Genomic DNA, 144,179 nt, shown 5'->3' with positions numbered 1-144,179 from the left:
TTGTCAGAATGTCACTATCTAAACATCTCAAAACATTACCAATACAAAAATGACATTACTCATCATTAGGAAAGCAAACCGCGTAAGACAAACGAACTCCATCGTCTTCCCAGTCTGCACAGAGCAGGTTCACTGCTTCACACGGATTCAAACTGGCAACTTGCTCAGTTGCCAGAAGCACTCTCTTTCAAGTGTGTAAGAGAGGAGGAAATCTTTAGCTGAAAGCTAATGGCTTGGGCAGACACTTAGGCCTAGAACCATGGTGAGGGAAAATTCAGGAATCCACAGTTAGAGGGAGAGATCAACCAGAGGTGGGGAGTTAGAGAGACGAAACTATGCCCTCTGTCCAGGCTGTCTGTCCAGTTCTAGCCTACCGTCTGTCCAGTACTGGTCTCCTGAGATATGCAGTTTGCTCACTATAAGCTGTTCAGAAGTCCATGGTGGGAAGTCTTTTATTCCATCAATAACCATTTTTATATAAGTATTTCATCTTTAAAACCATATCTGTGGAGAAAAATCTCTTATGCATGGTACTGCTATGCTTAAAGGACATAGCCAATCTTAACCTTAGTACATTTTCACTTTCCAATCCAAAATCACTGCCAGTTTCTCTGCATTCTCACCTCCCATGGGATGTGAATGCTGATTCCTCAAGTTTGCCTGCTGCAGTATGTTGTCAAATTCTTTGTTTCTTTCTGGTGGTTCAAAATACCTGCATTTGACTCTGACAGAGAACGTCTTTTCACGTTAAAAGTTCTTGCTCTCTGTTCAGATACCTCCTAGTACACAAGGAGACTATACTATTGCCCTTTGTGTTTTGAAGTAGGTCTCTGGGAGTTTGAAGCCAGCCTGGTCTACACAAAGTTCCTCTCAAATGTCTCATGGCCAAACAGGGTCACCAGCATCTAGATTTTGAATCAGACCTGCTGATTGAAGTACTGAAACCAGCAATTTAGGGTTTTTTGTCTGTTTGTCTGTCTGTCTGCCTGCCTGCCTGTCTGGCTATCTGTTTATTTTTCTTTTGCAGTTCTGAGGATCAAGCCCAGAGTTCTTGCCTGTCAGCTAATGGCTGTATCACTGAACTACACTTCAGCTCCAGTCTTAGGGCTGTGAGCCCCATAAACCCCTCAAGGGATTCTGATGAGTCTAAGCCACGAAAACCGCCCAATTAAGAAATCAGGTTAACTGAAATAGGTTGTGAATTCTATTCGTTGATGCTGTTTCTATTTGGGCAAAAATGCAGAATATGCGTTGTCTTGGTTTGAGGTTGCATTGCTGCGAAGAGACACCATGACTATGGCAACTCTTGTAAGCAAATATTTAAGCTGGGCTTGTTTATAGTTCAGAGCTCCAGCCCATTATCATCCTGGTGGGGAGAATGGCGGCATGCAGGTGGACACGGTACTGACTGCATCTTGATCACAGTAAGCAAAGTTTGAGCAAACGAGACCTCAAAGTCTGCCCCTACAGTGACACAGTTCCTCCAACAAGGTCATACTCACTCCAACAAAGCCACATCTCTTAATAGTGCCACTCCCTATGAGATTATGGGGGCCAGTTCCATTCAAACCATCACATGTATGAGTCCAACTTAGCAAATCTTCTCTTTTTAGTGTCTCAGGTTAGAAAAATCCTCCCTGCTCTCAGGTTATTACACTCTCTCCCATATTTACATTTGCTTCTGTTTAGATATCTGTTCCAATGACACAATTTATCCCCCCCTCTCAAAATTGCTGAAATTACTACACGCGCAAACAGGATTCAGACAAGCATTCAAAGGACATAAGAACAGGGAGGTAACTCCCTATCCCCTCCCTATTCTTTCCATGTGAACCCACCTGAGAAAATCAAAACACCAAACAAAATGCTTGCTTGGCCATCACGATAATGTAGGTGATTTAGGAGCTTTACAAATCTAGGTCACCCAGCCATTTCCACCAGCCGGTAATTCCACGCTCCTCTTTGCACCTACCTCACTACCATGGTCATGCAGGGCTCGTGAGGGGCATACATGTTCTCTTTCCATTCACTGTTCTCAATTAAAATTTAAGTGCATGTATGTGTGTAGGGGGGTGTATATGCATGCTCATATGTGCACGGTTGCACTTGGGTGTGCACAGAAGCGAGATAAGCATTACCCTCAGAAATGCTATCCAGTCCTTTGACACAAGGTCTCCCACTGGCCTGGTACCCACGTATTTGACTAGAAGGGCTGTCCAGTGAGTCCCAGGCATCCTCTTGTCTCTATCTTATCAGCACTGAGATCACAAACTCACGCCACCAGACTGCGTATTTACTCACCTGCATTTGAGCCCCTGAAGGTGATGCAAGCACCTCCCCGATGAAGCCATCTCCCTAGCTCATCCTTTTAAATTTTTAATTAAATTTGTTTTAATTTTACATATAATTAACAGATACAAACACACACAAATAATTGATGTAGCATGTTGAGTGTTAATACCTGAAAATGTCATGTATCAGGCTAAGCATCTCCCTCTCCTCAGACATTGTCTTTAGGGTGAGAACTCACTTTGCACTTCAGTTCTCCTTGCTTGTTGAGATGTACAGTTTGTTATTGCTATCTGAGATTGTTGTTGGGCCATGGCACTCCTTGCTCCTATCAGTGAGCAAGAACCCACTCCTCCCTATCTTCTCTCCTCTGCTTTCTAGTATCTGGTAACTGATGGAGGAAGGTCATTGGCCAATAAAGAAACTGCTTGGCCCTGTGGGTGGAGTAAACAGAACAGAACGCTGGGAGGAAGAGGAAGTGAGGTCAGAGTCTCGACAGCTCTCCTCTGGAGCAGACACCTGAGAGAGATGCCATGCTCCTGGCTCCTGGGCAGACGCACGCTAAGAAGCTCCGACCCAGGATGGACTAGGCTAGAATCTCCCCGGTAAGCGCACCTTGGGGTGCTACACACAGATGATTAGAAATGGGCTAAATTAATATGTGAGAATTAGCCTAGAAAAGAATGGGCCAAGCAGTGATTAAAAGAATACAGTGTTTGTGTAATTATTTCGGGGCATAAGCTAGCCGGGCAGGCGGCTGGGGTGTTGGGGATGCAGCCCCGCCGCCCTTATTACTTCAGGTAACCACCAGTGAAGTTCAAAGAGGTCCTAAGAGAGAGGGCAAATGTCAAGACAAAGAAGTGAGATGCTTGGACAACTATTAAGCATGGGGAGGGCAGTGATAGATATCTCTCTTCAAGTCTCGGGGAACCGTTTCATTGATGAGAAGAGGAAGGCAACCTACTGACCTCAGATGTGTATACTTAGTGTAGTTGGGGCTAGGTGGTCACACTGGAAAAGGGAGTCCATGCTTATGAAGGTTCTGCCTTGAGCTGGGATGTCCTCAAGGATTAGATTTGAATGCCACAGAGAGCTGGATGACTTTGCCTTGGATGCAGAGGCATGGGTTCTGACCGTCTTCTCTCAGATCAGTCCCCAAACCCAAAAGTTCCAAAGCTGCTACAATAAGAAGCCAACTGAAGTTCAAGCCCAGCATCAAACACACACACAAACACTTGGAAATCTAAGGGCCACAGGTAGGAAGCTTCCTCCTCCCTAAAGAATTCTTAAATCTTTGGTGTATGACTGACCCTACTCCTCTGGAAACATTGAAGAAGGAAGTGTTGTATGTCTGTTTATGAGAGAGTGTGTACAGGTGGGTAATTGGGCAGGTGGCTATATGTGTGTGTGGTTGTATGAAGATATGCAGGTATGTAGATATGTGGGTAGGGTGTTGGGGTGTGGATGTATGGGTGTGCAGGAGTGTGGGTATGGATATGCAGGTAGATGGGTGTGTGGACATATGGAAATATGAATGTGTGGGTGTGTGGTGTGTGGATTATGGTATGTGGTTGTGTAGGTATGTGGTTGTGTTAATATGTGGATGTGTGGGTGTTTGGACATGTGGAAATATGGGTATGTGGGGGGGGTTGTAGATATGTGGGTATATGAGTGTGTGGGAATGTGGCTATATGGGCATATGAGTGTATGGGTATATAGGTGTGTGGTATATGGATATGTGGGTGTGGGGATGTGTGAGTTTGTGGTTTTGTGGGTGTGTGGATATATGGATATGTGGGTATTGGGTTTGTGTAAGTGTTTGGATGTGTGTGTTTATGGATGTGTGTTTGTGAGTACATGGGTGTGCAGGGTATATGACTGTTCACGTGTGGGTGAGTGGATGTGTGGATAATCATTGTATAAAGCCCTAATGAAAGGTTCCTGAGTTTTTCCATTTTCAAAGAAAAATAATTCTTTTCCAGACATTAACTAGCTTTGGAATTTTTTTGCCTGAAGTTTTTTGACACAAATGCTGCTCTCTTTCAAAGTCTTCCATTAGGAATTCTGAGCAGGAGATCCCAGGGGCACCAGTAGGTGCCTCTCCAGTCCTGACTGGCCTGCCGAATCACATTGAAACCTTCGCGTTCAGGTCATTCGAGACGCTGCTTCAAGCAGCAGGCAGGTTCCGAGAGTCAAGTGTAGAGAGCTACATTTCACACGAACCTTATCTAATGACATCAAAATAAGCATATTTAAACACTGATAATACTCATATTGGTGGTAAATAGCACCCAAAGATCAGAGACACTGTATCGAGTCACATAGCAAACCACTGCCTGTTCAACGTGCATGAATTTAGCAAAGAGTTTGCTGGTTCTTCCTCAGTAGAGGCACTAAATAGGAAGCTTGGCTGAAGCAAACCCAGGACAGTTTAAGTACCTCCTAGGACAGAGCTGGTGCCTATCCCTAGCTTCTGCAATAAAGACCTCTAGTCTCCAGGAAGATTGGATGCAGACAGCTAATTCTCATAGGATCATGGCAATTATTTGAGCTGGTCCTCTTTATTTACTGGCAGAGAAGTACACAGAGGGCTGAGCAGACAGCTCAGTCAGTACAGTGCTGTTCTGCGAACAGAACCTGAGTTTGATGCCCAGTGTTCATAAAAAGCTAGAACATGGCACACATTTGTAATCCCAATGATGAAGAAGTGGAAACGCATGGAGCCTTGGGGCTAGGCGGCAAGCTAGTCTAATCAAATAATGCGTTCCAGATTCAACGAGAGATGCTGTCCCAAAATAATAAGAACTCCTGGAACGGTCCTCTAGCCTCCACATATACGTGTTAGGAGGTCAGAGGACAATATGCAAGAGTTGGTTCTCTCCTCCCACCATGTGAATCCCAGGGTTGACCTCTGGTCAATAGGCTTGGTGGCAGGCACCCTTACCCACTAAGCCATTCCATTGGCCTCTGCTAGCTTTTACTAGCTACTGGTCACACTGAGTAGCTGATCTGTATTGCGATGCCCTTGAGGATCTAAGATTTAGCATGGGGAAAGAAAAGAAGGAAAAAGTATTGGTGCTTCATGCTGACTAAACCTTTAATTGGTTAGTTTTGACATGTAAGATACTAAATCTGAAAATATCAAAATTGATTTCACCTGCTCCTTTTTTCTCTTCTGGTGTGACTAACAATGCAATTCGAACCCCGCATGTTAGCACTCCCCGTTCCACGTCCTTTGGACAGCACTGATTTTCAGGGAAGCATTTGCTGCCCCAGGGAGAGGATTGTAAGGTATGTTTTCAGAACTTGCCAGAAGCAACAGAAAAGAAGAGAGAGAAGACATCCGTTCCCGTCTCTTCAAGAACTTTTCACCAAGTCACAGAAGAGACACTTGCCTGCCACGTAATTAAAAACTAAAGCACTATTTGAAAGCAATGAGATAACATTACGTTGATGCCTAACTATGTGTGCAGGCATTCGTAAATTTAACTTTTAAAAGAGCCCCAGGGTCTGAAGAGATGGCTCAGTAAGTATAGCTCAAGTGTAGGAAGAAAGAAAACCTGAATTCAGATCCATGGCACCCACATAAAAAAGCCAGGGACAGCAGTTAGTGTTTGTAATCCAGGAGACAGAGTCAGGAGGGTCCCCGAGGCTCACTGCCAGCAACTTAATCAATCAGTGATCTCCAAGTTCAGTCAGAGACTCTGCCTCAAAAAACAAGTCAGAGTGCCACCAAAGAAGCCCCTCGACAATGATCTCCGGTCATCACTCTAATGAATGTACACGCACGCGTTCGCACATGTACCCCCCCACAGGTGCTCGCCCCTTGCACACAAACACACAGACAGGGGACCAGGAAGGAGAGAAGGAAAGAGGGAGGGAGGGAGGGAGGAAGGGAGGGAGGGAGGGAGAAAGGGAGGGAGGGAGGGAAGGAAGGCGAGAGAGAACATCAGCAATTTTGACAACATGGAAATTATCATCTTCATTTTTGAAATGTTCCCTGGAGAAATCATTACCCAAATCAATTAATGCCATAGAAATCAGTTTAGTCCTGAAAAGACATCTGTCCCTGGCCAATGTGCCCCTGCCAGAAGCACAGACGATCAATAGAGATACCGACGCTCCTGTGAGAGGGAGGACAGGACACTGGTTGGCTGTGCTGAAAAGTCAACGCCCAGTACTTTCGACAGGCAAGTGGCAGAGCCTTCCCTCCAGGGGTGACCAGATGCTCTCTTTGACAAATGGAAATTCTCTGCTGCAAAAGCATACTGCATTTATCTTGGACATGTGATGTTTTTTGTCTAAACCCATCAACTGCTTCAACATGCCAGCCATCCCTTAACTGTTGAGGATGAGCAATAAAGGTTTGACTACGAGAGGCAAAATTTCTTTCTTTGTGAAACAAGCCCCGTTATTTCAGAGAGTTGGGTTGTTCCATCTGATGTCCTGCCATTTGTGATGAGAATAAGTCGTTTCTAGTGAAATACAGAATTACGTGTGCTGGCGAGGCTGGAACACATATGTGAAGCTGGTAGCAAGGTCCCCATCTGCCATTCTCAGGCCGAAATAGTTCTGTTGGCAAGGCTGGTTGCTAGCCAGCTGCTGGAGTCCCCAGCATGCCTTTCAACTTGTGTGTCCCAGACCTCAGGAGCATCCCTACTAAAGCAGTCACAACATAAGCTTCTAGAGGTTTCTGAATAAGCCCTGCAGATTGGTTTCCAGCACAAGAAAACTGAGCAGTGAGCAGAGATTCTGAGCCTGGCTACTCAGCAGCTAGCCCTCGCTCTCCCCATCCCTGGCCTGTGCTCTCCTGGGGACAGCCACGAAATACCGCAGCCTCAGTCAAATGGGCCTCCACTCTGAGGCATCTTCTGTTTCTCAGATAAATTGGGGCTGGGGGACGTGGGGTTGTTGTGTCTTCTTGTGTCCCAGCCCAGGGGCCTCTCGAATATAAAGGACTAGCACAGATAAAAACTGAACAGTCTGCAATCGCAGGCAACAGCAATAAAAAAGTATGATTCCCATACAAATTAGTTAAATTTATTCTAATTTTATCCTCCTCTTTTCTCTCCCGCCCACTCCACCTCCTCGAATCCAAATGCCAGTGGGAAAGAGCACATTTGGGATGATTTGAGATGTAAAATACTTCAGCTCTTTTATTGTTACTTACAAAATATCCCTTTAAAATAAGATTTTATGGGATTTTTTTTTTAAGCAAATCATAAAACTTCTGCTAGGATAAACTAGCATGCCTGGGGGCCAATTTAAAGGTAACAAGGACCAGAACATGAAATAAATCCCTAAGCAAGGCGGGCTGTGCACGAATTCCTCCACTCAAGTTACACTGTGTTCCGCCTTTGGAAGCATGGAACAACTGAGGCGCGGGGTGTTCAGTGCCAAAGACTCCCCCAACCCCAAAGAATCTGAACTGGGACGTGAAACTGCACAACAGGGTGAAGTCCAACCCCTAGGCAGCCATCTGTCATTGTCCTCTGATGGAGACCCACATTCTTACACCTAGCCTTGCCTGGGCTCCCAGTTTCCCACCAGGAGCAGAAAGGGAGTCCCGTGGATATCCCAAGCCTGGTCTTTAAAATGGGAAAGGAGACGCTGAGGCGGGTCTCTTTCCGGAGCATTAAGTCTAGAGGCCGGGTTCCAAGCATGAGGAATCCCCCAGTGGTCTCTTCTGGACTCAGAAAGCTTCTTTCTCTTGCTGTCTCTCTTTCCGTGACTTTTCCTAAATCCACGGGATCCACTTCCGCATTCATGACAATGCCTGCAGTCGAAGGATTTTCCCAACCGCAACTCCTATTAGGACGGGATCCCTAATCTGTGTAAAACCCAGAGGTTTTGCTCTTTCAAAGCAATGTTATGTTTATTCTAATGTTCTCCCAACAGAGCTACGGCTTCGTGCTCACCCCTCCCCTCCCCTCCTGGAGGATGCAGGATGAGGCTGGATGGTCCCCCTCTCCCAGTTCTGGGATGCATACTGTTCTTCAGCCCCGAAGAGTAATCTGGCTCCCGGGACTTGCAAAAAGCGCCCGGCACCCGCGAGCTGCATCCAGCTCCAGCTGAGAGCCGAGGTCGCTTACCTGGGGAGAGCCCGCTCAGCGCGGCTAGTCTCCAGGCGCAGCTCCGGGACCCGCTGAGCGCGGCGCGATGCGGTGGCTGCTGAGGCGGAGCGCGCGCTGCTCCCGGGTGATGACGCTGTCAGCTGCCCTGCGCCCCGCACCGCCCCTGTTCACCGCCCAGAGTACAGCACGCCCCTTGCAAAACCCAGAGCCCTGCACCTCCAGTGCAACGCCCAGTGCAATGCCCAGTGCAACGTCCTGTGCCCTACTCTGCCCCTCACTGCCTTGTGCACCCGCCCCGGCTCTGCACAGCCTTGCAACCACCAGCACAGTGTCACTGCCGTGCACCGTCAGTACACACGCCTGGCTCTGCGCAGTCCTCCCACGCGGTGCTCTCTTGCTCTGGCCTCCCGCCTCCGGCTCCGCCCTCCTCAAGCTCTGGCTTTGGAGTAGCACGGTCGCTGCGGTGGCCACTGGGGCTCCAATGGCGCCTGCTTTTCGCCAAGAGCCTTCAGCTGCCCTCTACCGACAGTTTGTGGAATAGACGGCAAGAAACTGGAATTTTCTGAAAATTCAATGACTCAAAACCATTTCGTTGACAGGACATTGAATTCTTCTGCTTTAAAATGTGCGCCCACCATAGGACAGTTACTCTCTACCACACTATAAATCTTAGTTTGTCGCTAGATAGCATCTTACTTTCTGGTCCTGTAGCTGTGACAAAAGCAGCCTCAGGAGAAATGGGTTTGTTCTGGCTCAGAGATCACGTCAGGGAAGGCAGGACAGCAAACACCTTAAGCATCTGATTCCCATCACATCCGTAACCAGGACTTAGGGGTGTGGAGGATGCTGCTGCCCAGATCGATGTGTATAGCCCAGGGTCCCCTGCTCAGGGAATGGTATGGCCCACAGTTAGGCCCTTGAACATCAGTTAAGTAATCAAGTTAATCTCCCCACCCTCATGCCTGAAGTTTCTCTCCCAGGTGAGTCTGGATCCTGTCAACTTGATGACACTAATCACTTGGCAATCTGTCACGGAGAGGTCCCAAGAAATGCCCTGCCAACCATGCCGCGTGAATTAATGCACTCTGTGACAGGAAGTCTTTTTCACCCTTACTTTGTCCTTAGTGGGCGGTAAGAGGACTACAAAACTAAAATGGTTCTCCTCTAAGTTTGGCTTAGCTTTTAGAGTCTGTAAACTATGACTTTTCTGTTTAGTAAGTCTCTGGGGTCCTGTAATTTCAGACGACATTGTCCCTTGAAGTTGATTTTCAAAGTAAATCTCTGCCCTGCTAGTCACAGGAAACAGGTGTTTATAAAAATCTTACCTAAAGTGTGTTTTCACCATTTGTAGTTAAGAAAACATCTTTTTTGTTTCTGAGATTAGCCTGATTCTGGCCTTGAAGCTGTGGCCACTAAAATATGAAGACAGCAGACCATGTTTTAACAGAGCCATTGGAGAGTAGCCTCCACAAATACAGCCCTCCTTCAGTTATGTCTATGAGCAGGGTGTCCACTACAGTGCTTGGTGAACAGTCACCTGAGCGTGATCCCATCCCAGAGTTGTGGAGTCAGAAACAGGATCCCTGTGCAGCCATCCTAGACAGATAGGTGGGTTCTAGTCGATGAGAGACCTTCTCTACAACAACAACAAAAACGTTTGACACCAGAGGTACAAAACTCGTGGTTGATCTCTGACCTTTACATGCATTTACACACATGTACACCCTCTTGTGCACAGGAAAAAAGGGAGAGAGGGAGGGAGGGAGGGAGGGAGGGAGGGAGGGAGGGAGAAAGAAAGGAAGACACATGTACACTCTCTTGTGCACAGGATGGAAGGGAGGGAGGGAGGGAGGGAGGGAGGGAGGGAGGGAGGGAGGGAGGAAGAAAAGGAGGGAGGGAGGGAGGGAGGGAGGGAGGGAGGGAGGGAGGACAGACAGACACTGGGGAAAGTGACCCAGAGGAGGGAACCCATATGTAGACAGACTGATGCTGAATCTAAAATCTGAAAGAACACCCAGGCTAACAAGTCATGTTGCTGCTTGCCATGACAACCAAAATGTAGGTTATCAGGTTAGATGATGAAATGAGGCCTGAGATGTAAACAAGAGAGTTAAAATACCAAAGAGGGAAACACTGTAGGACAAAGCCTATTCCACTCCCGAAGTGGAGCAGGGATCTCTTTGTAGGACTTGACCATTGGAAATCACCATTCCCTCTGAGAACCTGACATAGGAGACCCAGATGCTCTAGCTAGAGGATAGGCTAAGCTTCCTATCAGCTGAGAATCCGAAATCCCAGCACAGCACAATTGAGAGCCTTTGCTGTGAAGGTTGCCAACATAGCAACTGTACAGAGAAGAGTGTTCAAACAGCAGCAAACCACACACCATGCCCAAACCTACATGCCCATGAATGCAGCCTTCAGCTGTTCTCAAATACTTCCGGAGACCTTAAATGGGTAAACCTTTGTTGACAGTAGAAGACCCCGACTTCCCTGCAGTGCTGTGACCTAGGCCTTTACCCTACCTACAGGGATCCCATCCAATACCTAGGACCCCTCCCGTGATCTTATTTGAACTCCTTAGTAAACCTTGAGGTTAACTTTAGAAGCCACCAAAAGCAACTGCAAAGTCACTCCGTAATGACTCTCTCCTGGGCAGCCCACCATTGTGCTCCGGAGTGGGCCTCACTCCTTCCCTATGTGTCTCCATGCCCACTAACTCCTGTTCTTAAATTTTCTGAAAATGCTTAACAAATAAACTAATCCCCAGCTCTGCTTCCTAATGGCTTGTCCGGAAATTCTTTCCTGCAGGGAAGTCAAGAATTGGGATTGATGTCATAAAGGGCCAGGGAACTGAGGATGGGAGTGAGCTGCAGGCAGTGTGGAGCAGAGCAGTGTCTCCCCCTACTGCTCCTGACTCTGTTACATCCCCTGATGTCCCTCTATGGGTCTGCCCAGCAGCATAAGTTAAAAAAAAAAAGAGGCATATGTTACCAAAGCAAATCTAAACCATCACACCATATCACCCCAAAGTTCTTTCAAATAACATGACCCCACCTCAAAACTTCAGCCTCAGAATCTTCTTTTAATTGAGACACCTCACTCCCAAAACTGCTCATGCTTGTGAGAGGAGAAGCTTCCAACCAAGGCTTCTGAATACTAGGAAGCATCAGAATTATTGGAGAGAGGAGGGAGTCTGTTAAATGCCTTGAACACAGAGTCTTTGGTTTGATTAAATCTGAAACAGGATTCCTGGTAAGGGGGCTGGGGCTTACAGCAGAGCTCTAGGTAAGGGATACCCAACCATGTGCAGAGCCAGATAACAGATGATGGTGGGCTGTTCAATGCTGAGGAGTGTAGGTGGAGGCTGTTCATTTGTTTCTGGATACCCAGACCCTAAATAATCACACAGAAACTGTATTAATTACAACACTGCTTGGCCAATAGCTTAAGCATATTTCTAGCTAGCTCTTACATCATAAATTAACCCATTCCTATTATTTTATACTTTATCACAAGGCTTGTGGTTTACCAGCAAGATTTCAGGCCATCTGTCTCCTTCAGCAGCTACCTGGCATCTCTCTTATTCCATCTACTTTCTCCCAGGATTCAGTGTAGATTTTTCCACCCTGCCCTATTCTGCCTTGCTGTAGGCCTAAGCATCTTCTTTATTCATTAACCAATAAAAGCAACACATATACGGAAGGACTTCCCACATTATCTCCCCCTTTCTGTCTAAATATAAAAGAAGGTTTTAACTTTAACATAGTAAAATTAAATGTACAAAATAGTTATCAAGCAAGAATTGTAGTTAACAATATTTATATCTATGTCATCTTTTACCATAACTAAGAAAAACTATTATTATAACTATTTTTCAACTCCCTCAAAGACCCCAGCAGGATATAATATTACCTAAGTTAACAGGAAGTGCATTGTAAGCAACCTTCAAAACTCTAGAAGGAGCTAAGTTCAGAGAGGGAACTGATGGAGGTGGGTCACTGTCTATCTGTTGCTTTCATTGGTTAATTAATAAAGAAATTGCTTGGCCTTTGATAGGACAGCGGCTTAGATAGGCGGAGTAGACAGAACTAAATGCTGGGAGAAAGAAGACAGTGAGACAGACACTATAATTCTCCTCTCCAAGTTAAGATCTTTCCTGGTAAGCCACCTCGTGGTGCTACATAGATTACTAAATATGGGTTAAAGCAAGATGTGAGAATTATCCAGTAAGAGGCTAGAGCTAATGGGCCAGGCAGTGTTTAAAAGAATACAGTTTCCGTGTAATTATTCTGGGGCTAAGCTAGCCAGTGGCTGGGAGCTGGGCGGCAGGAAGCGGCCCCCAGCTCTCTCAACACCTCACTCCATGGCAAGTGTAAACTGGCATAGCTTGTCAATCCAGTGTCTATAATTTTGAGAAAACCCTGTCCTTTTTTACTGACTTACCGCAGGGCTCTAGGGTATATTTTAAAAGAGGCTTCATACCTCCTCCTCATTTTGCTCTTAGAACTTGGGACTGTGCAAGCTTACCCTTGGCCAATGCTCATGTTAACAGAAGGCATAGTTTCTCCCCACAACCAAACATGCATGGTTTGAAGGAAGGAGGACTCCAAGCAGGTGTAGACCCTTTCAGACATCTAGGCTGATGAAGGCCTCATCTGAGCCATCTCTGCCCCACTATCGCCCTCTGCTGGGTCATCTTCGGGTTCTGCACAAACTAGACCTCTCAAGGCTATGTAGAAACCTGCTTCTCTACTGATCTATATGAAGGCTATCAACTCACCCGAGGCAGGACCTGAGTCCACAGTGTACTGCTAAGCAGCCAGCAAGAAGTGATTCCAATGAGGGGGGGAGGGGAGTGGTGGTGCATTAAAATGTTGAAAACAAGAGAGCCATGGCTGTTTAACGAGGACACTTGAGGTAAATGAGAGAATGCACCTCTGACGCTGTTCTCCTCTGATGGCATTCTTTGGAGTTTGCCCATGATTTTTTCAGGACTAGCAGCCTCAGGAACTGTGGGAAACTGTTAGAAATGTACATGCAAGGCTCCTGCTGAGGCTGAATGTTCACCACACCACACGTGCAAAGAAAGTCCCATCCCAGCAATACAGAAACTGAACATGGAGGTTCACCTATGTCATCCCAGCACTTGAGAGGTAGAGGCAGGAGAATCAGGAGTTCAAGGTCAGTTTTGGTTACATACTGAGTTTGAAGCCAGCTCCATGCTACAGGAGATCCTGGAGATCAGTGTGTGTGTTGGGGGGGGGGGGGGGTAAGCAGGAAGGAAGAAAGGGAATGAGGGAGGGAAGGAGGGAGGGAGGGAACAGGGAGGGAAAAAGGAAGGAAGACAGGTGAGAACCCTCCAGCTTCACCTTAGATACACTGAAACCGAGGCTCTGCAGCTCGGTGCAGCATTGTTATTTAGCAAACAATCCAAGAGCTCCTGACACACAGCAGAATTTTAAACACATTGCACAAAAATTTGTCTTTTCAGAACGTTATCCCCCTGCAGATGCATGCTAACATATCTCCCCCAAAATTGTTGCAAGGTACCATCTTGAGGGAATGTACTCAGGGCAGCGACTTACTCACACCCCAGCGATGTGTCTGGCAGGAAGAACTCAGCAGATTCTCGCAGCATCACAGTGGTTGGCAGCTGTCCCTGCAGCCTTTCCTGCTAAGGTTTCATCGCATATGGATCGAGGAGTCTGCTCAGAAAATGTCGCAGCTCTTCGAACTCCTTCTAGATGCGCCCAGGTGCCTCTTTTCCTGGAGTGACTGTGTCAATATTCATAGCCAGGGAGGAGCCAGACCTCACAAGCTAACTAATGCCTGGGCTCTGCATAGCAGAGAGCACAGGACACTGGGGGACAGAGATGAATGCTTCCTCCAGATGGAGAGAAGAAATCAGGGTACTCTTTGAGTTTCATCTGCAAGCTCCCCAGCTCCACAACATGAACTCTGGAATGGGGCTGGCCATCCGGATCTGGCCCATGGTGTGGAAAAGGAGTCACTTCTGCAAAAGTGTTTTCCTCCTTTGCTTTTGTGATATAATCTCGGGCAAAGTGCCTTTCCTTGGGAGGGGACAATACCCAGAAAAGCGGCATTCTTCTACATAAAGACCCTAGTGCTGAGGGCCGCGAGTTCAGTCTTGAATGGCAGATGTTGCACCCACAACCTCTGTCAAGCGTGACTTGTAGTGGACAATGGCTACAGACGAATGGTTTCCGAGGTGGGTCTCTCACTGAGAATCAAGGGGTAGTCCTGGTTCTGTGTTTTTGACTATCCCTTTGGGTTCAGTCCAACCACACTGGATGCTTTTAAGTCTAATGAGGACTCTGGAATCTTTTCCTGATCCTCCTTGGATATTATGTATGTTCCATTAAGGAGGAGGCACCAGGCTGGCATTCTGTTCTTAATCGTTGCAGCTTATTCGAGCTCCACAGATGCTAAAGCTGACATCTGCTCCCTATAATCTGGGGGAGTTTCTTGTCCCCACCTCCTGTAAGGCTCATCTAGTAGTTACCCAGGTCCACCTGAATTACACACAGAAACATCGTCAAGATCTTATCCATCTGCAATGGTTCATCGTGACTGTCAAGTGGATGAGGTTTAGAATCACCATGGAAACAAACCTCCGCTGTGCATTATCTCTAGGGACTCTCTAGGTTAGGTTAATGACGGTGGGAAGACCACCCTGAGTATGGGCAGCACTGGGCCTTAGGCTGAATAAAAAGGAGAAGGTGAGCTGTGCACCAGCATTCGCCTCTCTCAGCTTCCTCCCTCTGGACAGACACAATGTGACCAGCTGCCTCACAGGCCTGCCATATGATTCCTGGACACGGTGGACTGCACTGGGGAAGTGTGAGCCAAGAGCAACCCTCCCTCCGTTGCTTCTGTCAGTATTTTGTCACAGCAAGAAGACAAGTAACACACCCAGGCTCACACACACATGCATGCACACGTGCATATTGCACATTCACATCCACATGCATACAGGTATATGCACATAAACTCTCAAGTGTGCACACACAGGCACACACAGATAGATACACGAGACAATGATCCACACATGCGTGAGTGTGCACACATACACAGGCACACACGCTCACGTATACACACTTACATGCATGTATACACTGACTTGAATGTGTGTACACACACACATGCACACACACATGCATATAAAGTAAGCCTCTCCTGACTGCCTTGTGTAAGGCTGAGCTGCTCCCTGCTTTGAGTACAACCATGTTAGTTTGATTTTTCACCTCTGTGACGTAGTGAAAAAAAAAACAACTTAAAAAGATAAAAGATGTATTCCACTCACAATTTTAGTCCATCATGGCCGTCGAGGCACTGAAGAGCACCTCCCTTCTTGTTAGACAGGAAGCCAAATAAGGGAATGCTTGCACTCTCGGGGCTCACTTCTTTCTCCAGCTTTATCTCGTCTGAGCCAAAGAGATGTTTCTACCCACACTTTGGGGTGGGGACATTTCCCATGGAGTCACATCACAAACAGCAAGGCATCTGCCAGTACTGAGAGCCCTGAGTCCCTGCTTCAAGGACTCACAGATGCACCCAGGGTTACTGATTTCCTAGGTGCCTCTCAGTCCATTCAAGCTGATGACCAAGATTGCCCATCATTGTACCTCAGGAAAGACAGTGAAGTAGTGACTCAGATGGGCTGGATCTGGGCATGGCATTGTGGATTCGGTTGGGAGAGGTCACTTAGACATTGGGCAGACATTTGTTTTGGATCCATAGCATTCCTTCAGACACCTGCCCTTACCTCACAGAGTGAAAGTGGTAACACCGGTGTGATTTCCACACAGAGACAAACTCAAATACAGCAGCTATGACCTCTTCTTCAAGAGGGAACTCCAAGACCCAGGCTAAACATGGGAAAACTGCAATAAGGACAGTAGGGTGCGAGCTGTGCTGTGCAGGAAACATGGTTAACAGGAAGACATGCACATACTACAAAATGGTTCGGACTCTATCAGGTATTAGGATTAAACTGCAGGTCAGATCAGGAGAGAAAACGGCAGAATTCTTAGGCTCTTTCCTCATCTCCATCACCAGGAAGTCCTGTCAGACACCCTGACTTATGACCCAAGAAACTGAGGAGGCTGGAGAGCTGGCTCGACACGTGCCAGCACTTGCTCTGGCAGAGGATTGGAGCTCAGTTCTCAGCACGTGTTTCAGGCAGTTCCTAGCTACCATTATTCCAGCTCCGAGGTTCTGAGGCCCTCGGCTGGTCTCTGCAGGCAGCGCATGCATGTGCGCATACCCCCTACACACACACACACACACACACACACACACACACACTCACTCACATTTTTAAAAATTAATTTTTAAAAGAAATGAAGGCTTAGGTCATCTTTCTAAAGCCAGACAAAGATTCAAACCTTTCTAAAACGAAATTAGACACAAGCAAGCAGCCAGAAGTACACAAGGTACACAGACCGTAGGGCATCAAGGCAAGCTTACAAACCCAATCTGAACTGGTGGGATTGCAACATCATTTTGGTATCAATAAATAGCAATAGTGTCAATGAAGCAGGAAGGTCAGTAACTCTTTCCCTTTGGGACGTTTTTTTGAATCAGCTGTGTTGCTGAGTGGAGGCCTGGGGTAAAGAATACCAAGGAGAGTAAGGAAGTTCAATGCATACCCAGGCAGCAGAGAACAGACACACCATGCAAAGCAAGGCAGTGATTCAAGGCAGGCTCGGAATGGGGCAAAGAGGAGGATGCATCCATCCGTCAGAGTACCGACCTTGTGGTACAGAGATTCGAGCCCCCAGTCTGGGAATCACTTGTGGGTAAGCTGAAGGAGCCTAGCAGAATTGAGGAAACCCAGAAGGTAGGCTCAAAGGAACTCTGGAGTGTTCTGAGTGTTCTGAGGCATTGGAGCTATGGTTCTTTCTCTCTGCTAGGACCCACGCCTCCCTGAAGAACCTCCTGTCCATGGTTCTGCCTGAGGCTTCTCCTGGCTGACTCTGCCATCATCCGTCAGTCAGAAAGGTATCTGGAAAAAACACCGATTCCAGACATCTGAGTCTACCCAAGCCTGGGCATGCAGGGGACCACTGTGCCCTAGTGCTCCCAGTTCACTCCCTAAATCTGCATCAGAGGCATGAAGGCTGTCCATATAAGCCAAGCCATCAGGCCAGCTTCAGCCATTTGTAGAGCTGATGGTTTGTACAGCTTTGTAAGAGAACTCACGGCAAGATATATCGAGGTCAAAGAAAAAAGCAGGTCCCTTTGGTGGTATATGATGTAAGCAAAAACTGAGGGAGAGGAAACGAAAGGATAATGAGGTCACAGCTACTACCAGTTATGCCTTTGCAGGGTGTGGTGGTATATGCTTGAAACCCAGCAGTTGGGAGGTAGAGGCAGGAGAATAAGGAGTTCAAGGGCATCCTTGATTGTCTAGTGCATTTAGGACGGCCTGGTTGTATAAAACCCTGTCTCCAACAAATAAACAAAAACATAGACACCCAAACCACCCTGCAAGCTAGAGTAGAGGGCAGTGAGCCTCCGTGCTGTCTGAACCACCCTGCAAGCCAGCTTCTATGAGCCACTGCAGTAACAGTTGCACAAACGCAGCACTCAGCAGAAATCCTGAAGCCCAGAAACACCTGCAGCTTTTCCAACAGAGCAGAACCTGGACACAGAGGAGGCCTGAGAAGCAGCCAGTCTCGGACCTGATTCGCCTAACTCTCCATCATCCACACTGGCCTCCGGCACCCTCAGCTCAGTGCTGAGGCCTTGGTTATAGGACGATATGCTGAATGTTCTGTGTGGGGTGCATGCTTGGTGAAAGCTTGGTTGTAGTTAGCTCTTTAGGACAGCAGACTGGTCACAATCTAGAATTCCACCTGTGGAGCCATTAGGTGGGGCCCCACACTGTGCAAGCCCCGGGGCTCTGAGAACCAAGTAATCCAGCTCATCTCTGCTTTCCGAGGACCACAGAAGAGAAACCTTTTCCCCAAGGCCACTGACTCACCAAAAGGAGATGCAAGTGTGCAAGGACCCATGGCAGAAATTATGTGCATAGAAACACAATTATGGGAGAACACACATGCATACAACATACACATATGTACATCTATCCATATAGAGAGACACAGATACACATACATTCACAAGCACACACAAGCACACATAGAGGCACACACTCATCCTCATATACACATACATAGACACATATACACATATGCACATACACAAAGACATACACACATACACACCCAGACATGTGTATGCAAACACAGGCACACATGCAAATGAATACACATAACCATACACACACACATGCACACACAAACATATTCACCTGTACAGGCACATACATACATACCCATATATGCACACATCCAAACATACACTTGCAAACACATCCACATATATGTACACATATACATACACATAGAGATACATGCATACACATTCATCCATGCACACATCCACATATATGCACAAATGCATACACACTCAATGCTGCAAGGCTGTGGAATTGCTGCTGTGCCATGGACACACTGGATAGTTTTCGCTTTGTGCTTTATTAATGGCCCCGGAAACACCCACTTTCTTCATGATCTCTTGGCAGAAAATACACTCAACAACCCTGGTCCTCTAGGATCCAGCAACCCTGCTGTGGCTCTTCCCACAGTGCAACAACTCCTATGTCCTAACAAGATGTCTGGGTGAGAGACAGCGATGATGGCGATCCGTGTCACTTCTCTAAGATCCAAGATCTGAGTCAGGGAATGCCAGCTGCAAAGTGGGCAACCCAGCACACTGCTCTGGCCATGGGCGGTACCGGCACCAATATCTTAGGTGCCAGCTGCTGGCTCCCTTTGGCTGGCCTGTGCTGTCCCTGGCCACAGTCTGTCCAGCCTGTCCCCTTCCAGGCAGGCCTCATCCTCTGGTTTCCTTTTCCAGCACTGACAGGGGCTTTGTGTACCCTGCGCTCCTTCACTCACTTGATCAGAGCCCAGACTGAATCCTTTTCATTTTAAACTTTGCCTTGAGTAACAGGAAAAATGTAAAAGCTGATTAGCATTCAAAGTCGGCATTAGTGGAAATAACTAGACGCATAGAACGAGACAGCCATCTGCATGGCTTCAGTGACAGGCTGCAGCTGAGCTGAAAGGCTGTTTCAGTGGCTGCAGAGCTGAAGGGGTGGTCTGTGCTGCGTTTCTGCCCCTATTTGTATTTTTCCCGGTGTACTTACAGACAGGCGTTCATGTCAGCCATTCCTTTGCAGCTGATTTTACATGCTGAAGCTTGAAGCTTGGTCTATGCAAAGGCGTCTCTGCTTGGTAGGAGGCTTTGTGTCTGCAAAAAAAGTCCATCTTGTAATGATGCCTCTGGCCAGAGTTCAGATAAGAGAAGCAGGGAAGTTGGCCTCCTCCTCCCAGGCACCCTGCTGACATAGGCATGCCTGGGGGCTGCCTTCCCTTTCCCAGCACCCTTCTGGCATAAGGGTGCCTGCCTCTTGCTTCCTACACTAATTTGGAGCATCCCTCCAGCTAATGAGGACCCAATGGAGAGAGCTCCTGGTGATTGTGACTGCTTCAGAGAGACCTTCTCGGCAGGAGCAGAGAGGAGTGAGGAGAAACGCTGAGGCTTGCTCATGCCTACTTTGCTCGGATGTTGTTCTGACGTTTTAGTATGTTGAAGGAATTTCATGACACCTCATGTAAGAGGCTACTAATGATGTCTCCTTTTACTAATGTGAACACCAGGAACAGAGAGGTGAAGCACCTTGCCCCAAAGTCACCCAGCTTATAAATGTGGAGCTTAACCACTGTACGAAAACAACCTTCAAGGTGCATTTGATCTTACCTTGGCACAATTGGCATTCAAAAGATGTTTCCCTAGTCTCCTTTGCTACCCAGAGCAGTTCTTGAGGATGTTTGTAGCTGCAAGGGTCTAGAGACAGAATTATGGACCTTATAGGAAGTTTCATGAGATTGGCAAGAGGCTCTAAAAGGTCTTGAAGAGTCTAGAGAAGTGTTGAGCCAACCTCTCCCTAAAGCCCCGTCCCTCGAGTAAGCTTTAAAAGATGTCTAGGAAGTATATGGAGCAATTGCCTGAATGAAGTCACAGCTATTTATGTCCATTTATTGATCCCGTTCTTTTCGTTTAAAATGACACATCTTCTAGACCAACCACAAACCAGGTTGCCATGCTGCCCATGCTGAAAAGTCTCGGCCACAGCTCCCTGTCTCTGCAGCCTGAACTGCACAGTGAACTGAGCCATGAGGAAATAGAAATATTCCTGCTTCAGAAAATAGAATTGACGCTGGGTATGAAAAGGCCCATGTTAGCAGGTCCAGTGCAAACAGACATGGCAAATCCTCTTCCTCTGCAGCATCAGCACCACTGGGTACACAGCTGGATGACCAGAACGCCTCCCTCTCATGGGCTCCCTATCTCACTTTACATTTGATCAGCTAGGGAAGAAGCATGGTTGGTAGAATGTTTGCCTGCCATGCTCAAGGGCCTGGGTTGGACACCATCACCACAAAACCCAAATGTGATGCTGAATGCCTGCCATCCCAGTACTGAAGATAATCAGGAGGATGGGAAATTCAAGAGCATCCTCTGCTACCTGGTAATTTCAATGACAGCCTAGGACCTATGAGACCTTGCTGCCACTAGAAAACAAGGAAGGAGGGAGGGAGGAAGGCAGGGAGGGAGGGAGGGAAGGAGGGAGAGAGGGAGGGAAAGAAGGAAGAAAGGAAAGAGGGAAAAAAGGAGGGAGGAAGGAAGGAAGAAGGAAAGCACCACTTTGGCCCATTAAAGCTGGATACATACGTGAACATATCAGACTGGATTTTGACTTTGAAACAGGGTAAACTCATGTGGCTCACAGCCCATCTACAGATTCACTTTGAAGGGCTGAACCCACGGTTGACTCTGGGTAGGTGCTGACATGGATTAAAGTTCATTAGACGAGGAGTAGCAGAAGAGTCGGTCCCTTCTCTTCTGACCCTTTTTCTTGAAGCCTGAAGAGTGTCATGGAAACTGTTAGCATTTGCCAGAAAGCTCCGCACTGGCAGATTTGGAGTATCCTAAAGTAAGCTAAGTATATATAAAACTCCCCTGGGCAGTAATAATTTTCTTCCAAAATATCAAGTGACATCCAATGCTTTTGCTGCAGGCACTTGGATGGTTGGCATTTCCCTGTGCTTAATCGTTCGAAAATGACTCAACATTTCTTCCTAAAATTAATATGCTGTCTTGACATATTTGGAGATAAGAAATGAAGCTCGAGGCATTTCAAGAAAGAAGATGAGGGGTTTATTGAAAAAAATCACTGTATAGGGGAAGGAGGGCTGGAAAGAGTAGCTCCTTTTCTAGCACAATGCAGGGGTTCCATTCACCAGACATCAGTCAGGCTTTCCTGCTCAACATGGCAACTCCTCCCTGTCTGGAGCCTTGTGCATGCCTTCTGCCCACCATGTTCTGCTCGCTCTGCTGAGGAGTGTATTGTCAGAAAATGGGCCAGGTAAGACATCGAGTCTCTGCAATGGAAAGCTAAGAGATTGGTAAGACAAGCCATAAGTTGGAGAAAATATCTGTGAATCACAACGTTAATGAACAAGTTGTATACAGTATACAGGCAACCTTCTGTATCCATGCATTCAACACCACAAACTCAATAACTGTGAGGAAGAAATAGTGGGAGAGACTAGACCATCCCCAGACTTTTCGCTAGTCCTTAGTCCCTAAACAAGACAGAATAGCAGTTGTTGCATAGGGCTTCGATGGTATTAGGCATCACAAGTAACTCAGCGATGATGTCAACTCTTCTGGTGTGAATATTTTATGTAAGAGACTGGAACATTCCCAAATGTTGACATTGATGGGGGATTCTGGGGTTAATCCTCTACAGATCCCGAGACAACTCTTTATTCAGAACTCTCGAGAGCCAACAGTAGAATCAGAAATGACAAGGAGAAGAATCTGAGCTGGCATTTTTTTTCTCAGAAAATGGAGAGCTTCTCTCCAGTCGTTAGGAAATTCGAAACGGAAACCTCTAGGAAGCACAGGGCAAATAGGAGGCTAAGGTGAAAACAAATGACCAATCAAGGCTAAATAGGGAGGTGGATCACCTGAGGGGCTCCCGTGTTGCTCCTGAGGAGTGCTGTTTGCTTCTGTTGCTGTGAAGAAACCCTCTGACTAAAAGCAGCTTAGGGGAGAAAAGGGTTTATATTTCACCTTACAAGTCAATGTCCATCGCTGAAAGGTCAAGGTACAAACTCAAGCAGTGACATTGCTCATTGAACTGCAGGTACCACCTGCTCCTCCCTAAAAGCCAAGGCTAACCAGGGAACCACGGTTTGGAAGAAAGTGGTGACTGAATGTCAAGTCTCAGCTACACGGGGGTGAATATTCTGCAGACAGCTTGGTTTAGCATGGTGCCCATGTGCAACAGGGACTCAAACTCCCAGCCTCTGCCAAGAGGGCATCTGATGTTAAGCGTTCTTAGCCACAATCAAAAACAGTCTTGAAGATGGCTTCTCTGGGCCTTTAAAATTCTCCCCAAGGGAGAGATTAGCTGGACATTCTCCCCTTTCTCCTAAATCCCAAACCAGGACCCTGTGGTCAAATAAAAATGAACTCCAGGCAGAAAAGAAACATCGGTGAGCAGCTGGGGGAGGCAGAGAGAAGTTCTGCATAAGAGCAGGTTCCCAGAAAAGGAGAAAGCTAAGGAGGAGGAGGAAACCATGAATGGTCTACAAGGTGGCTACCTTGTGACTGTTTGCCTGGTGGCCTGTGAACCAGGGCACTGCCATAGTCCATCCATTAGCTTTGAACAGGTGCACATTTCCTCCGAGGATGGAGCCAGCCAACCTGGGGCAGGAGCTGCACCATCTTGAGATGGCCTGACTTAAAGTTTGTCAGTCCTCCTACAGGTTAATTATGCTAGTGCCAAAGAATAAGCAAATGAATGGATGGATGAATGAATGAATGCATGCATGCATCTCTACTGGTTCTGCTTCTCTAGAGAACATTGGCGGCTAAAGTAGAGCTTGGGAGAAGGATGGACAGCCTGGTTTCTCCCTTCATTCCCTTGATTACAGCCTGATCTCCCTTTCAATTCAGGCAGTACAGCCTGGTTCCTCTTCATCCCAGTGAGTATAACCTGGTCTCTCCTTCATCCCAGGGAGTACAGCCTGGTCTCCCCCTTTATCTCTGTGAGTATAACCTGGTCTCTCCTTCATCCCAGGGAGTACAGCCTGGTCGCCCCTTCATCCCAGGGAGTACAGCCTGGTCTCCCCCTTTATCCCTGTGAGTATAGCCTGGTCTCCCTCTTCATCCCAGGGAGTACATCCTGGTCTCCCCTTCATCCCAGGGAGTACAGCCTGGTCTCTCCTTCATCCCAGGGAGTACACCCTGGTCTCCCCCTTTATCCCTGTGAGTAAAACCTGGTGTCTCCTTTATCCCAGGGAGTACAGCCTGGTCTCCTCTGCCTCATTAACACAGAGGTCTGTGCTTTACAATCGGTGTAGATCTGCTTTTGGGACTAAAAGAAAACAAAAGAATTTTCTAACAAAATGAGACTGGAGAGGGAATTCAACTGGCAAAGCACTTGAAGACCCGAGTCTGATCTCTAGAACCCATGTTAAGAAACAAAAAAAAAAAAAACAAACAAACAAACAGAAATCGTGTCAAGTGCTTCTACTCCCAGCACCAGGGAGGAAGAGACAGGGTGGTACACTGAACCTGCTGGCTGTGTCAGTCAAGGCTGTCTGTTGAGATCCAGGCCAGTGAGAGACACTGCCTCAAAACACAAATGGTGGATGGTACCTGATGAATGACACCTGAGGTTGTCCTCTGGCTTCCACATATATGTGCAGGTATGCAAGGCACTGGCATGTGTGCACACATGCACACACATACACACATGCACACATGCACACACATGCACACACACATGCACACACGCGCACACACATACTCACATACACACACATGCGGCCACACACATGCACACATACATGCACACACATGCACACACATGCACACATGCACACACACGCACACACACGTGCGCACACATGCACACACATGCGCACATGCACACACACATACACACACATGCACTTATCTAACATAATTCTGTGACACAAAGCCCTAGAGAATGTATGGAAGACCCCCGTGCCTTCCCAGAGTTCAGTGGTGTCTATACAGCATCAAGGACATCTCTAAACTCTCAGATCCCAGCTAACCTACTCAGATACTGCATCAGTGGGCAGGAAGAAGGACCCAGCTAAAGGAGTCTGGCAGAGGTTGTGGATACAACTCAGTGACAAAGCAAGTGCCTAAAACATGAAATTTGGGGTTCAGTTTCCAGATAACAAAAAGAATCCTGTCTTCAGGCAGTATACCCAGGACCTCAGAACCATGGTGGTTCAGAAAAATAACAAGGGGAGACGGCATCCATTTGCTGGGACCCCAAGGGCTGAAATCACTGTCCCCAGACCTTGGAGGACTGAAGCAGGTCCCACCATTGGCATCAAAAGGCAGGCATCCAGGTGTCTTCTCTTGCCTAGGACAGTCCTTTTAGAATTAGGGATACTTAAAGTAAGAGATGGTGAGTGGAATGGCGGTGGGCTCCTTACTGAAGCAAGTGCAAGCAGCTAATTGTGCTATCTAGTTTTTCCTTCAACGGCTGAGGGAAATGCAGTCTATAGAAATGAAGGAAGGAGAAGCCACTGCCCTTGAATAATTAATTGCTTCATCTTCTCTTGAAAAACGGGTTTATTATCTCCAATGGAAATGCATTTGCTCTCGTCACCTGTGCCCGTGTGACAATAAGACGGATGTGCTCTGGCATCGCCTTGCCTCTCGCTTCTTTAGACATCTCTCCTGCATGTAAGATGGAGAGGCACTTGCCATCACAGCTGGTCTAAAGAAGCCCCTCAAGCACACGCCCAGTCCCAGGCCCTAACCGTCTCAGTGAACATCCATACAGTTAGAACGGCCATTCGGAAGCTGTGGAGCTTTGCTTAGAATTTTACACTTTTACCATCAACTTCATCTTTGTTCACTTGTTCACCACACATAAAGAAAAAAAGAAGCCATGACAGAGCAGAAACTAGAAGGCAAAAAGCATCTTATCTCCGGTCAGGACTTACGTCCCTTTGCCTGCCTCCCATCCTCCTTCATCACCAGACATTACCCTCCCTTGCTCTCCTTTCTGGATGTTGCTCTACAGCCACGCTTGCATCTCTACACACATGCATTAGAAGCAGAATCCGCATCTGAGACTGGGTCACCTCGCTTAGCAATAGACTGTCCATGTCCACCCTCTTCCTGCAAATTTTGTGACTCCAACTTTTACAGCTTACTAGTATTCCGCTCTGTCTCTATACCACATTTTCACTATCTGCTCATCTGTTTATGGACATCTAAGTTGGTTCAGTTTCCTTGGTATCATAAATAGAGCAGCAATAAGCATGGGTGTGCAAATATCAAGACCCAGCAACATCTTGGGAGGATCCTTTTGGATGAGCACAGCCCACAGAAACAGGCATCCCCATCCTTTGCTCTGTAATGGCCGCTGAGCTCAGTTACTGCAGTAGAAGTGACTTCTCACTGAGATGAGAAAACAAACCTGAGCCAGTGAGGACAAAGCTGCAGGTCTCTCTCCTGATGAGCTTCATGCTCAGTATTTTCAATAAATCTATTTTTATCAGTCATGCATTGTGTGGCATGAAGCCTCATATGATACCCATGAATGTGTTTTCAAATGATGCTGGCTGTTAGAATTGAAGGTCCACCTCCTTAAAATGGAGACAGTGAGGTGAAGATAAACTCGCAGCTGTTGACTCTGTAGGGCCTTTTGCAGCCAGGCTATCTCTGATACCTGGGCTGCAGGCGAAGGAGAGGGAGTCTGGGGGGAGGCACATCTAGTTAAGGGGTTCCCATTGTAAGACCAATCCCTTGACTCTCCAGAGTCTGGCAACCTGAGCCCCCGTGACGCAGAGTGGAAGCAACATGACATAATTATCAAAGTGAGTAGAAGATATTTGTAATGATAACTCAGAAGTTCAGGGTGGATGAAATGAGAACCACAACTCTCTCCTGCTGCATCAGCACAGGTTGGTGGAGTCTGCCAAACCAAGCAGGTCGTCTTGACTGCCCACAATATCATCTTTTCCTCATTTCCTTTCTTCCTTGATGGCCCCATGGGATAAAAGGAGAGGACCAACCCCTGCACGCTGTCCTCTGACTTCCGTATACATACTGTGGTAGGCATGTGCCCCCACACACTCACACATACAAACAAATAAATGTAAGGCTCAGATGTGGGATTTCTGAGTAACACAGAAATGGACTGTTGGGGATTAAGGAGTTGATTTAATGCCACAGACAGACAAACTGACAACAACGTGACAGTGGCTTTAAGGAGTGTTCGGGTCCTAGCACCAGAGGCAGCATAATAGGGACTCTGAAGCAGAATCCATCCTTCCTGGCAGAGTTGGGGTCTTCCAGCTTCCTGGGGAGGAGGTAGTCAGGCTTTCTATTGCTGTGTTAAAACACCAAAACCAAAAGCAACTTGGGGAAGGAAGAGTTAATTCTATCTTACACCTCCCAGGTTATATTACTAAGGGAAGGGTTGGTGGAGAACTCAAGGCAGGAGCCTGAAGGCAAGAGCTGAAACCGAGACCAGGAAGGAACACTGTTTACTGACTAACTCCCTAGGCTTGCTAGCTTTGCTTTCTTATACACCACCAGAGTGGGCTGGGCTCTCCCACATCAATTATTGATCAATTAAATGCCCCTCATTAATTAAGAAAGTGTCCCATAGACTTATCTACAGGCCAAGGTTATGGAGGGATTTTTCTCACTTGAGGTTCCCTCCTCTCAGATAACTTTAGCTTGTGTCAAGTGGAAAAAAAAAAATAATAGCCAGCCCAGAGGTGGTTTCATAGCATAAGCCTTCAGTCAGGCTCTCTGATTCCCAAGTAGGAAACATGGAAAGGGGTGGGAAGCAGGGTGTGTGGTAAGAAATCTAGGCACCTACAAATCCGTTAGATTGAGATTTCACAGTGATTCAATGGGAGCTGGCCCAGGTCTGTGAGAGGGGAGGGTCTGCCACCAGGGCGATGGCCTGAGAAGCAGCTGAATTCAACATCCCATTCTTACAGAGCTGTAAATGCCATCAGAACAGGCCACCTCCCTTGCAGTGGGATCAGGAGGACTCACTCAGGCAGGAACCCGGCTGTGGCAATGGTAGGTAGCCTTGCTGGCAGCCAGAGATAAGAAACTGACCCATGAGACAGAAGAAGAGCCATTCACATCACAGCGTCTCAGAAAAGGGATCTGCAGAAGGAGGAAGTGCGGAAGCCAGAGGCCTGTGGCAGATACTGAGAAATCTGCGGTGCTGCAGAGGTTGCCGGCAGCCTTGAAAATGGTTTTCTTGCCTGGTAGGCACAGTGGTGCATGGTGCTGAGAGAGCCCGAACCCAAGGCAGGCTCTGGAGGAAGACCTGAGCCCAAGACAGGCTCTAGAGGAGGACCTGAGCCCAAGACAGGCTCTAGAGGAGGACCTGAACCCAAGACAGGCTCTGGAGGATGACCTGAGCCCAAGACAGGCTCTAGAGGAGGACCTGAACCCAAGGCAGGCTCTAAACCCTTGCAACCTGCCCCCACTTCACATCCTCCTTCAAGACCGAGACCTCCTAAAGGTCCCCCAAGTCTGCACACAGTGTCACCAACTGGAGAAGAGGTGTCCAAACACATAAGCCTTTAGGGGACATTCCCCATCCAAACCACCACTCCCAAACAGTGCCTTCCCTCTCGTTCCCAACAACTGATGGTCTTCTCATATTTATTTAGATTCTTTCACTGGGGCATCTTATTGTCCATTTTCTGTTTATTTCTTTTTTCTCCTCTCTCCTTTCTTCTTTTCTCCTTTGGGTAGATGGCATTTCACCCACTCATTCCACCTTTTTCCTCCCTTGTCTGCTTTGGAGTTTGTAAGAGGCTTGTCTCCTTTTTTCAGTGAGTTGTCTTGCATTCCACAGTCCATCAACATCAACTCCACCCTCCCAAATGGCACAAAGACCTTAGGGTCTTCGAGTTGCAATATCTGCCCTCCACACCCATGGACTCGTATTGTAGTTTCACCATCTGTCTTGGTTTCTTTATCTGCTTTCATTGGTATGTTTATTTACACGGGTTGCATGTTTATTATTCCCTTTGGCCCCCATTCCTCTTCACTTTTCAAAATCTTCATGGGAGCAGTTGGTGTGTTCAGCCACATCTAATTGGATCTTCCCTCCCTTGCTGTTTTCATGGTCTCTCTTTGTGATTTGCATGTTTGGTGTACACACACACGTGTGTGTGTGTGTGTGTGTGTGTGTGTGTGTGTGTGTGTGTGTGCAGGTCCATGCATGTGTATGGACAAATGTGTGTGGAGGTCAGATAACACTCTCAGATGTCATGCCTCAGTGACTGTTCACATTGGTTTTTTAGCTGGGGCCTCACCCATTAGGCTAGGCCAGCTGGACCCAGGGGTCCACTGTCTCCTCCTTCCCCATACAGAATTACACATGTTTGCAACCCCTTTCTGTGAGGTTTCTGGGAATCGATATTCAGAACCTCACATCTGCCTGGCGAACACTTTGCTCGACATACAATATTCCTAGCTCTCCATTTCATCGTTTTCCATGTGCTCCTTCAATAATTTTAATCCCACGTCTTTGTGTTTCCCACATAGCCATTCCAGCACCTGCCCTCATGGCTGAGTGTATCTGTGCCACTAGGCTGATTCTTCTCGGGGTGCCTCCCTTCCCCAGCTCTTTTCCATTCCCTAATCTGTATGTCTTGGCTTTGGGGAGCTCTCGGGGTTGGAATTCCTCAAGGCTTGAAATAAAATCTATTCTTCTGAAGAGAGTTTCATTTGTTGCTAGGCACCTGGAATACCAGAAGCTTGACTACAATCTTTTTGTTTCCCTTGAGATTTTTCAGGCAGTCCTTTTAAAGACAAGTCCCAAACCCACATAGAGAGTTTGTGTCAGGAGCCCTCGAACACAGTTCCCATTCCTTTCCTCCTCCAGGGCAGAGTCAAGGCAGGCATGATGTACACACATCTGGCATCCAGGAAAGGCAGTGCATCTTGTATTCACCTGGGACAGGTATCAGCACAGGAGCTTTTGATTTGTGGGTGAATTGTCCCTCCTGAGGCAGGTAAATACAGCAGACAGTTTAGTTATCTGAGACCCCATTTGAGTTTTCTTATATACAACCCTACTCATAATAATGCGCTTGGCAGAGTAATTCCATCACCCAAAAGGACAATGAACACACATCTTTCTCAAACAATACCCCTAGCAACCTCAGAACTCCCATCCACGTGGATAGGTACCTTTTATCAGTGAGGTATTCTCATCTTGCTTCTTCTGTGTCTGGGTTACGACTGCAAACTGATCCTTTCCTCTTCCCAGAATTCTCCTGTTCTCATTGTCCCACCTATACTTCCTGTCTGGCTACTGGTTAAATCAGTATTTTATTAAAAATACAAGTAACAAATCTTTACAGGGTACAAGACCATTGTTCCACGGCACACTAGTATAGATTTCCCTGTCCCTAGCAACATCTAAATTTAGACAGTATGTATTCAAGTGTATTCTTAACATATCTGGACATAGGGAATAAAAATGATAATTCAGTCTGAACTTGTTTGGGGCAGATATGCAGTAAGACAAAACTGCCAAGAGAATTTTAAGGAAGACCCCCATGCTTACACATAATTGGGCATGCACCTGATCAAAATCAGATGCTTTATGAAAAAGGGCATTCATATTAGGAAAAATGAATATATAGTGTGACTGTTTGAATAAAAATGTCCCTCATAGGCCCATAAGGAGTGACACTATTAAGAGGTGTTGCCTTGTTGGAGGAAATGTGTTACTGGGGTAGAATTTGAGATCTCAGAAGCTCAAGAGGTTTAGTGTGGCATTCTTTTCTTATTGCCTACTAATGCCGACGTAGGGCTCTCAGCTACCTTTCCATACCATGTCAGCCTGCCCCCTGCCATGTCCCCCCTCCATGATAATAATGCCCTAAACCTGTGAATGGTAACTCAGCCTCAATGAAATGTTTGCCTTTATAAGAGTTATCATGGTTATGGTGTCTCTTCACAGCAATGAAACCCTAACTAAGACATCCAGCTTAACCTATCAATCAAACTGTAGTCCAAACTCCTCCCTTAGTAGCCAACTCTTCCTTCTCTTGAACCCATAGAAGAAAACTCCAAATAACACTGGGGCTTTGAGGTCCTGATCCATGCGGTCAGTATGACCTGAGTGCATGCCCTCTGCTCTGTTTGCTTTACTTCTGAGTGAGATTGCCTTGTTCCATCTCATGTAGTGACCACCCTTGCTCAGCTCTTTTAGTCAGAGTCCAGTACGGTGGTTTGGATCAGAGTGGCCCTCAAAATATCATGTTTGAAGACTCTGTCCATAGTTAGTGAGGGATTAGGAGGTGTGGCTTTGTAGGAGGAGGTGTGTCACTGGAGTGGGCTCTAACATTTCAAAAGATTTGAACTGCTCCCAGCATGCTCTCTGCCCCCTGTTTGCAGTTGGAGGTGTGAGTTCCCTCCCAGCTGTTTGGGCTGATGCCATCATGGACTCGAACACTCTGGAATGGTGAGCCCCATTAAATGCTTTCTTTTATTAGTTACCTTGGTCTTGCTGTTTTATCACAGTAATAGAAAGTGACTAATACCGTCAAGACCCTGGGAACACCCAGCTCAGGCCCCATCCTCTGCAAACACTTCCAGCCTGTGAGAACCCAAGATTATAACCTGGCACTATATGTGGCCCTAAACCTCCATTCCGGGCATCACTCTATACAGAGAACATGTGTGAATGTAAATTAAAAAAAAAAAAACCAAGAGAGAGAACAAAGACTGGTCTATGCCCCAAGGAAGGTTCTGGCACCTGTGAATGTCTGCCTAAAGGATTTTCACTTTCTTCTCTCTTCTTAAACAGTTCTCTTACTCTGCTAGATAATCCGTATACTTCTTTAAACTGTAGTGTTAAAAGGCTTTCCTAGACATTACCAAGCATTTGCTGGATGAGGGGAAAGCTCTATGATTTCCCAGACTGCTCCATTAGCAGAAATGGAGGTGTGCACCTCATAAAATGAGGACAATCAAAATAAATGAGCAAATGAAAAGAAAAACTAGAAATCAATGCCCTGAGTGGTTGGCACACAGAGTCCATGAAGGCATCAATGGAGGATATTGACAGACAGACCAGTAAATACCACTCAAAGGCCAAGGTGTTCACAGCTTTCATTGTTAGGAAACAAGGATGCACTTTGAGTCATTATGAAAATTAATATCATGGAAAGAAAAGACAAGAAGAAGGAGAGGGAATGACATGGAGTCTGAACAGATGAGGAAGATATGTGTTAGGAGCCAATTTCCTCCTAAAATCATTACAGGAACCATCACCCTGGGGAGTCTGCAGAGAACCCCACACCCTTAATTGTGTTAGGAATAGTTCTATTGACAGAGCCTACCCCACACCCAAATTGGCTGTTAATGAGAGCTATCTGTTAGCGGAACCCACCCCACATTCCAAACTATCTAGGGATCTAGGTGTGTCAACTCGCGACTTCTTGGCCTACAGTGACCTGACCGAAGACAACCTCCTGCCTACGTGACCAACTCGGACCATGTGACCAACGTGAACCACGCGGCAAGAGCCCAGGCCCCTGTGCCCACCCCCCAACTCTTTACCCTATAAAAGTTGTACCCCGTCTCTAATAAACGGAGGCTTTGACAAGAATTCTCGCTTAGCCTCATTCCGCTTTCCTAGCCCATATCTTCCAGGTAGTGCCTCTCCGTGACCCTGGAATAACTGACTGCCAGGTGGGTTACTAACCCTAGACTGAGTAGCCCACCAAGGCTATGCATACAAGGTCAGGAAAAATAATCAGGTTCATCTAAGTTACCACATGCATACAAACACCTGCACAGGTGTGCTCAAACATGTAGGGATATATGTGTGCATGTAGGATACCTAAAGAGAAAGAAAGTAGAGCCACTTGCTATAGCTTGCTAGAGGAAGGCACATGGGCCAGCTGCAAAGTTGTTCTCAAATGAGCCAAACTTTCTAGACCACATTGATGTGAAGGGAGGATGAACAAAATTGAGAACAGAGCCCAGCATTCACAGTGACTTCTGAGTTCCGCCACACCCACTCTGAGTGCAAAGTCTATAGACAAAAGCATTTCCATGACCTTCTCCTTTGCAAGAGAAGCCACTGTGAGAGAGAGTGGTCAGACTATGGGCATGTGAAGGAAAGCTGATCATCCCCCAGGGTCTGAGCCTGGAGAAGCCACTGTGAGAGAGAGTGGTCAGACTATGGGCATGTGAAGGAAAGCTGATCATCCCCCAGGGTCTGAGCCTGGAGAAGCCGCTGTGAGAGAGAGTGGTCAGACTATGGGCATGTGAAGGAAAGCTGATCATCCCCCAGGGTCTGAGCCTGGAGAAGCCGCTGTGAGGGAGAGTGGTCAGACTATGGGCATGTGAAGGAAAGCTGATCATCCCCCAGGGTCTGAGCCTGGAGAAGCCGCTGTGAGAGAGAGTGGTCAGACTATGGGCATGTGAAGGAAAGCTGATCATCCCCCAGGGTCTGAGCCTGGAGAAGCCGCTGTGAGGGAGAGTGGTCAGACTATGGGCATGTGAAGGAAAGCTGATCATCCCCCAGGGTCTGAGCCTGGAGAAGCCACTGTGAGAGAGAGTGGTCAGACTATGGGCATGTGAAGGAAAGCTGATCATCCCCCAGGGTCTGAGCCTGGAGAAGCCGCTGTGAGAGAGAGTGGTCAGACTATGGGCATGTGAAGGAAAGCTGATCATCCCCCAGGGTCTGAGCCTGGAGAAGCCGCTGTGAGGGAGAGTGGTCAGACTATGGGCATGTGAAGGAAAGCTGATCATCCCCCAGGGTCTGAGCCTGGAGAAGCCGCTGTGAGAGAGAGTGGTCAGACTATGGGCATGTGAAGGAAAGCTGATCATCCCCCAGGGTCTGAGCCTGGAGAAGCCGCTGTGAGGGAGAGTGGTCAGACTATGGGCATGTGAAGGAAAGCTGATCATCCCCCAGGGTCTGAGCCTGGAGAAGCCGCTGTGAGAGAGAGTGGTCAGACTATGGGCATGTGAAGGAAAGCTGATCATCCCCCAGGGTCTGAGCCTGGAGAAGCCGCTGTGAGAGAGAGTGGTCAGACTATGGGCATGTGAAGGAAAGCTGATCATCCCCCAGGGTCTGAGCCTGGAGAAGCCGCTGTGAGGGAGAGTGGTCAGACTATGGGCATGTGAAGGAAAGCTGATCATCCCCCAGGGTCTGAGCCTGGAGAAGCCGCTGTGAGAGAGAGTGGTCAGACTATGGGCATGTGAAGGAAAGCTGATCATCCCCCAGGGTCTGAGCCTGGAGAAGCCGCTGTGAGAGAGAGTGGTCAGACTATGGGCATGTGAAGGAAAGCTGATCATCCCCCAGGGTCTGAGCCTGGAGAAGCCGCTGTGAGAGAGAGTGGTCAGACTATGGGCATGTGAAGGAAAGCTGATCATCCCCCAGGGTCTGAGCCTGGAGAAGCCGCTGTGAGAGAGAGTGGTCAGACTATGGGCATGTGAAGGAAAGCTGATCATCCCCCAGGGTCTGAGCCTGGAGAAGCCGCTGTGAGAGAGAGTGGTCAGACTATGGGCATGTGAAGGAAAGCTGATCATCCCCCAGGGTCTGAGCCTGGACAACAGGTGCTCTTGCTCTGTCAGAGGGAGAGACAGTTAGAGCTCTGACTAATTTCTTAAGACTTACTTTTATTAAAGCGTAGATGAACCCCTTGGCTTTAATCTGCTGGTAAGGTGACCATTGCTACCAACGAGCAGTGCTTTTGATTTCCATACACGTTCACATGTGCCGGGGCTCGGGGTGGGGGCCAGCCAGGGCCATGCCATTATGTAAAGTTCCTATGTTTTGGTTGAACTGCAACAATTCACCAAATAAACGTAATTTGGTCCCCAGAACTCAAGAAACTTGTTTCTCTATAATCCCTGCCCTCTCTATAATCAAGCCCAAATAAAGGAGGCCAAGAGAGGTGCTGGCCCATCACTTGATATTCTTTAGCTCACCACTTCCTTTCCACCCTCCTCCTCCCACCCTCCTTCCTTCCCACCTTCCCCCTCCCACCCTTCTCCCTTCCCACTCTTCCCCCTTCCTACCCTATTCCTACAAAACCTACTAGAAGGAATTTCTACTCTGCCAATTGAACATAACTCTCCTTGGACCCCCTGCCATGCTGTCTGCCGGTCTATCTACGACAACAATAATTCTAATAAGACTCTTACCCAAAGGACAATTTGTCTCAGTTGTCCCCCTTGAATGCTAAAACCCAAAACCTTTCAGTAAATAGAGCCTATGTTTTACTAAAACTAGGAGGAGGAAGAAGAGGAGGATGCAGAAAGGAAGAATTTCAGAGCTGAATTCCCAAGTTTCCAAGTTTCCCCTGTCAGTCAAATGAGAAAATTGGATTTTGTTGCAAGGGATCCAAGCTTCATCTAAGTCTGCCCGACTGTGGCAGCTGGTAAGCCACTTGCACAGAGAGCCTTCTCTTTATCTAAAGCTCTTTCTAACCACAGAAGCCCACTCTTAACTTTTCATATGTTTGTTATTCAAATCAATGCTGCAGGCAGACAGGAAGTATTTACTCGGCCAAAATGTGTACAATTTGCATAGCAAAGGAATGGCAGCCTTGCTATTATCATAACAATGCAGAATTGTTCTGCCAGCTCCCCTGAAGTAGGACTGCAGCAGCTTGGGATCAGCTGGCAGGGTCACTTTCTAGAGTCAGTTAATTAGGAGCTACTCAGACGTCTGGGCAAGACTGAGCCATTGCTTTGCTTTTTAGAAGCAATGAAGTTTCCTAGATTAGTTTGGGGATTTAGTCCCTAAAGTTTCTAATGCAAAAGTCCCACTGACTACAGTGACTAGGCTGGTGTTACACAGCATTGAAGCACTCTTAAAGGACATCTTATACTGCTTCTCGCCTTTTGGCTAAGATCAGATGTTAAGGACAAGAAGGGCATCTACCTCTGGGCAGAGACTTGTCATTGTCTCCTCCCTCAAGAATTAATCCATTTGTGCTGTCACTCATGTGGCCGAGGGACCACTCCTCAGGAAGGCTGATTCTCCATAAGCTATGTTAAGGAGATGAGAGGAATAATTATCCCTTTAATGAGATTTTGCCTTCACAGGATTCCTGCTCTCCCCGTAATCATCATATAGCATGGGCACAGAGCAGAAAGAGGCTTCTTCAGAAAAGGCAATGATCCGTGGACATAAATAAATATTTAGAAGGCCCATTGACAATACGAGACCTATTAGCACTCTTTTGTTATGTGTAAACCTATATAATGAACCACCTTATAATCTTAATAGGTTTTCTGCCCACCCTTTCCATAATAGGTTTCCCTGACAACACAGAAAGCCAGATCAAGTCGAATTGAAAAAGTATAAGAACAGGCATATTGAGCAAAGCAACTCCCAGGTGGGTTCTCCAGTTCCAGAGACAGAGGTCAAAGAAGTCACACCCCAAACAACAGCTGGGAGATTTTATGGGTTGTAGGTAAGGGGTGGTGACGTGTCCTGCACAAGCTGGGTTGTGTCCAAGTATGGCCAAAAGCTGAGCGCTTAGGTGGGGACTTGAGCAGCAGACAACTTCCCTCTGGCCTCGCTATTTTTGATCACTCAGCTTTTTATTAAACCAATCATAAGGTGTCTTAGGCAAGTGAGGAAGCACATAGACACATCTTCACACAATGTATGAAAAGACTGTCTTAATAGTATACCAAAATATTTTTACTTAATTTTTTTATTTATTTTTTTAAAGATTTATTTATTTATTATATATACAACATTCTGCCTCCGTTTATGCCCACACGCTGGAAGAGGGCGCCAGATCTCATTACAGATGGTTGTGAGCCACCATATGGTTGCTGGGAATTGAACTCAGGACCTCTGGAAGAGCAGCCTGTACTCTTAACCACTGAGCCATCTCTCCAGCCCCCTTTACTTAATTTTTTAAACTTGGATATAGATTACCTCTGTTGGCCACTGTAACTTCAAAAGCTTCTAAATAATACAGAGAGCTATTTCTAAGCCTCTTTTTCTCCCCACCCCCTCTCTCCATGCATGTGATTACAACATGTATGTCTGAGTGTGACAGGGCAAGACAGTGCATAGGTTTCCCCATCTGTGTGATGTGGGATTTCCCTCTGTATGCTATAAATATGTTTTATTGCCAATGGTTAATAAAGAAGCTCCTTTGGCCTATGACAGGGTAGAATATAGCCAGGCAGGAAAACTAAACTGAATGCAGGGAGAAGGAAGGCGGAGTCAGGCAGATGACACGGAGCTACCCACGAAGCAAGATGTGAGGTAACAAGCCATGAGCCTTGTGGCAAACTACAAAATAATAGAAGCAGGTCAATTTAAGATGTAAGAGCTATCTAGGAATACACCTGAGCCGTTGGCTGAACAGTGTTGTAATTAATATAATTTTTACATCGGGATTGCCAGGAAATGAAAATTATTCAGGTTTGGATGGCCGGGAAATGAAAACACAGTCTCCATTTACATCTGTGCTCTTCTTGACACCATTTCAGGTTTCACAATTTGATCCCCTTGATGAAAACTCCCATGGGAAATGACCCAATTCTATCCTAAGAATCGAAATCAAGATACAGCTTAGGTTCTGTTAAACAGACTGCTTGTGCACACGCCCCCTGCAGCTACAGAGTGAGATCCCAGGATGTAGTTTTGGCCTTTAAAAGCCCCTTGGTCTAAATGCCCAGGGATACAGGCAGGTCCCCAACTCCCTGAGTGTAGTCCCAGCCAACTGGAATAAAGACCTTCAGTTGGCTATAAATGTCTGGGTGGTCGTCTCTGGCGGCCTCCAGTAGCATAAGCATGTCATATTCTTATTTGAATACATTCCATCTTCAATTCACGGACTCATCCTGAAATTCCTTTCTGCAGTGGAAGTCGGATCTCAACTGCATCTAAGTAGCAGTTCCTCCTCATCCAGTCCAGCTGGCAATGTCCAGTTTTACCCCAGTGATGGGCAACACACAGCAAGATAAGGGGCCGAGGTGGCCAAAGTTCATCTTGCTTTTGGCCTGTTAACTGTCAAGCCACTCAGGCCCCAATCAGTGAACTGTGGAAAAGGTTTAATACAGGTATGATCTTCAGTTGCTGGTACCAAAGCCAACCACATTTATCTCAAGACTCAGAGATGGGGCAAGACAGTCAACCCTCACACAGAACATGACAAAGGGTTCATGGTGGATGGGGCAGTAGAGGCTAAGTAAGGGGCACAGCCAGCCAGGGTTGTCCTATGATAGAGTTGATGTCACTTTCTCTGTGGTCAGCCCTTGCTACACAGAAAAGGGAGATTATGCAGAACTAGCTCCTATCTGTGTCCTCTGCTTACGTAAGCAGATAGGTGCAAATCTCTTGGCACAGAGGACAGCCAGCCTAACCCTGCATCTCCAAATAACCAGTTTTTCAAGCTTGTTGCTGCTAATTGCCAGCACAGGTGTGTCAGGGAAGGGACTGGGAGGGGCACCCTCTCCAGCTCCTGCCGTGTTAAGTGCTCTGTTATGGGCAGTTTGTGTGCTCACATGGAGGTGTGCTTAAAAACACCCAGTCCACACTGCTCACTTTTATCCACTTGCTTTTGTTTTAACCTCAAGACTATGTAGCCAGCGATGACCTGGAGTTTCTGATCCTTCTACCTCCACTTTCTGGGGGCTGAGATTAGAGGTGTGCACCCCTCCACAGCACATTATGTGGCGCTGGGGCTTGAAACCGGGACTCCATGCCCAGTCTTAGCCTATAAACAGCTCCCCAACCCCATAAAATGCTAAAGTAGTGGGTGCTGGGAAGCCTTTGACAATAACTTATTCTCTAGAGCATAGAGTCGATGGGGAAACTCCCACAGTGACTATGGAAACCAAACACTCACTGTGCATAGAAGCCACTTCAGAAAACCAGGGAAAGTTATGCAATCAATGACCTGACTTGGAGGTCACCTTCAGAACGAAGAACGGTCTAACCCTGGGCCAAGCGGAATCCCTACTAGACCATTATGATGGTCTGAGATTCATGTCTAAATCCTAGCAATTGTGGCTATATATTTTTTTTCCTAAGGATTTTAAAACCAACCTGTGACATGCACGCTCTCTAAATGGGTAATTTCTAAGGCAGCAGGCCATGCCTAATGCTTGGCCAAGGGTGTCATCATGCTGTCATTTAGCCTCACGGTCAGGTCCCCAAGGGCAGAAGAGCTTCCATTACAGGCACATTAATAACTGCTATAAATAGAGGCGGGGAGTGGATGAAAAACTGTTACCATGTCCCTTCATGCGTGAAATGCAAGGAGGACTCTGTGTTAAAGAACACCAGGCCTCTGTGATGCCTTCCGAGGAACAGCGTCCAAGCTGGCTCTACCTGGGATGGGATTTCACCCAAGTCCTTGTTGTGCCTTCTTAACCTCCTTTCTGAAGGGACTAGCCCTGGTCCAGCTGAGACTGGTTTTGGCTAAAAGCTGTTAGATTTTTGTCAGATTTCCTCACTTAGAAGGAGGGTGTCTGGCTGGCACTGTGCTGCCCTCTGCTGGACATCAAAAGTCAGGTCAGGCAAGAAAAATCTAGGGTATAGTTCTCTCTCTCTCTCTCTCTCTCTCTCTCTCTCTCTCTCTCTCATACATGTGTGTGCAGGAGCATGTGTGTACATGTGAGCTCACGCATGTGAAGTCAGAGCAAACCCTCCAATGTCATTTCTCAAATGCCTCCTGCCCTTTTGTTTGAAGTAGGGTCTCTCTTGGGCCAGCCCTTTGCCAAGCAGGCTTGGTACTCCTGGAATCCACCTGTCTCCACCTTCATCTCCATCTCACTGGCTCTGAAATTACAAGCCTGTGTGGTCATACCTGGATTTTTGCACAGGGACTGAACTCAAGTCCACGTCCGTGTGCGGCAAGCTCTCAGTACACTGAGCTGTTTCCCCAACCTAGATCACTCATTTTAAATAAAGCTTGTGAGAATTATGAAGAGATCTGCATGGGCGGACAAGCAAGCCTGTTACAGTTTAAAAAAAAAAAACAAGCACACAAACAACTAACTATCCAGAGACAAACCTGGGATATCTGAAAACATTTGAAGTTGGAGATACAGTAGAGACCACGGAGTATAAAGCTATAAAGAGTTCAGATAGAGGCCCTAGGCTTACAGGTCCAGTCCTGTCTACTTCAAGGGTTGGAGACTCGAAGATTATAAATGGGAATTCATGTAAGTTGTTGACAGGGTTTCACTTAGCTATTGTGGTGGTTTGAATAGGAATGACCACCATAGACTCATGCATTGGAATGGTTGGCCCATAGGAAATGACACTATTAAGGAAGTGTGGCCTTGTTGACATGTTGCTATGGGGGTGGGCTTTGAGGTCTCATATAGTCTACACTCAGACTCTCCTCAATATGGTCCATATTGAGCATATGATGCCTGCAGATCAAGATATGGGACACTCAGCTACTTTCCCAGCACTATGTCTGCCTGCTGCCATGCTTCCCACCATGATGATAATGGACCCAACCTCTCACTGTAAGCCAGCCCCAGTGAAATGCTTTCCTTTATAGGAGTTGCTCCAGTCATGGTGTCTCTTCACAGCAATAGAACACTAACTAAGATAGTCTTCAACAAACGCTGGTCGCCATCATTTCTCCAACCTCCATCTTAAAGCTGCAGAGGCTGAAATCCTCAGGGAAGGGAACCGAGGCCTGTTCAGGGTTAGAGAAGGGATGAAGCCCAGGCTGCAGTCTCCACTTTGCCCTGGGTGTCCTGGCTTCTGAAGAACTTCCCTAACCCTTGTCCCAAGCCGGTGCTCATCATAGAGGAGCCTTCGGCTGGTCTTTGGCTGACTAATCCCAATAGCCTTACACCAGGTAACTTGGACTGGGCCTAATGCTCTCCCCAGCAGAGCAGTTTATCAGAAAGGGGCCAGGAACAGAATGGGGATCCAGGAGCTTTCAAAGTGAGGAAAGAAAATCATTCTGATACCAGCAGAGAGGTAGCAGGCCAGTCACGGAGCAGAGGTCCCAGCAGAGAAGCCATGATGAACCCATGAGCTATAAAACATATTACTGGAAGTTCATTCATTCATTCATTTTCATTTGTTCACTCATTCTTAAGTAATTACTGGACATTGCACAGACTGAGCATAACCTCTTGACCCCCATGCTGAAGAAGAGCAAAGTATGTGGCCTCTGCAGTGGCCTCTGGCCCCTGTCTGTCAGTGGCCTCTGTCAGGCTGTCATGCCCTCTAGCACCTGCTGGGTGGACCTGTTCCTCTTTCTTGAGGTTCGTCACGCTCCCAAGGCTGTGACCAACGCCATGCAAAGGCATTTTCAGAAGACCTTGCCAAGCATGCAGTCCCTCCAGTAAACAGTTTGAACAGGTGGAAGGCTCACACTGAGAGTTTCTGGTCACCAACATCCCATACATTCTGAAGGGGATGACATGTTCTGGGTGGGCACCAATGGAGACCCCTCTGATGTCTCTGGTGTAGAGTGTGGAGGCGTTACCACACAGCACCAGGGAGGTACAGATCCGTATCACCAGTGCTGGTGGAACTCCAGAACAACTGAAGTTTTGCCCTTGCACTGCCTTGCGTCTCTCAATAGAATCTGCCCATCAGTCTTCCTTGGACCTTGGGAACAGGAGCACAAAGCTTGTGAACTGTTGCAAAAATTAGGGATAGTAGTAGAGATAAAGACCATGACTGTTCTATGAACGGTGGCCATTGCTATTTCACAGTTAATAAAAACCCATGCAATGGACTCTGTGTAGTTCACTTCACACACACAAGAATGCATGTAAAAATATTCATACTAAAGTCAGGTGGTGATGGTGCACGCCTTTAATCCCAGCACTCAGGAGGCAGAGGCTGGCAGATCTCTGTGAGTTCGAGGACAGCCTGGTCTACTAGAGCTAGTTCCAGGACAGACTCCCAAGCTACAAAGAAACCCTGTCTCAAAAAAAAAAAAACCATACTAATTACTTTTTATTCATTAAATATTTAGCCTAATATAGAAAAGAAAGGAAGAACATATATTCGTTTTATTACAATGGACAAATGGGCTTTTTTAAAGAACTAAAACAGTGAAGTCACAAAGTCATGACCACTACCATTCCTTTCTCATCTCTTACTGAATTTAAGCTTCTGCTCATTAAAAGGCAAGAATAAGACAAGAGCAAAGACTTGGGAGGTAACAACTTGCCCTGTGTGCCTGGCAACAGGCTTTGATCCAGCCTGCAGCTCCAAAACTAGTAATAACCAAAAGATAATTCAAAGTAACAAACACAAGTCAAAACCCAAAACCCAAGGATAATTTTTATAGAAATTAGTGAGGAAAATATTGGGCAGCATATTAGATTGTTGGAGGAAGGCCCTCTTGTTTTTTACCAGCTGTCCAGCTATCTTAAATTCAAAATAATCACACAGAAACCATATTAATTAAAACACTGCTTGGCCCATTAGCTCTAACTTTTTATCTGCTAGCTCTTACATTTTAATTTAACTCATCTCCATTAATCTGTGTATGGCCACATGGCAGTGGCTGATCAGCAAAATTTTGGCATGTCTGACTCTGGTCGCGGCTCCATGGCGTCTCTCCGACTCAGCCTTCTTCCTCCCAGCATTCCATTTAGTTTTTCCCCATTTAGTTCTGTTCCCCTACAGCTCTGCTATAGGCCCAAAGCAGATCCTTTATTCATTAACCAATAAAAGCAACACATAGACAAAAGGACCTCTCACACCATTAGATACGCTCTGTAAAAAGAATAGACAACTCTGTAAGTATACAGGATATGTTCAGCTCAATTGGCCATCAAGGCAACCCACACCTCAGTGTGGTGGCACTCCAACCTAAATAGAACAGCTGAAGATGGAGGAAGGGCAGGAAGGGCTGGCCCTCCTGCTAATAGAGGCTGGGTCAGGAAGCGCTGGGCCCTCCTGCTCTGCAGTTCTTGACTAGGAGCTGGTACAAGCCCTTTGGAGCCTTGGGCAGTTTCCTGTGACTCAGCAGGTGTGTTTGCATATCCCAGGCTCTCAGCCAAGAGAGTTGTTACAGCACGTGTTACAGCACGTTTATAAGATCCACATAAGAATGCTCATACTAGCTTCACTCCCACTCCTTAAATAAGAAGCAGCTTCAACACAGATGTATGAACTATGTGTACCTGCATGCGCACAACATGCACAATACATACACATTACACACAACATATACATGATATACATGCAATACACAAGCACATGCATATACACACACAAAGTATAACATGTACCATTCACATAAACACATGCACAAAGACACAAACATAGATTACTCACAATGCACTGCATACATACATGCAATACAAAAATATATACACAATACACAAACACATTCACAGACTCAGCACACACACACAACTGCAGTAGAAAAACAAGTAAACTTAGCAACTCAGCATGTGTCCATCTGCGGGAACAGTGTCCCACACCAAGCCAGGTATCTTACAGTTCAATTTATTCAACACCAGCTACCTAAAGACATATCCCACATACAGGTCGGGGCAGAGACCCTGGAGACTGACTCACAAACCTTATGTTGGGACCTACACTTCTGATCAACTTGCTACAAAATAAGTCCCTGCCATCACACCTCAACTTGAGTTACATGACTGAAAACGGTAAATCACAGAACTCTGGGAAAACATTTGGCATTTATTATGAAATTTGTTACATAGCTGAGCAGCCAGAGGTGTATAGAAGACAGTGGAGGTCCCAGCTTGGTCACTATCATCCAAATATCCCACATGCTCACTAACCCAGAATTGCTCCAAACCCTGGCCTTGAGAGGTCCACAGAGGTCCCCTTGAGGCCTGCACCTTTAGGATAGATCCCACATCTGAATCGGGCCACACCTCGCTGAAGCTCTCTTGGACAGAATTAAGAAGCTGTCTGTGCTTCTGTGCTGGAACTGGAAGCCCTCAACCATGGCACCCTGCCCTTCCATGCCCTTTGCCAGCTTTACTCTAGGGCCTAAATCATGTGATACTACACTATCCTGAAAGCTCCTAAGAGTCGGATATTTCCTTTGTTCAGGGAATTTGGGTCTGAAGAATCCTGGGGAGAACTGTTTAGGTGGGCTCTCTGAAGAGGCTCTAAGGCCTCCTTCCCCCTGCTCCGCCCCACAGCTCTTTCTTGGTGGCTCTCTATTCTCACTCTTAATGAAGCTCCTCCCCAGACTTAAATGGGAGCTAGTCCCTCCCTCAAGGCCCCATCTTGCTAAGATCACTGTATACTGTGTGCCTCTGTCTAGCTCTCCCTCTCACCTTGAGACCCAATTGTGGCCATGAGATTGTTTCCTTGCAATAAGCCTCATTAAAGGGAATTGTGCGGGCAGATTGATTTTGCTTCTTTTATATCACTTACACATGACTGATCAAATCAGCAGCCATTGGCAGCCAGCCTTCTCTCTGGAATACTCTCTCTCCATAGCTTTCTGAGGATCACTAACTTATTAGCTTTTTCACTCCTTTCCATCACAGGTGTGTTTTCTTCAGACACCTCCCTGTCTGCTTGCCATTCTCATGCCACGGTTCTTTGCAGCGTTACCTCTACCTGAAAAGTCACGGTGGGTTGCCCCTCTGCCCATCAGGCTGCCAGCGTCAGAAGGACAGAGACCTTCTGGATGATAGCACCAAGCTTTAACACAGCATGAGGTCTGTAGGCACTCCACACATAGAGCAGGTTGATTGGCAATACACCTAGCACAGGGTGTAGGGTCAGCTTCTCACTGCTTGTTACCATGAAGTATATACGATGTTCCAAAGTTTGGCATTTACAAAACTTTTGATACAAATTTTTGCAAGCAGGCCTGATTCCCTACAGGGAGTTTCTTCTTTTGATATGTGAAACACAAGGTTCTTTTTAAAAATCGTTTTTGAAGCTTTCTCCAATACACTTCCCTTCCGAAGTGTTTCTTCCTGCTCTATTCTGCTGCTGGTTGTGGTTTGAGCCCTGCCAACTCCCCGCCCTTCCAATCTCCGAAGAGCCCCTTTGTACGCAGCCACACACTCTTTCCTTGGTGCACAGGCCTGGGTGGTCAGCTCAAGATTTTGTTGGGATTGATCATCTCATCAGGCTCTCCAGGAAAAGAGTCAAAGGCCACCTGTCCCAAGGAAGACAAGCCCATAGGAGGAGCCAGGATTTCTACTTCCCCGTCAGCAAGTCGCTGCCACACCTTTACAGGTTTTGGGTAACTGAGTAATTCACCATCTGATTTTGCATCTGGTCCGTGGGAACACCATTCACCAGCCCGGCGACAACTGTTCTCAGAGCAGCTTTTTTGACACCCACTTCTATATGCAGAGAATCTGCTGTGGGGTGGAACGAGGTGATCAGCTCAAAGATCCAGACCCCATGTGCAAACCTCTCCGCGCTCAGTGCTGCTGATGGCGAGGTGTCTCCCCACCTCCTGCCTTTACCACTCTCTACTTCTCCTGCCTTTCTCCTCCTTCCATCCCTTTAACCCATTGTCTGGGGCCCGTGGAGAAAGCTGCTGGTAGTGTAGACTCAGTAGCCTTGCAATGAGTGCCAGGTGAGAGCAGCGTGGGCTTCTCTCTGCTTTGAGAGTTCCTCGCTTTTTTCAGTTTGGTATTTTCAACTGGAAGTTTCTTCTCTCGAAATTCTCTGTAAAGTTGTGTCCCTAAGAGTAATTTAGTGCATATGGCATTCGATGGTTCACTCTGCCTCTGCAACCTTCTGTCCAAGAGAGTGTCTCTGGCTGCCATTTTTGAAAAAAAAAAATGGCCAAAATTTATAAACAGCATCACCTCCATCTATCTTTCTTTCTTTCTTTCTTCCTTCCTTCCTTTCTTCCTTCCTTTTTTCTTTATATATTTATTATTTATTTATTTGTTTATAGGGTCTCAAGTATACAGGTCTGACCTCAAACTCTCTGCAGCTGAGCGTGACCTTGAACTTCTGATTCTTCTATATTAAGATAACGAAACAAGCCTTGGTTGTACTAAAGATCAGTTGCACTTGAAATGTGTTTTTAACTAAAGATTTTTAAAAAGTGAAAAGAAAAATAAAACAAAACTCAGGGCGTAACAGAGCCCTTCTTTATTCCCAGCACTTGTGAGGCAGAGGCAGGCAGTTTGCTATGAGCTCCAGGACAGCCCGGGATACACAGTGAGACCCAGGATCTGAATACATGAATGAAATTAAAAGTGTTTGATTGACATGGGTTTATCTAGAAAAGTTAGCTAGTAGATTATCTGATATCATTTTAACTCAGCTCAATAGCTAGAGGATCAGGAACACCCAGTGACAAGGTTACAGATGCCACTGAGAACAACAGCCTGTCAGCAGTGTGAGTACCCCACGGCAGAGATGGCGCCTCCAGGTTTGGAGGGTGCATCAGAAAACTGGTTCCCAGACACGGTTTCTGTGCAGCTCCACGGAAACAGCTGTGGAGCGTGAGAGAATAGCATGGAAATCATTTTGATTTTGAATTTCTCTAATGTCCCTGAGAAGAATCATCTCCCTTCTCACAGTTACTCTCATACCACACCCTCCTGGGCCCAAGGATCATTTCTGGTTCCTGCCTTAGGTCAAAGAAGGTCATGATCCGGCTGCCCGGCACCCTCTGAACCAGGGTGTTTCCCAGTTGGCGAACTCCCCAGCAACAGTAGACTCTGAGCGTGTGTGGTCACAGGCTCCTGGTTGTATTCTTGTCTCTCTTATTGTTTTGAAAGGACAGTGGCAATCTTGTTATATGTTGAGCTGGCATGTGGTTAGTCTAAACATATATATGCATGCACCTGGAGACTTTTCACAGGACTGCTGGGTCATGCGTCTACACTCTCAGGAACAGCAGAGCGCTCTGAAGTCCAGAGCTCTAGAGACCTGGAGAGCTGCGTTCAAATCATGATTCTCTAACTTCCTGTGTCACTCAGGACACAGAACCTCTTCTCCCTTGGCTCCTCCACCTGTGAAACAGAAGGTAACCGTTCCTACTTCACAGACCAGAACCAGAGAAAACCAGGTTGCCCATGTAAAGGGATTAAATAAAGGTGTTTGGAGCTCTCCTAAACGTCTACTTAGGGTCTCTTCCGAGCAAAGTCTGCTGGGAGCTCTACACAGAAGAAAGAGGGAAGTACGCTGCCAGTTAAGCTGGGAAAGGGGAACTGAGCCCTGAAAGGAGGAACTGAGTTTAGCTGCTACTCATTGCTGGCAGGGGTCGCCCTTGAATTGTGACCCTTAGCGTGAAAACAAAATGAGAGCTGGTGTTTGTCGGGTGCTCTCAGTGGCCAGAGAGGGAAGTCCACGCCCCAGTAACCCCTCACCCATGCCCCTGGAACGCCTCACCAATGGCCCTGAAATCCCTCACCCATGCCCCTGGAACTCCTCACCCATGCCCCTGTGAGTTCCCTCTCACTCACACCCCTGGAACCCCTCATCCATGCCCCTGTAAGTTACCTCTCAGCCACGCCCCCAGAACCCCTCACCCACGCCCCCGGAACCCCTCACCCACGCCCCTGGAAACCCTCATCCACACCTCTGTGAGTTACCTCTCACACACGTCTCTGTCGTTCCTCATCCATACTCCTATGAGTTATTCCTCACCCATTGTGTTAGTTAAGGTTTTATAGCCGTGAAGAGAAATCATGACTATGGCAACTCTTATGAAAAAATATTTAAATGGGGCTAGCTTACAGTTAAGAAGTTTAGTTCATTAACATCATCATGGGGAACACGGCAGCATACAGGCAGACATGATGCTGGGGAGGTAACTGAGAGTTCTACATCTAGATGGGCAGGCAGCAGCTATAGAGAGTGACACCGGGCCTGGCTTGAACTCCTGAAACCTCCAAGCCCACCCCCAGTGACACCTATGCTCCTAGAGGTAACCCCTCACCCGTGAGCCTATGACCAACTAGTAAACTCATTGGCTCACAAAACAAAACACAATGTAAAGCTAGTGCCGCAGGGCGTGTCCGTTGCTCTGGAAAGAACGGAACACCCATGCACCCTGGAGCCTCAAAACACTAACTGCAATTGTGGAGATTCTGAGTACAAGTTAGATGCTGCCCTCTTTCTGTGCGTGTGTAAACACAGTATAGGCGATGCTATGCAAAGATGAGCCATAAGGTCCATGCTAGCAATTTGTATGCACACTTGGAAGGACATACACAACAAACACAAGCAGGACAAGATAAAACAACGTTCCACAGACATTTAATCTTGGTTTTTGGACCAAGACCCACATGTCCATCTAGCCAAGGAGTACCTGCACATTACTGCGGTCTGACTTGTTTATTCTTGGGTATCTTTGTAAGACTTCACTCCCAATCCTAGTGTCTTGAAACATCCATTTAAATCTTAAAATTATATTTATTTATGTGTGAGTGTGCAGGTCCCACATGAATGCAAGGGTGGGCATGCTACTGCATGGGTACAGAGGTTCAGAGAATACCTTTGGGAAGTTGGTTCTCTCCTCCCACCATGTGGGACCCAAGGATTAAAATCAGTCCTCAGACTTGGCTACCATTGAGCCATCTATCTGGCCCCAAACAAACGTGTTGAAATACCGTGAGGGCTGAAGTTATGCTTTAAGTTTTAATTACTGTGCTTAAGAAAGCTATAAAACAAAAACGCCTCTAGCCTGTGAGCCCCACTTGCCCACGGACAGACAACTTCCTGCAGTGTTGGGGGCTGATGCTCACATGAGATAACAAACCCAGTGTCTTCACTTCTGTAAACAAGGTCGGTTGTTGCAGCTGCACAGGATGTGCTTGACCACAGGAGGGAGGTACATAGGCAGGAAGTATGTCAGGATGTATGCTTGTCTCTGATTGGACGAAGGCAGGAAGTACATAGCCTTGTGGGTTTTGCCTTTATAAGCACCTGACTAAATATCTTGTGGCCATTCTTGAGAATCCCAGTTATGGACCTGGCTAGTATCCGTCATTCTGGCCAGTATTTAATGACGCATGCTTAAATGTGGCTCAAAAATTGTGGCAGTGGTCTTATTTTCACACAGTGGGATTAACAGTACCTTATGATGTGTGTGATCTATAAAATGAATATCCATGTTCCCATTCCAAGAATGAACAGTTAACAACACCCATAAAACCTAATTTTAATATCTGCCTGTCAGGGCTGGAGAAATAACTTCCTAGGTGAAGTACTCACTGCCAAATCATAGGACCTGAGTGTGGATCACCAGAGCCAAGAATAAGGTGGAGAGCAATTGAGGAAGACATTCAGTGTCAATCGCTGGCCGTCACATATGCATGCATGCGCGCACACAAGCTCTCTCTCACACATACACAGACACACATACATTCACACATATGCATACACACACATATAGACACAGACACACTCTTACACACACACACATGCACGCACACATATACAGACACGCACACACACAGGCACACATACACACACAGAGGCACACACAGGCACACATACACTCACACACATGCATACACACATACACACACTTACACACATGCATGCACACACATACAGACACACACTCTCACATGCACACACACACATGCACACACACACACACTATTGTACACACGCTCTTCTTTGTCAGTATTTTAAAGCAATATCTAAGCAGGAGTTCATCAAAAATCCCTCAGTGTGCACTGTAAAAACGTGACCCAGCTGCTTATAAAACTAGGACCCACCGCGGTGACTCAACATATAGAGCTTCACTCTCTATGCAAATCCCCTGCTCATATCCATATTTTTTTCATTTTCTGTGTATAGGTGTTTCGCCTATACATCTGTGTGCCTCGTGTGTGCAGTACCCTTGGAGGCCAGAAGAGGGCGTCAGAACTCCCTGAACTGGAGTTAAAGAAGGTTGTGAGCTCCGTGTGGGTGCGAGGAACTGAACTTAAGGTCTCTGAAGATCAGCGAGTGCTCTTAACCACTGAACCATCTCTCTAACACCCCCCCAACACACAACACACAACATCTATTTGTGAGTCATATCCCTTAGTTCCTGGGTTTTCTCTGGAATACTATGGGAAATACACCCGAAGAGAGAGCGGCAATGCAGAGGAGAAGGTGAAGGGGGAACAGAATGGCGGTGAGCTATGATAGGAGGGCAGGCGTAAACAAAAGGGTGCAGGTCTGTGAGAGCCGACTGAAAGTGACTCACAGCTCCTCCTAAGTAGCGTGGAAAGGAGTAGACGGCAGCTGGAGGAGAAGACTGAGCTGTGGAACTACAGGAATGTCCAGACTGCCCAGCAGCAAGCTGTGAGGACTGCTCCCTCGAAGCTTGCCGGCCAGCTAGTGGGGGCTACACCACTGACGGCAGAGACACAAGAGACTGCCTCAAGACAAAGGTGAGGTGAGAGACAAGTCAGACAATGGCATGCATGCGCCTGCACAGAGAGGGAAAGAGGGGGGGGGAGGGGGGAGGGGGGAGGGGGGAGGGGGAGGGGGGAGGGAGAGTGAGGGGAATTAAAAATGCAGTGAGACCCTATAGTAAAAAGACATGATGTTAAATTCTGGATAAGAGTAGCAAAATAGCCATAGAGTACCACGAAGAACTCCCCCCCCCCTTTTCTAATTATCTACCCCATGAAAAGAAGGAGAACGGAGAAAATAAGCCAACGAGAAGCGTCAGCGAGTTATAGCTTGAAGTCCGCAGCTCCCATGAAAAGGAGAAGTATGAATGAGAGGATAGGGTGAGGTCAGATGGCTTCCCACCCTCTTCTGTGAGTCCAGCATTTTAATTTCACTCAAAAACCCTGAGAACAGCCACGAAGCTGTGGCTTGTTCCTGCCCTTATCATTTCTGACAGCGGGACAGTAAAATGGCAGCTGCTCAGATGTGTGTAAAGGGAGAGTACCAGCCATCACACCTGCGCTGGCTTGCGTGTCGTTTGTATGCACTTCAAAGGTCCATGTGCTAGAGGCCCAGTCCCCAAAGGCACTGAGTTGGTGCAACCTTGTAGAGGAGGGAATAGTTAGGTCATTGGAAAGGAGCCATCAGAAGGGAATTAATAAAGTCTCTAGGACTCTGGTTAGTTTTTATGAGAGCAGAATATTATGGAAAAGGCAAGTGTGGCTTCAAGCTTCTCTCTGGGTTCCTGTCTCTGCCTTTCTTGTGTATACACCACCACAGTTGTGATTCCATGAGGCCCTTGTCCAAGGCTGGACCAGTAGGACTTCCAGTCAACAAAAATATGAGCAAATACAACTATTTTCGTGGGGTGTGGTGGTGCACCACTATAATTTCAGGACTCGGGCTGAAGCAGGGGGAAAATGAGTTTGAGGTCAGGTTGTCTCAAAACAAATAAATAACTAAACAATTTATCAAGTAATTTCGCAGTCTTAGGTATCTGGTTACATTGGCAGAAAACAGAATAAAAAAGCAAGTTGTAAGGAATTAGAAGACTGGTTATTTTCAGCTTTCTTCAAAGCAACACTCAGTGTTCCAAGCTCAGAGCAAGGGACTCAGTCAGTCCCGCCTTTGCTGCCATTCCTTCTCACACGGATGGCAACACACCAGCACCCCGAAACCTGAGAAGATTGGCGCATCCAAGGTGGGATCAGTGGTGGAACAGATAAGGAGATTAGACATGGGAATTATTGTATCATGAGTGTCAGGGCTGTGGAGTGGCTGCCCAGAAGTTGGAGTTCTTCCTAGAGGTGGACAAAGAAAGAATTGGACACCCAGAGACAATGAAAGTCAAGGCCCAGAAAAGGTGACAACAGGCATTTACTGAAGCAGAAGTCACTCCATTAGGAAGTGTGGGAATCCCCAGAACTGCCAGACCAGTGAACTAGTGGTCTAGGCTGGTCCCCTCTCTTTTATCCCCTCTTTTCCTTCTCACTTCCCTCCTCTTCTATTTCTGTCACCTCCTCCTTCAGACTGTCCTTGGCCCAGGAAGATAACCACAGTGAGTAAGGAGACTTGAGAGTGGTGGTGGTGGTGGGAGGGGGGGGTGTCATCTCTCTTCACAGTCTAAGCTACTGTGTGGGAACCTTATCTCTCCCTCCAGTCTCTTCCCCAGCTGCCTATTTATTCCCTGCTAACTCCTCACAGAGACACTGGTGGAAAGACCCTGAAGTTAACAGAGTCCCTGAACTCCAGAGCTAAGAATAAACAGCTGAGGGGTTGTTGCTGAAAACAGAGAGGTTGGGGATCTAACACTCATTCAGAAGCATCACAGGGTATGTGTGTGTGTGGGGGGGGAGGGTATCAGGTAGCAGCAGCATGGTAGAGATACTTATTGCAAGTCTCACAGAGGAATTAACTCTAAAATTCCAGCTGACTGCCCAACAAAAGGGCTAAAGCTGCTTCTTTTCCTTTAAGTGCAGTGAGATAATTCAAAACAACAGCTTATTTATGACAGTCATTTCTGTACAATCAGTACATCTTATATGTTTATCCTGCTAAGCTCAACTGTTATATTTCATACAAGGATAGATAGGGGAGTGTTCTAGGTAAAGCGAGGCTGTTGCCAAGGGTCTACATGGGAAGAGAACTCTATGGTCATTGTCTCTATTACTGCTCTCATGGCCATGAACGCAGACTTGACAAGAGCAGCTGAAGGGAGGAGGGTTCATTCTGAGAAACTACAGATCAATGTGTTGGGGAAGGTGTGACAGCAAGAACGGCCTGTGGCTGTGGTGACAGGAGTGTGAAGTGACCAGGAAGCAGAGAGAAGACAAAAAGAAGTCCCAACTCTAAGTCCTCAAGCCTGCCCCCCTTCCTTCCCCTCCCCACTTCCCCCACCACACAGTAAAGGACCCACTCTAGGGAGACTCTACCTCCTAACTTGTTGGGCATGGGCTGGAGACCAAGTATTCAAACACAAGCTTTTGAGAACAAACTACAAGAGTCACCTAGGTAAATGTCTTGAGTCTGGAGTCTTTCTATTTTCTCTGTACTTTTGTTTACTTCAGGAATTCTAGCAAAATTGGAGGCAACTTTTTGAGCAGTTCTAGGCACTCAGAAAAACTGATACATAGGCAAATAAAATCTGTCCCCAAAGTGACTTCCCCAGTTTGTTCTCGCCAGCACTGACAGAGCTCCTGTGGCTTCACACCCTGGCCAGCATTTGGTAGTGTCAGCATCTGCATATTGGACAGTCCAATAGCCCCACAGCGGATGCTCATCACTGCCTTACTCTGCATCTGTGTTTACAAATGGGGGGGGGGCATCTTCCCATTTTGTTCTTCTCCATCTCTACATCTTCCTTGGTGAGGTGACTGAAGTTTTCCCGACCCTTTGAAACCAGAGTCCGAGTTTACTGTTGTGTGCTGTGGAATAATCATTTGGACACTGAAGATCTGTCGCTCAGATTGGTTTAATAAAAAGCTGATTGGCCAGTAGCCAGGAAGAAAGTATAAGCAGGACGACTAAACTAAAAAGGTTGAAATGAAGAAGGGCAGAATCAAATGAGTAGCCAATTAGAAGCAGAACAAGTCAGACACACAAAAATGGGATAGAAGTAACATCCATGTGGGAGAATGTAGATTAATAGAAATGGATTGATTTAAATTATAAGAGTTAGTTATGTAATGAGAGTTACATGTATAAGAGTTAGTTAGAAATGAGCCTGAACTATCAGCCGAGTATGTATAATTAATATTAAGCCTCTGTATCGGTTATTTGGGAACTAGTGGGCAGAACAGAAACTTCTGCCTACCAATGTCTTCAGCTCTTTGTACATTTTGCACAGCAGCACTGTCTGCTCTTGTCTTTTTGGATCTTGTTCCTGGTTTGTTTCTCCTCTCATTCTCTTGATGCTGTCTTTCAACAAGTAACTATTTTAGAAACCATGCATTTTTATTAAAAAAAAAAGCATTGATTGATCAATGCAACAAACCTAGAAATAGACTCAGTGTAGGAATACTAAAGTTTGTGTGGGGGAAAACCAGCATTCTCAGCTCAGGGCAGGATTGTTGATTACAACTGATATTATTGGGCCAGTGAGAAGATTCGGTGTGTAAAAGCACTTGGCACTTGCCCCACATGCCTGAGTTTCATCCCCCCAAAGAATACAAGTGGAAGGAGAGAACTGATCCCACATATACAGTGTGTGCCCATGAACACATCCTCTCTCTCTCTCTCTCTCTCTCTCTCTCTCTGTCTCTCTCTCTCTCTCTCTCTCTTTCTCTCTCTCCCTCTCTCTCTCACACACACACACATGAGAGAGAGAAAGGGAGTTAAAAAACAAATGGTTTCATTATTTCTTCATTTTGAAGACAACTGTTAGTTTTACATATCATACCATATCATATCAATCATAACATATCATATACTAAGTTAAATTAAAATAAATCTCAAGGAAGAAGAATCTAAATATAAAAAGAACTATTAGAAGGAAATGAAAGACTATCTGGGCAAGGCATTTTGTTTATTTTACTTTTATGGGAAGGTTAAATTATTTTTAGATTACTTTTAATGTATATGGGTCTTTTGCTTGCATGCAGTACCCATAGAGACCTCTGGAACTAAAGCTAAAGACTGTTGTGAGCCATGGTGTAGGTGCTGGGAACCCAAATCCTGGTCCTCTGCCGTGAACAGCAAGCATTCTTAACTGCCAAACTGTCTCTCCAGCACTTAAATGTTAAATTTTGTCTGTGAAATTTTATTTAAAAAAATTTCAGGTTTATTGAAGTTTAATTGACAAAAATGATGTACATTTTCAGTGCACAATGTGGTGTTTCTGAAGTAATTGCCATAACTAAACAAATTAACGTCTGTCACCACAGTTGGAAAGACAGAAACATGAACTTGTAAGGCCTAGTGCATCTGAGGCAGTGGTGATGCACACCTTTAATTCCAGCACTTGGGAGGCAGAGATAGGCAGACCTCTGTGAGTTCAAGGCCAGCCTGATCTACAGAGTGAGTTCCAGGACAGCCAGGACTACACAGAAAAACCCTATCTCAAAAAAATAAATAAATAAACAAATAGCTCTCAGAGAAACTGTAGCCCTAAGTCAAAGGAAATTGTTCTCATATTTACCATCCAAAGTCTTATCCCCTGCCTACTAAAAACACGTAAGATGAACATGTACCTTAAAACTGTTAGGGGACTAGTAAGAACATAGGTTTCTGTCAGAGACAAAAGCTCTTTCTTATTGAATGAAAATCCCTTCTTTCTGGCTTCACCCGTTTCCCGCAAACAATTTTTCAGGGGTGATGAGTAGCTCACCATCAACTACCACTGAGATCACAAGAAGGGGAGGTGCCGTGAGCAAGAAACAGCAGAAATACTCACACAAAATAACCAGACATGGAAAGACTTCATGAGTCAGAATTAGCATTGAAAACAGCTATACTGCATGTGCTATTTTTAAAGTTTTATTAAAGACCCTAAAGTCAAAAAACAGATGATTTTTTTTTTTAAGTCACGGTGCTGGGAAGTCCCGGGTGCAGAGATTAGCTGATGGCTCTCAGGGCCAGCATACTGACACACAAGAATGCAGGTGTGTAAGGGGGAAGCCTATTGAGTGTAGAAACACTGGGCAACATGTTGACTGTCAAGAAGATTTTGTTTTTTTTAGGTATTTGTGTGATCAACTTCAGTGGCAGTTAACACTGAAGAAGACTCAGAAGTGGGAAGGACCCTTATGTCACCTTGTCTGCACTCTCAGTGAAACTCCAGAGAGACTTGGCCAGTTGAAAAAGATCGAATTTATTCTGCACGCACAGATCCAAGTCTTTTTACTGCTGTGTAGCAAAGTCCCCTGAGCTAAAACATTCAGTCTTTGAGGGATGCACAGTGTCCTAAAGGAAAGCTCACTAAGACTTGGGAAGTAAATTCAGAATCCTTAAGAAGTTCCTGAAACTGACCAGATACACTTGTTCCCTTCCCTCCCCCCAAGGTTATATAAGCAACAAAGAGTGTTGCAAGACACTTGCAGACCAGACAAGTTGCCTAGAAGAGAGACTCTTGGACTTGCTGAGTGAGCTACAGGTCAGTCATAAAGTAAGCTGCAGAGTTTTAGCTTCCTGGGCTGGGCTCTCTATTATGAAGATGTGTTTGATTCATTACTGCTCCCGTCAACCCATAAAAGTAACCCCAATAAACAACTGGTTTACCAAACTTGATATTGATGGTGTGGCTGTTTGGGTCTGTTATTAATTCCCTATCTGGGGTGAGTAGATGTTTGTTCATCTCTCCCTAGAGAGCTGTCATTAAAAATCCATACCCTTGAAAAGACCTATGGACTCTGCAGCCTCCTTCAAGAGAAATGGCTATTCTGCTGGTTCACTGAAACAAAATTAAGTCTAATGATTGACAAATTATTAACCATAACAAATGATGAGCAACAAAAATTCTCCATTCAGGTTAAAATATTTAAAGGTGAAAAGGGAATAGAAATGGAAACCCAGGAACATTTTAAGCGCAAAGGGCAGAGGGGCTCCCAGTGAGTATAAACAGCCCGCATCCCTGCATTAGTGAGTATAAACAGCCCGCATCCCTGCATTTTCTTTGGTGGTGATTACAGTCTTTGCTTGGGCTTAGGGAACAGTTTTTAATAGGCACTTAAATAATCAGTGCTTCCAGGAAATCTTCGACAGGATGCTGCTCTTTTCAATTCCCCACAAACAGCATCGTTTATCTCATTGTATTTGTTTATTTACCGTATCTAAATACTCATTGTATTTATTTATTGTTGGTTAGAGTTTGCCAAAAGTGACTGTTTCGATTCTGATGCTATTTATTAACAGACTAACAAAACCAAAAACATGTCAAGAACTGCAGACCAGGATATAAGGAGACTGTGGGCAATAGGTAACGCCCTCAGAAACAGGGTTTTTGCAGGCAAAAGCCTCTGGGGCCACCTTTCGGATCACAATGATGTTGGCAGGAGCATCTTGGTCCTTTGACATTAAACACATCATTCCATAAGCAGTCTCAGCCTTGGGCTTGATGAGCAGGGCTGTGGTGGAGGGAGAAGCTTGAGCTTGGGAAACCCTCCTTTCTGCAAAGAGTGGCCTTGGTTCCTGGGACTTCCAGATCTGGGGAATGGTCTGTTCCTCTGGATATGTCGTGCCAGGGGACTGAAGGCCAGTTGTCTAGGGTTGCTGCCTGTCTCCAGTTCAGTTTGTGATGGTGCCCAGCTCAGGATCAAGGGCGCTGACTAGCTCTGTTTGTGATGCTGCCCTGCTCAGCTCAGGTTCAGGGTGGTAATTGGTTGAAGCTTGGCTTGGGGATCTGGGCTTCAGGTTCGGGTGCTACTTGACTGGGTTCAAGGTACTGCTCATCTCAGGCTCGGTTAGGGGTACTGCCCCGTCCACGTTCGGGGTCTTAATTGTTTCAGGCACGGTTCAGCGAGCTGTTTTGTTCTAGCTCGGGCTTTGGGTGTTAACTACGCTGGATCTTGGGGTATTCCTACCGCGGCTCTGTTCAGGGCGCTGCCCAGCTCTGTTGGGTTCTGGGCGGGGTGTTCAGGGTGGCGGAGGAAGCGCGGACGCTGCCCGGGCGCTACCCGGGCGCATTGAGGAAGTTCCCCTGAGGAAGAAGCGGCGAGCCGGGCAGCGGGGAGAATCGGGGACCCGCGTGCACCAGGCGGGAGGAGGAGCAGGAGGAGAAACAGGAGTGGGGAGGAGGAGAAGGGGTTGAAGGACGAGGCCACCTGCCCAGGTAGAAGCCACTCCGCCCCGCCGCGCTTTAGAGCAGGGCCTCGGCCTCCCCTAGGCGACAGACCTTGGCTAGCCCAGGCTGGACCTCGGCTTGGCTCCACCATCTGCTGCTGAGCGCCGACCCACTCGACCCCAATACTCGGCACCGGACTCCGGCGAGCACGCGCGCGCGCCCGTGGGGCAGGGAGCGCGGCTGGCAGCGGGGCCGAGCCGGGAGCTCCACCTCTCGGCTGCGCACTTCGTCGGGCGACTCTGCGAACCCCGGGACTGACACTGTGCGCGCCCCCGAAGCGATGCAGAGTCCCAGAGCCTCTGAAATGCGGTAGGTGAGGGCAAGAGCAGTTTCACCAAACTCTGAACCCCTACCCAAACCAACAAGCTCTCTCTGCTTGGCGGACTTCCTTTTGTGAGTCGCCTCTCCAAATCCTTGGAGACTCTTTTAGGCACTAAAGTGTACATTTGAATGTATATCAGTAAGGCTCCCAAAACTTAACCTCACCTAAAAGTCATTGAAAAGAGACTCACTTCTTTCAAAGTCTGAGGAGTAGAAAGAATTGGGAAGGTCGGTCAGCTTGCCTTATTCTTGGGAAGGGTTTTTTGAGTTTTGCCTGCCTGACCAAAATTGTGTTCAAATTTAAGTAAAATTCTCCACGATGGGTATTTTTCTTTTCCTTGGTATCTTCTCTCTCTCTCTCTCTCTCTCTCTCTCTCTCTATATATATATATATATATATATATATATATATGTAAAAATATTTAAATACTTACACAATATCAGGTGTTTTAAGTGACAATTTTTTTCACTCGGATTATTTCACCAAGTCATTTTGTTCTATCCAAATGAATAATTTGGTTTTAATAGACTTAGGAAAATTTTTACAGTCAAACAGAAATTTATTTGTATTCTGTATTTGAAATGCTTAAATATATCAGATTAAAAATAAGTCTTAAAAACGAATTTTTTTTGAAAAATGTTTTAAGTTAGGATAATAAATGGGGAATATATTGTTGAAACATATTTCACATCTGGAAGGTGAAATTGATAGAAAGTTTTATTTTGTTGCTAGGCTTGCATGAGACAGTTCTTTGGTCCTTTCAGGGCCGTATTTAATATTCTACATGTAGGCATTATCCCTCTGGTTTGGTTTTACTTACCCAGCAAACTGTCCCTCATCATTCAAGGTGTGTTTGGGATTTAGGAGTTTTCAAAAGTTAAGGTTTACATTTAGACTTCCGAAGGGTATTTGTATACAGAAACACCGCTGCTTGTGACCACTCCGGCACTGTTGGGCAGTGTTTTGTTATCCCAGGCTTCATTCTTTCTTCCCACAGAAGTGTCTGTATTCTGAGGGGAATAGATACCAACTATAAATAGCTTCTGTCAGTTTAGACCAGGTGGTGTCGTTCGATGAGGTTCCTTAAAACTTAGAGCGAGGAAGGAAAAACAAGCTTTGTTTTTCATAGCGGGGGCTCAAGGACTGGGGCCTTATTGGACTCCTCAAACTATCGCGTGCTTTTGAGAAAGTTGAGTGCTTTTGCAGCGGGACATCTCACCCCTTCCAGTACCCAGTGGGCGCGGGAAACAGCAAGGGTCCACCAAACGTCCACGCATTTAGTCACCCAAGTAACAGGCGGTTCATCCTATAGAGATAAAGTTTCAAAGATAGAGATAAAGTCGCATCATCCTGCGACTTCGGGAGAGAGCAAAAGTCACTCCAGGAAGGGGCGTGGTCATCCCCCACAGCTGCAGTTCTTGGAAGACAGATTTCCTGCTCCCACTATTATTGAAACTTTGTGTCTGTTCTCTTTGCCCAAGTCAGTGTACAGTCTCTCAGCTTTCGCTGTATGGACCTGTTTCCAGCTGCCCCAGCTACCCCAGCTACCCCAGCTGCCCCACTGCCCCAGCTACCCCAATTACCCCAGCTGCCCCTTTACCCTCGTCTGCAGCCTTTGGCCATTTTCTTTGTTTTTGGATTGGTGTCGTGACAACTGGGTGGGGGAAAAAAAACACAGGTTGGATTTTTTTCTTTTTATGTTAGAAGGCAGAGTCCTAACAAAGATGTAATTCAATTGCTGCTTACTCAGTTGGATAGGTATCGCCACAATCTTTACCCTTGTGTTTGAACATTAGGCAAAAGAGGTTTTCATAGGGAAACGCTGCATAAAGACTAAAATAATAACTACGTTGATTGTATTTTATGAAGATTTCCGAATTTTGAAATATTTTAGGCACAATTTTCATTTGATTATAACTTTGACAAAAATGTTAGCTTGGATCTGTTTGAGGATTCTTTGTTTTGGCTTTAGTTTTTTTATACATATTACATATTTTCTTTTAAGAATCAATTACGGGAGAGAGGTGGTTCCTCAGGTAAGAACACTTAACTGCTTTTGCAGAGGACTGGGGTGGGTGCCTTTCCCAGCATCTACCCTGAATGAGGCTCACAACCATCTGTAACTCCAGCCCCTGGGGGCTCCAGCTCCCCCTACTGGCCTCCACAGGCACTGCGTAATTAGGCACAAATGTACACACACACACACACACACACACACACACACAATTAAACAAACTTTTAGAAAAGAATCAATTATGTAGGCAGGTGTGGTGATACTTCTGTAACCATAACACTTGAGAGTCAAAGGCAGGAGGATCAAGAGTTCAAGGTCATCCTCGACTATATAGCAAGACTGAGACCAGCCTAAAGAAGACATTGTTTTTAAAAAGAAAACAGTATACCATGAAGTAGCAAGGGTTGTAAGTTGGTCAATAGAATACTTGTCTAGTGTGCATAAAATCCCCAATATCAAATAGATCATATGTGATAACACAGACTTATAATCCTAACACTTGACGGTGATAGGATCAAAAGGCCAAGGATATCCTCTAGTATGTTCCCAGTTTGAATCCAGCCTGAGCTGCATGAGACCCTGTCTCATAAAAAAAAATGAGTAAATAAAAATAAAACTATGTAACTTTTGCTCTGTATTCTTTAAAACTCATTGACTGAATTTAAACATTAAATACCATGAAATATGGTTAAAACCAAAGCTGTGAAAAAAAGCATATTTCATTTATGTTGCGATCAGTTTAATAGACCAAAGTGGCCCTTCTTCATCCTTCATTTCATGGAAACTTGGGGTGCATGCGGGAGTTGGGATGCTGTCCTGGCTGCTTGGGGTGGGGAGAGAGAGATGCAAGGAGGGAAGAACAGAAGAACCCCTTGCTCCCCCATATAGAGTCCTGACTCTGGGAGCTGTGGTGTGCCCCGCACTTCTGGGTCAGCTTTCAGGCTTGGGTGGCAACACAGGTGTGGGGAAGACTGACCCTGCTGGAGGAGGTCAGCTAGGAGAGGCAGGACAGACGCCCGGGTTGGCAGATCTGGGTGCCAAGTGCAGAGAGAAGGAAGGGCTCAGCACAGTTAGGGAAATCCATAATCTCAATATCAATGAATTTAGGTGGATTCAGCATGCCTATAGAAAGTGTTGAAATACCCGCTGTGGCGCTTACTGCCGCCTTTCTCTGTAGGTTTAGCTTCACAGATGGACCTTTGTTCTAGCTACAGCAGCCTCATGTGAATGCACTTGACAGTTCCTGTGGCGTTGCCATGGAAATGTCTTAGTGTGACCCGGGTTAATTTTGTCTTTTTACTTCATTTTAATTTAACTGAAAAATTTCCCCCTTCAGACTCAGCATCCTGTCTTTCTGCCCCATAGTCCCGCTTCCAAGAAGCAGGCTTTTCATTTTGGAAGCTGTTCCTTTCCTCTTGCAAGGCACACTGATGAGTTTATTTCATGACTCAGTTTCAGAGTGTGTCTGAGAATGAGGAGTGGGGAAGCCAGATGCCCATACCTTCTGATGGTAATCGGTCTGTGGTTTGTGTCTAACAGTTTACAGCAAGTGTTTACTGATGCTGTTTACTGCCATTCATGAGTCCCTTCTTTGTCATAGCATCTCCACTCTGATGACCCAGCCAGAGTCCACTGGCCTTCCCCAGTGTGTTCCCTCTTCAGTGCTCCTGTGTAGCCCTCGGGGTTGGCAGCCTCGCCAGCTACAAGCGCTAGGACCCCTTGGGTAGTCTGAGGTTTGAATAGTTTGCCTATGGCCCCTGAGAAGGTCTGTGTGCTTGGGTTAAACCCTGAGTGGGTGTAGAAAGTCAATTATACCCTTGAGAAGTGGGTCCTAGCTGGGGTGAGGGTAATGTCCTCAGAGGAAGATGAGCACAGGTCTTCAGGGACCCTGAGTGAAACAGCTAGCCAGGCTACTGATTTCTTTGGCTCCTGTCTCTACATAGAATCTCTTCCTCACTCCTGACCCCTCCCAGAATACCTTCTGCCATGTCATTCTGTGGCTCATAGGGCCATACCAACGGTAGAACAGGTGGGATCACCCTGTCTTGGGCTCCCAAAAATGCAAGCCTGATAAACTTCTACCAAGTACTGGGCTTCAGGTATTATTTTCATAGCAACAAGAAGCAGAGAGGGCCGTTGTGCATTGCCATTTCCTTTCTCGTTCTTCCCTTGTCCCCTCTGCTCTCCTAGGGCAAAACTTTGTTTTGGCGGGTTTTTTTTTGTTGTTGTTCTTTGTTTGTTTGTTTGTTTGTTTTTAGTTTGCACAGAACCTAATACAATTTTCTTCTCAACTTATGACATAAAACTGAAACCTCGTTTGACACAAGTTTCCACACAGTCAAAAATATACCATGTTATCTCTCAGTTCCATTTTTTTCTTCTTCTTTTTTTTTAACCCCCCCTGGAACTATCTCCTGTCTTGCTCCAGGCTGACAGATGTTCTTCAGTCTGGCAGAACATATGTTAAGAGCTGAAGAAGGTCCTTAAGGAGTTTTTTGATGAAATATATTTCTTGGTACTCACTGAATTCTGTTTTGGATCTTGGAGGCCTAAAAACATCCAGGTCAGTGAGTAGATACATGGTATTACCATAATCTGTTATCATAATTGCTGGCCACAGTTCCCATAATCTTTTTATCTCTGTGGTTGCTTACATTTTTACTTTCAGAAGAATTTCTATGGTTTCTTCCATCTGAATGTATTTTTCAGTCATGCTATGTGAGAGATTGTTTTCACTTCCAATGCAGCGGTTAGACATCTACATTCTAAATCAGTGTATTCACCCATCACTGGTGCGCTTATCTGAGAGAGAGAGAAATGGTGGTCTCTCTGGAAAGCCCAGGCCTGGCCTTCCTGTCAGTTCTCTTAACTGTGCTAAGGTGACCATCATGGGCTGTGAATACCACCTTCAGAAAACTGTCTTTGAACCAATGCGGAAGACATGAGAAGGATGAAGTTTAGCAAGCAGAACTCATCTGAAGGACATGGAGAAATAGCCATTGTCATTCGGCTTGCTTCTCTGAGTGTGTACACTTGACATGGCTAGAAGCGAATCTTTTTCAAGTTAGGAGAATAACAACAAAAAGAGGTTTCATTGGAAGAATGGGCAGTGAGTGGACCAGGAAGGAAACTAATTTTGAATCAACGACATTTGTCACAACAGCTGGGAAAATTCTGGCCCCAAGTGAGGGCCAAAGCTTCCAGAGATTGAGGATGGCCCAAGGTCATGCAGACACAGTTTTCAAAGGGGTTTATGCACCACCACGTGTGCACAGTCTCGGCCCCTGATGCTCGGGTCCATCTTGAGATGCTAAGAGGTCTGGGGTGTGGCCTTCTGCCCTGTTCTGCCTGGAGCCACTGGAGAGGAACAGGAGAGATTGCTGTTTTAGAATGGCTCACAGGATAAATAGCACGGACTTGAAGGCCAGGGAGTTTCAACTGCATGGGAATTGGTGAATGTGCTGGGTATAATGGCTGCTCTGTGTGTTAGTTGCAAAGACTGGGTGGTCCCGAAAGTTCACTCCCCATTTGATGTGTGAGAGAGAAAGAGCCAGAAACAGAGACAGAGAGCAGTGGGGGAGGGATCGGGCAACCAGCTTCCCTCTGTACACAGGTGTTTGTGTTCATAAACTCTGCCAGTCTTGGAATTTTCCGGTGTTCGAGTGTTTGTGAATGTCAGTCTATTCTGAGACGACTCACAAAAGATGAAAACATATAAAATAACTCTCAGGGAGAGAAAGCGTGTACCCGCCTGCACCCACTTCCACACAAGTCCGTTGGAGCGGTTTCTATCTTCGTGATTCTTTTCTCACAGTATTCTTAGTCCGTCCAGGACTTTGCGATCACACTGTTGGTTCTGTGCCTGCTTCCGTGACCTGGCTTTTTTTTTTCCTCATGAGGACACAAGCTGCTTTTCTTCTGGTTGAGAGCTTGGGCTATGGTTTCTGGGTGACTGTGGCTTGACAGCTGAGCCTTTCAGGCTGCAGCCGAGGGTGACCTGAAGGCAGCCTGTGTGAGCCGTGGGCCGACTGTGTGTGCGGTCACTTGCTCGGCTCCAGATGTGTCTATCTGCACTGCTGCGCTGACCACAGAGAGCCCCAGGACATGTCACACACCCCTTCTGATGAGAACTCTGGGACTGTGGCTTTGATCAGCCACTGTCCAGTTCTACATGGTGGTTTCCTAGGCCCTCCCAGGGCAGCATAGTTGACAGAGGCACCCAGGATCCCAACTCCACCATTTCTTTCAATTACTTAGGTTTATGTTATCTCATGTACAAAGTGATGCTGGGCTCCCCCTTCCCTGGAGCCCCTTCCAGTCTCACAGCTGTGCTGTGCAAATCTGAGCTGCTGGCCTCAGAGAATGAACCCCCTGCAAGCGTTGATGGGAGAGAGCTGGAACCAAGGATAAAATGCTGCTGGTCACCTGGAGACTGAGGAAAGCATCTTTTTACAAGCAGAATGACTTTTTTACAAGCAGAAGGCCTTGTGGGAGGGTCATGAATACAGAGTGGCTCTTGCCCAAGAGCATCACCTCATTTTTGAAGCAAGCTTTCAACACATTAAAGATGATTGTGTTTATCATCAGCAAGGTGTGTGTGTGTGTGTGTGTGTGTGTGTGTGTGTGGTATATATGTGCAATACAAGTGTGTCAGGTTGAGAATTAAAGGTAACTAAGTCACTCTCTCAAAGAGACCTGAGATCAGAGTATAGATCAGAAGGGACCCAGAGGCATAATTCTTGCCACTTTAACACAGTAGCTTCCTCTACACACACACACACACACACACACACACACACACACGCACACGCGCGCGAGCGAAGGGTGAGACTACAGAGAGGAAGACTAGGTAGAGAGAGAGAAAAAAAGAGAAACTAAGTGGAAACAGTATGAACTTTGGAAACCCAAAGCTCACCTTCAGTGAGCATACCTCCTCCTACAAAACCAGACAACTGTAATCCTTCCCAAATAGTTCTGCCGACTGGGGACCAACTATTCAAACATAGGAGCCTGTGGGCGGCATCTTTATTCAAGCCATCACACCCATCTTCACACACACCTTATCCTTCTCTAGACTGCCCGTGACACCTGACACACACGCATGTCTGGATACATGGTACTGTCAGGGAACTAGGGCATGAAGGACAATGGGCACATATTCAATGCAGACAGAGTGGCTGTCTTTGACTACTGTCTGAGGCTGGGTGCATCTTCAGGAAGCTGCTGCCATGAGGGCTACATGTTAACTGAACCAACTCCACTGTTGAAGGTGAGAAGGTGAGGGTTTATTACAATTCTCAGCGGTGAGGTCCTTATTTGTAAGACATCAGCGAGGCAACCACTGGGACCAGCTCAGGTTTCCTTAGGACTGATAAGGAAAGGCATGCCACTGAGGGGACTATGTGAGCACTCCTGCTTGTGGATCAAAATGTAAGCTCTCAGCTACTGCTCCAGTGCCCTGACAGCCTGCTGCCATGTTCCCCACTGTAACCATCACTTAACCTTCTGGCACTGAAGGCTCCAATAACTGTTCTCTTTTCTAAGTTGCCTTGGCCACGGTGTCTCTTTGCAGCAATAGAAGAGTAACCAAGACAACAGGCATGTTCTTCACACTGCTAAGGACTCGAGCAGCTGCAGATCTGGGTACTACGTGAGGTGGGGTGCCTGTGAACCAGTCCTTTGCAGATACTATGCAGGACTTAGCTTCTGAAGTATCATTTTTAAATAGGATTTTTATTTATACCTTGAGAATTTCAGACTTGTTTATATAATATATTCTGATTGTATTCATCCATCATTTCCCTGACTCAACAAGCCCCTCCTACCTCCATCTCCTCTTCCTCCTTCCCCTTCACCTCCTCACTACCCTCCTCTCCTCCATCTCCTACTCCTCTTTCTTTAGTAACCCACTGAGACCCATCAGGGTTGCCAGTTCACACGAGGATGCAGAGCTGGGCACCAGAGCATGGGCAACCTAAGGAAAAGTTTCCATCCCTCAGTTACCATCAACTGCCAGTGACTTCTCAGCAAGGCACGGGCCCCCACTATCCCTCCATCACTACTGGAAAGTTGAATGACTCGGTCCTGTGCAGGTTCCATAGGTACCCACATCTGATGTGAGTTCTTGCATGCGATCGCCATGGCATGTCCAGAAGAAACGCGTTTCACAGCGTTTCTGCCCATCCCCCTGCTCTTATGTTCTTTCCCTCCTCTCTTCCTTGGTGTTCCCTGGCCTTTGGGACAGGGTACAATGATGACATAAGGGCCCCATTTAGAGGTGAACACTCACAAAGCTTAATTTTTTGTTTTGTTTAGGAGGATTTGGGGTTTGGGAGATTCTTGGTATTTTGTTCAGTTTTCTGCAGCTTTAAAAGAATAATCAAGGTCTGGGGTCTGGGTTGGAACTTGGTGGTAAAGTGCATGCCTAAAATGTGTGAGGCCCGGGTTTTTAATCCCTGGTATTACACACATGCCACATGCACACCCATACAGACACACACACACACACACACACACACACACACACACACACAAAGGCATCTTCCCCCGCCCCATACACAAAGTGAGCAAGCTGCCGGGCGGTGGTGGCACACGCCTTTAATCCCAGCACTCGGGAGGCAAAGGCAGGCGGATCTCTGTGAGTTCGAGACCAGCCTGGTCTACAGAGCTAGTTCCAGGACAGGCTCCAAAAAAACCACAGAGAAACCCTGTCTCAAAAAAACAAAAAAAAAAAAAAAAAAAAAAAAAAAAACAAAGTGAGCAAGCCAGTGAGAGAGTCAACAATGTAGTGCAAAGAGGGATCATGTCCCTTGTGGGGACAAACTGTAAAGGCTGTGTTGAGCAAGTTCCCTCATTCTGCTCTTCTGAATACAGAAAAGTGAGATTATTTGCTGGGACAGAGCTACCATGAGCTCTGAGAGAACTGGAAGGGCCCCTGAGGACAGCAACAGGCCAGAGCATCGTTAGGTCCTTTGGATGGACAGAAGTGAGTGGAGAACTGGGGACCCCTCCCACTGGGCCCTGTGAGTCTCCTCAGGATCCAGCCCCTCTGCCTGCTTACTCGGAGTCTAAGGAGAGACTGAATCACCTGCGTCTAGGATTTCTGTGCTGTGTAATTTGGGAGAGGAGAAAACACCACAAGAGGTGTTGCTCTGAGGGGCCCTGCAGATTAGGAGACTTCCTCCCTCCCATGAATCAGCCTGGCATCAGGAAGTACAGCTGCCTGGGCTGCCCCCCCTCCCCCCCCAGCCATCGCAGGGCTCTGTGACAGCTTCCAGCTCAGCTTCCATAATGAGCCTCTCACAAGACCCACGTGTCTAAAGGATTCCTTGTGGGGGGATTTTAACTGAAAGGGTATATTGGTTATTTTTCTCAGTGCTGTGACAAAAACACCCGCCCCCTCCAAAAAAAAAAATGCAACTTGAAAAGGGAAGGGCTTATTCTGGCTCACAGTTTAAGGATCCAGTCCATCATGGCAGGGAGAACTTGGCAGCAGGAGCTTTAGGCCACATTGCATTCAGGAACCAGGGACCAACAGATGCTGGCCCTCAGCCTGCTTTCTCCTTTTTATTTAGTCGGGGACCCCAGCCCATGGAATGGTACTGCGTACTGCCGGTGGTAAGGATGGGTCCTCGCCCCTTAGCCTAATCTAGAGAATCCCTCACGGCTGGTGCCAGAGATTTGTTTCCATGGTGACTCCGAGTCCACCAAGTTGTCAATCAAGATGGAGCACCTCAACTGTTTCCCTGAATGCTGGGCTTCCACAGGACTTCCTTAGAACCCCAGGGGAAATGTGAATAGTCCCCCCTGCAGTCAGAAGCTGTGTGTCTGCTCTATAATTTCGGGAGTCAGCTCAGAGCCCCAACTTCCTAATGGAGACCAGAGCGCCAGAATGAGGTACTCTCTATCCAGGCTGCCTGCGGGCCTCACCTGAGAGCTACAGAAAATCTGATTTCTGGGCCCAGTCCCAAGATTTGAAGATCCTGAGGGGCTTGGGATCCTCCACTGGGACGGTAGGGAAAGTGCCAGAACCCTGACACCTGGTAGAGCAGCACTGTTCTTGTGGCTGAACTGGCTGGTGCCAAGGAGCTGTCCCCAGCATCACTGGCAGGCATAGGTGGTTCTAGACTGCTTCTGCAGACTGCACTGGGCTCTCTGAATTTCTAAGAACCATCAGAAGCATCAGTAGACAGCCCTCCTCTGCCCATTTTCATCCCCTAATAAAGATAAAGATATACAATTTATTCCAAGCTCTAAAGTTCCTTTCTGCCCAGCCCTGAGCTTAGCTGGATCAGCATGTCCTGGGCTGTTTGTAGACACTGCTCACTGCCTTCTGAGAATGAGGTCTGGTAGATGAGAAGCCTGTGGTGTTATGCTGTGTCTAAGCAGCCAGGAGTGACCAGATCAAGCTAATTATCATATTCATGACCTCAAAGACTCAAGTATTCCTCGGGTCCCAAGACCACCACTCCCTGCCTTCTGGTCACATCCCTGACTGGTAACCACCAGTATATCTCATTTCTTTGAGTTTCGGTGTTCTAGACTTCACTTCTGTTTCATTGACCTTTCTTGGGGAGATATGAGCAAATGTCTGTTCACCTCAAAGAAACCAGTTGGACCAAGTCTAGCTTGGTGAATTAGTGAGTTTATTGGCACCCTGGGAGCAGGATGGGGGTGGCCAATAGGAACACAAGTAGCTCAAAGGCAGCCACTTTCACCTAAAATCTCACCAAGGCTGCATCTCTGACCGCTGCCCAGCTTGCTGGCAGCTCCCAAGAGGAGTGTCCTTTCCCCAGCTTTCCTTCCCTTAAGTTTCTGAGCCTCTCCCCCACTTCCCTCCGGGTGGAGGGGAGCATCTCAGTTCTGAGGAAGGAATTGCATGGCATCTAAGTGATGATGTGTCTTGTTTCTCTATGCCTGACTCATTTCATGTCCTCAAGGTCCATGTATTTGTTGTTACAAATGGCAGAGTTCACTTCCTTTTCATTCCTACATAGTACATGATAGTCTATGCTGACCATATTGCTTTATCCTCTCATCCACGGGTGGGCCAATCCCTAGGCTGGTTCTGCCTCCTGGCTATTGTGAGTAGTATTTCAGTGAACAACAAACTTGCTACTGTTTTTTCCACATTGTGATTTCAAATCCCTGAGACGCATGCCCAGAAGTAGAAGGTGGGTCCTATTTTCAGCCGAGGTCAGGTGATTTACTTTTCCTTTAGTTTTGGAGCTAAGAAGTTTCTTTTACCCTAGGGATGAGGCCTCTTTTGTTTCTGAAAATGTACATCTAACTAAAACATGAGTTTTGCCTCCTTATTTAATTCTGTATTCGGGGACATCAGTGTTTTTTACCTTGGATCTTCTTTGCCTTTTAGAATTTTTTAAGTTCCGCATCCTTTTTCTCACGCTCTTGCCTCCGTGCATGGGTTCCCTGCAGACTCAACATCTGTCCTATTTGCTGCTCAGAACAATACCTACTATTTATTTCCTGGTCTTTACCCCTCCACATACAACCTCAGTCAGTTGGTCCCCAGTGCCTTTCTATTCCTGCCCCTCTTTCCCCTCACAGACAACTGCAGTTTAAAACTTTGGTCAGCTACCTTCTTTAGCTATCTGTGTAGTGCTCATGCTTGGGCAAACATTCTCCATCTGCTGTTAGTTTTTCCTGTGGCTTCTCGCCTTTGATTTCCTTTGAGTAGCTACGTAGACTCCCAGTGGGCTCATCTTTGAAATGAATCATGGATGTAGCAGGACATCAAACCCAGACTATCACAGGGAGATCATCTGTGCTCACAGATCCCTCAGAACAAGAGATACTCTGTGCCTTGGAGGACCCCATGGAGAAACATCACAGGGTTGAGTCCAGAGGACATGGGGGGCAGCAGAGCAGAGCCTGCCTATGCTTCCTGCAGAGGGTAAGAGGAGGCAGAGCCGAGCAGGCCCAGGGCTGACTGGTTTACAAAGTGATGTCAGGCTCTGGAAGAGGGTCTTCCCTCAACACCTGCTTCTGTAGAGGGATCAGAGCAGAGGAAAAGCAGGTCAGCATATGAGAGCCTGATACAGGCCGCGGTTCGAGGTGGACTTTGGGTTGATTTGTTTACACTTTCTCTGAAGATTGCTCAGTGCTGGGATGGATATACCCCTAATGGCAGCAAGTCCTGCTATCAAAACACCAGAAGGTAAAGACAGTAAAAAAGCTGTAGTTAACACACACACCTCACTCGGTTCCCGCAGCGAAGATCTGAGAAAGAGGCCAGGGAGGCAGCGAACAGTAAGTTTGGAAAGCACCCAAACTCTCCAAGACAAAACACATCTTCAGAGCCACACCCAGCTGAGAGTTCTCAAGTGGATTTCTCCTTTCAGAGCTCTTCTCGCTCACTGAATCCCTTACAGGGCAAAAACCTCTGCAGTGAACAGGGGTCAAGGCTTCAAGGCAATAAGAGAAGGAGACATAGCTACCCTCAACCTGCACACGCAGATCAACAGGGCATCAACATGCATAAGGTAAACCCTAACCAGGTCAAAGACATAAAGAGAAGATGCCAATATTATGATTTGCAGTTTCGGTTTTCCCCTTTCTATAATAGATAGATCAAATAGAAAATCGATAGTAATGAAGAGGCCAGAGCAACACTGTTCATCCACCTGGTATCTGTGAGATGCTTCGTCTTACAACAGAAGAATGCATTGCTCTCACGCTCATGTGGAATATTTACCGAGATAAAATACTTGCTTAGAGAATCTGTTAAGTTTAAATTCAAAAAGCCAGGTGAATACTTTTCCTTCACATGTGCGCTGCACATACAATATGGAGGAAAAGTGTTCATACACATAAAATAATACTTTTTTAAAAAACAGGTTACCAACATTTTAAGAATGATGCCCAGAGTAGTGCTAGGGGAAACTGCCTGAATCTAAGTCCATGGCTATAACAGAATTCCCGAGATGAAGTACCTTATAAAGAAAAGGAGTTGAATTTGGCTAACAGTTTAGGGCATTAAACACCCACGTTCCGGCAGCCCCTTCAGGTGAGCCCCTCAGTCATGCCATCCTGGCAGGTGACACCGAGTGGCAGAAGAACATGGTGGGGTACTGGTGTGAGGGGGACCAAGCTGGTGAAGTGACCTTGCTTTACAACGATCTACTGTCAAAGGGACTGACCCAGTCCTCTGAGACTTAACTTAGTCCCCTCGATAGCCGTTAATCTTTCCCAAGGATGGTGACCCAGTGGCCTCTCAGACCAGACCCCACTTCTTACAAGTCCTGCCACACCCTGACCAACCTTCCAACATACCTTTGAGCGGCACACCCACGCCGTGATGATACAGCAGATAAAAGAAGTGCATCAAGTCAGTTGCCTGTAATCTTAGGCAAGGGTGCTCTGGGGAATTCTAGTAAATTAATCCTAAACCACAATGGCGAAAACTTTATAACCAGAAATAGGAAACTGTAGACAAAAATTAACAAAACCCTCTTCAAGCCCTCAAAATTATCAACAGAATTATTAAATCATCAAACATGGTTTACAATAAAAAAAGAGAGAGAGAGACAAAAATTTGATATACCCTAAATTTGGCACATGGCTTTAACCATGTGTGGAGAAAGTGTGGGAAACCATATGCCCATCCTGACCGGGAACTGCGTGTCCGCTGACCCTCCTCTGCTGGCGGGTGTTTGTACGGGATCCCTGCCTTCCGACTCGAGCTTCATTTTGACTATGAAATTAACAGCCTGTCCTGGGGCCTCTCACTTCTGCTTTCTGTCTTGTCTTGCTTACTGACACTTTGAGGAAAAGCCACTTCCCTAGTTACAGACACCAGTCAACAGCAAGAAACCTCCACTGTTCTCCTCGGCCTGTTCTCCATTACAGTCATCCCCATTTTCAAGCCTGCCAGCTTCGTGCGATCCACACTCCATGCCGCCTGGAGCCTGGGAGCCCAGGCCTTCTGTGAGTCCAGGAGGGTAAGTCAGATCTGCAGCGATCAACAGTGTGACCTCAGGGTTCTGCGCCATGCACTGGCATGGGAGGAACACATCAGTATCGGAGTGTGTGTGTGTTTGCGTGTGTGTGTGCGCGCGCTTCCCTGCCAACACCATACCCTGACTATGTTCGTTCATCTTAAGCTTTGAAGGACTTGACAATTACTGTAATTCTCATGTGACAAAACTGTATTTCTCGCCTGTACACAAAACCTTCGCAGCTTTCTTTGAGCTTCGGGGGTAATTTGTGTATTTAGATACAGTCATGAAATCTCAGGAATCCATCATAATTTCCTGGAATATTTTATAGTCATGAACTTCAGAAAAACCTGGGTTTCCTTAAGCAGGTATTGCGTGTCCTTTGTGTTTAACTTAGGTTATTCGGCTTCTGTAGAGGCCTTGAAGGCCTGTGTAGATTGTTTTTATGAGGTGGGCAGATGGGGAAGTAAAAATAGTGCCTAGACTCTTGCGGCTTCAGCCAAGCCCCCACGTCCTAAACAGAAATGGTGCCTGCTGATCACAGTGTCCACTGTGGCCTCCACCCTGGCCTCCTAGCTGGGGTTGTCTGGGATAGGGCTTCTTGGGGCTTGAGGTGGGAACCAAGGGAATACTCTAACTTGGCTATTCACCTGTCCTGGTTACTTTGCCCTAAGATGGTGGCAGTGAAAGCTAGAGGACATTTTTTATCATGAAATGTCTGATAGGTATTTTGTGTGTGAGTTATGTGGTATGTATATATGTGGACATTTATATGCCTATATGTATGGTGTATGTGTGCGTGCATGTGTGTGAGAGAGGTGAAGGTATATATGTGCATATAGTGGATATATATGTATATGTGTGTGTATATATATAAATATATATATATATATATATATATTGTGTCTGTGTGTGTTTGTTTGTGTGTACTGACACACACATGCCATGGTGTATGAATGTCAGAACACAACCCCAAGTGGACACCAGCCTCTCTGTTGTTCAGTGCTGTGTATATAGTCTTACTGGCCCACGAGCTTCAGGGATTTCTCCTGTCTCTACCTTCATTTTACAGTAAGGCACCGGGACTAATGATATTGCTTCCATGTAAGTGAGGAGGGACTTGGATGGTTGGTTTCTCTGCTGTGCCAAGGGCTGTTCATTTGCTCTACCTGCCTGGCCAGTCCAGGGAGAATATGGTCTACCTGCTTCCCTCACTGGCAATGTCAAGTTAAAGAGGAAAATGCTGGCTTCTAGCAGAAGTTTACAAGTTTTCTTTTTAAAAAATCTCCAAGAGAGACATTTGTACCAATTACCCATTCTTTGGCCTCCTTGCTGAGTCTTTGCTATTCAAAAGCGTGTGTGGATCTGACACCCTGAGAACTTAGAAGCTCCGCCTGAGAGCACTCTCTTCCTTGTTCCAGGAGTGTCTGTCATCTGCAGGTCCTGTCAGCCAGTTGCCACGAGGTGCAAAAAGTACACTCAAGAACTAGGGTATATGTAGTCCTGGCTATGGCACCTTTTATTCCAGAACCTTCTTCTCCCTTCATGTTGTCAGGGAAACAAGTGCATGTGTGTTCTCTCTGGCACAGCACTTGCTGATGAGCTTGTGGTATCCGTTCAACGGGTTGATCAAACAGGGCTGCGATTTAGATTAGAAAATTAAGTGCACCAGAGGCTGGGGAGATGGCTTAGTTGGTAAGGCGGCGCTTGTCAAGCAAGAACAGAGACCTGAATTCAGTCCCCAGCTCTCAGATTTTAAAAAGCTGAATGGCTGGCACTGGGTAATTAGGGTGCCGAGGAAGTGTGGAGAAAGGCAGAATCCTAGGGCTCAAAATACAAGGTGGTGACCCCCGAGGGACAACCCTGGGATCACTCTCTGGCTTCTACACACATGCACACCCCCATGTACACGAGTATGTACACCTATTAAGTGCTGGTTAATAAGGTGGGCTGGCTGCTTGTTTGTAAGCAAACAGTTAATAGTCTGTGAACCACAGGTATCCTCTGGGACTTGTGCTAACGGTGTCAAGGTGGGCATACAGACCAGCTTAGGGAACTTGCCTATGGACTCTGAGAGTGACCATGGGCCTGCCGAGATGTCAGGCTTTGTCAGGCGTGTTTCTGGGGTTCTCTGCTATGGAGCTGCCTCACACCACTCTGGGTTTTCCTTTTATTGTCTCTCTATTTCTGAACGGTGGTGGACGCTCTGCAGGCCAGCCTTGGCTGTGTGTGTGTCCTCTCTCTCTGAAGTGCAGGCCTCTGCATTCTGAGAAAATTCCTATGCTTTCTGCCAGAACAGAACGGGCGGGGGGGGGGGGGGGGGATGGTGGCTCCTCTGAGAGGTGTGGCTCCTCCTTGAGAGGCTAGGTGTCTGTGCATGGTGACATCCAGGCAGGGTACAGGAAGGCTGGGGGGACAGACCCCCCACAGGGTAGCATCCCAGAGGATAAACCCCTAACTGCCAATGAAGCCATAGCAGCTGGCCTGAGCAGTTCAGGCCCAGTATCCTCTGGGGTCTATTCTCCCCTGCTCAGGCCCCAGTCTGTGCCCATGTGTTTTCTGCATGGTAAGATCCCACAGAGAAGCCATGTGAATGCTCACAGCTCCGGGAAGAGGAGTCGTGGGCAGTTAGCTGCAGAGTCCGGTGCTGTGGGGTGGGCCTGTGGCACCTCCTTTTCCTTCGTTATTTCTCGCTCACTGACCAGCCTGACTAGCTTAGCGAGACTGACTCTCCCTCTAGGCTGGGTTCATTCCTCTTTTTTATGAAAATTACCCTAACCCCTGGAGGAAGTTTTTCTTTTTAATGAAGTTCTGGCACTTAACTTACTCAACTTAAAGCTGCAAGGAAATTTCCCAGGTACACTCAGTGGGACTGTTTTGCCTCAGGGTGGCCATGTGGTTTCAAGTGTCATAAGTCTGTATTTGCATCTTCCTGATTTTGTTTCTCTGTGTAGCCCAGATTGGGTAGAAGTTACCCTTGGGTGATGTTTTTCCTCCAGCCACAGTTCACATTACACCAGGGGCTTTTGTGGCCAAGTGACGGGGACACCAGCACACTTATAAAAAGACAACGCCAATAGCAGCAGGTGTGGTGGCTCACACTTCTCTTGGGAGGTAGGAACAGGTGGATCCCTGTGGCTGACTGGCCAGTCTAGCCTGTCTGGAAAGGTCTAAGCCAGTAAGAGCGCCTGTCCCAGAAAACGAGATGGATGGAGTCTGAGGAACAACAGCTAAGGCTGACCTTTGGTGAGTCCACACACACACACACACACACACACACACACACACACTCATGTGCATGCATGCACGCACACGTGCACACACAGGCACTTTATTCACTAAAATGTATTTGCAACCCCAGTCATTCATGGCAGCCTTGCCATTATTTGTGGACATGCACTAAGTGATTTTATTCTTTTTCTGTGAAAAAAAAAAAACACTCTGGCAAAAAAAAGCTTGCGGGTTTGGTTTACACTTCCAGGTCACAGTCTGTCTTGAGAGGAGTCAGGGTGGGTACTTAAGCAGGAACTTGAAAGAGAAAATGTGTAAGAATGCTGTTGTTGGCTCACACTCAGACTCAGGTGTAGCTTGCCTTCTTATCCAGCCTGGGACTGCTTGCTTAGGGATTGCGCTGCCTGTCAGGGGGGTGGGCCTTCCCACATAAGTCATCAATGAAGACAGTCTCTCACAGACATGGACCCAGGCCTCCCCTCAACTGAGGCTCCTCCTCTCAGATGACTCCAGGCTATCAAGGTGACAATCACAGGACAGTGGTCCTCTTCTTGTCTCACAGCATAAACAGACCCGTTTTCTTGATCTCTTTAGGGCCACTTTTTAATAGTGGTTTTTGTGGGGCCATCCCTATTGAAAATGGTTGAAAACATGAGCCCTGCCTAGTGTCTCTGATCATAATAAGGCTGTAGTGCGCTTCATTAAGTAAGCCTCCGTGTTCGGTGAGCTTCTCACACGCATGGGAATGCTGCCTATGGGTCAGTGCCGAGGCATTGACAATGAATATGAACTGTTTCGTTGAATGGACACATGTCGGCTACCAGGCTGTGTGTGCATAGTCTGGCTGATAGAAACATAGCCAGGGAATCTCCAGGATTTAACCTTCAAAGTTTCCTGAGAAACAGTGTCTGAAAATTTGTAAGCTCCATGCTCAGGGCACCTCTGTGGAAAGAACCTACTGTGCTTCACAGGAAGTAACTGTATTTAGTTTCGTGCATAAGGGGAAGAAAGTAGGGACAAGGGCAGGAATATGGATGGGATAGAGAGAGGAGAAAAGAGAGAGACACGACACTGTGAGGACGTGTGAGCTGTGATGCCTGTGATGGTAAACTAACCAGAACACTGAAGTTGTCTCTGATCCCAAACACAGTAGACAGCAAGTCCTTGGCTCAGATGGTCCTGCCTCACAGAACCCAGGCAGAGCGCCCTGGCCTCCAGTCTGTGTGCACAGATAGAGAAAATGAGGGAAGATGGGGCGGGCTCATAGCATCCTGGAACACACCTCAGGCGTGTGTATGTCAGCATTTCTTGATGTGGGAAGTCCTTCTGTATATGTGCTGCTTTTATTGGCTAATGAATAAAGCTGTTTCGGCTAATGGCTCAGCAGAGTAAAGCCAGGCAGGAAATCTGAACAGAGATGATATATGGAAAGAGTAGGCGGAGTCAAGGAGACGTCACATAGCTGCCAAAGAAGACAGATGCCGTGTAGCTGCTCAAGAAGCAAGAGGTAACAAACCATAAGCCTCGTGGTAAAATATAAAATGATAGGATCGGTTAATTTAAGATATAAGAGTTAGCTAGCAATATGCCTAAGCTATTGGCCAAACTGTTGTAATTAATATAGTTTCTGTTGATTATTCGGGTCTGGGTGGTTGGGAAATGAATGAGCTGTCTCCATTTATGATGATTTTCTTTGTGTGAGTTTTCCTCCTCTCTCAAATTCTGGGTACCAGAAAGCCTTCTCCTGACTGTGGAACCCAGACCTTAAGCCTTACTCACTGCGCAGGTGTTTGTTAATTCAGATATTTCCAGGTGCTGGCTGCTTCTGCAGTCTGATTTTTCATACATGCTTTCCGGGATCTAAGGAGCTGCCTGTGACCACCCTGAGAAATGTGATTGCTTAATTGGCTCAGTGACTATCAGAAACACTGTACCTGCAACGGCAGGTGCAGCTATTGCTCAGTCTCTATGGAGATGTTGATGTTGATAAGATATTATTACACAGATGCCTATGAAAGGACAAAGGTCACACAGTCCACCTTAGTCCTGGGACTGGAGAATTGGCGTGTCATTGTCTAACGGGAAAGGAAGTTCAGAAGTCTGTCAGTTAGCCAAGGGCTTGTGCTGCCAGCCTGGGGACATGAGTTCACCTTCTAAGCTCCCATGTAAAAGGCGGGTGTGACAGGCATTGTAATCCCAGGGCTAGGGAAGCAGAGAAAAATAGACAGACCTCTGGAGCTCCCTAGCCAGCCAGGCAAGCCAAGTCAGGAAGCTCCAGGGTTAATGAGACACTGTGTCTTCCGTGGCTGCAGGAGAACTGCTGAGGTGCACGGGTGTCAGGGTCATGCAGGACCAGGAGGGACGCCTGCGGAGCTTGCTTTCCTCTCTGCTCTGCATCCCATCCTTGCTGCCTTCTAGGTTTGGAGGGCATCATGTGTAAGTGGCCTTCTAGGCCTTCTGTCCTCCTCCTCAGATTAGCTGTTCCAGCTTGCATCAGGAGCCAATCTGGGAACCATGACCCAACCTCAGAGAAGGAGGGGTAGTAGGGGGGCCATTGAACCCTCAGGTGAGACTGACTATAGACACTCCTTCTTGTCATTTGTATGCAGTTGTGCCCTAGTTGCATGTGGTGTGGGATCTCAAGCAGGGGCTGGAGCATGTAGGCTGGGGAAGACTAGAGAATAGATATTCTAACTATGTAGTCGTGGACAAAGCCATTGTCTTTGCTGGGTACTGATCTTCCAGTGCAGTTGCTTTAGGGTCATCCATGCTCCTGTCCATAAAACCCTCACCCACGTTCTGTAACTAAGCCTAATGAACTCATTGGTCCTCTACGGTGAATTTTGGTGAACTCAAAATTCTTTGGGCCCTCATGAGGAAGAGGAAAATGTTGTTTATGTTTCCCTTTTAGGTGGAATTTCCACAATGTCTGCTCATTGTTGAGAATGATCATCAAATAGATAAGGGAATGTTTGGTTATTTAATGTATCGGTGAAACCAAAGACACAAAGACAGGCCATATAAGATTTGTGGTCATGACATAGCAACCAAGCTAGTGGTTTCCAGTCAAGGGCACCTATGCCCCAGAGAAGACCTGGCGATGCCTGAAGATGGTTTTTGGTTTGCATGACTGGGGAATGAACTGCTCTAGACACCCAGTATGTGGGCGGCGGGATGCTGCTAAATCAGCTCAGGTGGAAGAGAAGCCCCTACTACCATAAGCACACATACCAAAGACTGGTCCAGCCCCTCCACAAGACTGTGCGGGCTGAGCAGCTCTGAGATGAAACTGTAAAATGCTCTGGAGAAATTAATGGGTGTTATAGCGTGCCAATGCAGCTGTCTTCATATGTAAATAGAGGGCAGGAAGGCCCTCATGACCACATGTGGAAGAGAAACTGCTCATTCTCCAGAAGCCCCAGGCAGACGATAGACAGCTAGGGCCATCCATGGCTGTGTTCGTGGACCTCTGGCCCAGACCAAGAAGATCAAAAAAGCAGCATGGAAGTCAGTGGTGCATTTGAAAGGGGCTTGTCCAACGTGAAGCCATGTGGGAGAATTAGGGAGACATGGGCACCTTAGAAATACTGACAAGTAGGAAGAATGCGTTGGCAGGACGTTCCCTGCAGGCAGGTCCTTGAGGAATTAGGGAGCAGCAGGCATGGTGTCCTAGGAGTATCAGGAAGAGCGGGGCTGAGGAGAAGAGGCAGGGACTCTGTTGAGACGGCATTTCCTGCTTGAAGCATGGAGCATGTGACAGAAGGTTCCTTCCCACAAGAAGCTGTGAGCTCATGCAGGACAGGAGTGAGCTGCATCAACACAAACACAGGGCTGGGCCTCTGGCCAGCTGATGTGTTAGGCTTCAGGGTCCTCTGGACTCAGACAACTTAGACTTTAAACATTTTCATTTAGGAAACTAGCAGTAAAGTCTCCAAAATGAAAGAGGGGCACATTCACACTAAGCGCATGTTTTGTGGTCATCTGGTAAAACTTGATCAAGCTGGCTGAACCGCCCAGACCTTTGAAGCTTACATTTTTGCATAAGGGAAGGGTGGAAGCAGTATATAAGAGAAATACACTTACATGAATTTCAATAAGAATGTGTTGGTGGGGAGCAATGGCAGGCAAAGACAGACACCTAACAATCAGATCATCAGAACATCTGAGGGGATGGCAGGAACTTAGAGCACAGGCCCGGGAAGGAGGAAAGTCACTAGGGAAAATGCTGTAACCCAGACATTATGTGTCTGGCATGTGAGGCATAGAAGCCATGTGTGGAACACAGCTGGGTGGACTGGAGTTGGGTCAAGGAGGGCCTTGTAGGCTGGGGAAGGTTTAGGATGTGCTGTGGATATGGCCATCTTGAGTGCACTGTGTTTACCTAGAAGGAAATGGACTAAGAATGAGGCTCAATGGGGAGAACCAGGTAAGACTCAGAGGTGGTGGACACCCCAGGCAGTGATGGGAGTGGGTGAGGAGCGCAAGTGGCTCGAGATTCTCTTTGTGAAATCTGCTGCTTAGATGGACCCTAGAAACTGGCTCAGTGAACCTCCCTTTAGATCCTTCACCCCTTGGCCACATCAGTGAAGATTAGGACATCTCTGCCCCAGTGTGTGCCCATTCTTGGAGAGCAAAGTCTTTCATGACTCTGGGGATGAACTATAGAGGAAGGGAGAGAAAGAAGGCTCCAGAAGGCCTTTAGCACTGTCTTGACTGGCTGTTGCAGTGGCTGTCATTTCCATTAGAGTGGGGAGAAATATGATGGGCCCTCAAAACACAGGGTCAGTGTGAGTGGATCTGGGAGGGTCAAGCTATTTCTTGGGTATCAAAAAGGAGCTTGGGGCCGGGCAGTGGTGGCGCATGCCTTTAATCCCAGCACTCGGGAGGCAGAGGCAGGCGGATCTCTGTGAGTTCGAGGCCAGCCTGGTCTACAAGAGCTAGTTCCAGGACAGGAACCAAAAGCTACAGAGAAACCCTGTCTCGAAAAATCAAAAAAAAAAAAAAAAAAGGAGCTTGGGTCAACCAACACACAGTGAGGGACTCATTAGTAAGGCTGGATGTCCATTAATCATCAAGTATTCATGTATTTGTTTTTATAACCCTCCACCAAACACCAAGAACTGCCCCAGGCATGGGGACAGGGCAGTCCCTTTCAAGCCCCTCCCAGCCAGCCCTGCTAAAGTGTTAAAGGGATCTTACCCTGTGATGATGGACCATAGAGACAATGAAGTGAAGGAGGGGAGACAAACAGCCAAGGAAATCCCAAAATATTACTTCATGTTAAAAACCATCCCCTCAGTCTGGGTGCTAGCTCAGTCAGTAAGGTGCTTGCCTTGCAAGCACAGGATTGAGCTGAATGGTCAGAACCCCTGCAGAACAGCCATGCTTGGTGGCACAGACGCAGAGACAGGAGGATTCTGGGGCTTGCTGGCCACCCAGTCTAGCCTGTCTGACAAGTTCTAGGTTCAGTGAGAGGCCTGTTTCAAAAAGAATGAGGTGACGAATGATTCAAAAACAACCCCAATGTTGACCTCTGGCCTACTTATTACACATGTGCACAAGCATCCACATGAACATGCATGTGTACACACGTTTCTTTACTTCTAAAGCCTTGTGTATAACTTACCTCCTAAAATCCCCAAGAGAGTGAGAGATTTGCTGTGTTCTGACAGGCCCCCCCTACACCTCACTACTATAGAGCAACGTAGACAGGAGTGTACAGGAGTAAGTACAGGCTAACTCTGGGCAGAGCTGAACTAAGGAGGAATGAGGGGGTGGTTTGTTAGGACTGGGGTCTTTAATCTTTCTCAAGTTCAAGCTTTTATACAGTGGCCTCACACACTTGTTAATGTCAAACTAAGAAAATGTAGTGTTGAACTGAGAAAGAATGCGAGAGTTCTCAATACTGTTGAGGGTGTTGAAATGATCTCGGGCTGTGGACTCTCCCTGCAGTCAGAGGACGAGAGTCCAGACAGGACATGAAAGCCACAGTGGTAGGTGTGATGAGTTCAATGGCACCCAGAAGAGCACATGTGTCAGGTAATGGTGACTCTTCAAGGGATGGGGATTAGGAAAGTGCCACTTCTGTGGCCAAGACTAAGTGAAAAGCTCAGTCTCTTCGTTTTTGTTTGAGCTCCTTTGGGAATTTGTTTGGTTGATATCTGTCTTAGTTGGGTTTCCATTGCTGTGAAAAGACACCATGACCGTGACAAATCAAATAAAGGAGAACATTCAATGGGGCCTGGCTTACTGTTTCAGAGGTTCAGTCTGTTATCATCATGGTGGGAAGCATGGCAACACAAAGGCAGACACAATGCTGGAGAGGGAGCTGAGGGATCTACGTCAGGATCAGCAGGCAGCAGGAGGTGAACTGGCTTGAGGTTCTGAGACCTCAAAGCCCAGCCCCCAGTGACATACTTCCTCCAACAAGGCCACGCCTCCTAATAATGCTGTTTCCTATGGATCTATGGGGTCCACTTTTATTCAAACCACCACAGTACCCCAGTCTCATTTCTGTTGCCATAATATAATATTTTGACAAAAAAAAACAGTTTAGGGGGGAAAGAGTTTATATGGCTTATAATTCCAGGTTGCTGCTCACCATCATGGGGAAGTCAAGGCAAGAACTTAAAGCTTCACACCCAATTAAGAGCAGAGAGAATGAGTGGACCCATGCTTGCTCACCGGCTGTTTGCTGCTTATGTTCAGTTAGCTTTCTTCACACAGACAGTTCAGGGCCCAGGAGTGAAGTGCTGCTACCCACATTTGGAACGAGTCTTCCTACTTTGAATAACAAGCAGGTACAATCCCCCCTATACCTGCCCAAAGGCCCAGCCTGTTCTAGACACTTCCTCAGCCGAAACTCTTTCCAGGTTGTGTCAAGGTGACAGTTAAAACTAACTAGCACAGTTGCTTTGTTCTGTCTTTTTATTGTGATCTGTTACATTTACTTATATATTTTACTTATTAGAGAGTCTCACTCTGTAGTCCAAACGAGGCTGAAAATCACTGTGTAGCCCAGGCTGTCCTCCAATTTGCAGCTACCTCTTCCGAATGCTGAAATCGCAGGCAGCATATACCACATGCCACACAAAAAGCCTGAATTTGTGAGTTTGGCATGGTAGGCACAAGCTAATGCTTGCAGAGTCGAGACCTGTATCCAGCCATGAGACTTGCATGGTAGCCTGGTTAAGAGGAGGATGGAATGGAGACCAGAATGAGGTCCCGAGTGGGCACGAGGAGTGCCAGCCTTGGAGAGATATACATGTGGGGGCAGGTACTGACGCAATCCATGCTCCAGGTTAGAGCCCAGGCCAGGCCAGGAGCAGCTGCTGTCTGTCATTTCAGCATGGCACTTCCTCCCTCCAGCCGGCACATGCATTACTTGCGGTGTCAGAAGTCAGGTCAAAATGAAGACGGCTTCTTGGCAAGGAGAGTGCCAACACCAACCTTTTTCCTTCCCACTGAAAATTAAAGGGGCTGCCTACTAGGGAAGGAGGCTGCATTGCCATGTGGAGTGGTGATTCCCTGAGGCTGTGGGCCATGGTGGGGACAGGGGTGGGGACAGGGAGAGGCTAGTCAAAGCGGATGGAGTAACAGTGAGCTCCCAGAATTACGTCAGCAGTCCTTGCTGATTCTGTCCCACGAACCACTGTCCACACTCAGGGTGTGTGCCCTTGAGCACTGTGTCAAAAGACTACTATACACTTCTCTTTTCTGTGTGTCTTGTTTTGGATTTGTGTTGCTGTGTAGAGACACCATGACCATGGCAACTCTTATAAAGAAAATGTTTAATTAAAGTGGCTCACTTACAGTTTCAGAGGTTCAGTCCATTGTTATTATGGTGGGGAGCATGATGGTATTCAGGCAGACGTGGCGCTGGAGCTGAGTCCTACATCCTGCAGGCAACAGGAAGTCTACTGACTGTCACACTGAGTGAAGTGTGAGGAAAAACCTCAAAGCCTGCCCCCACAGTGACACCCTTCCTCCAACAAGGCCGCACCTACTCCAACAAGGCTTCTCCTCCAAATAGTGCCACTCCCTTTGGGGACCATTTTCTTTCAAACCATCACATTGTATCTTTTTAGAATTCTTTTTTTTTCCACTAGAAAAAAATCATGGTGAATTGGGTCACCTTTGTCAAAGGTCATGGATTTGGTTAACTAACCACAGTGCATTCTGGGAAACTGGAAATTAGGTAACAGAACCCCCGCGCCGAACAGGGCAGTGTGCTCATTCTAAACTAGAAAGGCTTATGTCCCTGTGGAGTAGGTTCTGGTGGGTTTAGCCAGTGCCCCTTACTGTTTGGGTTCCTCACTGTGGCTAACCCATGTCTGTTATCTCCAGGTACTTCCCTCCATACCTCCTGGAATTCTGAAGGGGTGCAGACATGGCAGGCAATGCGGCAGACAGCGCTAACCACCTGCCCTACTTTTTTGGCAACATCACCCGGGAGGAGGCTGAGGACTACCTGGTCCAGGGAGGCATGACCGATGGGCTCTACCTGCTGCGCCAAAGTCGCAATTACTTGGGTGGTTTCGCCTTGTCGGTGGCACACAACAGGAAGGCACACCACTACACCATCGAGAGGGAACTTAATGGCACCTACGCCATCTCCGGCGGCAGGACCCATGCCAGCCCGGCGGACCTCTGCCACTACCACTCCCAGGAACCTGATGGCCTCATCTGCCTCCTCAAGAAGCCCTTCAACCGGCCACCGGGGGTACAACCCAAGACCGGACCCTTTGAGGACCTGAAGGAGAACCTCATCCGGGAATATGTGAAGCAGACATGGAACCTTCAGGTGAGTCTGGCTGGTGGCCACTGCTCCCTGAGACCACGGAGCCCTGTCCCAGAATCACCCAGAATCCTTTGTGTCCCTTACCTGGAAACTGAGGCAGTAAGGGTGTTTGAGTGGATTTTCCAGCTTCTGCTACTTTCCAGACGCCTGCGTGGCCACGCCCCTCTCGGCCATTGTTCCCACTCCATCCATACGTGTGGTCAGAGTCTCATATTCACATTCCCTCTGCACTCTGTCCTCCTCTTTTCTCCACATGTGAGACGGCTGAGTTTTCATTCTGTCCTTTTTGTTTGTTTGTTTGTTTGTTTGTTCATTCGCTTTTGTTTTCTTTTTTTAACTTGTCAGTAACCAAACTCTGGCTATTCATTACCAAGAAGGTAATTTTTTTTTTCTTCACTGGAAAAGATAAGGAAATCAGTCCCCTCAGCTCTTAAGGCGGCTCTTTTTATTTTCGCCTTGTTTCCACGTGGTCCAGGCCACTCACCTGTGACTCCTCCGGTGACATTTCCTGCAGGTGAAGGGAGGGCAGGATGGGAGTGAGGAAAAAGCTGAACCCTGACAGACAGAAAGCCACAGATGCCTTCCTCACATGCATCTTCTTTAAAACATTTTTCTTTGGTTCCAATTATTTTAGCACGCACGCACATGTGCGTGCATGCGTGTGTGGTGTGTGTGTGTGTGTGTGTGTGTGTGTGTGTATACAGGGGAGGAGGGTACAGGTGCTATGACACACATGTGGAGGGCAGACAACTTGCAGGGGTCAGCCTCTCTTTCCACCAGGTGAGTCCCAGGAACCAAACTGAGACAGTCAGTCTCAGCAACAAGCGTCTTCACCTGCTGAGCTACCGCACTTTCCCCAACCTCACACACATCTCAAGGCTTCTTGCCTATTAGGAAATGACTGTGTTTTCACTCAGAACCTGGGTGGAATATATAGCTTAGCTGTCTTTGGAGGATCCATTCTCTGACTCCAGGGGTATATGACCTACATATGCAATTTTTTTTCTGAAGGGCCCATCTCTTCATTCCAAAACATATCCCTTTGTTTATACACTTGAAGACATGCAAGTAATATTACAAGGACCTACTGGTTCCCTTATTTTAGGCAGCACACAAGAGAAGGATGAGCGAGGGATAGAGTAGATTTTGGTCCTGATTTGCTGCACAGAACCTGGAACACAGGTCTATCTTCTCTGTACCCGGCCGGCTCACTCTCCCTCTGTTCACTGCAGGGCCAGGCTCTGGAACAAGCCATCATCAGCCAGAAGCCCCAGCTGGAGAAGCTGATTGCCACCACTGCCCATGAGAAGATGCCCTGGTTCCATGGCAACATCTCCAGAGATGAGTCGGAGCAGACAGTCCTCATAGGATCAAAGATCAACGGAAAATTCCTGTGAGTATCCTGCCATTTCCCTTCCTCCTACCACCAGGGCCGCTCACCTAGCGGTAACAGCTTCCCCATGAATAGAACCCAGGTGGGCCCAGGAAGGTGTCACACCTTCCCATCTGCCAGTATGGGAGTTGTCGTTTGTGACCCAGCATGTGTTTTTATCTAGTCTGACCATAAAGTGTGACATTGTGCTTAAAGAAAACGGTGTTCAGCCACATGAGGGTTGAGTTTGGTATCCAACATGGTGGAACCAGAAGTGCTTTGGATTGGGGATGTTTTGGATACAGGATATATTTGCACATATGTAAAGAGATGTCATGAGATCTTACCCAAGCCTGTACTAGAAAGTCATTGACCTTTAGAAACACCTTATGCTTGTGAAATGTCTTGTGTGTGTAGCTTTACCTGCTCATGCATGTAAGTGTGTAATGCAAGTGTGTATGCATGCACGTGGAGGTCAGAGGTGGACATTGGTATCTTATCAGTTTCTTTCCACCTTATTTATTTATCTTAATATCTCATTATTATTATTATCATTATTATCATTATCATTATTATTATTGTGTGTGCATGCCGGTGGGGGAAATACCTGTGCCATAGTGTGTGTGTGGAGGTCAAAGGACAACGTCCTTTACATCTTTACATGAGTTCCAAGTATTGAACTCAGGCCTTCGGGATTGGGGGCAACCATATTTACCCAATGAATTTGTTTTCTGGCCCTCCCTTCCCGACTCATTTTTTGAGAAACAGTCCCTCACTGAACTTGGAGCTTGCTGCTTTGTCGATGCTGACTGACCAAAAGCCCCCAGGACTCCTCCTGTCTGTCCCTCTCCAGGACTGAAATTACAGGCACCCACTGGCACACCCAGATTTTTACATGGGTTCTTGGGATCAGCTGGGGACCCCATGTTTGTGTGATAAGCTCCTTACCCGCTGAGCCATCGTCCCAGGCCCCTAGCATCAAGGTAATTTTTCCCATGATCTTTTTAGTGTTGTCAGAGTAGGGTTGCTCAACCCAAATTCTGTTTCCAATGGCAGGCAGGGTACACACCATGTGGTGACGGAACAAAAGTCAGGCAGCACAGTTTGCTCACGGAGATCTTGGACTTCTGTTTGTGCTTGGAACTGCGTGCTAATGCAGACACCCAAGAACAAACCCCTGGGAGCAGCTCATACCAAATGTGGGTGTGGATGTCTGAGCAGAAATGGGTCTATGGGCTTCAGCCTGGCCAGACTTGGATCCTGGATTCCTGGCCTAGGCATCTGCAGTGTGTCTCTGTGAGTCAAAATTCAGAAGGTCCTTGGGTAGAGGTCCAGCTGGGCAGGGTCTGTGGTCCAGAGAGGCAAGGAGCCGTCTTTGTGTGGGTTTGCCTTTTCTTCTAAAGATGTGCCTGCCAAGGTGATACTGTGGCAATGCCAGTGTTTGGTGTCATTCAGTGTCCCCACACAGAGGCTTTTGGGGTTCTAAAAAACCACCCCTATTCCTTCCTGAATCAATGATGTCACATCATGGTCAGGTACATTGATCAGTACCAGGCTGCCTTCCTAGAAACGCAGGTGTTTTCTCTGCATTTGCATCTAGCTAAAGAATTTTCCTTTTCTGATGTTAAAAAAAAAAATTTAGGGGCTGAAGAGATGGCTCAATGTCTTAGATCACTGACTACTCTTCCAAAACACCTGGGTTCAATTCCCAGCACCCAGGTGGGGGCTCACAACTGTCTGTAACTCCCGTCCCAGGGTATTCACCACCTTCTTCTGGCCTCTGCATGAACTAGGCATGTGTGTGGTGCACAGATATACATGCTGGCAAAACATTCATAGGCATAAAAAATAGTAAAATGAAAGTTGTTTTTAGATGATCTTAACCACTTCTTAAAGAAATAAATCAATAGGCGAGATCAACAGACCCTGGTGGCAGGAATGTGGTGTTTTGTGGGACAGAAGCCCCATCACAGAGAGGCTGGAGGAGGAGGAAGACAGCTTCCCCTTGTGTAGATGCACAGCACAGCACTTTCCTGAGATCTGGCTGTGTCGCATCTTTGAGCAATAGTTTCTGGCACAAATACTCTAGGGTAGCAGGCAGCATTGTGCCATGTTGAGCACCCAGAAGACATGCTGACCCCCAGAAAGCTGTTGCCCTCTTGCTGCCTAGAGCTGTTGTTCTCAAGCTCTTTGGAGAAGTAATGGGGCCACAGATTGCCCATGTTCTGCACTCCTATGTTTCCCCCAGGGACATATATAAGCCCACGCAGAAGGCAGAAGGTCCTCCAGCAGTCTGTCAGTCATTTGCACAGACATCCCACGCCTCTTCATGCCACATTCCACCCCAACACTGGGCTTGTAGTTTATGCAGGGCACTCTCAAAGCTTGCATGTGTCCTTATCAGTTAGTATCAGAGCTCAAAAAATGCAGAGGCCTCACAGACCAGGGCCCTACCTGGGTGGCTGTGTTTCCACAGCGTGCTCAAATCCCTTTAGGAGTGGGTCTTTCGTCTGTCATAAATGTCCCCTGTAGACACAAACCTTTCAGACACTGCCCTCCCTACCTTTGCGTTACCAAAAAGCCAGCCCGAGTCTTTCCCAGACTACTACTACTCCACCTGCAGGGTTTGCCCATGGCTGGATATGTGGAACTTCAGCTAAGGCTTCACGTCAGGTAGGGTGATAGTCATGCATGGAGAAGTGGGGCCCTTTTTCAGACCCCCCCTTCAGGTCAGTTATAGGATCCAAGTCTAAGGGACTATCTTCTCCAGGACGAATTCTCTAGGTCTGGTCTTACTAATTGAAACTCTGTCTCTGTCTCTGTCTCTCTCTCTCCCTCCATTTCTCCTTCCTTCCCTCCCTCCCTCCCTCTGGCTTTCCAAGGTCACAGACCGGCTTTGAATTCCCTGTGTATCCAGGCTGTCCTTGAGTGTATGGTCCCCTGCCTAACCCCCCTAAGAGTTCCCAGTGTGCACCATTATACCTAGTTTCCACAGGACTGGGAACTCAACCCAGGGCTTCATGAATACCAAACAAATTCTCTGCCCACTTACCCACATCCCTAGCTCTGCATCACTGCCCTTGAGAAATAAGGTACATGTGAGCTCACAACCCAGTGTGTGGTCAGCTTGGGACCGAGTTTCCTCTCTGTGACTCTGTGTGGTTTCTCCACCCTTAGCATCAGGCCATTCCCCTCATGAGGGAATCTAGGGGATCTTCAAACAGAGGAAATAGAAGGCAGCATTCTTGAGACTTGGTGACTGTCTCGTGCTTCCTGGCTTCCTACAGAACCTCATGAGCTCAGCTGTTTCTGGCATGGGTCTTTCACTCTCTTCTTTTGTCTGGTGTGTGAACAGGGCATGTAGCCTGTGGGACACCATCCACTGGGACTCCTGGGCCCCAGTGAACCCAGGTTGCCCCAACCTTGCTCCATCTTCCTTCCTCCGCACAAGTATTCACATGTTATGGGAAACAGAGTCAAAGGCTCCCGAGAACTCTTGCAAACCATCCCTGACTCCCAATCCGTAGCAGGCATCTGTCCTGTTTCCCCGGTGGCAGTGAGCCAAAGTTTAAGGAGATCTTGAACTTGATTGAATAACCCAAAGCTAACCCACTTACAGTTCACTCGTAAAATGTCCCTTACTTTTAATGAACATCCAGGGCATAGAGTTAGTAAAGTCAAAACTGGATTACACTTACAGTTGGCTGTCCTCAGAAAGGGCATGTCACCCAGAAGTGCCTGCACTGCCTGGAATAGCCAAGGGTCTAAGGCAGCTGTTGGCTTCTTCCTTCTCTGTTTCCTTTTCAGGCAGATTTTTCTTTTTGTTCATGTTTTCCTAAATAATGTGTCTTCTGTCACTTGCTTACTCCGTGTGCCCATCCCTCCTAGATGAACATAGGTAGAGTCTTCATACACAAGGAACAGAACTCCCGGCCCTGTCATGGCCACTGAACTGCAGAAGTCAGTTCTGCAAGAGTCTACCCTCATACACACAATGTTTGAGCAAGGGGGAGGTGGGGCTGAGTCATGAAGACCCTGTAGTCTGTCACCTGCAGCCTTGGGTTTTGTTTCCAGACAGTGCGGAAGCTCTGCACACAGAGGCAGAATGAGAATTCTCTATGGACCATGAGTCCCCTCTAAACATATCTAATACGATGCCAGTGCCACACAAATGGATGTCATACTGTTTGTTTAGAGAATGATAATGGATCTGGATCGAGAGAGACAGAACTTAAGAGCATTGGCAGAGGACCAGGGTTCAGTTTCCAACACCCGATTTGGGCGGCTCACCACTGCCTTTAACTCCAGTTACAGGGGATCTGACATTGTCTTCTGCTGCCTGCATCACACACACAAAATTCAGAACAAAGTTAGTCTTTAGAATGAGAGAACAATGACAAGAAAAAAAATCTGCATGTGTTCAGTCCAGGCATGAATTTTCTCTGCAAATATTTCAGTCTGTAGTGGTGGCTCCATGGACATGGAGCCCACAGATACAGAGCACTGACTTTTACTGAGGGATGTGTGAAGGCATAGAACATGCCGGGCTGGGTCGTAGTTCTGTTTCATGCCCACCTCACTGTGCTGACGGGATTAGAGGCTATGTGCAAGGAGCCACCTGCCCAGGGAACAGCACATGCAGGTGCCTGGAGTTGGGAACAGGCCAGCGGGCCAGCCCTACCGTAGCCAGTGCAGCATGAGAAGCATGAGACGGAGGAAGAGGGTGGTGAAGGCTCACAGTCCTCCTGTGTAGGAAGGTCCAGGCCTGCCTGATATTCAGTGGGGCCTGTCTGTCTGTAGTGTCCTGAACAGGTTATGGTGAGCAGGACAAACCGATGCTCTGAGCTCCTAGATGCCAACCCAGGTACTGAATAGTTGGTATCACAGCTGCAGGATCCTGCTCTCTTATGCATGAGTACAGATGCTGCATTTAATGCTTGCTGGAGGGCAAGGTAGCCTGTGTGTGGCTGTGCTGTGGGGATCCCAGAGCACAAGACAGGATGCACAACTCGCTCTGAGTGCCAGCTTCTACCCTGCTCATAGAAAGACAGACCCCAAGTCTTCCTCGTTCCTCCATCCCTTTGTGCAGTACTCAGTGGTGGGGTCTCTGTCATTTCTGTTCACAAATACTTGCTGTGTGGAAACTTGGTGCACAGAGAATGGTTTGTCTCCTATGCCCTCCCTTGCTCTCGGTACCCACTGAAACAAGGTGATGACCCAGGCAGCCCACAGTAATTGGTGGAAGCAGAAGATTACAACCTTGATCTCATTCAGATATGTTTATGAGCCAGTGTAGCAAGGGAGCAAGTCCTCTGTCTTAGGACAATGTTCATTGCTACCAGCGTAAAGTCCCACTTTCTCTCAGGTGTAAGCATGGGACGTGAAAGCCTTCCCCACCTCTTCTTTCCTTCCTCACTCCATTAGCTTCCCACCCTAATCTCTCAGCTACCTGCAGAGAATGACTGGGAAGACCCAAACAACGAGAGTAGACCACCAAAGCTCTCTTCACACTAAAGAAAGCACACAGCCCTGCCCCCACACACCCTGTGCTCCCAGCCATCTGGGCTGGGCTGGAGCTTGAGGATGGCCACGCTGCCCTAGGAGCTGAGTCCACCCTGGTGTATCCCACTGTGACAGGCCAGACTCTTCACACCATCCTTCATCCCCACGGTCCACCCCATCAAAGAATCCATGAGTAGATAAAAGCTCCAGGCCTTCAGCCAGAATCTGCAGGAGCTCTTGACAAAACCTCACAACATACAGGAATCCCCAGGGCAGCTGTGGAGATGGCAGGCTACTGTTGTAATCCCAAGAGCCATAAATGTCATATTTGTGGAGTCATCCATCCAGGAAGTCACTAAACTGCTGTTTGAGCCATAGTTCCTATTTTCTGACTTGGGACATACATTGTGCAAACCAAAAAAAAAAAAAAGAGCACAAAAGCAGTTATTCATTCAACAAGAGAGTCATGTGTCTGACTGGATGACTGGATGAGCGGCAAGCAGCACGGTGGGATCTGAGTTTCGGTGACCACAGACACAGGCCTTCCCTCCCACCTCACCATGTCATTCATGTCCACATGCTACTGAGCCCGGGACACGAAAACATGCCACTCCCTGCCATGGTCTCTCACCAATATGTGTCTATGTATATACATATTTAGGAGCATGTATCTACATACGTATGTGTTGGGGTCAGCAGTCAATGTCTCTCCATTGCTTTCCACCTTGTGTTTGGAGGCAGGGTCTCTCATTGAATCTGGTGCTCACTGATTCTGCTAGGTCAGCTGGCCAGCAAGTCCGTGGCATTCCCCTGTTTCTGTCTCCCCTGTACTTGCTGGGATTGCAAGTATACACCATTACACCTAGGGATTGAACTCACCTCTTCACACTTGTAAAGTATACTCCCCACTTTATGGGAGCCATCTCCCTAGCTTATTGTCTTCTAGGATTTAGTGACACTGTTTCTGCCCCCACATTCTGGTGCTGCGTCTGTCTATACATCTACTTCTCCTCATTCCCGCTCATTCTAGGTGCCTTGGGAGCAAGGACTGGGCTCTTGTCTTCAACAGCTACAATCTTAGCGTGTACAACAATACTTCAGTGGGAGGAACTCTGAGGCAAGGGACTTTCAAACGGCTCTGAGAGAGGAAGAGGTGGTTAGCTGGGGGGAGCATCCTAGCAGAAGGAGTATCTGTGCGAGCCCTAGGGACCTACATGTTGCATGTGACCAGCCGTGGGAAAGGAGGTGGCCAGACCAGAGAAGAAGCTTCTGTGAAGTGACTGACCATATGACATTTTCAGAGAGCAAAAGGACTGCTACCTGAAGGGGAGGGGAGGAGAGGAGGAAGGACAGAGGGGAGGAGAGACAGTGGGAGGAGAGGCTGGGAAAGGAGAGGTGGGGAAGGCAGGGAACAGGGAGGAAGGAAGTTACACAGCCTGGCTGGTTATCCTGTGGGGCAATGGTGGAACTTAGCAGCTACTTCTATCGCCATCTGGGGTTGAGGTCCTGCTGAGTGGAGCGGACATCAGGGTGGTGAATTAGGAGTCCAAGGAGGTGGCAGGAGTGGGGTGACCTGGTAAGGCCTGGATTCCAGCCAGAGAGGTGGGAAGCTCAGCAGACAGATGCCGGAGAGAGTGCCCTCTGAGGACAGACAATTGCAGTCACAGCCGTCACAGCAAATAGGTGGACACAGCATTCTGGTGATGCCCAGGCTTCCCTCACTGGGGGAGAGGACTTGGAGAAGACTGAGGGAGGTCCCAGGAGAGCAGAGCACCATGGGTAGAAGAGATGCCCCCAGGTGATGGCTGATTAGCTGGGTGGAAGAACAGGTGGTCCCACCATTGTCTTGTGATTGCTTGCTGGGAGGGGACACTTTGAGGGACCCCTGAGAAGTGGAGTTGGAGACCAGGTCTGAGATGGACCCATCCAGATGTCTTCAGGGAGTGAGAAGGATGCCGTTTGTGATATCTGAGTGATGGAGGGGGGATTGAGGTGGGGAATTTGAGAAAGTTCATCAGAGAAAGGCACCCGTGTGGTCACTGGATAAGGAAGATGGGAGCTACATCCTGTGGGCTTAGCTGGCCTGGGAGCTCCAGATCATCCCTGTCACTTGCTGTTGGGATGGCCCTTGGCACTTGGCTTCGGTCTTTATCAGTGTGTGTGATTGGAAAGGACTCCCACGTGTTCCCTTGCCATAAAAGCTTATTAGTGCCTCAGTTAAGTCCCAAGAAGCCCTTGTTTTCTGTATTCAGAGCAGAGTGCACGCACAATTCAAGTGAGTGTCTAAATATGTTTCTCTGTATATGAATGTGTGTGTGTTACTGAAAGTTTAGCAGGTGTATATGGAGGGTCCCCAGCCCCTGAGCTGTTAATTACAACTTAGCAGTCCATATTTCCAAGTTCCCAAAAGCACTGATGATGGCTGTGGTGGTTGTGGTGGTCAGACAGCCTTGCCTGAGTCTGAAGAGACACCTGATGCCTAGGCAGGCTACATCACGAGATCTCTATAGGTCTGTAACCATAGTCGGGGAGAGATTCCTACAGCACATCCAAGTGCTCTGATATTTGACTGGGAGAGAGAATGAGCCTTCAGTGTGCATGATAGTTCTACATGAGACTGTCTAAGGGACCTGCAAAAACACCTGCTAGAGGGGCTAAGGACCAGTAATAGAACATTTGCCCAGTGTGTACGGGGCCCTGAGATCAACACCCATCCCAGCCAATAAGCTACTAAAAAGAAAAGTGAACCACCAAGTTTGGAAGGCAAAACTTAACTGTGTATTAAAGAGGAAATTAGGCACTGGAGAGATGGCTCAGTGGTCATGGGCTCTTGCTGCTCTTCCAGAGACTGGGATTTGGTTCTTAGTACCCACAGCAGGCAGCTCACAACCTCCTGTAACTTCAGCTCTGGGGCATCTGGTGCCCTCTTCTGGCTTCTGAGGCCACTTTTATACATGTGGCATTCACCACACAGACACACATACACATAAGTGACAATGATAAAAAAAAATCCTTTTGAAAAAAATTGTAAGTTGGAGAAAAATGAAAAAAGTCAATGTTACATCTGTTCTAACGGAAGGAAACTTGAGAGACCAGTAAGCAATGTAGGTACCTAGGCACCGAACCCGACTGTCCTGCTACCATGAGCTCCGTGCTGCAGACAGACCTCTTGAAGCATAATTAATCTCTGAGCCTTGTTTTACCTAGCAATAAGGTTACAGGAATACGGTAGTCCCTTTTATCTGTGGTTTAACTTTCCAGGTTCCCGTTGCCTGCCATAAGCTAAGTCTGCAATTGCTAGGTGGAAATTTCCAGAAACAGCTCAGAAGTTTTAGATGCACTCACACTGAGTAGCATGATGGCCTCCTGTGTTATCCTGTCCCATCCCATGTGGCACCAGGTGGAAATCCTCTATCCTGGGATGAGAATTATCCTCTGTCCTGTGTGCCCACCCTGTACATACCACCCACCCACCAGCAACACCACAGCCATCCTGATTATTGGTTCTTGCCCTTCCTGTGAGTTACAGCCATTATTTTACTTAGTAATGGCCCAAGAGGAAGAGTAATGATGCCCAAGAGAAGCTGTGCTTGATATGGTACTTAGTTTGCTACATGGTAGTGTCAGTCATCTGCAGGGAGGCGTGGTGAGTGCTCCCTGTAGGTGGAGGAGGTGTGGTGAGTGCTCCCTGTAAATGGAGGAGGTGTGGTGAGTGCTCCCTGTAGGTGGAGGAGGTGTGGTGAGTGCTCCCTGTAGATGGAGGAGGCGTGGTGAGTGCTCCCTGTAGGTGGAGGAGGCATGGTGAATGTTCCCTGTAGCTGGAGGAGGCGTGGTGAGTGCTCCCTGTAGGTGGAGGAGGTGTGGTGAGTGCTCCCTGTAGGTGGAGGAGGCGTGGTGAGTGCTCCCTGTAGGTGGAGGAGGCGTGGTGAATGTTCCCTGTAGATGGAGGAGGCGTGGTGAATGTTCCCTGTAGATGGAGGAGGCCTGGTGAGTGCTCCCTGTAGGTGGAGGAGGCATAGTGAGTGCTCCTTATAGATGGAGGAGGCGTGGTGAGTGTTCCTCATGAATGACGTTGTCTGCAGTCCTGTTCCACCCTGAGCTGTGGTATGAACTGGGTCGTGTTCAGAGATGAGCTGGTGGTTGTGTTGTTCCTGTGCTTCCTACACCCATTGATCTCTCCATCAGCAATGCCTGCTTTCCCTTTGCCACTCCTCTCCGCTCACAAACTAGTTCTCCCATCAGAGAAAGCATGCCGGGCCTCCTCACAGTATCCTCTCCAGCCCGCTTTGTGTCCACTGCCTTCCCCTCTGTGCCACATTGGTTCCCGGAACAGCTAGTTTATTATAGTCCATACTTTGTGGTTTTAATATCAAGCAGGTCTGGGTATATAATGTCCTATTCTTCTTGTTGCTCTTATTCAAAGCCTCTTTTATTATAACTCATGCTTATTTCCTTTTGGGGTGATCTTTTTGAGCTCATGATTGGTTGATACTCATCTGTGGGGAGGCGGAGTGTCCTGCACTGGAAATGCTTTTCTCCAGGATTTGAGATGTTGTTGCTGGCCTGTAAGTCAGCTCCAGCCCATTGTAGTGCTGTGCTGGTAGTAGTGTTTGACTTTACCCAATTCGTGTGTGTGTGTGTGTGTGTGTGTGTGTGTGTGTGTGCATGCACTTGGGTGTATGCATATAGAGGCCAGAGATTAACCTTATGTGGCTCTCGGGGGCCATCCAGTAGGACCTCGAGGTCATCAATTAGACTAGGTTGTCTGGCCAGCAAGTCTCAAGAATCTGCCTCTCTCCACCTCCCCAGTGCTGGGATTTAAAGGATGTGCCCCCAATGTCAGTTATTTATGTGAGTCCTGGGATTGAACTCAGGTCCTCGTGCTTGTTCAGCATGTATTTTACTGACTTAACTGTCTTCCCCAGCCCCATGGTTTTGCTTTTATTTGCTGAACAATTTTGCCTCCTCAAGTTTCAGCTCATTTTGTGTTCTATACATGCATTACAAAATTATATTGTAGGCATCAAAGAAACCCCTCTCTTTGTTCATTAATAAATGAAACCGTGACTGTTGCGAGCCTCCTGTGCCACAGTGAAAGCCAAGTTCAATCAGTCTTCCCACACTGCCATGCAGGATCAAAGCCAGGTCATTCATTTGATCTGTTTGGCTTTGCCAGTAGGGTCAGCAAAAAAAAGTGTCGTAGCCTGTCTGAAGGAAAAGTTCAAAGACAGCTGTGGACTGATGTCAGTATCAGCTCACTGTTGCTGCTCAGAGGTCCTGGGAAGCTGGAGAAGAAGCCACAGAAAGAAATTCTACCTTCAGGAACTGGAGCAGAGACACCAGGACACAGAAGCATTCGGTGTGTGGATGAATGCATGCCCACACAGTGAGTGTGTGTAAAGGCCAGAGGTCAACCTCAGGAGTTATTCCTCTGGATCAATCCACCTAGTTGCTGAGACAAGGTCTCTCACTCAGACCTGGGACTTGCTGGCGTCACTGGTCTAGTCCAATGACCCTGCAAGTCCCAGAGATCCACCTGTGTCTGCCTCCCCAGTGCAGGGATTACAAGCACAAATTATTACACTTGGCTGCTGATTGTTTTAATAGGGATTCTGAGGATTGAACTCAGGGCATCATGGTCCAAGCCGAGCACTTTCCCTAGTGCACCACCTCCACAATGCAGGGAGAGACATTTGTGAAGAAACGTTCTAGATGACGCACTGTGGAGAACGCATGCTTGGTATGCCCCAGATATGTTGTTTTAGGAACTCATCTTGCTCTCAGGTTGCACAGAGGACACCCAGGGGCCTCTGTGTTGCTAGTATAAGGTGTTGGCGGACATGATATTTCTGTTCAGAGTGTCACTTACTCCTGCATCCCTCTCTCCCTCTTTCCTTAGCCCACCTGGAAAAGCCACTGCATTCTTAGCTCTGAGTAAGGATCCTTTTCTCTTACCTCATAGTCCCTCTCCTCCCCTCCCCTCTCTTCTCCTTTCCCCTCTCCTCTCTCCCCCTACCCACCCAGACATCCTTCCTTCCTCTGACTCTGATGGCCCCTCACAGATTCCCCGGAATGAACAGGTTCCCTGAACAGAGACTGAATGGTCCAAGGGCTGGGACATGCACCTGCTCTGTTCTGTTTGCAGCAGATGCAAACCATATCCGCAGAGTCTTAGGGTGACAGCCTACAGGGTCTCATTACCTGGGTCCCCAGAGTCTTAGGGAGACAGCCTACGGGGTCTCATCACCTCCCAGGTCCTCTGCTCAGTGCCTGGCCTCACCCCCCCCCCACATTCTCCTGCCCTGAAGGCACACAAGAATGGAGAAAGGGGTCAAATCCTCTGGCAAAAGTAACATCCTCCTCTCTCGCCTCTGGGAAAGGCAGGAACAAGGTCTGTGTGTTTAATCAAGCCTCTGGAAGAGCATGTTAAGGAAGAACAAGGACTCTTGTAAAGACAGCTCAAAATCCCAGCATAATCCTCAAGGAATCACCCCGAGACTTCATAAGGGCAAACTAAAAATCCGCTCATTTACTTATTGAAAGGAAAATGTTGGGTGTAAATCGTCAAATGTTGAGCTAGGGAGGTAGCAAAGTCAGCGAGGTGATTTTCTTACAAGCTTGAGGACCTGTGTTCAGTCCCTAGAATTCACATATGTGCTTGGCATCCAAACCCTGAGGACAGGATAGGAGGCTTTCGGGCTCTTACTGGCCATGTTCAGTTAGAGACCCTGTCTCACAAACGTAAGGGGAAGAGTCATAAAAGAAGACCCCAATGTCACCCTCAGACTTCAGTGTGACACCTTGCACACACCTGCATAACATACACACATACACACTACACACACGCGCGCACACAGTGTTAAACATTGGGCAAGGGTGTCTAGGAATAATTGAGAGCCAGTAGAACCTGAATATTAACCTCGGGGTTCTGTCCATAGACCAGAGGCCCAGGTGTTGCCCATGAAACCTGCCAGGATTTTTAGAAGCAGGAGACGGCCAAGACAGAAGCCAGAGAGCAGCTTTCTCACCAGTTCTCCTGTTTTGAGTTCAAAATAATCCCAGCCGGGCTCTGCCTGCAGCCTGCAGATAGATACCTCAAGCTGCCTGGCCGTTGGTGAGGTCAGCCCTTCTGGTCTTTGTCGCTTATAGATGTTAAGTCTGTGGGTTTCCCGTCTCTGCCTTCATTTCCTCCCAGCTGCCATGGGCACTGCTCAGGCCGTGTGTCCAGGCGGTAACCACAGCTACCGGCTACCTGCTGCCTGAGGGCTTAGCCTCCAGTACGGAGGGTCACTTATGCATAGCCCCTTGGGGAGGCTACAAGAAGAGGGGCCTTAGCAGAAAGACTTGTCCAAGAGCAAGAGGCCGCCGGCTCCATTTCCTCCCATATCTTCCATGCTGCTTTTCCAGCGAGACACTAAGTTCAGCAGAGCTAGGCAGGGCCAGTCTAATGACTATAACCATCAAGCAAACACCAGCTAAGCCAAGAAGTGAACTAGAACCAAGTTGCAGAAGTCCCTCCCCCATCTCAACCCCACCCCATCCCCAGGGGACATATGCTCCTAGACCTGTGCTCACAAAATAGTCATATTTTCTTTCTTTCTTTCTTTCTTTCTTTCTTTCTTTCTTTCTTTCTTTTTGTCTGTCTGTCTGTCTGTCTGTCTCTCTCTCTCTTTCTCTTTTTCTTTCTTTTTTCCTTCCTTCCTTCCTTCCTTCCTTCCTTTCTTTTTCAATTTTACCACCAAGATATATACATCTCTACATCTCTAAACTCAATCTTTTGCTTTTGCCCTTCTGGAACTTCGTGTATGTGGAATCAAGGAGTAGCTTCCTCATGTGTGGTTCGGAGGGGCAGTATGTACATGTATGTGTACCTGAGATGCACACGTGCTGGGGAGGGGCAGGTGTTTGCAGAGGCCAGAAGCTGGCACTGGCTGTCTTCCCAAAGGTCACTCTCCTGGTCTTTTGAGACAGAACCCCTCACTGAACCTGGAGCTCACCAATTCAAACAGGCTGAGTAGGCTGTGAGCTCCCAGGATCCTCCTGTCCCCACCTGCTCAGCACTGAGCTACAGACACCCACCCACACTTGGAACTGTGAGTCCTGGGGATCCGAACTCAGGGCTTCCTGCTTGTGTGGCAGGTGTTTGCCAGTGGAGCCTCCCCCCCTGCCCCCACCTCAGTGCGTTTCCTGTTTGTGACACTTCTTAGTGCCCTGTGTAGCACCCTTGTTCACTTGGGTTTTACAGCCCCTTCTATCGTATGCATAGATTTGCTGAAGGACTTGACAGTTTGTGCGGTAGCTTGTGAACATTGGGAATGTGGGCAGCTTCTGAGAAGCACAGAGAGCCAGTCAGTCTTTCGAACACCTTCTGGGGTCAAACACACCTGTGATTTAGCAGAGGATCCCTTTCCTTGTGATTTGTCAGAATTTTTTTTAAATCATGTACTTCCTGTTTCTTTCGTCACAGGGGTCCTACACATTTCAATGGACAAAAAAGGAAGGAAGGGGTGGTTAGAAAATATAATGGATCCAATACACTTTTTTCTTACTTTCTTGAGTGCATTAAAAAAAAGAAGAAGAAGTGGGGGCTGTTGCTTTGGTGAGCTTGTAATGACTTTCCTTGGGTTATTTTATGTTTTTCCTCCAAACAGGCACAAAGGAGGCTGTAAGCTCAAATTCTCTGTTGATGTTTTCCTGCGCCTTAAAACAGTTTCCTTTTCCCCGGGACTCCTAGCCAATGTTTGCCCGACCTCTATGAAATCTATTAAAAAGTCTCATTATCCAAAGTACCCTGAGCAGCCACGGCAAGGGGAGTGCACGTGGAGAAGGAGTCATTATCACAAGGCTATCCCCGACGTTTAGAATCGGCAGCTCCAGGTAGAGAGTGTGAAGTGGAAAAGCATTTAAACAATAACAAAATTTGACGGAGCATGAGGTGCAAGTTTCCGAGACTGGACGGGCTCCTTGGGAGGATGGTGGAACAAACATCTTGGGAAGGAGGAAGGGCAGGAAACAGGGCTCGGTTTGCTGTATCGACTTTTCACTCTGCTGACCGCACGTTTCTCACACCTGGAGGTGGAACTGTTGATCCTGTGGCGTGAGTCGTGGCTGGAGCGCATCCAGGTGCTTTTCCAAAGCAGCGGCACTGATGGCACTGATGTGTGCTCCCATTGGCAGCAGAGAGGGCAAGAGTCGCTCCATCCCGGAAACATTTGCATTACTCATTGTTTACACGACTGCCGGGGTCCACAGTGCCATGGCGTTTCTTCTGAACTTAATTTGGAGTGTCCAGATCTCTCACAGCGTCCGTTGTACCATCTCTCTAGACCTCTGCCTCACTGAGTACCTGTGGTCTGCTGTGTTGGATTTGTTTGTTTAGCAGAGAAACATTGCTGTGTTGCTCAGGCTAGCCCTAAATTCCTGGCTCCCATCGACCCTTCTACCCCAGCATGTGAGAGGTAGGCACCACACAGAGCCTGGAGCTTTCTTGTCAACTTTAGCCAGAGAAAACCAACCAAGGCCTGAGGCAAGAAGGTGGGTTAGTTAGCAAGTTCAATGTGGATTTAGAAATTGGACTTCAGACCCCATCTTTTCTTTCCATGACTTTGGGATCTCAGGCATGAGGGACTCTCAGTCAGGAAAATGACATCGAGATGTGTCTTTTGATCATCTTTCTCCCCAAACAACTTTTATAGGTATATGCACAAATTCTTCATGAGATGACACCTGTGTGCTTCTGGTTTGGTTTTGTTTTCCTTGAGACAGTGTCTCCTGTACCCAAGGCTAGCCCCCAACTCACTGTATAATGGAGATGGTCTTGAGCTACTGACCCTCCAGCCTCTACTTCCTATTGGAGGGATGGTAGGTGTACATCTCCTCCTCCCCTTCCCCTCTCCCTTTGTCCTTTGTTCTCTCTCTTTGCTCCTCATTCTCCCCTCCCCCCATCACTGTGTTTTATGCCGGTTTTTGTGTGTGGATGTGCACCTTGTTCCTTTGAGACAGGCTCTGTCACTGGACCTGACTCACTGCTGCAGCTGAGCTGGTCAGCCCTAAAGAGCCTGAATCCTCCTGTCTACACCCTCCAACACTGGGCTTACACGTGCAGGTGCCTGTGTCCAGTTTGCTTTACAGCAAGTGCTCTTACCCACTGAGTCACATACCCAGCCTCTCACATGTATGTTTGTATACACGTTATCCATCCTTTCTGCAAGCCTCTGGCATCTGTAAAATAGAGCCAGCACACACTGTGGATGGCTTCCCTAAAAACAGGCCCAACTCTCTGTCCATATAAGGTGTTTTATGGCATGGTTGGGCATTGCCCAGTAACCAACAAGGTTTTCATCAGCCACATGACTGTCCGAAAGGAGTTGGCACCTCAGGATGCTGGTGACTCACTGTAGGTTGGAGGGGCTGTTTCCATAGTGGCGAAACTTTGGAATAACCATCTGCAAAGGCCAGGAAGGGTTTGGTTGTGCATCTTCCACCAGCTGCATTCGTGTATCTTGCCAGCTGCCCTGAGCTTCAAGCAGGGGCTTGGAGGGAGCCCTGGCCACTGCACCAACCAAACACCATTTCAAAAGGAAATAGTTTTTAAAGTTGCAACCTCCCCCCACTTTCAAGAGATGGGCTGCCTGGAAGGAGAAAGGGAAGTGTAGTCACTGGTTCCAAGGTCCAACTTAGCCTGAACTGTGGCTGTGGTCTTGACATCTTGTACCCGGAGAAAGCAGCACAAATCGCTCCTGTTTGCAGACAGACTCCTGGCTGCTAGCCTGACTGAGCTCTTCTCAAGCTCAATGCATTTGGGTGTTGTTGAATGCTCAGAGAACTCATCTTCCTTGTTTTAGCAAATGCAGAGGCCACGGAGGTGTCCCAGGGACTCACCCTGCCCAGATCACGTGATCAGAAGGCATGAGCTACTAGAAAGCGGGGAATGGCATGGCTGGGGAGAAATGAGGCTCTGATCTGGAAGAGTCACATCCCTTCATGCCACGTCAGCCTGGAACACAGCCTGGCTGGGGCCTAAGGTTTTGAAGTACCACTTCCTCCTATTGTGTCCGGACTGCCCTGTTCACATGTCTCGGTTCAAGAGTGCACCTGTGTGTTGTCACTTGGCATGGGGGCCTGGAATACTACATGTAGCTCATGAGACCAGTGAAAATGGAGCCCTCAGGTCATCTGCAGGTCCTGCTGGGCCTCAGGCTGTTCTGTGGGTTCACCTCACATGGCTACCATTCCCTTCTCAGGCACAGGATGTCAATGCCATCTGATAGTATCAAATAGTGTTTACGCCTAGCCCTGGTGTTCAGGAGAGGGTGAGAGAGTAAAGAAGACCTTGGGGAGTAGAAGCATTTGTAATCTTTCACGTGTGCTCCAGAAGGTACTGTTAAAATGCCCACTGGATTCCCCATCCACACCACACCTGCACCTGTGGTTAAAAAAATGGAGATGAGTCCAGGGGCTCCATAGATACCCAAAGCCTGTGCCTGTTGCCCTGAGCTACACAGATCCCAAGCTCTTTTCCTGATCTCCAGAACTTCACAGCCCTGCTGGATCTTTGTCACAGTCCAGCTCCTTCTCTTGACCTTTCTTTTTTTTTTCTGTATGCTGACTCTGGTACTGAGCCTACCTGGACCAGAGGTCTGGGTGCTGCCTGCCAATCACATGCCCACTTGCTGGTTCTGGTGAGCACCTGTTGCCCACAGTGGCTAGAGTATTGGTTCCTGGGTCAGAAGGTCAGAATATGGGGTGATACGGTCTGTTCTCTCTCCAGGATCAGGGCCCGAGACAACAATGGCTCCTACGCGCTGTGCCTGCTGCATGAAGGGAAAGTTTTGCATTATCGCATCGACAAGGACAAGACAGGGAAGCTCTCCATCCCCGAGGGGAAGAAGTTCGACACCCTCTGGCAGGTGTGTACATATATCTGTGTGTGCCTGTCTCTTTCTGTCTCTGTGTGTCTGTCTCTGTGTCTTTGTCTCTGCCTCTGTCCCCTCTGAAGGGCACAATGCAGGTCCATGGGACTGCTAGTAAGAGAAGGGACAAGGCAGTCTGCCCCAGATACTCCCTCAATCCACTCTCTGATTTCCGATGGCTTGTTTGAGACATGTTGATAGAGGCCATTATCAAGTCAGTGAGGCTACAGAGATTCCCATCATTTTTCTCGAGCTATTAAGTTCTTGGTGCTTCAAGATCATGTGATTCAGGGCACTGCTCAGAATTTAGCAGAATGTCCCTGCCATCTGGGTCTAGAATAACATGGAATAATACACACACACACACACACACACACACACACACACACACAGTCATAGGTGACCAAAGAAAGAACCAAGGACTTGTGACCCAGATGCTCCTGGAACTGAGAGATGCCAGGGTGACATCAGGGTATATAAACCATCTGGACTTACCCTCATAGCAGAGTCCCTGTGGGAAGTCAAAGCATCTTGGGAAACAAATTTATACTTCCTAAGCTCCAGGCAGCTGCCTGTCTAGAAACACTGCAGGCCTGCTCTGCAAAGGGTTCATTCTCAACCAAGCTGTCAGTAAACATAGAGACAACTCAAGCATGCAGAAGCACCCTGACACTGTTCACCCTACTCCCCACAATTGCTACTAAGCACATTTTTCTTCCTTAATTTGGGATCGCAGCTGCATTAACTATGGAGACAGAAGGAACAAAAGTTGAAGGCCAGCCTCAGGTACATAGTAAATTCAAGGCCAGCCTGGGCTACATAGCAAAATCCTGTCTCAGCAAACAAACAAACCGATAAAGGTCTAGCTGATGGAGATGGTATGGATTCCTAGTGTATCATCACCTGGCTGTGATGGTTTGTTTTAATGGCCAATTTGTCACACTCTAAATGGCCTGAGAAGAGAGCCCAATGAAGGATTGTGTAGACAAGATTAGAGCGCGAACATGCCAGTGGGGACTGTTCTGACTGCATTCATTGATGTGAGAAGACCAGGCTGTGGTGGGTGGTACCATTCCCTGGGTTGGAGTCCTGGTCTGTGCAAGAGTGGAGAATGTTAGCTAAGCAGTAAGCAAACATGCATTCATCACTCTCCATTCTTGATTCTGGATGCGACTCACAGTTTCAAGGCTAAAAAAGTTTGTTGGCTCTACACAAGGACATCCTCAGCCTATCCCCCGAGTGCTTTGTGGGAAAGACTGTCTGGGGTTTCCATGGCTTTAAAGTCTGTGATGGCCATGACTCTGTCACTGTCTCCATTTCTCTCCTTCTACTGACCACTTTCTTCCTTGCTTCTCTTGTAGCTAGTGGAACATTACCCTTACACTTTCTTCCCTGCTTCTCTTGCAGCTAGTGGAACATTACTCCTACAAGCCGGATGGGCTGTTAAGAGTCCTCACTGTACCATGTCAGAAGATCGGTGCACAGATAGGTGAGTGATTGGGACACATCGGGTCTGGTTTGGGGGACATTGGTCACTATCAACGGGGTGTCAGATTTGTCTATTCCAAACTAAAGCAGGCTGAGGCTTTGATTTTACCATGTGATTAAACTTGATGTCATTCCAATTCTAGGAATCATTAGTTGAAGGATAATTAATCACTATATTTAATTGCATGTGTTGCCAGAGATGGTAGCACAAACCTTTAACCCCAGCATAGGAGACAGAGGTAAGCAATCTGTGTGAGTTCCAGGCCAGTCTGGTCTATATAGTGAGACTCTGTCTCAAAAAATAAAATCTTACTTAATTGAATGTGTGAAAAATTCAGTAAAAGAGCAAAGTATTGATGCAGAAAGTTTACTGTCTCCTCAGTTTGTTCCAGTGGTATCGATTGATCTGACAAGTAGATGGTTTGCAAGAACACAACAGTAATTGTCTAACCGCAACCATGGCATATTCTTCTTGCAGGTCACCCACCAAGTTCAAATGCTCACCCTGTGGTAAGTGTTATTACAGGTGTCTGTGCTGAGGAAGCAGTTGTATTTACGTACTCAGGGAGTCCCGTTTTAGTTAGCACAGCTTCTGGACTCCAAGCTCAGCCCTGAAGACCTTGGAACTCCAGTGAGTCTGGGGAGGCACCTGCCTGTGGCCACTACTCAGCTAGCCTGTTTTTGTGGTTTCATGACTGGCTTATTTTCTCTCCATCCTTTAGAGAAGTATACAGAGCGAGGAAGAAACCCACTGTTAGATCAGAAAGGTCTCCTGTCAGATGCAGCAAAAGGGGGCATATTGTTCAAGCTCAGCCTTTCACTGTCAATATGAACATGTGTGAGCCTTCCACAGGCCTGCTGACATGCATGTCAGTAGGACAGGGCTGGCAGACTGGTATCTCCTTGAGTTTAGCTACTCAACTCCTTTGACCAAACCAATTAACACAGAATTACTAGAGATTTGACCTCCTGGGTAAACCGGTTTGGCCAATGATTAGGGTAGGGAGGGTATGCTTGGTAAGAACTCAAAAGAAAGGTTCAGAGAAGGAAAGAATCTGGGAGTCTTGGCCAGAGACAACATACCACTCCATGTCACTAGATGAGACTGCACCCCTGACGTCCCTGTGTTGGCATACCCCTTTCATCACCCTGCCCACAAACAGAGAAGGATCTCAAATCACTTCTCATCTGGGATGTCAGAGCTAGTACTTTGTTACTCTGCAGATGTTGGTCTTCTCATATCTTGGGGACTCCAGCGTGAACATCCCAGACCATTAGCACTAATTGGGGAATGATTCTTGACTTATGTCCTGCTAACTCCTAAACAACAAAACTGACCAAAAGCCAGAAATGTGTTCTGTCTCCAGTGGGGACAGGTGGCCACTCAGTACTGACACTGTTGATCCAGGGTTAGTGCCTTCTACCAAACTGAGAGACCTTGAATTGGCTAAAACACCAGTGAACTTGAGGGTCCTCTAAAATACAGTGCTACCAGTGCATGGGCTTCCCATGTTTCTCATGGCTCTGGTATTTATCATTTGGTGCCCTTGAAACAGATCTGTTGGCCCTCTCATCTCAGGCATGTCCAGCTTGTGGCCTAAGGGGCTACATATGTCCCAGGACTTGTAGATGACAATGTCATCTGCAACCAGTGCCACTGAACAGAGACACCCCTGAACCATGAGTGACTAGAGTCTCTAGTGGAGCCTGACACACGAGATTTCCACAGACAACATGGCAGCTTCCTGTCTCAGCTTTAATTTTGCCGCCTTCAGTGGAAACTATTTACTGAATATTCTAGACATCCCTGCCCCAATGGCAGCATCTCAAATGGTCCAGATTTGCATGCAGGAAATCTCGCTGGGGCTGGTGAAGGGGCTGGACTGTGCACTTGCAGAAGCAAAGCCAGGTAGCTTGTCATGACAAAGAATATCTTGCATGTGTTTTCTGAAACTAAACGCTCTATTCCTCTCTGCCATTGTGGTTTCTAGACTTGGTCACCTGGTGGAATAATCTCAAGAATCAAATCCTACTCCTTCCCAAAGCCTGGCAAAAAGGTGCTAAAGCGTCCCCTGCTTACTGCCCCTGACTAAGTGGTAGGGTAGACCCGCACGCAGACCATGCTTGGCTCCCTCTCCCCTTCACCCAGCACAGCTCTGCCTCCATGCCTCCACCGCATGCCCGCTTTTGAGTACACCCGCTGAGCCAAGCGGCCCTTGCACAGCGCATTCCATGCTTTGTGTGCAGCTTCTCCATCGCTGCTGCTGCATAGCCAGACCATGTTGCCTTGTTCTCTGCCAACACATAAATTCAGTCATTTCAGTGAAGACAACCAGTGCCCGCTGACTCTCACATCAGACGCTGCACGGTCAGCTCGCCCTTGTTGTCTAGAGTCACGTGTTGCAGCATTAGCGCCTCTGTCACATGACGCTCTTCACAATAGCGGGAACTGAGGTCTCTGGAGGTGCTCTGCCCCCCAAGACATTGGACTGAATTTTGAGGGACAATAAAAAGAAAACCTTGAGGGCAAGACGGCTCAGAGGCTAAAGGCACCTGCCACCAAGCCAGACAGCCTGGGTTTGATTTCTAGAACCCACATGGAGGAAGGAGAGGACTAACTCCTGTAAGTTGTCATCTGACCCCATGTGTGTGCTGTGACCCAGGCACATACTAAAGAAGTAAATGTAAAATGTTTCTTCAGGGTTTGGGAATCAAACTCAAGTGCTTTACCACTGAGCTATATCCCAGCACTTAGCTGATTCTATCAACAGCTGTTTTCATTTTATATCGATGTTTTTCCAAGCACGTGGGCACATGGCTATGCAGAGACACACAGAGATGATTAACAAAAGGCATAAAGGCCCAGATATTTTGCTCAGTAATTATCCTCTATATTGATCATTCGCTAGAGGATCTTAATGCTTAATGCTGTTGACCAGATCACAGGAGAGAGAGTAACACGATGGCCAAAGAGAAAGGAGACCGTCCTGTGCTCTGCGCTGTCAGTGACGGTTAATGCTGGAGAATGTTCTGCAGCTGCCCCGGCTCCACAGCCTGAGCCTCGCCCAGATTCTGACTCACTCTCCATGTGGAGGGCCCCATTGGGACTGGGGATGCTCGTATCCAGCGAGCTCAGTGGACAGCAGGGAGCATAGTACCTCACGAGCTGAGGTACTTAATATTCTCCAGCTTAAGGAGCTTTTCAAAGGTGTCAGTTATAAAGGCCACTCAGGCCAGCAGCTACAGCACTGTGGGTCAGTGTTAGACTCACAGACACCATATTCCTGAATGTGACACCGTACTTACCAACCCTCACAGAACTCTGTGGGGCAGCGAGTAAGCCTGTGTCTCCTCCTCTTCGGCTTGACTCCTCCTGAGCTTCCAACCACACCCTGTATGTCATTCCACTTGCCTAATCCAAGGCCTGTTGCCAACTCACAGCCCCCAGCTCTGCACAGTTTTAGCAAGAGACACTTACATCCTAGCATCTCATGTTTTGTCTCTTGGGTCCCACCAGAGACGGATCAGCCAGAGATGCCATATGTGCACGAGCACACATAAAACATATGTATGATACACTCATATATGCATCCATGCATGGAAAATCTGTGCTTGTGTGTATATATTTGTATATTATAGTTACATTATATATGCACATCCATGCATATGTCGAATGTGTATATTTTTGTATGCATATATTGGTGCTCACACATGCAGATGTATTACCTGCATATATCTAAACACAAATTTATTACAAGAACTTATCTTATGCAGTTACCAGACTAGATAAAGCAAGTACAATGTTCTTGGGGGAGATTGTCAAACGGGGAGGTCTAGAGCCATGTGCAAATTCAGTGGTATGGTTAAAGCTGCCACGTGGTAGGGGTCGGTTAGCTTCCCCTTACCCCTTCCTTTCTTCAGAAAGTCTAAACTTGCATCTAAGGATTCTCACCTAATGGAGCCAGGCCCATGGGGGATAATCTCCATGACATAAGTCAGCTGACTGGGGACTGTAATTCCATCGGCAGAATCCCTTCTCAGCAGCAGCACTGCCTCACTCTGAGACTACCACATGATTCAGTGATGGCCACTCGGATAGGCCAGATGTGCCGCAGCTGGAAGAGATGGCCCAGTCGGTAAAGTTCTAGTCATTCAAGCTTGAGCACCCAAGTTCAGGTTCCTGTCACCCATGTGAAAGAGCCCAGGAAGAGTGGCACATGCCTGCCAGTCATCGCAGTGCAAAGAAGACAGAGGCAGGAGGATCCCTTGGTTGGTCGTCAATTAGTCAAGTTCCAGGTTCAGTGAGAGACCCTGTCTCAAAAAACAAGGTGCAGAAGTGATTGAAAAAGATACCTGGCATAGCCTCTGGCCCCTGAATGTACACACACATGTACACACATGCACAAACACACACCACACACATGCACACACAGAGGAGTGCGCACACACACATGCACACACACACAGAGAAGTGCACACACACGTACACACATGCACAAACACACACCACACACATGCACACACAGAGGAGTGCACACACAGGAGTACGCACACACACATGCACACACACACACAGAGAAGTGCACACACACATGCACCACACATGGAAAAAAAGCCAACATCAGCAAAGCCTGTCAGACACACCTTGAATGAATTCTAGCAGTTTGAGAGTCCAGGAAACATATGCTTTGATTTTTAGGATTATCAGTTTGAAACTTTCACTAGAAATGAAACTAGGGTGTGGATTTTGCTCAGTCATAGAGTACGTGTCTATCACCCATAAGGGCCTGGATTTGGTCTCTAGCACCAGGAGGGAGAAATACTCTGAAAGTCAAGTACAATTTCTTAATTAATTTTTATTCATGTATGCATGTGCATACTGGGTGAGTATATGCTGCATGTGTGCAGCTGCCTTCAGACAGCAGAAAAAACATTGGATCCCCTGGAGCTAGAGTTACAAATGGCTGCGAGCAGCCCAGTGTGGATGCTGGGAACCGAACTTAGGTCATCTGCAAGCAGCAAGGGTGGTATGTGGTCTTAGCCACTGAGCTGCCTCTCCAGCCTCAAGACAGGTGAATTTAAATTTGGAAAACAGCAATGTGTTTTATATTCTGAGAATGTAACCACACTTAGCTAAGAAGTAAGAGCACCAGTGGTCATATAACCCCCTGCTGTTGTGTTGGTTACCTCTGTCCACAGTCGTACCCATGAAGAGGCTTCCCAGGGTCACACACTCTCCCTAAGACCATTAAACAGAAACTCATCCTTGGATTTCTTGTTTTATTCAACATAAATTTTGATGGCCGGGGTTTTGAGAAAGTGTAACCCGAAAGGGCCAGGTCTTGGATCTTTGAATATTTGGATGAAATAATAATCATATAGGTCATGTGCTTCTCTTCAGGCAAGCCTACCCATAGCCCACCTTCTAGCAGAGTCTGCCCTCATCTGGGTGTTCTCACTCCTCCTTGGCCTGAGCTCCTTCTGAGACTGGAAGCCACAGCCAGCTGATTGCAGCCCATGACCTGAAGCCTGCAGGCTTTCGGTTTCTGAGGAGTGTTAGCACCCACAGTGCCACTGCTGTCTAACCTGAAACTACTTGCATGGAGCTGGGAGCAAAAGCCAGGGTCTGAGAACTAAAACACAGGCTATAGAAGCAGGATGCTGGGCTGAGACCATCAGCTCCACAGGGCAGTGTGGTTTTCTCTTCAAATCATTTCAAAGTCAAAGATGGATAGATAGATAGATAGATAGATAGATAGATAGATGATAGATAGATGATAGATAGATAGATAGATATAATAGACAGACAGATAGAAGAGAGAGAAAGAGAGAGAGAGAGAGAGAGAGAGAGAGAGAGAGAGAGAGGAGAGAGCAGTCAATAAAGTACTCACCACACAACTGTGAGGGCCTGAGTTTGATCCCCTGTATCCACATAAAAAGCTGCATGTGATGGAGAGCTCTGGCTATTACAGCCAGAGAGGTAGAGTCCGGCAGATCTCTGGGGCATACTAACCAGCCACCCAGCCATGGAGACACAGTATCAAATACTAGGGTGGATGGTTCCTAAGGTTTACTTCTGCCCCCTCCCCCACAAGCACACACACACATAACTGCTCAGCCACACACACAATATCATGCATGTGCACACACATCAAATGCATCACTCATTTTCATGCCCTGAGACAGAGTAGTTTGAACTTGAAAACTGTCTACCAAAGGTTGGGTAGCTGACACCATCTCGAGTCACCTAGAAGGCGTGAGTTGGTGGGAAGTAGCAGCGAGGTGAGGCTGTCAGCTGTTCTCGATGCAGAAAAGATGATGCCCGAGAAGGGGCAGACCACCAAACACCTTTGGAGAGACTGATGATGCAGGCCAGGGCTGCCTACCCGCAGCGCGCTCCTCTCTGCAGTTCACATTTCCCTCCGTTTTAACACTGGCCCATACTTGGTTGGTTGTCATTGTGCCTTTGTGTTCCTTCCTTTAAAAGAGCCATAGTCCTGGAGGCTTTGCTTCCAGAGCGTTTAGTGATGACAGTGGTCCCAGCAAAGGCCTGTTCTCAAGTACTGTGGGAAAGCTGGAAGTGTGGCCTTGTGTCTTCATCTATGTCACAAAGCAGCCAACTGCTCTTTTAACTATCCCAGTGGAAAACCACCCATTCCTTCTACAGAACGTGCCCCAAGTTGGATGCCGTTATTGCCCCAATCCCATAGGTCTCTGCCTGTGCATGAGGCAGGAGGTGGTGGGGACCTGCTGAGGGCTGAGACATCCAGATGAGAAAAGTTATGTATCCCTTGGAGGGTCTTGGGGGTCTCTGTTTCTGGATCAGGAATGCTCATTCTCAGGGGGTGCTTTGTAATGGGTCGAATAGAAATGAGGCCTTGTGCTACACCCATATAAGTGGAAGCCGACTCTCCAAAGCCCTTTCCTGTGTCTATCAGACAGACACAGGGATAGCACCTGTCAGTGTGGATATGAACTCTCTGCAGGAGCTTGGATGATCTGGGTCCCTTGCCACCCATTCCCACTTGCTTCTGATACACTGCCATTTTTTCAGTGATTTTTCTAAGTCCCTAAACTCTGCTTTAAAAACATCCCTAGCAGATTTTGTTAGGAAATTGTGGGTGCTGGTTTATTGTAACAAGCCATTTGAAGTCCTCTTGCCTTGGAGACTATTCTAGAGAGGCTGTGTGCAGCCCAGGAACAAGACACTGAAGGGCAGAGGGCAGGAGCTCTTCAAGCCATAGGAAGGGATAGACCTGTTTTCCCCATCTTGGGGTATCCTTTAACTCCATGGTGGGCCAGAGTGTGTCTTGGGAATCTCAGAATGTACAAAGAAAAATTTTTTAAAAAAAAACACTTAAAATTGTCATTGTGCTAACCTGAAAACATTTTTAAAGACTCTTTGTGGCTGGAGTTTGTTTATAGAGGGAGAATAGCAGGGTGGGAAGGATAGATACGGTAGGAATTACTAAGTATGAGCTAAGAGAGTTGTCCTTAGCCAGGGCAATGGTAGTATAAGTGATAAGAGGGATCCAAGCAACACCCAACACTACTGAAGTCATATGTAAAAGTTTAAGAGGGTCTTAAGAGATTTACCTGGACCTAGTTCCCTCTCTGAGTGCAGAGACTCAAGAGAGAACTCATTTAAAACTGTACATGTTTACATTTCACATTTCCCACTAATGAAAAGTTACTTTTAAATCTCTCTGTCAAACCGTCCATTATCCATCCATCCATCCATCCATCCATCCATCCGTCTGTTCAACTATCCATCCGTTTATCTGTCTGTCCATCCACTTATCCATCCACTCATCCATCCACACACCCACACACCTCTCTATCCATCTATACATACATACACACACACACATACATACATACATACATAAACACATACACACACATACATACATACATGCGTACGTACACACATTCATCCACCCACCTATTCATCCAGCACCCATTCTTTCACATGCTTGTGTTGTGTGTTTTTCCTAAGCCCCCGTTACAGCATGGCGCCGCTGCTGAGCTTTGATTTAAAGCCTACCTTTGCATAACTTCTGCTCTGTTGTCGTGGTTAGTTCTGTTATACAACCCAGCAGGAGTGTTTGGACAAACCACAAGAAAGTGAATCCAGTGGCATCTCCATGGCATCTGAAACCAGACGTCCTCTGACTTCATTGAAAGGTCCTTTGCCATAGGCATTGCCAGCCTCTACCTCATGGCAAACACTGTGTAGCTGGGAAGTCAATGTATCTTGAGAGACACATGTCCCTGTGCTCGTAATGACACAGTGTGACTCTGTTGTTAAATTGTGATGTGTGAGAATGTCATGTTAGTGAGACAAGAGAATTGAATGTGAGCTTCAAGACAGTGGCTGTGTAATGTTAGCTGAGTGTCTCTGTTTCTTTAAATCCCCCCAAACCTGGTGCTGTCTCATTTCTTCATGGCAATATGTGGATCTGATAAGGTAAATAGATGTGCACGATAAACAAAAATGGGGGGAGGGGAGGAGAGTTCAAGCCCAACAGTGGTTTGCTGGTGAGACGAGTTTAGTAGCCATCATCTTGTTTTAATCTGTGGGTTGAGATGGGTCAGAAGAAGAGAAAAATGTTTCAAATGGAAAATCCATAGGAATACAAGGAGAGTTTCCCCTCCACCTGCTTCACAGGGCAAATCGCTCTTAATGGAGTGAGGGAGAATCCCCTCACCTATATATAAATGTCTACAAGCCAGTGAGGCTTTCCTTCAGCTTCTGCCTCAATGACCAGTCACAGGTAAAAAGGAGGAGTTCCTCTTCTTCAGGAAGGCAAAGAGAACTTCTCTTGTGGCCTGGCACGTGCCTGCTGCAATCATCGCTGTCTTGTGGCACGGCACGTGCCTGCTGCCTGTCCTCACTAACTTTATCGTTATCATCAATGGCAGCAGTGCACAGGGTGGGGGTGGGGATTCGGCAGGATGCATCCTTCTTTGGGGCTTGTAGCTAAGTGGCCTGGGCTACCCTGTGGCATCAATGCCTTGTGTCTAAATCTGTATGGAAGGGAAACAGGTGGACACAGCTCAACTTTGCTTTTTAAATAACTTCCACATGAAATTAGGCAGAAATAAATCCGTGGGGAACGTACAAGGTTTTCCCATCTTCGGGGAGGTGGGAAACACACACAGAGGGCACATAATTGGGAAGGAAGTTTTACTGGAATGAGCAGAATGGATTCTCTCCCTCCAGTTCTGAGGCCATGTCAGGGGTGGGTGCTGTAAGGCATGAGCCTGTCTAACCTTCTCAGGTCCAAACAGTTGCCTGAAGACTGAGATAAGCCTTCTGACCTCTTCTTAATTCTTCCTCTGTCTCCTGCATAAGCTAACCAGTGATCATTTGAGAATAATAGCATCCATGCAGAAATGATAACATACTGTCATTCCTGTGCTCCAGACTGCCACACCCCAAGGGAGTCGTCCTGAGAGTACCGTGACCTTCAACCCCTATGAGCCAACAGGAGGGTCCTGGGCCCCGGACAGAGGTGAGAGATGTGCTTTTACTCAGTAAACCTTCAGAGCAGGGTGCACACATGCCTGTCAGTGTGTGGAGTCAGCTTACAAATTCAGGGCACTGTTCCAAATCTCCCTTATGGTGAGGGTCAACACTAGGCAGCAGCAATGTCCAGTCACAGGCAGAAGACATCCCTTATCCATAAAATAAGCAGTCTGTCAAGTGAAAATGGTCTTTTACAATTAAAACAAGCAACAAGATCCCAACAGTTGTCACCATTGACAGCACCATGCTTCTGCTTCAAATCCTGTGTCTGTCACACTCCATAGACCAGTTGCCTTTCTTGGAGGAGCATGTGGTCTTGACAGAAGATATGACTCACAGTCACGATGACTGGGAGGCCACAGAGGTGACTTACTCCCAGAATTGAGACCTCTGGTTGGTTTTCTTGGGTTCATGAGTGTATCTATGTTGTTATTTTTTTTTTAAGTGAGCTTGAGGTTTGTTTATTGCTATAAATTGCCTCCAGAGGCTTAAAGCAGCAAGAGGTAATTCTCTCTCTTAATTTATTCCTCGTGGCTGGAGATGTGGCTCACGGTAGAGGTCTTGTCTGGCATGTATGGGAGCCTTGGGTTTCTTTCCCAGCACTGCAAAAGTCAGGTACAGTGTCCCACATGTCATCAAGGCCATTGTTGGATAGATGTTGAGTTTCAAGGTCCTTCTCACAGTTTGGGAGCCTCAGGACAGCGGGACGCCATCCTTAGCATCTCAAATATTAAGCATTTTGGCTTTTCATAGCCTTGCCTTGGAGAGCACATGCATCATGGTTCAGTTATAAAAAAAACAGTAAGGATCATGTCCTCGGTGGCACCTCTTCATAGGAGGGTGTCAAAGACTGTTCCCAAAGGGTCACAAAGAATGTTCTTAAAGCCTACTGGTGTAGAAGACCCATCTCCCCCATCTCCCCCATCTCCCCCATCTCCCCTTGCTTCAGTTCTCACTTGCCTGCAAATGCCCCATAAGACCACAGGAGTGGAGGGCAGGGGTCACAGGCGCCCTGTCTGGAGTTATGTGTTACCTAATTGCCTTGCAGGCCTTCAGAGAGAGGCCCTGCCCATGGACACAGAGGTGTATGAGAGCCCTTACGCCGACCCCGAAGAGATCCGGCCCAAAGAGGTCTACCTAGACAGAAGCCTGCTAACCCTGGAGGACAATGAACTGGGCTCTGGTAACTTCGGGACCGTGAAAAAGGGATACTACCAAATGAAAAAGTAAGTACCGTTACCCATTGCGTTACTGTCAGTCACCCTCATGTGAGCAGGCAGCATGGAAAACTTCAAGAAATGCACTGAGAATGTTCATCTAATCCCAGATGTGAAGTTTAGGCTAGCATGGCTTAGTACTTTTTCACTAGCATTATATGTATTCATTTTGAAATTATGTCTTATTGTGTATGTGCACATATGTCCCAACATTCATCTCATGTGGTCACGGGACACGTAAGTTGGTCCTCTCTTTCTCACCTGGGTTCCAGGAACTAAACTCAGGTCATCAGGCTTGGCAGCAAGCTCTGTAATTAACTCTTCCCTTTTGCCCACCTTCATTTCCGACTCTTTTATAAAGAAAGCACCCTTTGTGTGTGCTAACTGTAGTCACAGTAATGAAATGTTTGTGTTAGTACATGTGCCTCATAGAAAATAACTAAATAGAAATAAGCAAATTCATAAGAAAATATGACTATGTTGTACCTCCGAAACATGACTACCTGCAACTAACCTTGGTATAGGCATTTGCTGGATCTTTATATGTTTGTAAAACTTTGGTTTCTGGTGCCTTGCGTCCTGTGTACAAGCACAGAGGCCATTTTTAAATAGATGTATTTAAATCACAGTCACTTTTAAAGTTGAAATTAAGAGAGAGAGAGATGACTCAGAGGTTAAGAGGGTATACTGCTCTTCCTTGGGACCTAAATTCACTCTGCTGTACCCAGGTCATATGGCTCACAGCTGCCCTTAACTCCAGCTCCAAGGACTCTGATGCCCTCTTCTGGACTCTGAGGGTGTAGGAGGAAGGATCGCTTGTTTGTCCTGGCTGCCCGGCTAGCTTAGCCCTGAAATAACCACACAGAAACTGTATTAATTAAATCACTGCTTGGCCCATTAGCTCTAACTTCTTATTGGCTAACTCTTACGTATTAGTTTAACCCATTTCTATTAATGTATATCACCACGCGTTTGTGGCCTACCAACAAAGTCTCAGAACATCTATCTCCAACAGTGGGTCCGTGGCATCTCTCTGACTCTGCTTTCTTCCTCCCAGAACTCAGTTTGTCTTCTCTACCTACGTAAGTTCTGCCCCCTCAGGCCAAGGAAGTTTCGTTATTCATTAACCAAAACAAGCAACACACAGAAGGAATTCCCACATCGCTGAGGGTACCTGCACTCAACATGCATATACCAACGCAGACACACACTTAGATACAAAATTTAAAACAAACCTTTTGAAAAACTGAATATGTGAACCTACTATTCTCATTCAAACCACCCTGTAAAAGTTATCAATTGCTTTCTTACATTCCTATAATGCGGTCTTATTCTCTTGTCTGTAAAAGAGCCCAAATGTTGGAAAATGAGGAGTCTCAGAAAGTCTCTTCCTGAGCCAACATAAACAAATGTTTGGACACCAGAACAATGGCAGTCTCATGAAATTAGTGGGTCATCACTTTCTCTTGGACTTCTCTAGAAAAGGTGGTATTTTCTTTTGTGAATATTTAGAGGAATTGAGACTTTTTTTAAAAACATAAATTTGGATCCCTACCTCACACCATAGATGCAACAAGAAACCTAAATATAAAAGTCAAAGTAGGTGGCTAGAGATGACAGAATGGAACCTCTCATGGTTCCAAGAGGACCCAGAGAGTCTCCTCAGGAACTGAACTGTCTAAGTGCACTTGTAAAGACCATGGACTGCATCCCAAATTAGTACAACACTAGTGTGTGTGCTTTTCTGGTGTGTCTATCCCACTTATTCTGTTATTTGATGCATTCTATTTTTTTAGGTGTGTGTATGTGTGTGGCTGTAGTGTGTGTGTGTATACACGCATGCAGGTATGGGGATTGAGGGATCAAACTTCAGTACTCAAGCTTGGCAGCATGCACCTTTACCTACAGAATCTCTCACGGCCCCTTAACTGACCGTTTTTATTCTCCAGTTTGAAGGTCCAGCAAAAGAACCACTCTCATTCTTGTAGATATTTTATTACAAGTATAGTTTTTCAAATCATACATAGCTAATATTTGTTCTTTCTTTTAAACCACATTTTGTTATAAATATTTTCAAGAGTTCAGTATGATTCATGTGATATTTTTTATGAGAAAATGAAAAAAATCTATATTTTGGAAACACATTGAGGGCTGCTTAAATTTAACAGCGCCCACTGGGAGAGAAGTGTGCCTTTAATCTTTAACATTGTGTGAGCTTTGAACTGGGCATGGTGGCACCACCTGTGATCCTCAGCACCCCAGAGGTAGAGGCAGGAGGACCAGAAGTTTAAAGTCAACTGCCACTTACTGCAAGCTTGAGACCAGAATGGATTACATAAAACCCTGTCTCAAAAAGAAACAAACAAAAAAAAGTAAAACAATGTATGCTCTTTAATTCTGGGCCCAGACACCTATTTTCAATACTACAAATGTATTCACATATGCATATAGACATAGCCTAGCCAGTAAATCACATGATGTTGCTGGAAGTTATATGTATGGCATAGCTGGTGAACCTTATAGAAGCTGTTTTAGTATTTTTCAATTGGGGACTTTCCTCAGCTTGGAATATTCTGTATCACTGTCTGCTACCCTTGTTTACAGGTAGTGGGACATTGTTCCTCTGTCTATCAAAGAGCAATAGATTGGAAACCTGGCTACTACAGAGGCTAACCCTGGCAGATGTAAACAAGTGTCTACTTACAGAGCACCAACCACAAACCAGAGTACAATTCCCCCAGAGTTCACCATGGGGGACTAGTGAGTTATCAGACTGACTTCAGAGCATGTATGAGGGTTGCTTACGGGAATTGCACCACCAAGAAGTCTGGCTTCTACAGGGATGTGTATAGTCCCTGTCTTAGGTAGGGTTTCTATTGCTGTGAAGAGACACCATGAAGGAAAACATTTAATGGGGTGGCTTCTATTTTCAGATGTCCATTATCGTCATGGTGCGACATGGTAGCATGCAGGCAGACTTGGTGGTAAAGAAGTAGCTAAGAGTCCTACATTTTGACTTGCTTGCAACAAGAAGTGGTCTGAGACATTAGATGGTCTCTTGAGCATTTATGAGACCTCAAAGCCCACCTCCACAGTGACACACTTTGTTCAACAAAACCACACCTCCTCCAACAAAGCTATAGTATCATTCCCTTTGGGGGCCATTTTCTTTCAACCCACCACAGTCCCCCCACATATGACCTCACACACTCCTGCTAAGCTTCAGGGTCTGTGTGCACTAGCACCTCCCAAGACCATGAGTCTTTGTTCAGTGAGGACAGAATCTCATAGAGACGTCTGGGAGGTGCCAGAGAGAGCGGCAGGAATCCAGGTGACAATCCAGTGGTCATCCCCGCCCTTTCTTCCTCCGAGCAAAGTGACAGACAATGCTGGTCTTGCTGCCCTCTTGCAGAAGACATAGCTGATCTGATAGAAATGACAGCTGTTATATTTAGAGGGAATTAAAGACGACCTGAAAGTTCGGGGCCTCCCATCTCTACCTCTGGGGTGCTGGGGTGCTGGGGGCCACAGGTGTGCACTACCAGGTTCAGTTCAAAACTCACACATTGTTAAACCTCAGAGTTAAAGATAAAGAAAGTCTCTCCCATTGGGCTTTGTTGGATTGAAGCAAGTCCCAACATGTTTCCAAAATATAGATTTTTCATTTTCACATTAAAATATCACATGGATCATGCCAAACTCTTGAAAATTTTCTAACAAAATGTGGTTTAAATGAAAGAACAAGCATTAACTATGTGTGATTTGAGAAACTACACCTGTGATAAAATTTCTGCAAGAATGAGAAAAATGGTACTAGCCATTTTTAAGTGTGTGTGCATGTGTGTGTGTACTTAGGTGTATGTGTGTCCACGGTGCATGCAGGTGCTCCTGCCACAGCACCAATATAGAGGTCAAAGGACAATCCTGGGTGTCACTTCTTACTTTTCTATCTTGCTTGAAACAGAGACTCTTGGGGTTCACGGCTGACCCCTTGGTGTCCATGGATTCTCCCGTGTCTTCGTGCCTTAGAAGTGCTGCCATTACAGTCTTATGCTGCTATATCCAACTTCCTGTGGGGCCTGAGGATCTGAACTCAGGTCCTCACTCTTACATGGCAAGCACCTTACACACTGAGCTGTCCCCCCCAGCCTGTGGCCACTTTCTGAATGGCTTTAAGAGACTCTCATTCTGTAGCGCGTGTGTCAACATTTCCCCACCCTGGTCAACCCTGGCATTGTGCATTCCACGACCCCAGCCACACCCGGGCATCATGCCTCACGGAAGAGAACTTCTAGGCAGTTTGGAAAGTTTATCATGAGCTACAATCTGTATTACAGAGTTGTGAAGACAGTGGCTGTGAAAATCTTGAAGAACGAGGCCAACGACCCTGCTCTGAAGGATGAGCTGTTAGCAGAGGCAAACGTCATGCAGCAGCTGGACAACCCCTACATTGTGCGCATGATCGGAATCTGTGAGGCCGAGTCCTGGATGCTGGTGATGGAGATGGCGGAGCTGGGGCCCCTCAACAAGTACCTGCAGCAGAACAGGTGCCGTGGAGCTCAGGTGCACAGGAGCTGTGCGCTGGCCCCCCTTGGGCTGTGCTGGATCCTGATTTCTGTGGGAAGCTCTCTCTCTCCCCTCCCCACTTCCTACATTCCTACATTGTTCCATGCTCAGGGAATTGAGAAACCTCATGGAATGAGGGGAGATGCAGCCTTTAGATCCAGTTCTCTCTCTCTCTCTCTCTCTCTCTCTCTCTCTCTCTCTCTCTCTCTCTCCTGTGTATACATCTGTTGGAGCACACCTAAGTGAATGTATGGGGGGGCAGAGGTCAATGTAGGATGTCATTCTCTCTCCTCTATCACTCTCCCTCCTATTATTGTTTATTTATGAGCATATGCCTGTGTGGGTGTGTGCCACATGAATGCAGATACTCACAGAGGCCAGAAAAGAGTGTCAGATCCTTTGGACCTGGAGTTACAGGCAGTTGTGAGCCTCCCAGCCAAGTTCAGGCCCTATACAAGAACAGCACGCATTCTTAACCACTGAGCTATCACTTAGAATCTCCACCTGATCTTTTGAGACAGGGTCTCACTGACTCTGGAGTGCACCGATTCAGACAAACTGGGCTGGCTCTGGAGCCCCAGGGATTCCAGGTTCCTACTGCCATGCCTGGCTTTTATCTGAGTGCTGGGAATCCCCAACTCGGGTCTTCTTTCATCCTTGTGCATCAGACACTTTACCAACTGAAGCATCTCCCTAGCCCTGGCAGAAAACAACTCTCACTATCATTTGGTCTTGAATCTCTGCCCAGTGATAAAATCCTTGAGGTGTGTGGGCAGGGCACCTTCTGCAACAGGCAGAACATTCTTCCTAGGTAAACACCGTGAATGAGTATCTTCCTGGGGTACCAGTCTTGTCTCCTCTTGCTGACCTCCTGAGTACCTGCATCTCAGGAGCAGGCTGCTGTTCACTGATTGCTCATCAGTGGTCTAGGCACAGCTGCTCTAAGGCTGTGGTCAACACAGAGAAACTCCTAGAAGGAACCAAATTCAGTGGCTTAGCTCATCACACTGTTGCGGCATTGTTTGTACTTTAGCTGTTGCCTTCGACTCTGTGGAAAGAGGGTGTGAACCCTTCTTTACGGGCAGGGAATGGAAACACAGAGCCAATTTTATAGGGTAAGCCCAGCCCAATGGGGGGCGTGTTCGCCTCGGGCTAATGTTTACGTATAAATCTGGTGGGTGTGAGTCCCGCCGGTCCCTTTTTCTATTTCCTGCCTATCGCTGGATCCCTGGTGTTGTAAGCTATCCCTTCATTAAAATTTGCTGTTTCATATTAAGCTAGCCTGGTTATTACGCCGAATACACAATTTATAACCTATCCAGTTTGAAACAGGGATTTAGAGTCATCTCTGACTCCTCTGAGCCAAGGCTGACCACTTCTCACTTTATACACCCGTTCTTTACTATTTCCAGTAGATGGGTGTGAATATGAGTGTTTGTGCAGGTGCAAGCGGTGGAGACCAGAGGTCAACCTAGAGCAGTTCCGGTACCCTGGAATATTGCCTGTCTCCTTTGAGACAGAGGTCTCTCATTGGCTGGAGTTCATCGATTATGCCAGACAGATTGGGCAGCGAGCCCCAAGAATCCACCAGCTTCACTTCCCCAGCGTTCAAACTGCAAGCATGGGCCCCTATACCTGGCTTTATTTTCACACAGACTCTGGGCATCAAACTCGGGTCCTCATGCTTGCAAGATGAGCACTTTGCCAACTAAGCTGTCTCCGCAGCCCTGGATGACTTTCTGTACATGTGTAAAAATGAAACACATTGAGCATCGTGAGAACGGTGTTCAGTCTGGAGCGGCTGTGCAGCAGAGAGATGACCTGCCACACTCAGGCCTGCAGTGATGTTTTACTTATGCTTTAACAAATAAAGCCTGCCTAAAAATCAGAAGGGCAACGCTAAGGCACTAGAGTCAGGCAGTGGTGGCACACACCTTTAATCCCAGGACTTGGGAGACAGAGGCAGATGGATCTTTGCGAGTTCAAGGCCACCCCAGTCTCCACAAGATCAATGCAGAAACAAATCCAGGTGATGGTGCCTTACACCTTTAATCCCAGCACTAGAGGGAATGTAAAATGGAAGGAGAGAGGGACTGAGTCTGCTGAGTCTTCTTTGTGAGCCGCCACTGCCTGACCTCTAGTGGCTTAGCTTTGCCCTTCTGATCTTTAGGTGAGCTTTATTTATTAAAACATAAATAAAACATCACTACCCATGCCTCCCGTGATTGTTTTTTCATGTCTGTGCCTAGCAAATGTGTGTGCATACACATGTGCATGGGTGTGCATGCCCATGCACACATGCAGAGGCCAGAACACTGTGTCCTCTACTACTTTCTGCTCTGCTCCCTGAAGATACAGCCGGTATGGTAGGTAGCACTTGTCTTTAATTACAACACCAGAGAGACAGAGCTTGGTGGGTCTCTGTGAGTTTGGTGGGTCTCTGTGAGTTTGGAACCAGCCTGCTGATCTACATAGCAAGATCCAGGCTATTTTGAACCGCACAGTGATGCTCTATCTCAAAAAAAAAAAAAAAACCCAAAAAAACCAAAAACCAACCAACTAACCAAACAAACAAAAAACAAAACCAAAAAACAGGAAGTTTTGCTATTTTGTTTAGGTTTTTTTTGTTTTGTTTTGTTTTTGTTTTGTTTTGTTTTTTTGGCTATGCTGGTAGCCAGCAAACCTCAGGATCTTCCTGACTCCACCCCCTACCAGTGTTGGGATTACAGGCACAGGTGGCCACATCCAGCTTTTTCACATGGCTTCTGGGAATCAAAATTTAGGTCCTCATCTCATGCAGCAAGTGTTCTTACACTGATCCATCTTCCCTCTTTATACATGTACACAGGGAACATAGCTGTGTGTTTGCCATGACCACTGCCTACTCTTACTAACAGCAGCCTGTGGTTCTAGGCACATCAAGGATAAGAACATCATCGAGTTGGTTCATCAGGTTTCCATGGGGATGAAGTATTTGGAAGAGTCCAATTTCGTGCACAGAGATCTGGCTGCAAGGAATGTGCTTCTGGTCACCCAACATTATGCCAAGATCAGCGATTTCGGTCTTTCCAAAGCCCTTCGTGCGGACGAGAACTACTACAAGGTAGGACAGCTCAGTGCAGGCTCGTGACAGCAGGCTGAGGGACAGCTCAGTGCAGGCTCGTGACAGCAGGCTGAGGGACAGTTCAGTGCAGGCTCATGACATGAGGTCATAAAAGTATTGAAAGATAAATGTATGCTCTCTGTGTTTTATTATTGTGGAAATCTCACCAGTAACCTTGGAACTAGCTCTTGAAGACCAGGCTGGCCTCGAACTCACAGAAATTTGCCTGCCTCTGCCTCCCGAGTGCTGGAGTTAAAGGTGTGAGCCATCAACACTCAGCAATGGGAAAGTAGTCTTAAGATTAATTCTGTTGATCAAGAAACAAAATCCAAAAATACTTAACATATCTCAGCTGAAGACTTACACAGACTAGCATCTTCTGTTTCTTTTTTTTTCTCACATTTATTTATCTTGTGGTGTGTTTGTAGGCATGTGTGCCACAATGTACCAATAGAGACTGGAAGAAAACTTAAAGGAGTTTATTCTCTCCTTCTACCGTGTCTGTCCCAGGAATTGAACTCAGATCTTCAGGCTCGGCAGCAGGCACCTTACCCACTGAACCACCTTGCTAGCCCTGAATTTTGAGTTTTGAAAAAAAGGATAGAATGCTTGTGCTAACTTACTTTCATAAATACAAGTCAAACAAGTTGATTTTATTTTTTAGACATGCTTTCATGCAACCCAGGCTGGTTTCACAGGTACTGAGTTCTAGGTTTATAGTCACGCACCACCATGATTGGGTTACACTGTACTAGGGCTCCAACTGAGGGCTTCATGAATGCCCCAGAACTGGTTGATCCTTGGAAGATTTTTCTGACTCCCTTTCCTTCGAGCTGGCACTACGGGTTTCAGCAGAGGTTTTTCTCTGCCTTGCTTCTCCCACCCAACTCCTGCTTGCATTGACACGAGCACACCTGACTTCGCTCTGCTCCCAGGCCCAGACCCATGGGAAGTGGCCCGTGAAGTGGTACGCCCCCGAATGCATCAACTACTACAAGTTCTCCAGCAAGAGTGACGTCTGGAGCTTCGGAGTCCTGATGTGGGAAGCGTTCTCCTACGGGCAGAAGCCTTATCGGGTGAGCCGCGCTCAGCTGTGTGTCTCATGTCTCAGCCTTGTGGCCTTAGGAAAACATCACTCGGTGTTGGGCTATTGCCGCAAGAACCTGGGGACACTCTGGGGTTGCTCATCAGCCTCTAACAGTGGGCAGCTAGTGCAACCTTAGCTTACAGTAACCTGGAAATGACACTTGGTGCTAAGTGAACATATTTTCACTGTGTGTTACATACACACTTACCAGACACAGCCCCAGACCATTCTTCTTGAGAGTTATAATAGAAATGGTGACACTAACAGCATCAACTACGTTAGCTGTTGTTATGTGCATTCTCGTGTGTGTGCATATGTGTGTGTGCATATGTCTGTGCATTCTCGTGTGTATGCATATGCGTGTGTGTGCATATACGTGTGCATTCTGGTGTGTTTGCATAAGTATGTGCATTCTCGTGTGTGTGCATATGTGTGTGTGCATATGTCTGTGCATTCTCGTGTGTATGCATATGCGTGTGTGTGCATATACGTGTGCATTCTGGTGTGTTTGCATATGTATGTGCATTCTCGCATGTGCATATGCATATGTGTGTGCATTCTCATGTGTATGCATATGCACGTGTGTTCTTATGTGTGTGCATATGTCTGTGCATTCTCATGTATGGATATGTGTGTGTATTCTCATGTATACATATTGTGTGCATTCTCATGTGTATGCATATGCATGTGTGTTCTCATGTGTGTACATATGTATGTGTTGAGACATCATTCCTCAGGGACTACTTGCCTTGCTGTTTGTGGTAGTCTCTTTCTTAGCCTGAGTTCATCCAATAGGCCAGGCTAGCTGGCCAGCAAACCCCAGGGATCTGCCTGTCTCTATGCCACCAGCACTGGGATTACAAGCATTCACTGCCACTCTTGACTGTTTACATGGGCTTTGGGGATTGAACTCAGGTCCTCGTGCTTGCAAGGTAGCACTTTGCAGACGAAACTGGTGTGTGTGTGTGTGTTTCTGGATGGTGCCACTCAGTAGATTGCCACACATGAAGGCCCTACATCCCACAAGGCCAGGCCCTAAATAAGGAATCAGAGCAGGAACCCCAAAGCCCCCCTTCTCCCCAAGACATCCAACCCTTCTCACCAGGCAGCCACTTCTGACTGGATTCCGAGGAAGGGCCCCTAGCATTGTGACTGATGTCATTTGGTGTTGCACAGCCTGTGTCTGTGTCCCTCTGTCTGGGGGGGGGGGGAGGTGAGGTCCTTTGTTTGTTGGCAGGTGGTTTAAAAGCTTGTGTGCATGTTCATGTCTCAGGGGATGAAGGGGAGCGAGGTGAGCGCCATGCTGGAGAAAGGAGAACGTATGGGGTGCCCTCCAGGATGCCCCCGAGAGATGTACGACCTGATGAACCTTTGTTGGACCTATGAGTGAGTACTCAACCCTGCCTTCCATTGTCCTGGATGTTTGTAGAAGCAGACGGCGTGGCTAGCGTCCTAATTATGTCTGTCGCCGTGATAAAATGTTTCGGCCAAATGCTAACATAGGGGCAAAGGATTTATTTTAGGTCAGAACTCCAGATTACAGTCCATGGTCACAAGGCAGTCAAGGTGGCCCTAACTGAAAACATTTGGTCACACCGTCACAGTGGAGAGCTGAGAGAAAAGATGTCGTACATCCTTCTGTGCTCAGCTCACTTTCTCCTCCTTGAGAAAGTCCAAGAACGGTAACCCACGGCAGGCTGGGTCTTCGTATCAAATAGCATGATCAAGACAATTCCCTGACAGGCTGGCCTGTTCTAGACAGCAGTCCCTCATTGAGACTGCCTTCCCTAAGTGGTTCCAGACTGTGTCAACACGCGTGAACTGATGCATCTACAACGCAGGGACAAGTTAGTTGTTGAGACAACTAACTTCTGTAACATAGTACAAAATCCTTCTAGCTCACAAGGACACAGATCCTCCGGATCTTGTAAAATGCAGGCTTGAGTTCTGCAGGTTGGGATTGGGAAGGGACTTCAGGCCACACTGGTGCAGGGTGCAGTGACTGGCATTCACCACTAGGGGGCACAGTGAGCTAATCATGTTTCCACCCCTCTACCTACAAAGAGTAACACATCTCTTCCTCCTCCAGGGTAGAGAACAGACCGGGATTCACAGCCGTGGAGCTGCGACTTCGCAATTACTACTACGACGTGGTTAACTAACAGCTCTGGCACCTGTTACCGGCTGCCTTGGATCCTCGAGCGATCACAGAAACTTCATTCAGATGAACTGGCTTCCAGAGTTTCATCTCCCTCTGCCCAGGGTGAGAGCTAAGAAAAGTTAGGACTTACCTTCACAGCAGGTCTGGTCCTCCAAAACAGAGCAGCGGCCAATCCTCAGGGCCCACGGATTCATCTGTCTGGTTCTTGTTGCCCTCTGTGTGGTTTTCCTTATGGTCACAATCGGGAACTGTTTCTAAATCATCTTCTCATCATTCTGTGCCTCTGGGTCCGGGATTGCAATGTTCCCCTGAAGATCGGAAAAGTGCCCCGAGGCCTAAGCGAAGGAAATACAGAGAAAACTCAGCAGTGCAGCTGGCAATCACACAGGCGCGTAAGGAAAGCAACACGCCTGGACCCTGGTTTTGCTCTCACGCTGGAGACAGAAATACCACACGCATGAGACACACCGACTTGGCCGACCTGGCCCTGGTGTCTGCCTGCCTTCCTGCAGAATGACCTGAAGTCTGTCCCGTGTGCTTGCTGAGGGAGGCTGCCAGGGAAGGTGGGCTCCCTTGATCCTCTGCCACTGAGCACAGTCTGTCAGGCATGGGTCAGACTCCCTCCCCTCTGCAGAGGGAGTGCAGCCAGGATCCCTTCTGAGTCCGTGATGGCATCCGCGTCTATTAGGTTCTTTTCTCGTTGCTACCACAAAAGACCTGACAGACAAATTTAAGGGAGGCGGGGTCAGTTTGGGCTCACAGTGGGGAAAGGCCATCATGACTGAAAAGACATTACACCCGGAAGGAAAGACTTGGTGGTCTGAGCAGGAAGCTGGAAGGACATGGCATCCACCCTAGGGAAGCAAAGAATGAACAGGAAGTGGAGCCAGGCTACAAGGCCTCAAAGCCACCACCACCCCAGTGACCCATTTCCTTCACCAAGATCCCGCCTCCCAAAGGTTCCACAAGCTTCCTAGGCAGTCAGTGCTACCAGCTGGGGGCCAGGTGTTCAAATATGTGAGCCTTGGGGAGTGGGGAGAGGCATTTCACATTCAAGCCACAACAGGATCTACCCATTTCCTGTTGCTATAACTGAACACCTAGAAGGGTCATGGACAAAGAAGAGAAAGGTATCTGTGAGATGTGTGTGTGTCCCTTCTGAACTTCCACCCATGAGGTGCAGCATGAGGCACGGGCCTTCCTGACAGAGCAGGTGAGCCATCTCAGCTGCCCTCCTCTTAGGAAAGCCCGGATCCCATCCTAGGGTCCCCCTCAGGACCCCACCTCATGCCCCAGAGGCCCCATCTCCAAACACCGTGCTAGTAAGTCTGGGTACTGAACCTTCAAACATGGACCCTGAGGGGACACGTTCATACCGGAGCAGAGGGCAACATGGTGCCCAAGACCCTCTCAAGATGAGTTCCTGAATGTAATTTTAATCCACAATAAAACCAGAGATTTGATCTTCTCCACAAAGAAGCCTGGCTAAGTACAATTCCGAGCCGAGGACACTCGACCTGAGATTTTCACTCTGTCCTCCTTATGTGTGGCTTGCAGTTTGATCACACACAAGGTGTCACCCCTTCTTAGCACTTTTGCCGAGGACCCTAAAATTACAAAGGCTGCATAGTCTTCATTCTGTGTCTGCGAATATACACAATTGACATCTCCACCTCAGAGACACTGTGACATAAACAGGCAGGGTTGGTGCGGGAAGCCCCACTGGAGGCGGGTGAGGAACGAGAGGGCGCCTCCAGTGCCTTTCAGACTATGAATGCAATAAACTTAGGCAGGAGCCTCTTAAAGGATCGTTAAGAAGTGCTTAGACACCATCACTGTGTTCGGAATTATGCTGACGGCCAGTCATCTTGTTAAAGAGGGAATCCCTATATGCTGGGCTCGCTGAGCAGACCCGCAGAACACAGAATTGCTGATGAAGTTCCATGGGTCAGGCCACCTGCAGATTTAGAGTCAGGAAAGGAAGAAGCCGAAGTATTAATTATGGAGACAGGACCCTCCAAACCACATCTGAGCAAGTTCTCTGCTCCCGCTCTCCCCTACCCCCAGGGTGGGGATATAAAAAAGGTTACCTCGCAGGTTGGGGAGCACACGGGTGAGAACACTGTAAAAGTCTCTGGATTCCTTCTGGCCTCCCTAGCAGTGTCTCTCCTTTCCAGAGGTTTGGCACTGATCATTGTCTAGATATGACTGAGCAGGATGGAGCAGGATGGAGGCAGAGGCTTTGCCTTCCTCTAGGCCAAAACAGGCTCTCGTGTGCAGAAGTTGCACTGTGGCCAGTGTTCGACGCTCTCATTTGATGAAAACCATGTCTTGCTATCAAGACTGATTCTCCCCGCTGGGGCCACAGAGGCGGGCGGACAGGGAGAAGATCCTCCCTGGATGATTTAGACTACGTGGATACTCACAATTTGCAAGATCAGAAACCAGCCAAGATCCTTGGCTGGGCCTCTCTTCACAAGCTTTCTATGATGACTGCAACCCCTTCCGCCTGGCAGCGGGGCTCAGTGAGTGCCTTTTACCTATGACCCTTTGCCAACAGAGGACAAGGAGCCTCCCAAGCTGCCTCACCGCACCCCGCTGACCACAAATACCACATACCTCATGTGGAACTGAATGTCTCTCCAGTAAACACCCAATCCGGCTAATCCTTCAAATGGTCTGTGTGTGTACCGGGACATGTCCTCCCTGCACCCAGCCCTGCTTCGCGTGCCAGACAGTGACTCCATGGGGCTGTCAGCCCCTGTGATTGCAATGCTCCCTGCAGAGTGAAGCCCTGGTTGTCAGTGCCAGCAAGCGCTCCCAGTAGCAGTACAGAATGTTTCCTGTTTATTTCAGAAATTGTTTTGAATAAAGATCTACTATTAGTTTTGCAACAACTTTTATGGAAGTGGGTAGGGTACAATGGGCTAAACCTTCCACCGGAGTTGGCCAGCATCTTTCTGAGTGCAGCCTGCTTGCGAAATGTTGAGTGCTTGCCCACACTGCTACCCGTGGGTGGGAACAGAGCCCAGAGCTCACAGTGAAGTCCGGACATGGGAGGAAGCCTGCAAGAAGGGCCCGATCTTGTCAGAGAACATCCATGTCCCAATGACTCCTTCAACAGCCCTTCCCAGCGAACGACTTTGCTTCCACTTGGTCCTATCTCTTCAAGTTTATTATTTCATTTTTCATTTGTGTGTGCCTGTGCATGTGTGTAGGTGTGTTTGCATGTGAGTCATGTGTGAAAAGGTTCCTACAGAAACCAGGAGAGAGTGTTGGATCCCAGGCGCTAGTTACAGGTGGTTTTGAGCCATCCAACGTGAGTGCTGGGAAATGAACTCTGGGAGTCTAGAAGAGCAGCAAATGCTCCTAACCACCGAATCCCTCCAGCTACAGAGGCCTAAAAGTCTCATCACCTCACAGCAGGACCTCAGGCATAGCCTCTCTCTGCCTCTCTGCCTCCCTTCTCTATGACACATCCCAGAGCAATAAAACCTGCAGTTCTTTCAAAGAGAAAAAATTGATACCATTTGTATACAGCAGAGGGTGCTAGTGAGCCGACTTTGACAACTCGTTTCAACTTTATTTCCAGCCACTTGTTTTTAACTTTACAAAATGAACCCACAGGGAGAAAGCACACTTCCAGAGTCACCACTGCCAAACCCAGAAAATAGTCCCTGGGATGTTCCAGCTACTGCCACCACCAGAGCTTGAAGCCTGAAGCCTGCAGAGCTCTTTGCTTTCTCTCTCTCTCTCTCTCTCTCTCTCTCTCTCTCTCTCTCTCTCTCTCTCTGGCTAAGCATGTTGCGCTAAGCCATTAGTCATTGGCTTTGGGGCTTTGGGGCTCCGTCTCCTCTGTCTGTGGGTGACTCACTCCACCGTGGCTGTCATCAAGCCGTGGAACAATGAGTTCAAAATGCAGACTACTCATAAACAAGTCTCCCTCACTCATGGAAAATAAAGAGCCAGTGTCTGGGACAGCTTCTTCCCCACACCGCCTATCAGATGACACCATCAATTTCTATAAATCACCGGGGTTGACGAAACCTTTGGATTACAGGCCTTGAAGACTTGGCTGCCTGGGACCAGGTTCTCAAATTCCTCGTGTCCCAATGTCCCTTATGCAGGAGAGAAAGGCCCCCACCCTAGAGGGTGTGGAGCAGGTGAGGAAGCAGAGGGGACCACTTAGAAAAGCACACTGCCAGACCGGAAGTAACTTTACCAAGCAGGGCAGTTGGTGGCATCGCCGCACCAAACTGCATAGTTTTGGTTCTAGGATGAACCTGGAGGTTCATGGAGCATTTCGGGCAGGCAGGCTCCTCCCAGTTGTAAAACTTCCAGACAGGTCATGTTCACACACTGTCCGTCCCCCCCACCCAACACACACAATGGTCACCCCTCTTCTTGTTTTCTTTGATATTCAGCTGTGAAGAACAGAGAAGAGACTGAGGCGTCCTCTGCTGTGTCCCGCACAATCCCTGTAAGCACTGCAGGGGCCCACCACAGAGTGGGTTCCAGAAGCTAAGCAAGCCTCCTGACGGAGGAAGGCAGGTCTTGGGAGATGGAGCCCCAGGAACATGGCACAAGCACCCTGGATGATAGTTTTTCCTGTCATGAAAACGTTTAGACAAATGTCCACTCCAGAATGCATTTCCCTTGAAATTCATCAGACACCCCATGCCAGTGTTTCCTCAGGAGACTCATTCTCTCGGTGTCTTCCCATCACACCATTCTCGTGTGCGTCCATCATTCCCTCCCTGATAAAACATTCCCTCTGGCAGGGAAGTGTCTTAAGATTCAGGAAGTGATGGCTCAAAAGCTTCAGGAAGTCCCAGAAACTGACCAAATACACTAGGCCCCTCCCTCTTCTAGTTGATAGGTGCACTATGAACTACTGAGAGACCATAGGAGCTAAGCTGCCTAGAACATTCTTCCAACCTGTGGAGCTGCCTGGGAATTGTGTTGTGAGCTCCAAGCCTCCAGCTGTTGTGAGCTGTGAGCTTCAAGCCTCCAGCTGTCGCAAGCCATCACCCTTTCTAGGGTGGCCTTCCAGGTATTGCAGCTGCCTTTGCGTCATCCCTGCCCCCGTAACTAACCCCTTCCCCATACATGCTACCATAACCCTGCTAGGAGTGCCAGTAAACTTTTGGTTCACAAAGCTGAATTTTAGTGGTATGGTTTGTCATTGAGTCCCTATCTGGGGCGAGTAAATGTTTGCTCATATTTCCCGTGGAAATAGTTGTCACACGACACGCCCAAACAGTAGCCAGCCTCCTACACAAGACCTGTGCAGTGGGGCTACGTTTGGCCTGATGCACCTGCACAGCTGGAACTTGCGCTTCTGCCCACCAGATGTGGAGACGCTGCTGTCTAAAGAGGGATGCTGGGCCTTTGTTCTTTTGTAGTGTGCTTTGTGTGTATCTATTTTGGTGTGCTTGTCTTTGTATGTGGATGGCTGTGAAAGGGCCCCCTATGTATGTAGTATGTGATCCTGTGTGTGCGTGTCTGTGTGAGATGTGTATCTGTGTTATCCATGTAGTATGCATGTTTGTGTATATGGGTTTGCCTATGTGTGGTGTGTGTCTCTGTGTGTGTGTATCTGTGTGTAGTGGAGTGTCCTGACATATGCATCTGTGTGTGTCTATATGCATATGTTGTGAATGTGACATGTGTGTACATCTATGTGTCGTGTATGTTTGTGTGACTCACATATCTCCTTCTTAGGGAGTGTATTCCTACATGCGTGGGGCCTGGGAACTGTTGCATAGGAGTCTTTACCCATTGACCTCGGATCCTGGGTTCCTGAAACTCCCGAACTGACATTAATTCTCCTATGGACCATAATAACTCCATCTTCTAATCCATAGAATCATCCTGAGGATGGCTTCATGGCAATAACTCTCCTCCCACATAGAGTCTGGCCGATGCTAGCACCCCAGTCCCGGACCACCTACAGCTGACTCTGTCCTACACACCCGTGCAATCACAGGAAGCAGGACATCATGAGAGACCATGACCTCACAAGAAACCCTGACTGTAGCCCCACAGAATTCAGGTCAATTTTGCTTGATCATTTACAAGAGCAATTACCCTCATTCAAAATGGGGGGGACTCTACCCCAGGAAGCTCAGGGGGACCCTGCCTTGCCCCTTGGGAGATGGGGATGGCTACTTCTTCACCTTGTAGGTACTTGCTAGGTAGATTCTGGACTCATGTTGTGACTAGTCTTCCCACGGACAGCATCTTCGTGCCCAGCTGCCCTCCTGGGAGTAAGTTTCGTTACTATCAGAAACACTGGCTTCTACTGCATGGCAGCTGGTAGTGAGTGACTCAAGGGCCTAGCCTGCTGGAAGCATCAGCAGCTAACTGTCCTGGACAGCTCAAGTTGGAGCCACTCCAGACCCTACTATGGTGGGCAGAATGATTCTGCCCAGGTGATATCCCCTTCTTCAGGTCTCTGCTTATTCTCAGAGATGTATTCTTCGTGTGCGTGTGTGTGTGTGTGTGTGTGTGTGCGTACACATTTGCTCGCACACGCAGAGGCTAGAAGTGCCTGCGTGATCCCAAAAGAGGGTATTGGATCAGCTGGAGCTGGGGCTACAAACATCTGTGATCTGCTTGATGAAGGTGATGGAAATCAAACTCAGGTCCTCTGCCCCCTCATAACCATCTACTGAGACAGCTGTTAGTATTAGGTAACTTTATAAACGAACCAGAAAGACAATGAGCACACACACACAAATTAGACCCAGATGTCAGGGTCTCAATCCTGACTAACCTCAGAACAAGTCAGAGTGTTAAAATGCTGATGTCCAATCCCATGTCCCTGAGATTAAAAAATGGGTCTGTAGTGTGGCCTGGGGCAGTCTCCAGGAGTACACCTGGAGGAGTACACCCGGAGGAGTACACCGGGAGGCGAGGCTGTCCCTTCCAGCACAGCATGTGGCAGTCTGTGCCATGGTTGGAATGGCAGTCACTTGAGTCCTGTTTCAGGGAGGAGAGGCTCGGACCAGACTGAATCCTGGCCCGCTGGAGTGGCTCCTAGTGCAGGTGCAGGCTTCCTGTGTGAATGCTGGCCACTAAATGGCCTCAGGCACATGACTATATGATGCCAAGGAGCTGTAAGTTGGAACTGGGACTGACGACTCCACAGATTCCGCCTTTAAAAGCGGCATTGCCTTTCTGTGATTTGAGTCCTGTGGAAGAGCAGAGTCTACAGCTGACCTAGGACATGGTGAGGCCAATGCTATGATCAGCCACAGTCCTAGAACCTCCAGTCAAAGCCTTGCAAGCACCCTTTACTTTTTTGGAGAATTAGCAAGCTGGAGTTTGAGGCATTGCATACGGTCTGAGCCAGGCTTCCAGAACACGTATCAGTCTGGGATGACTGTCCAGAGGCACTGGTGTTCTGTAGTGGCCAGACCTTTGTGGGGAAAGAAGGCAGAAAGTTCCAGCCTGGAATAGCACATCATCCTGTCCACCTTGGCTGGCCCTGCAGAGGCTGAGCAATGAGCAACACCCCAGGTATTTTCAACTTGAAACCGTTCCTCACTGGCAGCCCCGGAGCCCATGCCCTCAGTGTCGAAAGTCATGTCAGAGAAGCCAAGGGTCTCCCAAGGCTGTGCTCAGAAGCTGGGGCAGATGTGGACCCTCATATTCACGTGATTTGAGAGACCTCTTTAAGAAAAAGAATGTGGAGGACACATTCCCAGGAACCACCAAAGTTGGCTACAGTTCAGTTTCTGGGACCACGAGCACTGGCAATGGCCGTACAGCTATGACCCAGTCCCCTGGTTGACAACGATAAAATGGACAATTCTATGTACAACCACAGGGCACAGAATGCCAATCGGCTGGGAATTTTGCTGAGTTTTCTTTTACACAACTTCATTCAAAAGAGAAAACTGGGGGCACGGTATGTGTCTAATTGCATGTCTAAAAACAGGGACTTCACCCCCCAACTTTGATAACTGAGTCTTCCTCTATAACACTTCTCCAGGGGCTCTCCTCGGTGAGAATATTATTGCATGAGCCTCCCCTTGAGCCTTCCTTCAGGAGAAGATCTCTCCAGGAGCCCTCCTCTGTAAGAGGCTTTTTCCCAATCCCGTTTCTATCTCAAGGACTTCCTCCGCACGATGTTGCTATGTTTACCGTGAGACCTTGCCTTGCAGTAGCAATGGCTCCACCTTGTCAAACCAAGATTTGTTTCCGCTGTCCTCATGAGCACCACGTGGCATGTGAGCATCCTGTGTAGCCTTCTCATCTCAAAAGCAGGTGGTCAGTAAGGTGGGTGGTGAGCTGTGCTGCCCTGGGTCGCTCCCAAAGACAGGAGGACTGTCCATCACACACGTACCTGCCACAGAGACCAGACTGCTTGTTTTCTGGCTCTGTTTTTTTCCCTCTCAAACCTGTAAAGTGCCTGTGTCTGTTTCTGATGCTACAAGGAACTTGGAGGACAAAGAGACAGCTGTCTTAACAGATTGCAGGCACAAATGTGTTAATTTGGGAAAGTTCTTTAAAAAACAAAACAAAACAAAAAGTGGCTGCCTTGGTACATCTTTTCCACTCTTCCTTGGGATCTTGGAAGGAGCCCATGCAGACACCAGAAACAGAGGGTCGTACTGCAGTGGCAGTCTGGCCAGTGGACACAGTGCCAGAGAACAATGGGGTGCTGGGATACAATGCATCATAGAGACAGAAAGGGGTAAATGATGAAGGGAAAGTGGCCGGAGAGGAGAAGGGAAGGAGGGAGGGAGAATAGAAGCAGAGGGGAGAGGAAGGGTAAAGAAAAGTAGAATGGGAGAGCATGACGGAAGAGGAGAAGAGGGGGAGGATATGGAAGAAAAGGGCCAGGCGGTGGTGGCACAGGCTTTTAATCCCAGCACTCGAGAGGCAGAGGCAGGCAGATCTCTGTGAGTTCGAGTCCAGCCTGGTCTACAAAGCTAGTTCCAGGACAGCCAGGGCTGTTAAACAGAGAAGCCTTATCTTGAAAAATAAAACAAAACAACAAAAGAAAGAAAGAAAGAAAGAAAGAAAAGAAAAGAAAAAATAAAGAAAAGGGAGGGAATAAGGAAAGGAAGGAGGAAAGAGGGAAGAGAGACTGAGGGAGGAGAGAGAAGGGGAAGGAGGGAGAGAGAGGAAAGGGGAGGGGAAGGAGACATCTTGCAGTGATGACAACTCGCAGACGCCTTGCAGGAGAGGCTGGAGCTGAAACAACGATGGGTCAGTGATGGCTGGAACACCTTCCATCAGGACCACTTAGTTACACAAGCAGTGTGTCCCTTGCTTATTCCTGAACTTCGTATTCAGACCCTGAGGATGACTGGAGGGAGGGGGAGTCACTGGGCATCTCCTTTCTCTACTTACTAAAACCTATCTGTTAACTAGGCGTATTGAGGATGGGTGGCCACACCTAGATTCTCAGGGCTTCCAGGGCCAGGCATCCCATCCCTGACAGTAGCACATCCCACAGTGTACCACCCACCCCTCACTCCCAGGGCACAGCCCACCATGTTCTGCCCACCACTCCCTGGGTCCATCCCACTATCAGCAAGAGAATCGGGGCTTCCAAAAGTGCCCTGTTTTTAGCTCTTAGCATCTGCGTTCAAACACACACCTCCTCTCTAGTGGCTAGACAGATGGCACAGGCAGGGTGATGCCTTGGCATCACCTGGGTGGGTAGGGGCTTCTTCTAGATGCCAGGTTCCTCACCCTAAACTATTTCATGGGCTATCCAGGCCGAGACAGACAGCCTGTGTCACCAGGTGAGACGAGGAAAGCAAGCATGCTACTGCTGACCACAGGCCCCACAAAGACAACCCTCACGGGGTCAGCTCCCCACAAGCAGCTGCTCCCTAGCTGCCATCAGAGCCTGCCCGGGTGACTTTATCCAGCAAGGCTTGCCACATCCTAGGTTTGTCACCTGATCCCACAGCATAGGCACCCAGAGGTGGAAAGGCCTAGCCCATCACTCCCTGGTCTCTCAAAGGGACAGAACCGTCCCAGCTATGGGAGGATGGGGGAGGGACTTTGAAGAATAAAGGTGAGTATCACCACCATTGTCAGTCTTCCTCGGAGGGACTAAGGGATCACTGGAGAACGAGGACCAGGTTTACACATGGGAACATGCAACCCTAGGACTCCAGGCCCTCACCCTGCCCCATGATTGGTGTATGTGTTGGGGGTGAGTAGCAGAGGATACCGAGTTAAGGATGTATGTGCAGAAATACAGGAGGAAGCAAGAAGAGTGGGTATGGGGGAAACCCTGGGGATTTTTCTACAGTCCAGAGAAGGTCTGAGCCATGCTGTGAAGTCATGCTTGGCCGCCTGTGTCCGGTTCTGGTGGAAACCAGTTCTAACTTTAAAGGGACGGGATGGTACTTTGAGAAGTAGGAGCTGAGAACCAACCAATGTGATTTCTCCCAAGTCTCCAGCTGTTCCATGACACACCAACCACTAATGAAAGCAGACAGGCCCCAGTTCTCAAAGCCCTCTCTGGTTGAGAAAGTCACCACCACTATGCTCAGTACCCCTTTAACTGTCAGTCAGCAACAGTTGTACCTGTTGGGGGTGGAGAGATGCTATCTGGGTACCTGTCCCTCTGGCCACAGCCAGGGTACCCAGCACCAGTTCTCAGCCCACATGGCTGCAGCTCAGAGTGTTCCCTTGTCACATCTGTTCTTTGGGTCCCTCAGGAGACACACAGCAGCTGGAAGTCAAGTCCGATGCTCAGCCCTCAGCTTCTTGCCTTGTACCAGGGCTTCTGGGGCCCATGGTGTGACTCTCAGCCCCAGAACATGCTGTCCCCAACACAGACTTCAGGCCAGCCACCCAGCAACATGCATGGGGTAGACATGCAGGATGGGTAACACAGATAAGGACATCCTGAAGCAACGGAGGCATTTTCTGAAGCAGCATGCAGATGGCAGCCATTCGCTCTGCTCATCTGGTTCTCTTCTTTTAGCACGGGTCATGTTAAAAAGCAAGCATTACTATGTCAGAGGAGATGGGAGGAAGAAGAGGAAGATGAGAGCAGAAAGGGAGGAATGATCATAACATCAAGCCCCTAACACAAAGATGGGTAGTCCTGACCAGTGGGACCCTTTCATTTCTGGACACACACCCCTCTGTGCCCCATTTAAGTCTCCAACTTAGAATGTTGGCACTACTCTTCAGGTGTCCAGTAGGTGGCAGCAAACCCTCAGACAAGCATACCACCTGGCCCACAGGCAGGAAATGGAGAGGCTTCCTTCTTGACAAAGTACCTGTTTTAACAAGAGTCAGCACTGCCAAGTGGATACACACAGCAGGAAAGCACATTCCAGCAGGTGCAGAAATAATACACAGAGTTATATTCGAGGAAGCAATTTCTAATCCTAGACATCAAAGTACTGCTGAGAAGGAATTTAAACAGGTCTCTTTATTTACTTTTTTAAAAAATCTACTTGGAGATGTGGTAGCGGGTAGCCCAGTAGGTAGAGAGCTTGCCTAGTGCATACAAAGCCCTAAGTTTTCTCTGAGGACTGAGTAAAAGCAGGTGCATGCCTGTTCTCCCAGCACTCAAGAGGCAGAGGCAGAAAGATGAGGAGTTCAAGGTTATGCTCATCTACATTGTGAATTCAAGGCCTGACTGGGCAACATGAGACCCTGTCTCAAAAAAAAGGGGAGAGAAGGAGAGGTCCTCTTGGCACAATTTTATTTCTGCTAGCTTGACATCAGAATGGAGTTATCTTGGGGGCCTTGATAAACATTCATGGAGTGCATTTGACGCTGGAAGAGACCACACATCCCAGCGTGCTGGTCTCTACCCCTGAGTCTCTCTTAATTACTGGAACATCACTGGGACCTGTTGATCTTAGTCAGAGGTCTCACAGACAACATGAATGCCCAGCCTCTCTAATGGCACTCAGAAAGCCTGGGATTTTGACCAAGAGAAAGTGTTTTGAAAACAAAGCAATGAGCTTGTATGTCCCTGAGTGACTCATGGATCATAACAGCCTAGAAGATTCGGGCTTACAGCAGGGAGGGGCCAGGGAGGTGACAAAAGCAAGTTCAGCCTATGCTTTCTGGGTAAGGACTGGCACCCAGGAAGACCGAGATGCTCTCCGATAGCATGGATTGAGACCCTGGCTCTGCGCTCTGCCCTACCTCTCCCTGATCCTCCCAGCACCTTCTCACGCTCAGGCATGTTAGCTGTGCTGAGAAAACCACAAGACAGGGACAGCTTATGTCTCTCCTTGATTCTGAGACATGAGTCAAAACCAACGATGAGCCATCCTCCTGATACAACCAAGAAAGAATCTGAGAAATTCCAGGAAGATCAGCATGTCCTGGGTGGTGTAGAAGTGTGTCTGTTCACACAGACCCTCCTTTAGCCAACTGAGGCTGGACCCAATGACAGAGCCAGGCAGGAAAAAGGGGTTTACCTGAGTGCATCTCCAGAAAGCCAAACTTATTCTTGTGTTTCACATAGTCACTGAAGAGCCTACCGAGGACTCAGATGTTCTGAGCAAGGGTCTCTCTCTCTCAGCTGGTTTTAGTCACTCATACTTCAGTGACCATAATATCTGACATAGCAGCCTAAAGGGAAGATTTACCTTTAGTTCATGGTTTCAGGGCTTTGGCCCATTGTGGAGGGGAAGGCAGAGTAGAGAAGCTGGGTTACAGGCAGGGGGCCCAGAAGATGAAGACAGCACGCAACCCGGAGGCTGGCATAAGCTTCAAAGGCCCACCCTCATAACCTGTTTCTACCACCTAGACCTCACCTCCTAAAGGCTCCATGACCTCTCTGAACAGTACCACCAGATGGGACCAATATTCAACTGTCTGTGGGAGACATTGAAGATTAAAACCATGACACTAGGGACCACAGATCTGAGATCAAAGGATGGGCTGATACCACTGATGTCCCTAGTGGCCCCTTAACAACACTTTTCTTCCTATTCCCTGTGACTGGATGCTCTGCTGGCCTTGAAGTCTTTGTGGTGGAGGAAGGGAGATGATGCCCAAGCAGGGCACAAACATGGCTACATTGAAGTGGACGTCACCTGACCCCTTTGGGCTCCCTCTTGATTTGGAGTTAACAAGCTCAAAGGTGACTACAGTGTCTGCCAGAAGATTGCTTCACTCTCCCAAGAGAACATGAGTGAAATTATCACATGAGGGATGGCGAGAGTCTACCTGGGGTGCAGGAGACCCCTAGCACCTACCAGCGTTATCGTGCCCCGAGAGCGCGGTCAAGGACTGTAGCCATACATGGTAATAAAAATATCTCTTGCATTCCAAGACACTGGAACTTTTGCTGGACTTCAGAGCCCGAGTTAATAATACACCTTGGGGTCACGTAAGACTTAAGACTGCTACCTTAGAGTGTACTCAAACTGTTTGTTTAGCCTGCCTCGACGAGAACAGTGTAATAACCCACCTTCCTTGCCTTGGATTTCCCATGTAATCAACTTTTACAACCTAAGAAAATACATCGCTGCCGTCTTAGGTTCTGTGCTCTTCCATGGCCCTGGCCCAGAACAATGTCTGTGCAGCGTTTGCTGGAAGCAGCAAATGCAGCTGTTGAAAGCAGCTTCCTAAGCACTACCATAAAGGTTGAAAGCATCCATTGATGGATATTGGTTGATAAACAATGATGTCTGTGATCTGGGTCAGCTGGGATCAGTGTGAGTCAGGGACTTAATGCCTTGTAAAAGTTTGTTAAAGATTGTAAAGTCTCCATTCCTTCCCCCATGGGATGATTTCTCTGTTGTTCAATGAAGACAGATCAAAGTCCTTTCTTAGGGACTGCCACGCCACTCAGAGACATAATGACAGACAGACAGACAGACACAGGGAGAGACTAAAGACGGACTTTATTCTGGCACAGATTTGAACTCATGCAGCAGACAGGCAGAGGACAGAGGACCTGGGGAGCATGAAGTAGAGAATTTAAATCTAGACTCCCTTGCTTAAATGTTTCCAAGGGGAAGTACTTTTGTTTGTTTATTTCCTTAACACGACATCAATGCATTGTTGGTGACTCAAACTAATCACTATTGCGTTTAACCTGCACAGAGGACAAAAGCATGATCTAAGATGCCACGGTCTAGACCCGTTAGGAATGATGGTGTGGACCGCCCCGCCAGGCAATGATGAGCCAGAGGGCCTTGGAGACTGAGAAGGGAAGTGGACAGGCAGTGAGAAAATGTTATAAACACCAGCTATAACCATGAGGCAAGACCAGGTCCAGAAGGAGGACTAACGGCCAGGGATACGTCTGTGTGTCGGTGGAATGATTCTCTCTGCTTCCCTCTCTTGGTGCCTTTTCAGACGACAGCATTCTGACTTCATTAAGAATTTGAGTGTTAAGTGTTATGGGTAGGGTTGTCAAGTTGCTACAATTAGAATCACCAGGGAATTTCAATGAGGAATCTTCTAGATAGATTGGCCTGTGAGGATGTCTAGGGGAGATTATCTTGATTGCTTTAATTAGTGTAGAAAGATCCAGCCTGAAAGTGGGCTGGACCATCCCCCGGGTTTGGGTTCTGTGCTGTGGAAGAGTGGCGACCGTAAGCGGAGTAGTAGCCATGCATGGATTCGTTCTCTCTGTCTTGACCTGATATTTTAAGTTCCTATCACCTTGACTATTTCCCTGTAAACTAGAATTGGGAGATATGAAACCCACACGGCCCTAGGTTGATTTTGGTCGGCATCATGGTTAGGGTTTCTATTACTGTGACCAAAAGCAACTTGGGGGGAAAGGGCTTATTTCAGCTTCCTGTTCAACAGCACGGTCCACCACTAAGGGAAGTCTGGGCAGGAACTCATGGCAGGAATGGAAGCAGAAGCCATAAAGGAACACTATTTACTGTCTTTCTCCCACGGCTTGCTCAGCCTGCTTCCTTATACAACCCAGGACCTCCTTCCCACAGGACCTCCTTCCCAATCACCAGCCTAGAAACACCTGACAGATTTGACTGTAGGCCAATCTTATGGAGGCATTTTCTCAACTGAGAGTCCCTTTTCCCAAATGGTTCAAACTGTGCCAAGTTGACATTAAACTAGGCAGTGTGGTCAGGGTGCCTACCACAGCACCAGAGTGGAATGAGGACACTTAGCTTGATAGCATAAACTACAGGATCCTGATTTGACCACACGTCACTCAAGAGCTTTTCCCTCTCTTCTGGTGAGTGACTAACAGGTGTGAACTTCTTATATCATTTCAAGTGCAATTAAGAATTTGAGTTCATCTGACTTGTGATTAAGTGTCCTCTAAGGAGATGTGCACAGGTGTTGAGCTGACACAGGATAGATCTGGATGGACAATTTTATGAATCAACTTGACTGGGCTCCAGGATGCCCAGATGACTGGTAAAGCCTTCATTATGTCTGTGTGTATCTGGGAGGAAACTTCCAGAGAGATCAGTGTAGTCATTGGTATAGTTGAGAAGATTCACTCTCACCGCCGTGTGGCTACCATCCAAGCTGGTGAGGGGCTGACAAGAGCATGAAGGAGAATTTGCTCTGCAAGCTTGAGCTGGGACACCACCTCAACCAATGAAACTCCTCTTGGCGGGGAGGGGCTTTTAGCGTTAAATGTGGATGCAAACCATTGGCCTCCTCTGTTCTCAGGCTTCTGGAGTAGGTCCCAAATGACATCACTGGCTCTCTGGGGTCTCAAACTCACATGGAGCACATTGTGGGACATCTCGGCCTCCATAAGCACATGAGTTAAACTATATGATAATAATGCATTTATTGTGTTTATCTGGAGAACCCCGAGTAACACTCTGTTTGGTGTAGATGAAACAACACACATCCTTCTAAACCCATGGGGCTCCCTGTAAGTCATTCGCTCTCCAGAACAAATGGATAATTAAATTCAGTGAAACAAAAATTGTTCAATCTGTAGCCAAAGCAGCCCTGGGCAATTGATACTCCCAGCATCAGTCTTCAGTCCCTTTGTGTAGTCTTTGCCAGGGACCCGGGAGCTTGACCAGGCAGCCAGGGTGAAAGGAGGACGAGACAGCTGAGGAAAGCTGGCTCCTCAGACCTTCGTCATTCCCATGATTTCTCTTTCCTGTCTTCTTTTCACAGAGTGGGCGGTTCTTCTGAAAGGATCTTCAGCACTTGCACGTCTCTGTGGAATTCACCACTGAAGGAAACGAATAGATTGGGCACACCTAGGGTCTTTCCATTACTAAAGGGCATCTGGTGCCCACGTATCTGAGGTCGTATGGCCATGTGCAGCTTCCTGGAGAGCCTGCCTAGAGCTTCTGCCAGGGCTGAGCCGGGGGCCTCACGTGGGCATGGTGTGTACTGTATCACTGAGCTGCAGCCCCAACCTCAGTCTCTCTATTGTAGCTCAAGTGCCTTCTCACGCCCCACATGGAGATGGGATGGGACTTCGGAGTCAAGAACACTTCAGCTTGAGGGTATTTGTAGTGCTTCTTTGCTGTGTGGTCTTGAACATGTGGTCTGGCCTCTCAGAGTCACGCTGCTATTTCTGCCGTTGTTCAAGGTAATCACCATGGTGATGTCTGGGTACCGGTCTCAATGTCCTCCTCGGAGCATTTCTGCTGTGCAGATAACAGCCCTGACTAGCTGATGCATCTCCAGGCACATGACCCAGGGCCTGGACTCTCACCACAGTGTGGGTCTGGGACATTCTCCACGAGCATAGGAGTTAGGAACTTGATCAGCAGTTTGGTGCTCACAGTACAAACCCTTTGAGAAATCTCTGGGTCACCAGGGTGTATGCTCAGAGAAGATGTTAAGACTGGGTTCTCTTACTTCCTGTCACAATGGGAGCTGTTTGGTTCTCTCCATATTCTCCGTGTTGCCATGGTCACCTCCCACCGGAGGCCCAGACCTTTAGTATTGAACCCAAACAAATATTTTCTCTTCATAAAATTTATCCTAAGTTCTCCAGCACACCATCTCCTGGGTGCACTGTCTCTCGGTCTCACTATCCCCAGCCATACTGTCCCCACAAGCACTTTGTCCCCATGTTCCACGTCCTAGACAGCTCTGGCTGAGAGTGCTTACCATGGCCTCGTTCAGGCCCACAGGAGAAGTAGCGGGACAACGCTTGCCTTGCGCATCAGTCCCTTACACCTGCATCCTCCCAGCCAAGTGCATTCAAAGAAGGTAGGAACATTCTCCACTACTGTGTATCTTTGAGTGTGTGTCTACACGCCCAGATGTCTGTCAGTATGTCTCTTTGTGTACGCGTGTCTGTACGTCTGTGCCCATCCCTGTGGGTATTTGTGTATGTATGTATGTTAGTATGCCTATATGCCTCTGTATGTCTATGTGTCTAGATGCATGTCTGTGTGAATCTATGTACATGTCTATCTGTGTATGCCATACACTTACGTGTGTGTTTGCCTGTATGTATTTGCATACGCATCTCTGTGTGTTCATATGCTTTGCTCCTGTATGTTTGTGTCTATATGTGTGCCCATGTTTATGTATCTGCATATATATCTGTGTATATGCTTGTGTTTGTATGTTAACATGCTTGTGATTGTATGCATGTGTGTAAACTTTTCTGTGTATATCTGTGCTTATGCTTGTGTATGCTTATGTGTCTATTTGCCTGTGGCTATATGTCTGTGTACATGTCAGTATTTACCTGTACTGCGCATGTCTGTCAGTCTGTGTTTGGAACACAGTGTACCAGCACATGGACCACAGCACAGACATAAGAAAGTACATCCCCCCTAATGGTGCAGAATCTCCCTGTGTTGTGCCATCCCTGATTCTCTCTCTGGGTTCCCTAGGGGATCTCACAGTCCAGGTCTTGGTTCAGCATGGCTGCAGGGACATTGTGTTCCAAAATGTCCTCAGTATTTCAGCTCATCTTCTCACAGTGACAGCCCAGTTGGGCTTTGCCTGGGTCATTCCAGAATCCCAGTGTGACTCCAGGACTACACCGTGACTCTGTGAAGAAAAACTCTGAAGATGAGTCCCCGTCATGAAAGAACTAGGTGCCCCCATCTCCCTGGCCGCAGCCTGCTTCCTATCCCACTTACCTTTAGTTCCTAAAACCTGTGATACCCCTGTCTTGTGCCACCAGCGCCTGGCACAGTCAGTAAGTTAACTTCAAATATCCCCCATTACTCTTGAAAGTCAAAATCAATTATTTAAAAATGGTCTCTGAATCTGGGGAATGCTCTAACCAGGGCTGGCTCTCTTAGGCACCTGTATCAGAAGCAGGATGAATGTGTACTGGTACTAAATGGAAAGCTTTCTCCTTCAAAGGAACTTCTTGACTTGCCATGGTGTTTTTCAGTCTCTTCGTTTTAGATGATCAATGCAAACTGTGGCCTTTGTAGTGCCGGTTTTATATTCAAATACAAATGTATTTGAGGTGTATGGGTGGATTTCTCTCTCATCAGAACAGTGGATACACTGCACAGAACTCTCCTCTGTCTCTGTCTCTGTCTCTGTCTCTCTCTCTCTCTCTCTCTCTCTCTGTGTGTGTGTGTGTGTGTGTGTGTGTGTGTGTGTGTGTGTGTGATTTTGCACACGAGTGAGTATACATGCATGTGGGAGTCAGAGAACATCCTTGGCCACCCTTCCACCTTACTCCCTGGGATAGGGCTTCTCAGTCAAAACCAGAGCTGCTATGACTAGTCTCTCTAGCCAGCTTGCTTTGGGGGTCTCATCTCCTTCTGAGGTTGGATGTACAGATGGCAGGCAGGCTGAGATGCTCAGACAGCCTTTACGTGGATTTCTGGGGATCTGCCCCTCCAGTCCTCATGCCGATGAGG

The 144,179-nt window shown here is 47.5% G+C and overlaps 2 protein-coding genes across 2 annotated transcripts in view; one reads left to right on the top strand and one right to left on the bottom strand.

The window, feature by feature from the left end:
- Nucleotides 1-8,826, bottom strand: part of LOC121453585 (GTP-binding protein Di-Ras2) — a 29,674-nt gene extending 20,848 nt beyond the window's left edge. Inside the window, exon 1 of the mRNA XM_041660456.1 lies at nt 8,382-8,826. The gene's annotated coding sequence lies outside the window, so the exon portion shown is untranslated. The remainder of the gene's footprint in view (nt 1-8,381) is intronic.
- A 62,494-nt stretch (nt 8,827-71,320) lies between these two features.
- Nucleotides 71,321-128,716, top strand: LOC121453505 (tyrosine-protein kinase SYK). Its single transcript, XM_041660345.1, has 14 exons — nt 71,321-71,447; nt 83,022-83,478; nt 84,708-84,868; nt 102,120-102,258; nt 103,669-103,750; nt 104,228-104,259; nt 105,741-105,806; nt 113,180-113,267; nt 114,330-114,507; nt 118,836-119,045; nt 121,978-122,167; nt 123,103-123,243; nt 124,528-124,640; nt 125,344-128,716. Exons 2-14 carry the CDS (start codon nt 83,065-83,067, stop codon nt 125,414-125,416), a joined length of 1,887 nt encoding a protein of 628 aa, XP_041516279.1. The 5' UTR covers nt 71,321-71,447; nt 83,022-83,064; the 3' UTR covers nt 125,417-128,716.
- Nucleotides 128,717-144,179: the final 15,463 nt, after the last annotated feature.

The sequence above is a fragment of the Microtus oregoni genome, unplaced genomic scaffold (genome assembly GCF_018167655.1).
Source record: "Microtus oregoni isolate MIOR12 unplaced genomic scaffold, Mior012 000011F_ref0000422, whole genome shotgun sequence".
Lineage (NCBI taxonomy): Eukaryota > Metazoa > Chordata > Mammalia > Rodentia > Cricetidae > Microtus > Microtus oregoni.
The sequence above is the reverse complement of the archived record's forward strand: the minus strand, read 5'-3'. Positions and strand labels throughout refer to the sequence as shown.

What these genes read in the sequence shown, in the direction of transcription:
- LOC121453505 (XM_041660345.1), top strand. Translation starts at nt 83,065, where the DNA reads ATGGCAGGCAATGCGGCAGACAGCGCTAACCACCTGCCCTACTTTTTT. An exon ending in CGGACGAGAACTACTACAAG is followed by an intron (nt 122,168 to 123,102) that starts GTAGGACAGCTC and finishes CTCTGCTCCCAG; the next exon opens with GCCCAGACCCATGGGAAGTG. An exon ending in AACCTTTGTTGGACCTATGA is followed by an intron (nt 124,641 to 125,343) that starts GTGAGTACTCAA and finishes TTCCTCCTCCAG; the next exon opens with GGTAGAGAACAGACCGGGAT.